We start from the raw sequence: 142,638 nt of genomic DNA, 5'->3' as shown, positions 1-142,638 counted from the left end.
CAGGCATTGGAATGGGCTGCCCAGGGAGGTGGTTGAGGCACCATCCCTGGAGGTGTTCAAAAGACGGGTTGATGTGGTGCTGGGAGATATGGTTTAGTGATGATGCTCCTTGTTTGTTGTGTGGGTGTCTATTTTTGTCAGTTAGGTTGATGGTTGGACAAGATGATCTTTAAGGTCCCTTCCAACCTAGAAGATTCTGTGATTCTGTGATTCTCCAGATGTAGAGAGTTTCTTGCAGTAATTAGTCCATTGCTGAACTGAAACCTTCTGCTTCCCTTCACTGAAGGGCAGTCGTGTTTGGTAAGCAACGAAGAAAAGTTCCATTAAGGTCCAGTCCTGTTCCAATAAGGGAAACAGGGATTTGTCATTATTTTTAAGGGAAATACAGTAATAAAATAAGAATTTTTGTTAAGAAGCATAGCAGTCTAAAAGAGGTTGGGTTTATATGAGATTTCCTTGATCTCAAACTATAAATGTTGCTCCAAAGACAAAGCTGGATTCTCACCCTATCTCGCTGCATTTCCACCCTCTCCATCTTCATTTCTCTCTTTCCCTTTGCATTGGTCTACTTCTAATCCACCGTGTGCCACCTTGCTTTCCTAAGGTGTCCCAGCACACAGCTAACTCAGCCAGCGCTGTGGTGGGCATGTTCTCCTGTCTTGTGAGGTCTGTTTTGTTTCTCAGTGTGATGCTTTAATCCTTCTCCACACTTTCACTTTTGTGTTCGGTTATGGTATGGCACTTTCCCACCCCATGTTTCTTTGTTAAGAGAAGTCTTTTTGGAAACAAGGCCTGATGTATGGTTCCAGGCACTCAAGTGAAGTTTTCAAACAAGCTTAGGCTGTGCCAACCTGCATTTTCATTGAATTTTTGGTACTAACTTCCTTTCCAATGGAAAAATGGTAAGACAGTCCTAAAAACTTTTTAAAATGTTACTTTTTGAAAGGTTAAAAAAGAGCTTCTACCTTGTGTACTGAAAAGCTGATCTGTGCCTGGTGGGGCAGCCAAACCAGGGGCATTATCCCAGCCCTCTTTAGTAGACCCACCTGTTTTCAACCATAGCGCCACTGGTAGCAACTCCACGTTAGTTGAGAGGTGGATGGGTACAAGTGTTCAGCCAACCATCTGCTTTGTTTTCATAGTTTCCCTGAGACTTGCACATACTTGCCTTTCTGTGTTCTGCCTAGTGGAACTGCCTGATCATACATGGTTCCTGCGTTGCATTTCACTGAAACCTTTATTGGTGCATCAAGCAGGATGATTAGCTGAAAACTGGCTCTTTTAACCATCAAACCATTATTGCCAGAGCTTCAGAAGCCTTGTGGGGTGTGATGCCAAGGGCAGAGCATGGTTTGCCAGCATTTCTGCAGTAAAAATGGAGGGGGCTGTGATCAGTCCCTTTCTTATGCCAAAGGCATGTTGCTCTCCAGCTTTCTGCGTATTTTTCAAGCGTTGCCTCCACCGGAATCAGTTTGGTTCATCTTCCTCTATTTCCCCTTCACCCAGAACAGCAAATGGCTCTTCCTTTTAGCATGAACCGTGTCACCAACTGGGTATGTTTCTTTCCTTGTATGTAGGTTGGGATCAAAAAAGTCTTTGCTGAGGTTCTTCCTTCTCACAAAGTTGCAAAGGTCCAGGAGCTCCAAAATGGGAGGAGGAAGGTTGCGATGGTTGGAGATGGAGTCAATGATTCCCCTGCGCTAGCCAGGGCCGACGTTGGAATTGCAATTGGAACGGGCACCGATGTGGCCATTGAAGCAGCGGATGTTGTTCTTATCCGAGTGAGCACTACAGTTCTGAGCTGTCCTCTTTTGTCACTGACACTCCTCTCTTTGGTTTGGTATTCAGAAGACTGCATGTGGAAAACTTTCAATGCTCTTCTGTCTTGCAGAATGACTTGCTGGATGTAGTTGCCAGTATTCACTTATCAAAGAGAACAGTTCGGAGAATACGAATAAATCTGATTCTTGCCTTAATTTATAATCTGCTTGGAATACCCATAGCAGCAGGTAGGTGACTGTCAGAGCTTGGCCTGTCGAAGACAGCAGCACAGTTGAGCTCTGTGGTGCCTCTCGCAGGATTTCCTGCTCAAGGAACCAAAGAGGTTCCCAGAGTATTTAAAACTTGGCAGAAGAAGGACAAAATAAATACATTAAATTTTATTTTTTTTTTATGTTGTAGAAAATAATCGTCTTTTCCCAAATTTTAAACTTAAGAATAAATTCTTACATGTTGTAGTTAAAACATTTAGGGGAGGACTTTGTAGAGTAGGGTAGATGGTTGGACTCGATGATCCCAAGGGTCTCTTCCAACCTGACTGATTCTATGATTCTATGAAAACCATGCTCTCATTTCACATAGCAGTACTTGGGGATTAGTTTCTGCATACCCAAACCTAGCTCTAAGCAGAGATACCACCCCACTTCTGGGTGTTCCCTCTTTTGTTCACCCCGAATCACACGTTTTCTCTCCTACTACTCGCATTCTCTCTCCTTTTGTCAGGTATCTTCTCATGCTCCAAATTTCTCCTTAAAACTTACTTCAAGCATTCCTCTTTCTCTTTGTGAGTAACTCCTCCCTCCTTTGCCTGGACTATTGCCTTGTCTTGCTGTTGCTTTTGCTTTGTTTCACGCATACAGAATAGCTGGAAGGGACAAATAGTCTTTTTTGTGCCCACAGTGTTGTAGTTGAATTGGTGTAAAGGTCATCCATTGCAACGGAAGGGACATATTTAAAAATAAGTGAGTTAATCTATATCATTCTAGTAGTGTTTATGGGAGTCTCAGCAAGTCATGTTGCAGAACTGCTGATCTGTTCTATGGGAGGTGGGGACAGAAATGTCGGTATTGGGACAGGAGGCTCTGGCTGATGTCCACGTGTGTTTTTGCCAGGTGTGTTCATGCCTGTCGGCCTCGTGCTTCAGCCTTGGATGGGATCGGCTGCAATGGCAGCTTCTTCTGTGTCTGTCGTGCTGTCTTCCCTGCAGCTGAAATGGCAAGTTGTCTTTACGCTAATCAACTGGGGACCTGCTGGGACTCCAATGAGATGTTACTCTGGGCTTTGTAGACCTAAAAGTACTTGAAAGTCCTTTGGCTCGGGGTTCTTCTGTCTAATCCTCGGCTCTGAAAGAGACAGGTGTCACAAGCACACCTGGACTAAGGCTGTCCTGAGCATTCTTTAACTAGCAGCTAAAAGTGTGACTGGATGCCACCTGTGTTGGAGATCTAGTTCAATAATGTGCCTATCAAGTGAACAAAAAATTCAAAAGACGGTTCTCCATAACCTAACAGTAGATTTGTTTTTTTAAAAAAAAATTGTACCTGGTTTTAAGTTTTGTCTATTTAATTGAGCCAGAGAGAAACACAGAAGCAGTGTATTTATTCTTTTTGCATCTTGCCACAGATAAAATATCTTGCTTGTTTTCTTGGAAGCAAAGCAATTTCTGAACTATAACAAGATTTTTCAAATTGTATTAATTTTTTTATGCTACATTTTTTGGGTGCAGTTACAGTGGATGTGTTTTTAACATCATTGTGAGCAAACATCTTTCAAAAATAAGACTTTGATGGTGTCTGAAATTAGTCCAAGCCTTCAAATATTTCTGCTGTAGCTGGGGTCTTCTGTAGTGTGTAGTATAGTACAGTACAGTATAAACTAATATAGGAAATCTGTTGCTGCATCATGATTTTGATCCTACAAATGCTCAATGAGACCACAAACCAGAATAAAAACTACGTATGTGCTCATGTCAGCTCTACCACTTCAGGATTTTCATCCTAAAAACCTTCTGTATGGAGTTAACCAAAGGATGATAGTGATTCCTTTATTCTCCGATTCTTTTGATGTTGTGCTGATTACATTAAGTATCGGACACTATTGCGATTAGATATTGAGAACCCCCCAAAAATATGGAAAACTTAGGGAAGCTGAATTACAGTATACTCTGTGAGACAATAATCTTTCTTGAAGCCTCACGTCAGCTGAACAGAACTTCAGATTCCAAAGAACATGATAATAAGTTTGTGTGAGGACCATGCGTACCTGCCATGGCTGGGCTTCTTTTGACCTAGAATATATTGAATCAGAAAGTGATTTTTGGGCCATCAAGTCCATTCCCCAGAAATTTTCTACTACAAAACCTTTCATAATTCAGCAAACTCATAATTTTTCTTAAAGAATCTCACTTTGAGATTCCCTCTCTTTTACTATTGAAATGTCTTAATGCCGTGTGACCAGTACTCATAGCCATTAACATTGTGGCTGAAGTGTGTGTAACATTTAGGTTGCCAGAAGTTTCTGATTTGTCCTAATGCTGAAGATGCTTCTATACATTGACCTCATATTACTAAACATATTTTCTCTTTCTCTTCTTAGTTATAAGAAGCCAGACACAGAAAGTTACGAAGCACAAGCTCAAGGCCGCATGAAGCCACTTACTCCTTCCCAAATCAGTGTTCATATTGGAATGGATGATAGGAGGAGGGATTCATCCAGACTGGCCCCTTGGGATCAGATTAGCCAAGTGTCTCTCTCTTCCTTGACTTCAGACAAGCTGCCGAGACGTAACGGTTTTGTTGAGGAGGAAGGGGACAAGTGGTCATTGCTCGTGGATGGAGAAGATGATGAAGAACAGTACATCTGAAGCACTGTCTTCTCAGTCCAGGAGGAAACGTTCCTCCTCGCCAATGATGGGAGGGACCGACTTATGTCATCAAGAGCTTCAAGGCTGTAAGTGAAGTCGCTCCTTCAGCTCACAAAACAATTGCAACTCAGCTCCATGTTGGGTTGTGTGGACTGTTTTCAGGTCACAGGTTATTTCTAGTTATGGAAGGCATCTGTGGCTCTATAATGAACCGGTTCCTTTGCACACAGCAATGACTGAAAAAATGTAAAATTGTAATTTTCAGAGTCTAAAGCAGTTTCTCTCTTCTAGACTGTTTGCTGGACACCAAATTTCATACTTTTCATTGTTTCTAACTTAACTCTTTTAAGAGCACATGAAGCAAAAGTATTTTCAGAGCTGCCAAATATTAATTTCAGTGTCCAAGTGAAAATAGCCTTGACATAAGGAGCTCTGTGGTTGGAAGTTGTGTTTTTACACAGAATCCTAACCAGTCACATCCCTGTGAGAGCACTTTGTATTTAGCATTCATGTGTGTCTCCTTGGACCAAAAATGCTTCGGTGTTTCACTGACTATAACTCTCTGAAAAGTCTGTTTCAAAGATTTTCACTTGCTTTCAGGTATTGCATCCTTTTGATGCACATCTCCATTGCTAAACTTCTGTCATTCCCTCTGCTCTCCTACATTTTCTCTTTTGCTGCGTATGAACTCTTTTTTTTTTCCCATTTCTTTGCACAAGATAGTTTCGATGAGTTATTATTATGTTTACAGATATTCCTGTTTGGGAAAGACTCCTTTAAGTCACCAGGAACTTTTTATTGAAGTCCACAAAGGCAGAGCAATTCCTGGTCCAAGTTAGGATATCATTTTCCCATGGATATCATTCCCCATGAAGCTCCTGACAATTGGGCAGTTGTCCGTCTCCGAATTTATGCCAGTGTGAGTGCAGGTGGTATTTCCATGGTGTGACAGAGCAGAACTAGCACTGGTGTGACTCCAGCATGGCAAAATGGAGTGAGTTCATTGCATAAATTAACCCCAGCTTGCTGGTTGCTTAAAATAGAACCAAAAGCCTAAATGGTAAAGGTGGAAAAATGGCCTTAAAATGTGGGGCTTCTTTTTGCTGTCATATAAATAACCTTTTCTGATGACCGAAGGAGTTGAACTAAGATTTGTAAAAGCTTGAATTTGTAATGTAAATTTATACTGATATCTTGAATTGGTTTTAATCTCCCTCTTTGCTCTAGTTTCATGAAAAATCAAGGTGCTGAAGAACTCTTTTTTCACTGTGATGTCTTTACCAAAGCTTGCAGTAACTTTATCACTGTGAATGTCAAATTCATCCCTTAACGCTTTTTAGTCAAGGCAGCAGGAATCAACAGCTTTGATGCTGAATCCAGTCCCAGCAGTTGCTACACTGTGGGGCTCTGAAGCAAGAAGATCAGAGTTTTATAGTTTAATCTAAAAGGTGGCTGAACAGGAAATGCTGTGCTAAGCAATGTGAAATAACCACATCGTTTCACTGACAAATACAGAACTGTTTCCAACACGGGTTCAAATCCTGCTCCTCCTAATGTACAAGTGAAGAGCAAGTCAGGGAGGAAAAGAACTGTACTTAAAGCATTGAGCGGGTCTTCCTGTTCTCTCTTCCTCTTCATATTATAATTGAGTTCTCCTTAACAAACATCGACAACACTGTCTTAAGTATAAATACAAATCAGTTTTGAAACTGTAAAATGTCTTTACCTATGTAGAGATTACTTTCACGGCCACATACATTTTTCAAACATCCTATAGGTTCCTATACCTATCCCTGTGGGGAAGATGGTCTACTGTTTCACTGTTTTATGTTTTCTTACCAGTGCTTACAGTAAAAATGTTGTGTTTTTTTAAAAAAACCAAACCAACCAACAAACAAACAACTTTGTGTCTTTGTTTTTCTTATTTTTTGGGAGGGGTACAGCAAAATAAAAAGAGCATAAACAGCGATGGTTAGATTGCAGATACATCTGCACAGGAGGGATTTTGTGACTGCTTTGTGATCTATTTCAGGCAGGGGAAAAAGAGAGAGTTCTGTATTGTGAGGCTGCAGGCATGTTGAAGAGAGGAATTAGGATTCAAAATCATCTTGAGAAACTGGACAGAACTGACAAACAGGAAAGAGAGGAATTAAAAGTCAGCTTGGCAGAAAAAGGTCAGGTAGTTGGCTGGCCCACTTTGTGACCCATTGTAACAACACGGCGATGCTCCAAAATCAACAGAAACATGGAGATGTATAAAGACTGTATCATCCATATGACATAAAATACCTCTTTCTGTTCAGCTCTGGGGAAGCAACAGCTGAAGTATCAGCTCTAGTTTTATATGTCGTACTTGTTAGGAAAAACCAGAGGAGAGCAGTGAGATTTAACTGAAAACTAGAAAACCTGTGAACATAAGTACATGAGAATGAGAAATCCAGGAAGAAAACTGGAGGAGTTTGAGTAGATTTGCCTACAGAATACTGAAAGGAAATACAAGCCTCCAAACACAAAGAGAACAATTTATTCCTTTCATCTTTTCAGTGTCTTTTATGTCGGTGGTGGCTAGAACAAGGAATAATAGGCTTATGAATCCAAGAATGTTTAGATTAGTCATTAGGGAGGAACCGTGTGACAGGAAAGATTATGGAGCACTGGAAGAGATTGCCAAGGTGGCTCTTCGGATGCACATGGCAATCGGGCATGTATCTGATGACATTTCATTGGCCAGAGGTGAATCCTGCCTTGGGGCTGGTGACTGCCTTGGCCAATCTCCTGACCTTTTCTCCAGCTGGCCTTTCTCTTATTTCTGTGAATCTAACATGGACTGGAACATTGTTGGAGTAGGAGCCTGGTCACACTATCCTGCTCTCAGGAGGTGCCAAAGGACTGGAAGAATGGCTTTGACGTAATTTAATAACTTGAAATGAACTGGAAAATATGTGAAGGTTTCCTAGCGATATTTACATAATGTTTTAGACCGTAAACTGCTGTGCAACTTGCACAAATGCCCATAAAGTAGTTAGAATGGCTACACATAGTCCAGGAAAGGAAATCTAAGCGCTAGTCCTGACACTGGTGATGGTGTGCTCCTGTTAAACCTGAGCTGACTCCCTGGAGGGATGTACGAGATGGGGGACGGCATCTGCACTTCTGCATTAATGTAATTATCAGCTTTCCTTGCCTGCACTGGGACCATCTGCCCGCAGAGCCCCCCCCGGCAGGGCAAGGTGCTGGCCTGTGACTGGTGGCTCTCTGTGCTGGGAGCCAGGCCCAGTAAAAGGGCTGGAGGAAGGTGCCCAAGAAGATGGGCTTTAGGGGTTGTCCCTAAGCTCGGCACCCTGGCTGCTCGTCCGTGCACCACACTTCTCCTCTTTTCCAGGATTGAGTATCTTGATGGATTAGACAGTGTAGGGGAGGTATGGTTTAGTGATGATGCTCCTTGTTTGTTGTGTGGGTGTCTATTTTTGTCAGTTAGGTTGACGGTTGGACAAGATGATCTTTAAGGTCCCTTCCAACCTAGAAGATTCTGTGATTCTGTGTGGAGAAGCTTTTCAAATCCCAGTTTTGGTCTTTAGTGTCTACATTCTGCAGATTCTCCCAGTGTGACTTAGTAACTGCTGATCTGACCCTAAGTGTTGATATAGCTGATGGTTTACATGGGACATCTAGTTATTTTGCCCTGGGAAAAGTTTGTGAGTGTTTTCCCGACTGTTTTTTTTTTTTAAATTTATTCTATGAACACAGAAGACATGTCATGAATCAGAAATTTTACCTTGGCTTTCACAACATTTTTAGTGCAATGGTTCAGGAGCAGTGTTTTCTGTTAAATTTTCAACTATTTTCCTTTTCATGCTCTAGTTTTGCCATAAAATTTTTGACTTAAACCTAAGTTCACAGGGCAGAAATTGACAAATCTAAGTTCACAGAGCAGAAATCCTGCCATTTCATTTCCTCCTCCCTTCCCCCTTTTTCAAGCAAATTAACTGTCTGATTTCTATCCAAGCTGATTACAACCTTGCTCTGACTAAATATTCTCCCAAGGATTGTATTTTCTCTCAAAGCGATTGTGTGTGATGAAAACAAACGAGTAGGTGGTGAAACTACACAAAGGTGTACAGGGATGGGAAATCGGATAACGCCGAAATGTCAGATTTAATTTCCTCTCCTAAGACACCAACAGCAAGCGTGTTGGTTTTCAGTGGGAGATCACCCGAGAGGCACAACAAAAGAAGGGGCGAAGGGCAAAGCCTCCCGCTCCCATGTGAGTCTCCGACAGGCACAAAAGTGGGAGGAGGCAGATGAATTCCTCTCCCTGCCTATAGTTAAAAGCACCCAGGCTTTGCAGGCAAGCAGGGCCCACCCACAGGCTCTCTGTGAAAGGATCTGATTTTCATGATTTGTTTATCTTCATGCATGAAAGGAGGATTTCTGAAGTTTCCCCTGCTGCTGCCGGTGAAGGGATGTTGCAGGAGGAGGTGTGGGTTTGTTTCCCTGCTTGGGCATTCATAGAATCATAGAATCATAGAATGGTTTGGGTTGGAAGGGACCTTAAAGATCATCTAGTTCCAACCCCCCTGCCATGGGCAGGGACACCTCCCACCAGACCAGGTTGCTCAAAGCCCCATCCAGCCTGGCCTTGAACACCTCCAGGGATGGGGCATCCACGACCTCCCTGGGCAACCTGTTCCAGTGTCTCCCCACCCTCACTGTAAAGAATTTCTTCCTAGTATCTAACCTAAATCTCCCCTCCACCAGCTTAAAACCATTGCCCCTAAGGTGAGGTGAGTCCCCTGCCACATTTGTGCTGGTCAGGGCTGTGGTCCAGGGGCACCGCTGGGAGGTTCAGGTCCAGGGGCTGTGCCATCTGGCAGCCAGGGGACCGGGAGATGTCACTGCGGGTCCAGCCACCCCAGAGAAGCCCCTTAACCTGTAAAACATCTGAAAACCCGGTACATTCAATGCTGGTTAGCAGCAAGGGGAAAAAAGGCAAAGGGGGCAGGATGAGTCAGTGGTTTAAGTCAAATAATACAGAGCGTCTAAAATTTTGGGGTGACTTGGCATCATATAGCCCAGGAACAGATTTTAGGCTAGCATCTGCCTAGAGAAGCTGTGGATGCGCCATCCCTGGAAGTGTTCAAGGCCAGGCTGGACGGGTCTTTGAGCAACCTGCTGTAGTGGGAGGTGTCCCTGCCCATGGCAGGGGGGTTGGAACTCAATGATCTTCAGGGTCCCTTCCAGCCTGAACCATTCTAGGATTCCATGATTCTATTTATTTGCCCTGAGCTCTGAATTACCACTTTGGCTGCGTTATTTGACTCTTAAGTAAATCCTGAGCTCCACATACGCTGTCTGCTGAAATTACTGTTAGCTTGCTTTTTTGCTTCGACACGCTGAGATTCAAGAAGAAAAGGAGCACTGCAGGAAGGCAAAGGATGGTGCCTGCACCCTCAGAACAAACCTGAGCCTTGAGATGTGAGTTTAAACTCCCCGGGCAGCTGCGGGTGCCAGACGGCTCGTTTGACTGGGTTTTGGTTTATGCAGATTCTTTCTTTAGGGGAAGTCACCATGTAAACCCAGCATGAGGCTCCAGGAAAGTGTTTTATGTTCAGGGGAGCACCAAAGCACAAGTGTAAATCCTTTTGCAGTCAGTGAAGGTAAGGCCATGCTCAATGCTTCTCTGAACTGCAGCTACATGAGTCCCATGATAGATATTAAAAAAAAAAAAAAATTGGGCATAAATCTGAGGCCTCCACACACTGAAGGAACTACCCAAAATTCAACTTACTTTATTCAAAATAAATGAATAGCCTATGCTTGAAAGAAATTCACCAAACTGGTTTTCTTCCACTGTCACGTCATTTTAAGATAGACACATTGCAGTGTGGTTGGCAGATGACATGTCACTGCTTGAGAAAAGCAGACGAGCCACTGTCACAAAACGCTGTAGCTCTGTATTATCATAGAAACCCAGAATGATATGGGGTTGGAAGGGACCTTCAGAGATCATCTAGTCCAACCCACCTGCCAAAGCAGGGTCACCTAGAGCAGGCTGGACAAGAAGGCATCCAGGCAGGTTTTGAGTATCTCCAGAGACGGAGACTCCACCACCTCTCTGGGCAGCCTGTTCCAGTGCTCCAGCACTCCCAAAGTAAAGAAGTTTTTCCTCATGGTCAAACGGAATTTCCTCTGTTCCAGTTTTTGCCCATTGATCCTTGTTCTGTCCCCAGGCACCACTGAGAAGAGCCTGACCCCATCCTCTTGACACCCGTCCTTTAGGTATTTATAAGCATTGATAAGGTCCCCTCTCAGTCTTCTCCAGGCTAAAGAGACCCAGGTCTCTCAGCCTTTCCTTACAAGAGAGCTGCTCCAGCCCCTTGGTCATCTTTGTAGCCCTCCGCTGTACCCTCTCCAGTAAGTTCCCTGTCCTTCTTGAACTGAGGAGCCCAGAACCAGACACAGTACTCCAGATGGGTCCTCACCAAGGCAGAGCAGAGGGAGATGACAACCTTCCTTGACCTGTTGGTCACACTCTTTTTAAGGCACCCCAGGAGACCACTGGCCTTTTTGGCCACAAGGGCACGTTGTGGCTCAAATTATTGTTATTTAAACCACTGTAACCCTGCTTGCCTTCAGCCCCCAGCAGCGTGGGGAGCTCCCAGGTGAGTCTGGCTGCTGAAGAGGAAGAGGAGCAGTTCTCAGGCAATGCCAAAGGTGCTCCTGGGGATACACAGGTTCAGTGGGATCACCCTACTTTGGTAGGCGGTGGTTTGTGGCTGTTTTGCTTAAAGCAAATAGCTTTAAAATTGGCATTTATCTCTCAACTTCTATTTTTTTTTTTTTTTTTTTTGACAATACTGATATTTGGGAACACCTGGCTGAGCATCAGTGTGGCCTGAGCTCTCCATCTTTCTCAGCTCTCTCCTACCCGTGCAGGAGGGTGATCGTTAGGGCCAGGGCTGGAGGTGGCAACCTCTCCCTGAGCCATGGGTGACCAAGCATGGAGGCCCTACACAGCAAACCTGGTACTCCTCAGCTGTCCTGCGGCTCTGAAGCTTCTTCCTGCCCTGGCTCTTGGAACATCCCGTGCATCCCAGTCACTGGGGAGCTAACGTGGAGCACTCTTGGCACCTGCTGCATGTGGGCCACCTGAATTCAGCATTCTTCTGCAGAGAAGCCTGTTAAATTTTCACTCCAGGGACAAAGTGTAACAGGTCTGTCACCGGGGTCATGTGATGAAGCAATCCGTCCACCTGACAGGAAAGTGGCACACACCCGTCCCCCAAAGCACCACCAGCTGACCTTCACAGCCAACCCACAAGTCCTCTGCCCTCCCTGGCCGACACCCTTTGCTGCAGCCCCTGCTTCAGCCCCATAAACCCGCCCACCGACACGCAGGGAATTTGAGATCCACCTCTAAAAACTGAAAATGAGTGCACACAAGAGGACACAGAGGGCTGGAGCACCTCTCCTGTGAGGACAGGCTGAGAGGATTGGGGTTGTTCAGCCTGGAGAAGAGAAGGCTCCAGGGAGATCTTATAGGCCCTTCCAGTACTTAAAGGGGGCCTACAGGAGAGATGGGGAGGGACTTTTTATGGGGGAGTGTAGTGATAGGATGAGGGGTAACAGTTTTAAAGTGAAAGAGGGCAGATTTGGATGAGATATCAGGAAGAAATTCTTTACTGTGAGGGTGGTGAGGCACTGGAACAGGTTGCCCAGAGAAGTTGTGGATGCCCCTTCCCTGGGAAGTGTTCAAGGCCAGGCTGGATGGGGCTGCGTAGGCCTGGGGGGCTCCTGGGGGAATCTAATGTCCCTGGAGGAGTTGGGGGGAGAAACTGCTGAATTGGGGGGATTTGGAGGGTTTTGGGGTACCCATAGGGAGCTGGGGTTTTTTGTTAGCCTGGGGCTGCTTGGGAGAGTTTTGGAATGAGGGTATGTGGGGTGTGTGTGAGGATTTGGGGTGTCCCCGGGGGACGGTGCATAGATTTGGGGATATCTTGGGGGGGTGAAGGGGTCCCCTAATTTGGGGCTCCCTGGTTCGTTTCTGCTAAACTGTGGAAGGAACTGGGCGAAGGGGAAAGGCAGTAGAGGGATTTCCTGTATTTCAGCCTCACTGAAAGTGTCCTTAGTTTGAAGTGACTCTGCTCCCTTGCTGCTCACAGGGCTTCATCAGCTCACTGGGCTATTTGTACCTGCAGGCTACTTGCCAAACACACCACACCAACTTCCTTTTAAGAGTTGTCAATGTTGATGTCTCATCTGGGAACGTACTCCCAGGTGTCAGACCTGGCACCAGGCAGCAGCTTGTGCACAGGTGGATGGTGACAGGCCCTGCCTCACTGGCTTCAGTTGGAGCATTGCAGAGAGCAGGGGAGCTCAACACACAATGCTTGCCTACTGCAGACTGCTCCCTTCTTCCCTCTGGAGCTTCCAAAAGTATTTTTGGTCAGCCTTCAGGTTCTGCATTTCTACACAGTTTAAATGCAGTACCTGGATCGCGTAACCAGGAGCAAGCAAATGTTCTGTGCTGCTAAAGCTGTCAGCAGCAGCAATTAATTTCTTTGCTGCAGCTGCTGAAAAATTGTCTACATGTTTTTCACAACAAGAAGTGTGTAGGTGATAACATTCTCAGGAGGCGGATCAACGTTTCTGGCTCTGACTTTATTCCCTAAATCTCACAATCAAAGGACTAGCCTGAAAATCTAGGAAATGCAGATTAGTCAAAGTCAGTTCTGCAAGTGCTGGGTGGCACCCCAGCAGAGATATGGCAGAGGCACCACCTCTCCCTTACCACATACACTTCCTTCCCATGTGCAGTCACAGCTAGTCCCTTTCTTCCACTTCCCATCCAGGCTGTGAAGATCTATCAATTCTTTGTGGCATCATACAATTCAGATATCTTCAAGTGTCTGTATCCGTTGAACCCACCACATCTATAGACCTGTTTACAGAAGAAAAAAAACTGTGAGCGGGGCAGTGATACCCTGGGTGGGAGAACACACCAAGGAGAAAATGAATGGGATGGCTGGATTTTGAAGGGGGTTGGTTGGTTGGTTGTTTTGGGTCTGGTTTGTGCTTTTTTTTTTTTAATGGGAATAGTCATCCTGGGTTCAAAGTAATAGAAGTGCAGCGAGTTGTTCAGGCCAGCAGGATTTAGACCCTTTATTTCCTGAACTTCCTGGAGCAGATAGGCACAGGATTTCACTTGTGGCCAGGAAAAGCACCATCTGGCAGCAAGTGGGGTCTTGTTTGGAGACCCCTCACTTTAAAGGAACATTTCTTCCCTTTCCTGCTCCCACAGCTTCTCTTTTCTCTTCTCTCCTCTCCTCTCCTCTCCTCTCCTCTCCTCTCCTCTCTTGTGCCTGGGGGCAATTGCTGCCCACTGGTTTGTCTCCGGGTGGTACCATTCAGCTGTGTTGAGGCACATCAATCCATCGTACCCTCCCATGGTGCAGAGGAAGTTGTTGGGAACGGCGATGCTGATGTGCTCTGCACAGGAATCCTATGTCTCAAGGGCATTGGTCGGGACCCCCATGCTCCAGCAAACAGGATGGCATGGGGCAGGCAAGGCTGACTGAGCGGGTGGGCGAAAGCAGGAGATGGGCCAGGCATACAGAAGTTGGACATTTCTGTCTGGGCGTTTGTGGTGAGGACTTTGCAGTTGTCGTTGCCCTTCACATCATCGTGTCTTTCGACCTTGCTCACCAAGTACTCTGCTTGCATCCGTGCCAGTCCAAGCTGAAAGATGCCAAAAGGAGGTTAGAATATTAATGCAGATGCTTTACACCTTGGTAAGCATTCGGGGGTGGTTCCAATGCTGGATGGCTTTGCTTTCGGGCTACAGCACTGCCTAAAGCTTATAGGAGAACCAGAGAATTTAACATGTAGTTTTTAGCTAGTCCACAAAGGGGTGTGCAAGGGTAAATCCTCCGATTTCATGGCAGGGAGTCTGCCACCGCCGTGGCACGGTGCTTTCCTGCACACAGGCTGACACTGCCCTAACGCCTGCTGCTTGCTGCATCGTCTGGGCAAACGCTCACCAGCCTTGTGTGTGTGGAGATTAGGTGGCCCCACAGGAACTTTGGCCCTCCCTGGCTGTGAGGAACAGTTATGCTTAAGCTCTAAACAGGAGGAAACGGGCACTTAAAAGCTCTGCCCTGACCCCAGCGCCAGATCTTTTCCCCCTGTCCCAGCCTAGCAATGGCCACATGGTGGGAAAGCTCACTGGAACGGTGGGAAAGCTCACTCAAAAGCAGTGTGAGGAGGCTACAGTTTCCTCTGGTCTCACAAGAAAAACAAAGCAGCTCTAGCTCAGCTGCCCTGTGCCCAGCGCTGCAGGGCTTCCCAGCTCCACGCCATGGCAGCACCCACCTTGCCCAGCAAGACTGCAGCGTGCTGCCTCCTGTTCTGCTCATCATGAGCAATCTGCTGCACAATGGCCTCAAACACAGCCTCCTCTCCTTCCACACTCAGCTCATCCTTCTCCAGAATGTGCTCTAGCTCCCTGACGGAGAGCTACAGAAACTCTGTAGACACCCTGGTCATCTCCTCAAAGTGATGGAGGACGAACATGTGGGCTACTTCTCCGCAGGTGGAGCAGCAATAATCTGCGAATCTCCAGATGCCGACACAGTTTTCCAAGCACAGCTGGGATTTTAAGAATTCCTCGCTGCACTGTCGAACGATGCCCATGACATTGAACTGGTCAGCTGCAGTTATTGCACTTTGAATGTTGCCATTCCAGTACTGCCATACCAGTACTGTCCCAGTGCAGGCATACCTGATAATGAGCTGCATCATTTTAGGTGAAGTGCCCTGGATTTTAGGGACTCTCTTCTCTGCGTTGCTCCAGTTGCTGGAAAACAAAGCCCTGAAAAAACCCAAAGCAGTGCTGGGGGAAAAGCAGCTTTTCTGCCTTAAACCCTGACCTCGTTAGCCCTGGTGCCTCCTCCCCCAGGCACCAATTTGGGCACTCACAGTAGCCATGCTGGGAGACCGTGGAGTTTATTACCTTATGTAATAAAGTTGTTGTCCTAACAACTAGGACAACTAGCTTTTTTTTTAAAACAACTAGCTAGTTGTTTTATAAAAGAGTTGCAGCCTCCAGCTGTGGACAGAGAGCCACAGGGCAAGTGGCCACCTTGCTTCAACAAGAACACCAGAGAATGATGGCATGTGGGGAAGGAAAACTTCCCACCTGATGGCAGACAAGTCAGGTTGGCCACGCTCCCAGCCCTGCGCCACATCTCGCGGTTCATCAGGCACCACTTCCAGCCTGCTGTTAGATCTTAGGTCGTGGGTGAATTCTGGGGTCCAGGGAGGTGCCAGGACTATGGGAAACTGCTGGAAGAGAGTTTGAGCACCGAGGGAAGTGCTGGAGATACACTAAGGCAGTGTGATACAGCCTAGGAAATACTCTTTGTCCCTATCCCCTGTTGTTTCAGGCACTGACCTGAAGTATGCACTGCAGCTACAGAGGATGTTCTTGTGAGCAAATTGTGAAATCATCTTGAAATCCTTTAAATTGCCTAGTGAAATTCTGTCTTCTTAGCATTAAGAAGCAACCGCTAGGTTTCAAAGAACAGGATTCCAACACAGAATTCAAAATACAACTTCTGGGGTTAAAACTGTCAACATTAACAGCCCTAGATCTGCCTCAGTTTAAAGGCTTTATCTTCTGTATGAGGTAAAAATCCTTCATGTGTACAGAAAAAGCCTCTGTAACCACCTGCTTCTCAAGAGGCGTCCAAGTGTCTAAACCTCATAATAAACAACGGCCCACAAATTATTAGATCACTTGCAGCACAATTTATTCTTCACGTATCGACATCTTTCCTCCTTCAGAAAGCAATTAGCAAACACTGCAGGGAATTCATTAGCAATAGCAGTTATCACTGCCAGCAGAGCGAGCCCTGTGCGCTGTAAAGCTGGGGCACGGCTGAAAGGAGGAGGGTATTGACACAGGTATTTGGCAGTGCCACATCTCAGTGTGCTGCTCCCGTCGGGCATCACTGCAGGGCAGCACACGGGAAAGCAGGGGGCTGAAACTCAAGGATGAGGCATTCCCTGTGTCGAAAGGCACCGTAAACTGATTAAAACTGAAGGGCTTTGCTGCTACTTTCCCCACCCCAAAGAACATGCATCGTTGTTCGCACATTTTTAAAATAAATTCTTTCAATCAGAACAAAAGGAACTGCAGTATCTCTTCGAATTCATAGACTCATATAATGGTTTAGGTTGGAGGGACCTTAAAGCTCACCTAGTTCCAACCCCCCCTGCCATGGACAGGGACACCTCCCGCTACAGCAGGTTGTTCAAAGCCCCATTAGGCCCGACCTTGAACACTTCCAGGGATGGAGCATCCACAGCTTCCCTGGGCAACCTGTTCCAGTGTCTCACTACCCTCACAGTGAAAAGAATTCTTCCTAATAGCTAACCTAAATGTCTCTTTCTGTTTGGAGCCATGACCCCTCATCCTATCGTTACATGCCCTTATAAAGAGTCCCTCTCCAGCTCTCCTGTAGGCCCCCTTTAAGTAATGGAAGGCCGCTATAAGATCTCCCTGGAGCCTTCTCTTCTCCAGGCTGAACAACCCCAAATCTCTCAGCCTGTCTTCATAGGAGAGGTGCTCCAGCCCTCTGATCATCTTTGTGGCCCCCTCCTGGACCCTCTCCAAGAGGTCCACAGCCATCTTGTGGTGAGGACTCCAAAGCTGGACACAGAACTTCAGGTGGGGTTTCACCAGAGAGGAGTAGATGGGGAACTACTCACGATGCTGTTGCCTCAGCGTGTCTGTTCCATGGAGGAAGTCCAAGGAACCACCAAAGAGCCCAAGGGACTCTGGAGCGACCCTCTCTGACAGCCTGAGAGGTGCCATGTATGGTGCTGCCCAGCATGACCATGCTCAGACACCTTCAGAGCTCTGCTCTGCCCGAGCCACCTGGGTGCGGGTGTCTGGGTGGCCTGGTAAAGGCAAATGGGCAGAACCAGAGCAGGACAGGAAAGAGGTGGATAAGACTAGCTTTCTTGGAAATCCAAGATGGCTCTCTTTTTGCCATTGGATCCCCTAAAGAAGTGATCATGTTCTCTTGCAGTCCAGTCGAGCTAGAGCTCTCCTCATAGCCACTAATCCCCTCTGAACCCCTCTGTGGTCCTGGGGTTGCCTCAGCCTGACCCGATCGCCCCCTCAAAACCTCTCAGTACCTGAGAGAGCCTTTTGATCTGCTCTTGATGCCTCAGTTCGCCCTCTGGTCCCCACAGCACCCCTTTTGATGTCCTTGCACCCTGCCTCTGAGCCTCAGGAACCTGTTTGAGGCCTGGGGCCAGTGGAGGGCTCAACCCAACCAGAGGACTCCTCCATTTGCCCTGCAGCTGTCCTAGAATCGCTCTACTCCACTCAGGAGCCCTCCTGAGGCCTCCATTGCAGCCCAAACCCCTTTGCAGGACCTTGACCTGCCCCCAGGGGATGTCTGTGTGGACCAAGGAGCCCTGGGTCAGTGTGGCAGGGCAGTGCTCCAGCTCTGTGGAGGCTTCAGGGGGAGGATGGGACCCAGGAGGGTACAAGTCTAAGGGCTGCAGTCCTCAGCATGCCGGGAGCTGTCATCTTCCAGCACAGCACTTCTGGGCAGCCATGTTGGCCTGTGGAGCATGGCGGGAGCTGCCATCTTCTGGGACAGCCCTGCTGTGTGGCCATGTTGGTCCCCAGGACATGCCAGGAGCTGTATCATAGAATTGTAGAATGGTTTAGGTTGCAAGGGACCTTAAAGCTCATCGACTTCCAATGCCCCTGCCACAGACAGGGCCATCTCCCACTAGAGCAGGTTGCTCAAAGCCCTATCCAGCCTGGCCTTGAACACTTCCCAGGCAAGGGGTATCCACTTCTCTGGGCAACCTGTTTCAGTGCCTCACCACCCTCACAGTAAAAGCTTTCTTCCTGATATCTCACCTAAATCTGCCCTCTTTCACTTTAAAACTGTTACCCCTCATCCTATCGTTACACTCCCTCATAAAGAGTCCCTCCCCATTTCTCCTGCAGGCCCCCTTCAGGTATTGGAAGGGCCTGTAAGATCTCCCTGGAGCCTTCTCTTCTCCAGGCTGAACAACCCCAATCCTCTCAGCCTGTCCTCACAGGAGAGGTGCTCCAGCCCTCTGTGTCCTCTTATGTGCACTTATTTTCAGTTTTTAGAGCTGGTTCTTAAATTCCCTGCATGTCAATGGGCGGGTTTATGGGGCTGAAGCAGGGGCTGCAGCAAAGGGTGTCGGCCAGGGAGGGCAGAGGACTTGTGGGTTGGCCGTGAAGGTCGGCTGGAGGTGCTTTGGGGGACAGGTGTGTGCTGGTTTTTCTGCCAGGCAGGGGGATTGCTTCAACGTGTGTCTCTGGTGACAGATCTGTTACACTTTGTCCCTGGAGTGAAAATATAACAGGCTTCTCTGCAGAAGAAGGTTCACCAGGGCAATTCAGACCCATGTTGGGTCTGCCAGTGCTTTCCAATGGCAGGGAGAAGAGTGCATGGAGCCAGGCCCTGCTCTGAGAGTCCCCCTCTGTGTCCCCACAGAAGAGGGCATCACTTCCAAGGGTTAATGTTATTTTAAGGTACCTCTGCATTGCAGTTGCAAATATGAGCGGCTGAGAGCAACCTGCTGAACAGGAAAGAGCTCATTAAATATATACTGTCACTGATTTATAAGAGAGTGCGGAGACAAAATAATTACTGTAATTATATCAGATACTTGCTGCAGAGTTGCCATTTGTGTTGAGAATTTTATCCTCTCACTATGGCAGGAGGATTTAAAAAAATGCATATACCTGCCAATATATTCATGCTGCAAGTATCTTACTCAGAGGCTGTTTGATCATTCTCTTTACAGACCATGGAGCTCATTAGGCGTGTTATCATCTTAGGGATGAAGGTGAAGTAGGCAACGCTTTTGGGTGGCGTGCTGCTTGCTTCACACCCCTGGGGGAGGCAAGATTTTGGCTGTAAAGGTGACTTGGCCAGTGCTACCTTGGCGAAGGCCATGATGCAGTGAGAAAGTTTATACCTGTAGCTCACAAGATGCTGCTGAAAGGGAAGTTTGGGTGGAAGATGCCTGCACTCACCTGCTTCTACTTGTGCAGGTACCCACTGCTGGGATAGGTGGGCTGATAAAGCCTGCCCCATTGATTGGCAGCATTCATTGAGGGACTTCAAGGCCAGAGCATCTCTGCCATAACTTAATTCTCTCCTTCATGAAGGTTTGCTATGGTCCCCCCCCCGGCCTTGCTGGCAGGGTCAGGGACACCAGGCGGCTCCCATCTATTCTGAAAACAGGGTGTCTGATTTTCACTCATGACTGCCGTGACAAGTAACAGCTGTGCAGGTGGGAAGGTATGACTTGTACCACCTATGGACCATAAAATATGGGCTTATATGGCGCTATTGGGTAAGGTGGGAAAGGAAAACTGCAAGGAGGAGGAATATTTGCAAGGTGCACACCTGTCTTAAAGGGGAGAGGAGCTTCTTGCCCTGACCTGTGATAAGGAGAGAGAAAAATTGGAACATGAGGGTTGCTTTTGTAGGTAGGCAGCACCCAGATTTTCAGGACACTGGGCACTTTGCTGGGGGACCCAAGAGGGTGGAGAGCCTCAGCCGTTCAGAGGGGTGCCGGGGTCTGAGGAGCACCCACTGCAGCCTACAGCTGGAGCTGGGAGCACCCCAAAACCTGTGAGTCCATGGCAGGTTTCACACCAGCACCTTTGCAGTGAAGGAGGCAGCAGACCAAGTCCCTTTCCCTGCAGAAGCCATTAACTGGTTATTAATGACCACTGCAACAACTCCACATGCCTAAAGAGAAAGTAGAAAAGGGAGATTTGACAGAGAGCTTTCCCTTCTGAACACATTATGTTGCAGGATAAGATCCTCTTGCTTAAATAATAAGCAGGTTGGTAAGGTAAGGCAGCAGAAAAACAGGCTTCCTCTTGAGCAATCTTTAAAGTAATAAGATTTGCTTTGCTCAGAGAGCTTTATCTCGGGATCTTGGCCCAGAGAGGGCAGGGCCTCTGTGGCATTGCTGAGGGGCAGGAAAGAGGAGGGCTGAGCTCAAAAGGAACCTCACTATTGTTCTTCCTTTGAAATAGTGTTAAATTCTACAGAGAACACTGTTGATTTGGTAGCACTATTTATTTATTTATCTGCACATTTATTAAATGTAAGCCCTGAGATAAAAGTGCTGTAGAGCAATTAAACATCAATCCACATCCATGAGGAAAGTGCTGGTTGTATCCTACCCAAGGCTGAGCTGAGGCATAGGTGCAGTGACCTGAGCCATGTCTGAGCCCAGCCGGACCAGGTTGTTTTGTGCCTCTCCACCACCATCTTGCCTTGTTCTCTCGATTGCTTGGCTTGTTTGTAAAAAAAACCAAATAAAATAAAAATTCCATTTAAAATAACTCAGCTTCATAAAAACAAATGAACAAAAACATAACTCATCTGCAGACAATGTGTTAGTCTGGGATTCAAACAGGTATGATTATTTCGCCAATTTCTTCCCCCTCTCCATCCTCACCAGCTCTTCCATCATTTTCAATGTCTTGTATGAGTAAGTCAGAAAAGAGACATGTTGGAAAATCCTTTAATAAAAGATCTGAAGAGTAATGAAATGAGCAGATTACAAGTGCTGCCACGGTGCGCATATTATCTGTGCATCACATTTACCCATCTGCACTAATGACAGCGCTTCCTCTGAACGGTCTTCTTCCGCTTACTTCTTTACTAGTTATAAAACATGTTTAGAAATGGCAGTAGGTGTAATGTGAATGACTGGACCTATGCCGGTATTAACACTCTCCCTGTTTAATTTATTGTGCTTTACACATGCACATCTAGTGCTGTGAATGGCCACAGCGTTTTTGGAATGCATACACTGGCTTCAGAAAAAAAAAACACTTTTAGCACCCAAGAACCAAAAAAACCAGAGACATAAAAGGGCAGTGCACAGCAAATGACATATTCTCCTTATTCTGGTTAGTTGTTCAGGCAGGCACTGGGGCACAGAGCAAGCTGTGATACTCCAAGCAATGCGAGCTCTTGACTTCATCGCTTGCATACAGGGCAGTACCATAGCAATAACTAGAAAGTGCTAGCACGTTTTCCCTGAGGCTCCTTCACCTGCATCAGCTGCTATCCCATTTTATTCTCTGTTATTTTGAGAGAACATTAGTCCTTCTTTTCCTTTTCTTCACGGTTTTCTATTGGTCCCAAGGTTCCTGTTTACAGAGTTCAGCGTTTTGATGACCATGGTTTCTTCTGTGCTAAGGGCCTCCTGTTGCCTCAGAAAGAAAATTATCTTTCCATTTACTTAATAAGGCCACTCCAAGCTTAAGTCACTGGCCTGGCAAGAGAATGAACATAGGTCAGTTAAATTTGCCACTTGTGACAAAACTTTACTTCTCAGTTTCTCATCTTCCCCTACAGCTTTAGCTGGTGTCCGTGTGTAACACGCTTTGGGATTTGCATGTGGAAATGCAACAGCTGTTGCACAAGCACAGTAGCTCAAGGGCAGAGTCCGGAGAAACCAAGCCTGTCGCCAAGGTCTTACACCACTTCTGTTTTACTAACTGAGAGAAAAGGCCTCCTTGCTGCCTCTAAAGGTGGCTTCCACCATCACCAGTGGGTGATGTGCTCTTTTAGCAGACCCCAGTGTCATCTTTATTTTTTCAGTCCCATGTGACGCACAGACTGAAGCAATGCTGACCCTGTTGGCCTGTTGACTTCAGGTCCATCTCCCCTTTCGTCACCCTGCTAAGGTTGAAGTGCACTAGCGTACCTTGTTCAGGCATGTAGTTGGGGCTGACATGCCTGGGGCTTTTCCACGTGTGATGGTTTCTTTTTCTGCCTAAAAATTTGGGATGGCATTGGAAGATTTTGAGCATTACCCAGAAACTCTGGATATCCAAAGTCATTCTCAGCCAGCTGCCGGACACCTCCATGTCCTTGGCAAATGGCCATGGTCCACCTGCAGGTTAGCTTTATACAGTGTGAGCAGTAAATCCCACACATGAATAGTGCATCAAACCTTGTGCACATTTGCAAGGCATCTTTGAACATATTTCAGACCCAGAAATCCCAGACTAGAGATAGCTGGGGAAGTGGAACAGGGGAATGGGCAGGACTTTCAAACTGCCTGGTTTGAGTAATTTTAATTACATCATTCCAGTAAATAGCAGCCCACCGTCAAGGGGTGTGAAGGCAACTAGTTATTTCTCAGTAACTTAGTGTGGATTTTAAGCTTGCTTTTTACTGGGGTGATCATACATTTCCTTTTTCTGGTCTTTACAGCTCTCATCTGTTTGTCCACAAGTTTGTCTGCTCTCCCCTCTCCTGGACTCTGCAATCCAGCAACTGATTTAAAAATAAAAGATGTTTATAATAGAGGCTGAATGGTTTGGAAAACAGGAGGATGGCTGAGCTTTCTTGAAATACGGAAAAAACATTTGCAAGACCTCTGTGCTGTATATTTGCATATGAATGGGAAGGTTTAAGGGGAGATGTTATCCATGCCTAACAGAAGGTGCATAAAGTCATTTTGATCATAAAGATGAGGTGGGGGTATTTCTGTAGAGCAAAAACTCAAGAACCTGGCCTGCCAGATAGTAAATACCTATGTGCTGGATGAGTCATACGCTTTGGCTGTTAATCCTCAAGAACCTGGCCTGCCAGATAGTAAATACACATGTGCTGGATGAGCTATACACTTTGGCTGTTAATCCAAAATAGGACTGAAAATCTTTGGGGAAAAAAGAGGTGACAATCCACATGGCCTCTTTTGAAATATATAGGCTGCTAATCATCCCAGTCACTAGCAGTGTGTCAGCAAGGGGATTTCATCTACTGCTCATCCCACTGCCTGTTCCTCAGTAGCTCTGTGTGATCAGGCAGTTCTCACAGACTTGGCTCATTGTTGCTCTTGCAGGTGAGCATGGAGTCAAAACCACCAGACCCTCTTGTTTATTTATCCCAAGACCAGTCCTGAACACACAACTTACAGCCCTGCAAGCCCCTCTGCCCCTACATCTCTTTTTGTATCTGATGCTTAAAAAATAGTAGGCAGTCCCTCTTACACGGGTTTCTTTCCATTTTGTCTTTCTCCCCATCTTATTTTCTGCACTAAGCAAGTTATTTCAGACTAAACAAGCTATTTCTCATTCACTCTATTAATATTTTCAAATTCTGGCTCAGACTGTCCCACTATATGGCGGTCTTTCATTTTATATTAGTTTCTCTTTTAAAACACTAGTGCAGGATTTAAGTGATACCTTTTGCAGAAGGATTGGTGAGCTTAAGTGTGAAAAGTGACTGGAAAGGGCCGCAGAAAGATGTATCCATCTGTTTTTGTGAAGAAAATGATACAGCTCTTAAACTGCTGGTAAAGCTGTTTCATTGCTCCATGCATGGCCCAGCTCCTGTTTCCCTCTGACTTTGTTAGCATTTGGCTGAGTCCCAGTTCCTTTTGAAAATAATTAATTGCAGAAAAGCTGTCCGTATTAGTGTTATTCAGCCCCAACTGTATTTACTACAAAAGCAATTACCAGGGAGCTGGGAGATGACTTTCCTCCTCAAAATATTGGTTTGACAACAAGAAAAGCCAGGAACCAGCATTTCCCATGGCCTCAGAAAGCTGGGGAACGCATTTCAGCCGCAAAAACCCATGTGGACACCCTGTCTCTCTGTCCACGTCAGTTGTGCTGTTCCCACCATCGCTGGTCCTGTGCCAAGGATCATGTGGCACTGTGTTGGGAACATGCATTACCCAGAGCCACTCCTGGGTGCCATACAGGATTGTGCTGCTTGTCTCTACCTCCAGGAGCTGAGAATTGGAAAGAGTTCATGAACATTTACCATCTTTTCTCCATGTTGCTTCATTGCTAAGAAAGTTTTCATGTGAAAGAATAACATCTTAAGAGCAGACGCTGGTGGGAGCAATTGGATTCACAGAAGCACAGAATGGTTGAGTTGGGAGGAACCTCTGAAGGTCATCTGGTCCCAGCCCCCATACTCGAGCAGGGCCACCTAAAGCCAATTGCCCCAGACAGCTTTTTAATACCTCCAAGGATAGACACTCCACAACTTGTCTGGGCAACCTGTGCCAGTGCTTGGTCACTCCCACAGTTGAAAAGTGTTTCCTGATGTTCAGAGGGAACCTCCTGTGTTTCAGTTTGTGCCCATTGCCTCTGGTCTTGTCACTGGGCACCACTGGAAAGAGCCTGGCTCTGTCCTTTTTGCACCTTCCCTTCAGGTATCTACATACATTTATGAGATCTCCCTTAGCCTTCTCTTCTCCAGGTTGAGCAGTCCCAGCACTCCCAGCCTTTCCTCATAGGAGAGGTGTTCCAGTGCCTTCACCATCTTTATGGCCCTTTATTGGACTTTCTCCAGTATGTCCCTATCTCTCTTTTACTGGGGAGCCCAGAACTGGACACAGCAGTCCAGGAGTGGCCTCACCAGTGCTGAGCAGAGGGGAAGGATCACCTCCTTCAGCCTGCTGGCAACACTCCCCCTAACATAGCCCAGGATGTAATCCGACTTCTTTGTCGTAAGAGGACATATTGTTGGCTTGTGGTCAGCTCGGTGTCCACCAGGCCCCCCAGGTCCTTCTCTGTCAAGCTGCTTTCCAGCTGGATGTCCCCCAGCATCTACTGGTGATGGGGGTTGTTCCTCCCCAGTGCAGAACTTTGCACTTCTTGTTCAACTTAATAAAGTTCCAGTCAGCCTGTTTCTTCAGCCTGTTTTGGTCCCTCTGGATGGCAGCACAGCCCTCTGGTGTATCAGCCACTCCTGCCAGGTTGGTGTCATCAGCAAACTTGCTGAGGGTGCACTCTGGCCCATCATCAAGTGGAAGTTCAGTGTTACAGACTTCTCTTCACTTTCCAGCACACTTGGAGACCTCCCTTTCCTAGCAGAGGTTGAAGGCTTGGTGATCCTGGGACTTAGCTGTGCTTCGCCCACCAGGAGGAGCATGCAGCCCCTTAGTCTTCATTTGAAGATGATGAAGGGCTTGGGGTTTGCTCACCACAACCCAGGGGAGCATGAGGTGACACTGCCATGATGAGCTCTGCAGGTTTTCTTTAACACTCAGCAGCGTAGTGAAGAAATGTTTTTATGGCAACCACACACTTCACTTCAGAAAGTGCTTACACCACTATTCCATAATTATCTGCTCCCCTGGTCTTTCCCACTGGCACGACTCAGGGACGGCATCATCTCCAGATGGCATGGCCAGACCTGGAGGATGTCTGCTGGAGGCCTTCAGGGCATCCTCCCCAGGCAGACAGTGCATGCGTTGAAAACACTATGTATTCCTGAAATCCATTTAAAAATCCATTTTCAGAATGAAAATAATAATGAGGAAAATAGTGCTGTTGTAAAGCCTTGTCTAAACACTGCTAGAATCTTTATCTGTGCCTACAGTTACTATTCCCAGGTGTTTGAGAAAACACATAAAACATAGTAAGATCCCAGTTCCACTATATTTTTAACTGTCTTACAGGACGGCTCTGTTGCAAGTAGACTACTGGTGTGGCTTTATTGCTGATAGAGCACTTTGCCATCTGGGCTCTCCCGTACAATAAGTACTTACAAGTACTCACCTTCTTCCCCTACTTCAGACAAAATAGCTCTTTAACAACTGCAGCAGCTACCAGCACTAGTTAGGGCACGTAACCAGCTTCCAGCCTGGCTCCTTGCAACATTCTGGGGTAAAGGAACGGATCCCACCTCTGCAGCTTTTCCTTACCATAGAAGGACAGGTCGGTATGACGGGTTGGGCACACTTCTCACGTCCTGAAGAGTTTGAGTGATAAAACGAGTCAGGATCCAGCTCTTTTGTAAAGCGGAGGGATAAAAAAAAAAAAAAAAGGAGCACTGCTGATCTAATGTAGTAAAATGTGAACAGTCCAACATAATCCTTTAGATATGGCACCGGCAATTTACAATTTAATGAGAGGTCCATTTCTCCAGCTCCTTAGAGGTTGTGGCTGATGTTTAAAAGCAACAAGAGCGTTATTTTGTCTCTCACTGCTGTTTTCTTCTGGCTGGCTGTGGGGAATGGGGGAAAAATCATACCAGGGATGATGTTTCGCTTTGATTGCAATTGCAGGCTGGACATTCAGATGACATGATGACAAACACAGCAGAGTTGCTGGTGAGAGAAACTTGCTGAGTAGATTTTCATTATGAACATTAGTTGATGAGCGAGAGTGGCAGGTGAGAGTTACAGGTGGCATCTAATACAAAAAAAACACTGACACCAAAGAGGTTGTTTAGGACATATAATAATCCAAACACTGAGAATTAACTGATGCCAGGGTCTGTCTCTTCCATATGAGCCCATAAAACTTTCCCAGTTTTGCTGACAGCAGGAATGCTTTTGCTGCGGCAGTAATAAAAATAATAAATGGGTTTACCTAAACTCCTACCAGGCTGTAATAAAAACTTGTCTAGCAGGGGAGCAGGGAGAAATTGGGAGGCTGCTCAGGAAGCCCCTGAGAGTTCCTTGTGTTTTTTGTGTGGCCGTGCCCCGGGCCAGCCCCCGGAGCGATGTGGCAAGGTCAGGCAGAGCCCCTGGGAGCAGGGACACGGTGCTGCACAGCAGTGGCAGGACGTTGCATGGATGCTCCTTTCTCCACCTGCTTTGCACTAGCTTTTCTTTTTGTGGCCGTGGCAAGGGAGCGGGTTGTGGTGTTTGATGTCTCTCGTGGTTACAGACATTATCCTTTGGCACGGGGAGGAGTGACCTAAAAATCACGCAGGACCTCTCTGATGGATTTCCAGGTGCTAAAAGACTTCTAGTCCCTTGGAAATGGCTGGATGCCCAGCGGTCTGTGCAAAATGCTGCAGTAGAACTTGGTTAAAGGGGAATTAAGGTTGCCTCTGGTATGTCATTTAGGGTCACACACTTCAAACGCCTAAAGACTTGGAAAGGGTTAATGGTTAAAACTAAATTTCTGGAAATCAGGAAATGCTGAGCACTTGAAACAGGGAATACTGTTCATGCCAGCACAGCTGGCCTCTTTTGGTGCTTCCTGAGTTTTCTAGCAGTGGAGGCTCGTAGTTTTGTCTTTGCCTGGCAGGACTTCACAGACATTTTTAATTTCTGTCTCTGCTCACCTCTTTTCCAGGCTGAGCTGTGCAGGACCCATCACTCCCATCACTGGGCTCCCATCACTGCATCCTTTTTGCTTCTGGAGATGGAGATACCAGACCTGCGCACACTGACCAAAAGGTGACACACCACTAACCACTGGCATACCTACATTTTCCGCTCTGCTCTGTTTCTTTCCAGTTAATTCCCAACATTTGTTTTGCTTCTTTGGTCCCCTTTGATCAACGTGTTGATGTTTGAATGGCTCTATGTGTTACAGCCCCCTTGGTCACGCTCCTGGACAGAGAAGTCCATCCAGACCCCCAGGGCAGGGCAGGAGAGAGCAAGGAAGGACTGATACCCTTCCCCAGCAGCGCAGTGTGGGGAAGGGGTTGCATGTGTGGGACTGACTGGTCTGAGCACTCATGTTCTGCCCACCCGTGACCCCCCACTCTCCCTGGCTGGGACTTTCCCACCCCTTCCTGGCCCCACCTTCTATCCCAACCCCTCTCCCTGTCCCGGTTACCCCCAGTGTTCACTGCCCACTGCCCTCACCCTCATCTTCCAGGGATCTGTTCCAAAAAAAAGGGATAGACACCAAAAAATACTGCCAGCACCTCATGCGCAGAACACCTTGACGTTAAGCTCAGAGACCCGTTGTTTCTGGACTGTAATTACATGACTCTACCTTTTACATTCTCTGTTGCTAAATCACAGCAAAGTAATTATAAATGCATATGAATAATTATTATGACTCTCAAATGGAAAACCAGCAAAGTATCCTGGAACTGGTGCAACAGGGACAAGGCATTATTTTCAACAGAATAGTCTGAGCCCTTTCCAAACATCACAGGGCACATTTCCCTCATAGCAGTAAAACCTCCTCATCAGAAGTGAGCAGAACCACCCTGTTGGTAACCCTCTCCCTCAGGATGAGAAGGACCAACAGGCTGTGGGGGTGTAGGTTCGAGTTCAATGATCCCCCCGTGCCTTTTGGACCCATCGAGGTACAATGCAGTGAAAACGCAGGGCTTGTAACCCCGTGCACATCCATGTTGCCGTCTTGGTGGTGCCAGCTGGTCTGTACAGACCATTTTAAAAACCTGAAATCTTCCTGTACTGTCTTCCAACACCAGTTTCCTCAAGTCCAGAGCTCACTATGCACTAACTGAAAACAAATGTGGACAATTTGGAGAGCAAGGTTGAGTCCTGCGATTTTCAGGCACACCCGGGCGTGCAGGATTGCTTTAAGCATCGGTTGACTCTTTAAAAAGTATTTGGTCTTTTCCCCTTCTGTATCTTGTGAATCCCCATGTCAAAGAAGCCTAAATTCAGGCCATGAGAAGATTCCAAGCACTGCAGGAGGAGATGGTAGAAATTTAATCCAGCTTTTAGAGCCCTTAGAGTAAATCTTTTGAGTAAAAAGTACTTTTTAAAGTTCTGTGGCCTGAGTCAGGTCTGATTCTGATTGTGGGTGTGATTATACAGCCAGAGACACTGTTTGCATATACACATTTGCACACATGTATGGGCACGTATGTTTATAGATCTTAAAAACCATCAACATGTGATCATTACATTGAGGCATTTACTGTTTTGTTTGGAAATGAGGATTTTTGGTGGAAGCTGCTGGAAAGCTTCTCTATGATTGCACATGCCTCATGTATAACGGACTCATCCCTTGTTCTCACTGCCTCACTGTCCTGACAAACCCTGATTTGACCAGAGGTGAATCACAGTCTGAGTATCATCTATCTGTCCCCAGCTCCAAGAAAGCTGTTGGATGTGAGCATCCTTGCAATGGGGGAGTTGCAAGGAGCCGAGTGCTGCCCTCCAGTTCTCCTGCAGCCCCTTGGTCCCAGCTCCCTGCAGAGCTCAGCTCAGCCCTGCCAGAGTCCTGTGGAAAAATCAACATTATTGCCTGAACCACTTGGTGCTGACCTCATGGGAATTGGGACCCTGCTACCCACTAAACTGTTTTGTTTGGTTTTTTTTTTTTCACAGGTTTTCTTTTATACTGAAATTAAAGCATCAGGGTTTAGCTGGCATTGCCCCAAGGACAGCATGCCTTCAAGGGAGAAAACCAGTCCCTGCCTAAACATCTGTGAGCAAAATCTTCCTGCAGCCCTTGAGCAGCATCTCCCTGCTTGAGAGTGTGGTAAAATGGGCAGAGCCATGAAAAATGTTTCTGGCCAACATCGCAAAGCCCTGCAGAGCAAAAGCAGAAGAAGGAATGGCTGTGCAGCTTCAGAATTGCTTTTGTACCCCAAAATCTGCCCTGACCTGCGCGCAAAATACAGTCACCTGTTCTTTTTTTTTTTTTTGGCACACCCGGGCGTGCAGGATTGCTTTAAGCATCGGTTGACTCTTTAAAAAGTATTTGGTCTTTTCCCCTTCTGTATCTTGTGAATCCCCATGTCAAAGAAGCCTAAATTCAGGCCATGAGAAGATTCCAAGCACTGCAGGAGGAGATGGTAGAAATTTAATCCAGCTTTTAGAGCCCTTAGAGGAAAGCTTTTGAGTAAAAAGTACTTTTTAAAGTTCTGTGGCCTGAGTCAGGTCTGATTCTGATTGTGGGTGTGATTATACAGCCAGAGACACTGTTTGCATATACACATTTGCACACATGTATGGGCACGTATGTTTATAGATCTTAAAAACCATCAACATGTGATCATTACATTGAGGCATTTACTGTTTTGTTTGGAAATGAGGATTTTTGGTGGAAGCTGCTGGAAAGCTTCTCTATGATTGCACATGCCTCATGTATAACGGACTCATCCCTTGTTCTCACTGCCTCACTGTCCTGACAAACCCTGATTTGACCAGAGGTGAATCACAGTCTGAGTATCATCTATCTGTCCCCAGCTCCAAGAAAGCTGTTGGATGTGAGCATCCTTGCAATGGGGGAGTTGCAAGGAGCCGAGTGCTGCCCTCCAGTTCTCCTGCAGCCCCTTGGTCCCAGCTCCCTGCAGAGCTCAGCTCAGCCCTGCCAGAGTCCTGTGGAAAAATCAACATTATTGCCTGAACCACTTGGTGCTGACCTCATGGGAATTGGGACCCTGCTACCCACTAAACTGTTTTGTTTGGTTTTTTTTTTTCCACAGGTTTTCTTTTATACTGAAATTAAAGCATCAGGGTTTAGCTGGCATTGCCCCAAGGACAGCATGCCTTCAAGGGAGAAAACCAGTCCCTGCCTAAACATCTGTGAGCAAAATCTTCCTGCAGCCCTTGAGCAGCATCTCCCTGCTTGAGAGTGTGGTAAAATGGGCAGAGCCATGAAAAATGTTTCTGGCCAACATCGCAAAGCCCTGCAGAGCAAAAGCAGAAGAAGGAATGGCTGTGCAGCTTCAGAATTGCTTTTGTACCCCAAAATCTGCCCTGACCTGCGCGCAAAATACAGTCACCTGTTCTTTTTTTTTTTTTTTGCACACTGTCCATTATATCCCAGCTCAGGAAGCAATCTTCATTCCTGCTAGAAAAATGTGTGAAAAATCATCAAGGCTCTTCAAAACCACTGCAAACGCCTACAAGAATCTAAAAATACCCAGCAATGACAATGTGTGCTGCACCAGTTATTGTCTCTGTGCTTGAGGCTGCAAACTGATAATTTCACATGCCAGCATTTAACTTGGGAGTCTGGTATCTCTACCTATAATACAGATCATTTTAGCAATGAATCTTTACATGTATTTTCACCATTATTTGCTGTTCAGTGGGAAATAAGCACATCATAAGGGAGGGTCATGCTGCCTGTAGCTGCAAGCCATCTGGGGCTTTCTGGCCATGTCCTCTCTTTCCAGCCAGCACTTCTGCCTTTGACCAAAAAACTTGGGGTTTTTCTCTCTATTTCTCAAAGTGTCTAGCTATAGGTTATATGATAACCTGCTGCTTGCCTTCAGGCAGGCTGCCGTGCATCAAGAAGTCCTCTGTGGAGGAGGAAGGGCTGGGGTTGAGCCCCAGGGGGAGGAGATGGGGCAGAGACAGGAGACAAAGTGTAGGAGGGGGTGCGGGAGGGTGGCAGCTCCCACTGTCAAGGTGGGTCTTGGGGTGGTGAGGGGTGGCGTCGCCCGCTGCCGGGAGCAGGACTCTCTGATGACTTAGCTTTTTTTAGGAAATCTAGCCCACAGGTTCCCCATAACGTCTGCAGTGTGCTATCAATAGTAATTGGGTTAAAAATAGCATTCCTCTTGTTACAGTTGTCATGAGAGACATTGTCCCCGTTGGTGGCAGTAAGTCTGTGGGCACATAACGTGTGAACAAGCTGCAGAGGTGTTAAGTGTATGGTTAAATGGTACGTAAGCGTCTGAAATAGGGGTTATCTTTTCATTTCATCAAAAGGGAGGCTGGAACTCACTGTAGTGCATTTAGGAGGTTTGGTCTTGTTCTTACTGATGTTTCTGGGGCTGTAGCTGCAGCCAAAGAGCAGAGAAGGTGGTTGTGGTCTGTGCGCTGTGAAATGACTCCAGAAAAACAGGGTGAGCCCTCTGAGACCCATCTTTCTGCTGTTGGACAGGCCACCCCAGCCCAGACCCTTGGAGGTGTGCAGGACTTCCACGCACAGTGACATTAATCACATTTGCTGCCTGAATATCAACCTTTAAGGTTCTGCACTTTATTCCTCAGACCTCAGGTTTAGTGTGTGCTTGCAGTCCTACCCCTGACATCCAGACCCATCTGCATCTCTCACATCTGCCTGCTTCCTTGCCCCGGACACTGGGCAAGGAGACTGGTGTGCCCTGGACTTCCCATATGGCATTAGGATGTGCCCAGACCATGCACACTGGTAGGACAGACCCTGTGCCTGCGTTTCCAACCTGTTACACCAACAAAGTAATGTGTGTATGTACCATAGTCTGTGTCCTGACCACACACAACAGCTGTAGCATAAAGCCGCTGGAGGATGTCAGGCATTGACTAGGAGAAAGTGCTTGTGATGGGAGCTGAATCACAAATGTGAGTGTGAGAGAGGAGCTACAAAGGGAGCAGCCAGTGGGAATATGCATGCAGAGGTGTTGTGGGTACCCCCTCACCTGCAGTCCCACAGCCAAATCTGTTTGCCCTTCTAAAAGGTAGCTTCTGTTCGGAGTAGAAGACCATAGATGCTGTTCTGTGAGATTCTTGAGTCGGATGCTAAAAATAGCAGGTGATCATAAAGACCCATTTCTGGCATTAAAATGTGGGATCAGTCTACCTCACCTCATCTGCCATGCCCTGACTCCTGGATAAGGCTGGCTCAGCTTGTGTCTGCCCACACGGGACCTGCGCCAGTGGCAGAGTGGTGCTGCCTGTAGATGGGGTCCTCCACCATCCCCAGTGAATGCACAAGGGCCACAGACCTGTGCCTGCCAGAGGTGCTGACTTCCCATGCATGGTGACACAAATTGCACCCAACACTGGGCTTCACTCAGGAGAGACAAAGGTTCATTAATCACGGGACTGGAAGCTGGTGGTTGCGCAGAGACTGGTGATCCTGAGTTGACTGTACTCAGCATGGGCAGATGTAGGACGTTTCCAGCCAGTTGAGGCAGTTTCAGTGCAAGGGCTGAGGTCTTGAAATGACAATTAAATCACCTGGAAAAGAATCCAAAATATGGGTTAGTACATTCCTTGCATGTTCTGTGGGATCAGTTAGGTGTGGAGAGCTCAGACAAAGCACCAGGAGCTGCTACCCACCAGCCCACCAGCTCCAAACTCACCCACTCAAAACCCCAAGGTCCTCTCCAGAACTGGGAGCTGCAGGAAGAGAATGTCTTCACTCACTCAGGATCAAGACAGCCGTGCTCTGGAAAGCAGTCCCCTGGAAAGTCCAGAGGACTCCTCAAGGAAAGCCATGGACTGTGGCTTTGTTCTTTATGCCTTCATTAGAAAGAAGACCAGTTTACACAAATTCCCTCGCCCCATCCTTGGGAAGGATGGGGGCTTCAAGTGATGTCTGCCCTGTTAATCAGTTCCCCCTTGATTGGTGATCAAGGATCAGCTGATCTTCAGCTGATCAGCCTGAAAAGTCAGGTCACAGAATTGTTTCTTCATCTCTCAATTCTTTCACAGTGTTAATGACTTTCCATCTGGCTGATGCTTGGGCTGGCTTTCTAATTTAAACGTTGCTGCTAATTGCATAGATGCAAATCTGAGTGCCACTGAGAGGAAGAAACTGCTGTGTATGATGTAGGTCACTTGAAAAACTAAGTGCATATATGACAGGTATGAAGCAACTGGGGGATGTATAGCTGTCTCTTCAGCAGGACTTGGTGTGTTTGGGCTGCAGCTTGAAATTGCCATGGAGTCTGCAGGGAAAGCTGGTTTTTTGGGGGTTTTTTTTGGTGAGTCAGCAGAGAGAGAGCGTGTTCACAGAAGAGGCACCCGCTGTGCTCCCAGCGAGACTTTACTCTGGTTCACACTTCTTCCCTCCCGCCCGCAGTACGGCCGGCGAGCCACAAATTCACGGGGCCAGTCTTGAAGAAAACCCATAGATGAGTTGGAAATTTACTGGCAGGGTGAGCAGCCAAATAACAGCTTTTCAACTCAGTTTCTGCTTCAGCGTTCTCAGGCGAGCTGAGCAGAGCCCTGGAAATGTGGCATTCGCATGAATAATAACAATAATAATAACAGTAATTCTGCTCGAAAAGCTCCCACGCCAAAATGCTCAGGAAGCTGCGCTGCGGGATAACAAAACCATGAGACTATAGCTCACATGAAAAACCTGTGGAGTGGAGAGCTGAAATTCCACTCGGGCCGACCAAAGGAATACCATCCTTAATTAATTTTTACGTCCTGTTCTTGAGCAGTGTGGCGAGGCACGGGGTGCTAATGAAGGCGGTGGCGTGGAAGGGGTGCTGTCACGGCCCCGCACCAAGGTCACCTGCCTCCACAGCGTTAACACTGAGATTTGGTGGGTTGGCAAATGCACAGATCCTGCTGTTAGTAACTGAAGCAACATTTCTAATAGCAAAAGGCAGCGCAGGGGGGATAAATATGGCAGGGGCAGAGTGTTTTGCCTGCTCTGCACATGCTGACTGGTGCCTGGCCACTTTTTCTCTCAGTATGTGTCTACATGTACATACACACACCAGCACACAAACAAAAATCATAACTTAAGAAGAGGACAGTTCGCAGCCGAGGGAAGCTGGTTGCTTGCTCGGTGGCCCTGTGTCATTTATAACATACTGCCAATCTGAAGATCCAAGATACAAGCTGTGTTTATCTTCATATCTCCAGGGCTGCCACAATGGTTTCTGAAAATCCCAGGTACAAATCTGAATTGTCTTTAATTTTGATAAAAGCCCACTTCATCTAAGCGCATGTGCTTGTGCTCAAATTCACCGCTACCTGGGAGCGCTGCCCTTCCCTGTTTCTCACACCACCTGAGATCCAGCAATAGCAGAATCCCAGCTTTAATTCTAAATATGGATTTATATGGGCCTTGGAACATTTCAAGTTCCCTGAGGGACTGCATAAACTGAGTGAATGGCTGGATCAGGACCAAAATCTTCCCAAAAATCCCCAAATGTCAAGAATCTGGAATTCCCTCTCTCTTCGCAGACCATACTTCTAGTTCAATCAATAAACAAAAGATTTAAAAAAAGAAGACAAGAGGGGAGAGACAGAGAGACAAAGGGAGAAACAGAGAGATTTTCAGCGTATCATTGTTTTTAAAATACAGTTTTTTCATGGTTCTTCTCTAACCCACATTAGATGTTAAATTCTGAAAGGTGAAAGTGTGATTATTTTTTCCCCATGTGATGTTTTCAGCCACAGTATTCTATCTCCTCCTTCAATTTCCACGGCACCCTCTGCACTGACTTTTCAACAATTCAGCCAGACCTCCTGGCAGAACAGCAGCAGGACTCATATTTGTGGCTGGATGCTCTCCATACCTCCAGTTTCCCGTTGAGTCACAGCCTGCCTCCCAGCTTTTTCCCATTCCTCCTATGCAATGACTGACACGCAGAGTTGGAAATTGCAGCTCTATATACGCACACACACATATATACACATGCGTATACTGAATAAATTTAATTTTCTTCTGTCGCTCTTACCATTCCGGTTTATGACACATCGGTTGACTTAAATGACTCTTCACCATTTTCCATGTTCTGCCTCTCCCACGAGGTAGCTCCACAGCTGCGTCAAGCGATGCTTCCTGGTGACAACGCTGCATTTTAAAAAGGTGCAGGTGAGCTCAGGAGCTATTTCTTCTTCCCATTCAAATATTTATGCTGATTTGGCACTAAGGACTCCAGTTGGAGTTGTTGTCATCCCTTCTGTAAGACATTTTGGGCTTTGGGATATCCTGCGTTTTTAGAGGCACGAAGCTGCAGTCCATAACTTCCACTTTTGATGTGGCCTTGAGGAGAAAATAGCCTGCTGGGCATCGCTTGAGCAGAACGTTTGAATGAAAAAACTCCTGAAAAACTCACCTGGAAATACGAATTTCAGGTTTATCAGCATCCTGACTGACTCATGATGGAGGCCAGGGCTGCCTTTCAGTGTGGATAAAGTGTGACCCTTCTGCCCCGACATGCATTTTCTGTAATATTTGCCATAGAATTTCCATATTTTTGTCCAGGGAAGAAGAGGAAGAAGTGCATTGTCTGCACCAGAAAGCAGATGAGCTCTGGGCAGCCCTGCCAGTCCATAAAATTTCTGCATCCTATTGTCAGATCGCCCTGTGCAGGACTTGCTGAGCCTTCAAAACCTTCCTGACTGCAAACAGCTCATTGACTTTAAATTAATCGCAGCGCCAATGCAGTGCCAATTCTTGTTTGGGTTCAACATGCTTCCCTGTATTTGAGTTTTATCCCTGCGTTTACTTTGGAACCACACTAGTTCTGCTTTTATCTTTAAGGCATCTCTATTTGAACAGCAACCACAGGAAGCTTGATTATGCTCTAAAGTTACGTTGGTGCCTGTTCTGCCTGATTTTGTGCCAGTGAGAAAGTCCCAGGTTTGCTGTCCACTCACAGGAGGCTGAGGCACCCCAGGGCACAGGACAGGACTTGTTGTGGTGGCATCACTCTGCAGAAGGACCCACCAGCACCAGTGAAGCTCAACACTGATGCTGAATCTCTTCTGCAAAACAAGCACTGTGACCTGGACTCTTGGTGTCTTCAGGGGTTGCGCCTGGATGCTGCAAATTATCTTGATTTTTCAGTCTTTTGGAGGGAGGGCCAGAAGAGAGGACAGAAGCCTTCCAGGTACCTAAAGCACTTGGTCAGTGGAGGAGGCCAGAAGGAGATGGGGTGGGTTAGTCTAGGGAGACTTGGGTAGAGAAGACAATACTGGGTTTCAGACAGATAAACGCAAGGTAAATGGAAGGGCTGTTCCCCACGTCCACTGTGGATAAGACTACAGGTAAGAAGTCAAAACTGCAATTAGGGAGATTCACCTCAGACACCACGAAAAAATGAATGTAAGTAAAACCCTAGAGAGAAAGTGACGGTTGTGCAACAGTAGTGGCAGGAATTAAACAAGGAAAACAGCTTGGAGAAGTGTTTGCATTACAGGTATGGCGTGCTTTTGAGGCACAGGTGGGTTTGGCAGCTTCTTTAAGTCCTTCCACCCTACTTAGGTGTGTCCATGCTTCAAACACGTTCAGTTCTTCAGACACACCCTATTCCTTCCTGGTCCCAACAGCCAACCTATGCCAGATCATCAAACGTGCTCTTCCAAGAGAGGTGTGTTCACGTATTTTTTTCACTCTGAGGTTCACATCTCGAAAGCCTCTGTTTGCATATTGTAGAGGTGATAAATGTAACCGAGCTTTTCCTCATAGTAGCTATTTTATTTATTCCCCTTGTTATTTTACCAGTCTAGAGAGTTAGCAGAGACTGGCTTCATGACTGAAATTCATCCTCAGTCCAGAGCTGCTGGATGCAGAGCAGGTGCCCTCTAACTTCCCGCTCCAAATACCAGCCCTGGCAAGCCTTTTGCATGTAGTCTCTCTCCAGCAATGCCACCCAAGAAAGGGCCACTGTGAATATCCATACCAACAGGTGGGTAGATTTTCAGGGGAGCTACCAGCCGTCTAAAACCATATTGGTAACGTGCTTTTCCCTGGTAAAATTCTGGCTCCTCTGTGCTGCATTGTGTAATGCTTTACGTTTCACAAGCGTTATATTATACTGACAGCACTTTCACCAGAGAAGCATTGTTCTCCTCTCCCGTGAAAGAAGAAGTGACTAGGAGCTCTCCTAAGACCGTTTCATGCGCTTCAATGTCTTTGCAAGAGAAAGCATACCTAATTTTAGTTTAAATGGATGTTAATTTGACGTGTGGATTTGAATAACTGAGATAAATTCTTGGCTTTTTGACATTAAAATATATTAAGTGACAAGTGCTTTTTGCATACTGTTATTTTCTGAAAGGTTCTTTCTCTATATAGCATCTATTGATAAAGCTCTAATGCGTAAGAGTCCTGAATTTGCAGGAAGTTGCACTGAATGGCCTAATAGGTCATTTTCATCTCTGGCTTACATGGTAATAATAGAATAATAATAACAGAGGTTGCAAAAAACATTTCTACCCTGGCTGAATCAGCTGACTTTTTTTTTTTTTTATGGGCTGGTTATTCACCGAGTAATAAATATGCATAGATTTTTCAGGAAAGACATAGTGCATAATTTGTCTTGAGCACAATTAAGCAGGACAGGCAGCCTTATCCTACAGCAGATCACAAAGGGCTGAACTTGAGTGACAGGCTTGAGTGACAGCCTAAGTATGCCTGACAGTTGCAGGAGTCATCGGATTCTTCAACAGCAATTGTAAAGGCTTCTCACATTGTGTCTTTGAGCCTTTTCAGTCTAAAATCCCATCTTGAGGGGAATGAGTAACTAATGCTACCATACCAGAGAAAAATTCAATGCCTGGTTTGAATCAGATGACTACTTGTCACTGTGTCCCCCACGATGCTGGATGTACAGAGGGTCAAATGTAGATGTGCCTCTAGACCAGCCTTTACAGCTCAGACTTGGAAAACGTGAAGCATCTGAGTTCAGTTCCTCAGGAAGCAAGGAAAACTGCAACTCCCGTGCCACAGCTCAGCAGAAGACACCGGCTCTATACTCACATCACACAAAATATTGCTAATATTGACCACATGTTGAACTGCAGTTATTGAGGCTTTTCTGTTCGAGGCTCCTGTGCCTGAGCTGGCAATCAGAGATCAGCAGGTGCGTAATAAACCCAATCCCTGTGCACACCTTCTCTGTCTCTGACACACACTGCTAAATTTATTTCCCCCTTGCTGAAGGACCCTGCCAGCTTTCCCTCTGGCTCACATCTTTTCCCACATGCTGCTGACTTGTGGGATCCCTCCCACTTCTCTCCCCATCCTTTGTCTGTGTCAGCGAGGCTGATGGCAAAGAGCTGCTGTCAGCCAGACAGCAGGGGCTCACCCGAGGGCATAAATGTTCCCATCACACTCCCAAAAGCTTAAGTTAAATGGGAAGGCAAAGCCCAAACCTGATGGAACAGCACGAGCTGCCTCATAAAGACTCAGAAGTGTTAACTGTGACTCTTAAGTATGGGAGATCTGAAGGTTATCATTTATCAGTGCCTTATTTTGGCACTAACTCGGTTGATATAAACTGCACTGGGCCAGATGAGATACTGTGAGCTCCAGAAGATGATCTCGGCCATTAAGCCCCCAGCTTCTTGTGGCTTTACCCATCCACACTCCTCCACCTTGTGACAGGCCAGGATACCAGAGCTTTACCCCGTTCCTCAGCCTACAGGACCTCAAAAGAATTAATAATGCCCTGAAAACATAAGCATAATAGCTTTAAAACATTAAAAAAAAACCCTTCTCTGCTTTACTCCTAGAACTAGAAATGCTATTTCAGAGAACTGGTTGAAACACAGCACTGCTTAAATAAGGTATCCACATCAGTATACATGGCTTTCTGTTTCTCAGCCTAGCAGAGCAGTTTATGCTTTTCCTCTGTGGGCAGTGGCATCCCTGGAGATGATATCCTCTCTCTCAGGACCAAAGACCTCCTCCCAGATCAGTATTTCATACTCCTTGAGGGTTTTTTGGTCTTCCTGGAGGGCCTCCTCATCTTCCCAGAGAGCTCTCTCCTCTTTCAGGAGAGCTGTTTCATCTGCCCACAGAGCTGCTTCTTCTGCCCATAGGACTCTATCCTCATCCAGAAGGACTCTGTCTTTCTCCCAGAGGAGCTGATCTTCTTCCCAGAAATCCTTATCCTTCTTCCAGAAAGCATTATAGTCCTTCCAGAAGTTACAATACACGTTCCAGAAGGCTTTTGCTTCCTCTTGAATAGCCTTTTCTTCTTCGTGAAAGGCAGCTTCCTCTTCCCAGACTGGCTTTCCCTCGTCCAAGAAGGCTTGCATGGCCATCTTGACATCTCTGATTTTTTCCCTAAAGCCCTTGATCTTCTCCCGAAAGCTCCTCATTGTCTCCTGAAAACTCTGAATCTCCTCCCGGAAGGCTTTTTCAGCCTGCAGCTTTTCAATGAGCTTCTGCTGGCGGGAGGTGCAGGACATCAGCAGGCAATGGCAGCTCCAGTTCACGTGCTTGCTGCTGATGGAGGGGACAGACACCCAGCCTGGCCCCCCACCTCTCACACTGTGGCCCAGGAGAGTGGGGAGCGGTGGGCATCATGATGACATCACCCAGACCTACGTCATAGTTGGCTTGGAATGATGTTATACCACAAGTGAAGGTGTTTATCGCCAGCAAAAAAGAAATCCCTGCCCAGGACTCATCCAGCATGAAGTGTGGTGGCACCTGAAAGCCAACCTGTGCCGTGCAGGGTCATTTCTCAAAGTCATTTCCCACTGTGACTCGAGGTGCTGCTGGTTTGGAGAGGGGTAGGGGCCATGCCAGGACCAGCCTTTGGCACTGTGCTGCCCACCCCGGCCCTGATCAATGGGCCCCAGTCTGAAGGACAGACACCTCTGCCCTTTTCCCTCAGGTGCTCAAGGCACTCTCATCTCTTTGACCCTTGACTATGTCTCCTGTCCCTTCACAAACTCCCCCCAGAAATTCACAGCTTCCAGAATCAGAGGAGACTTGACTGATGAAGAGAAAACAAAAAATCTAATTTTCTGTTCACTAATCTGGCTAATAATTCTACAGCAAGGATTAAAGCTGGTTACTTATTTATACTGTTTCATTAGATTTATTATGACTCCACAGCAGGAAGCAGGTTGCTTTATAAATAAAAAGCTCTTGCTTATTAATATATTATGAGCCTGCCTATCCCTCACTGTACCATCAGGAAAGGTCCCCGGGGCAGCAGATGAATGCAGCTCATGGCACTATGCACCTCTTCTGCATAAGGGTTGAGAAGGTAGGGAGTGCCTTGTGCCTGTGTGATGGTTGTGATGAAGAGAAAACAAAAAATCTAATTTTCTGTTCACTAATCTGGCTAATAATTCTACAGCAAGGATTAAAGCTGGTTACTTATTTATACTGTTTCATTAGATTTATTATGACTCCACAGCAGGAAGCAGGTTGCTTTATAAATAAAAAGCTCTTGCTTATTAATATATTATGAGCCTGCCTATCCCTCACTGTACCATCAGGAAAGGTCCCCGGGGCAGCAGATGAATGCAATGCACCTCTTCTGCATAAGGGTTGAGAAGGTAGGGAGTGCCTTGTGCCTGTGTGATGGTTCCAGGGCACAGTGACAGGATGGACAGACGGCCCAAGGTGCAAGACCTCCCATGCACCCTGATACCACCATCACACTTTTGCTGTGCTGGAGGCATAGACTCTCCTCATCCCGGATCCTCCCCCCCACCTCCAAAAGATGAGCAGGGATATGTCCCAACCCCTTCCATAGCATTTTGGGTATGGCCAAGGAGTCTTCTAGGGACAACTGTCCAGCTCTTGCCTCTCCTCACCTCCACAATCATAGAACAAGCCAGAGGGTGGATGGCTCCTTCACTGCAGCTGGGATGAGCTCTTGTGGGTGGCAAGCTCAGGGGGACCTGCTGAGGGATTTTGTTCCAGGGCACAGTGACAGGATGGACAGACGGCCCAAGGTGCAAGACCTCCCATGCACCCTGATACCACCATCACACTTTTGCTGTGCTGGAGGCATAGACTCTCCTCATCCCGGATCCTCCCCCCCACCTCCAAAAGATGAGCAGGGATATGTCCCAACCCCTTCCATAGCATTTTGGGTATGGCCAAGGAGTCTTCTAGGGACAACTGTCCAGCTCTTGCCTCTCCTCACCTCCACAATCATAGAACAAGCCAGAGGGTGGATGGCTCCTTCACTGCAGATGGGATGAGCTCTTGTGGGTGGCAAGCTGAGGGGAGACCTGCTGGGGGATTTTGGGTGACTACATGAGAATTTTGGTTCTGCTCTTTTTGCCTCATTCCACTTCTGACTCCTGAACCTTCCACCTATAGCTGGGGCTTCCCTGAGTGGTCAGAGGGGGTGAAAGAGGAAGGCAGGCATCTTCAGCTTCACTCTCACGGAGCTCCTGGGCCTACTGTTTTTTCCATGCTTGCTGTGAGAAGGATCCCAACAACAAGTGGTGTGCACACCCAGTTGGGCTGCCTCATCTTAAGGGGTTAGTGGTACCACACCATGTGCACAGAAGGCCAGAAAAATGAGGTGAGTGAATGTGCCAAAAACTAATTTGCAGGAGCCTGTTATTAGTTGAGTTTCAGCAGAGCTGCTGAAGCAGCAGCCATTTCCCCCACACCAAGGGGTTCCTGACGTGGCTTCACTCTCCATGTGCTTTCTGTGGGGTTCCAGATTGGCAGTTCCTCTTCACTCACAGCAGAAATGTCATTAAATAGGACATGCTGCGTTTCCACTCCCTGGGATTGTGGCTGGCAGCAATTAAGGCAATAGCAGTTCAGTTCCAGCCATCCCTGTAAGCCCCAGCAGCAGCTGCCAGCCCATTAGCAACCTCAAATACACTGTCTCTTCTTTAAAATGAGGATGGTGTTATTTCTACTTAGCTAATTTTGCCACGCTCACTAGCCTGGAACATATTACTGATATTTTAGGTGATGCCCTCTGTAACCTAGAGAAGTTGTACACACATGTCCAGCATCCCATCTGATACAGCCCTTGCTCCACCCAACACTTGTACCACTGCAGGTGGTAGGAAGCCATTCAGGCTTTCACTCTGCCTAGTTCTACTCTTAGTGACACGAGGATGAGGCAGCTTTTGGGTTATACACTAGGATACAGTGTGGTGACCAGGACTTGGGGGGTGTAGGAAGCCATGTCGGCTTTCGCTCTGCCTAGTTCTACTCTTAGTGATATGAGGATGAGGCAGCTTTTGGGTTATACACTAGGATATAGCGTGGTGAGTAGGACTCAGGGGGTGATCATCCCCCTGTACTCGGCACTGGTGAGGCCCCACCTGGAGTACTGTGTCCAGTTTTGGGCCCCTTACCACAAAAAAGACATTGAGGTGCTGGAGCGTGTCCAGAGAAGGGCAACAAAGCTGGTGAGGGGTCTGGAGAATAAGTCTTATGAGGAGCAGCTGAGGGAGCTGGGGTTGTTTAGCCTGAAGAAAAGGAGGCTGAGGGGAGACTTTATAGCTCTCTACAGCTACCTGAAAGGAGGGTGTAGAGAGGTGGGGGTCGGTCTCTTCTCCCAAGTCACAGGCGATAGGACAAGAGGAAATGGCCTCAAGTTGCACCAGGGGAGGCTTAGGATGGATATTAGGAAAAAATTTTTACACTGAAACGGTTATTAAGCATTGGAATGGGCTGCCCAGGGAGTTGGTTGAGGCACCATCCCTGGAGGTATTCTAAAGATGGGTTGACATAGAACTTAGTGACATGGTTTAGTGATGGTTTTTATCAGCGTTAGGTTGATGGTTGGACTAGATGATCTGAAAGGTCCATTCCAACTTAGACAATTCTATGATTATATGATTCTATGACATCTTCTCCAAAACAGCCAGGGGGCCACATGGAGGACATCGGTGCTCACAGATCAGTGTCCAGGTCCAGAGAAGGGCAACAAAGATGGTGAGGGGTCTGGAGAGTAAAACTTATGAGGAGCAGCTGAGGGAGCTGGGGTTGTTCAGCCTGGAGAAAAGGAGGCTGAGGGGAGACTTTATTGCTCTCTACAGCTACCTGAAAGGAGGCTGTAGAGAGGTGGGGTTTGGTCTCTTCTCCCAAGTCACAGGTGACAGGACAAGAGGAAATGGCCTCAAGTTGCACCAGGGGAGATTTAGGATGGATATTAGGAAAAAATTTTTACACTGAAAGGGTTATTAAGCATTGGAATGGGCTGCCCAGGGAAGTGGCTGAGGCACCATCCCTGGAGGTATTTAAAAGATGGGTTGACATAGAACTTAGTGACATGGTTTAGTGCTGGTTTTTATCAGTGTTAGGTTGATGGTTGGACTAGATGATCTGAAAGGTCCATTCCAACCTAGACAATTCTATGATTATATGATTCTATGACATCTTCTCCAAAACAGCCAGGGGGCCATGTGGAGGACATTGGTGCTCACAGATCAGTGTTGGTGCTGCAGCAGAGTTGAAGACCCAGAGCTAACGCGCTGTTGTAGCATGCACAGAGATGACTATTTGACAGAAGGACAATCCCAGAAACCTGTGTGTAGAAATGGGATCTCCTAGTGCTAATCCCCAGGGAAAACACAGGTGATCACATCCTCTTCTGCCCTGTGGATCCAGGGCCTGAGCCTGTCAGAAGGCAGAGTGCCCTGCATAGGAAATTCAGATTGGTTGCCTTGCAAAAGCAGACCAGACTTGCACTTGAAAACATGGAAGATGGAGGACCAGCAACCCAGGGCAGGGAAAAACAAGGAGTTGTTTCCTCATATATCATATTTTAGGGACATGGTTTAGTGGGACTTGACAGCGTTAGGTTTACGGTTGGATTGGATGATCTTAAAGGTCTTTTCCAGCCTAAATGATTCTATGATTATATGATTCGTATTCCCTTCCAGGGTTCAGAAACTCCTCAGGAAAACAATTTCACTCTAACTTGGAGGGAGGAACCCATTTGCCTAAACAGAGACATCCAGTGCCATTTTAGACACTCAGGAATATATAACCTATCTGCAGATGATACTGGCAGAAGATAACACATAGGAGACGGATGATCTTAAAGGTCTTTTCCAGCGTAAATGATTCTATGATTATAGGATTCATATTCCCTTCCAGGGTTCAGAAACTCCTTAGGAAAACAATTTCACTCTAACTTGGAGGGAGGAACCCAGATGCCTAAACACAGACATCCAGTGACATTTTAGACACTCAGCAATATATAACCTATCTGCAGATGACACTGGCAGAAGATAACACATAGGAGATTTATGTCCTTTGGGACCCACAGGTGGAAGCCAGGGGAGATATCCTAACGTGTCCCAGGGCACAGGGCACCCATGTATATGCACAAGACACAGACATCCAGTGACATTTTAGACACTCAGCAATATATAACCTATCTGCAGATGACACTGGCAGAAGATAACACATAGGAGATTTATGTCCTTTGGGACCCACAGGTGGAAGCCAGAGGAGATATCAGTGCGTCCCAGGGCACCCATGTATATGCACAAATCCCACCTTTAAGTCTGTCTCTGATTTACGTGGCTAAAGCTTTGTTTGGATCCTGCCCCAGGAAGTTACCAGTCCAAACTAAGAAACCATTTTGCTATTGTGAGGCTTCCATCTCTTGAATGTGCATCAAGTGACACAAATAAAACTTTGAGACCTTTTTCTCACATGGTACGGTAAAAATATTACCATTTGTTCTTTTACTGCACTCCTGAGGCAGGCTTATAAAGATGTAGGATAATTACATAGAGTACATTTTTCAATTAGAACATCATTATTGTCTCACAGAAAATTACTAAATTATATCATTTTGTTCCACAAGTCTGCAAACACTCTTTCAATTGTCATCAAAATAGTAGTCATTTGGTTTCTGCAGACATCTCTAAAAGTGCAGAAGTAACGACTAACGAGTCTGATGGTAGTTTAGATCTGTTCTCTTACTAGAGAAAGGTCTGATGGATAGATGTAAAATGAAATGTGAAATGAATGAATGAAAAATTTTCTCTTTACTTGTTATGACTCTTGTTATTCTTCTCATTCTTACCATCTTCTACTGTCAAAAAAATAAAGCCCCAAAGATATTATGGTAATTATGGTCATGCTACTGGAAAATTTAGCATTTGTAAGTTTATAACAGGGACATGCAATACTTACAGAAGAGCAGTCCTTATGGCAGCTGGGTCTCTGATGCCTACTGGTGACTGTGGCCCTTGGCCACCAACAGTGATGTAGTTTCACGAGGTCATTGATTCCAAGTCAAGTGATGCTGGGTGGAGCTGGAAGGAGTCACTGGGCTCCTGGCACAGTCTGAGCCACGACTGGTGCTTTGCTTCATTTTTCTGCGGGTTGTTTCTGAAGAACACCCATCCATGGGTTATCTCCCCTCCTGCTCCTTTGGCCACCAACAGTGATGTAGTTTCACGAGGTCATTGATTCCAAGTCAAGTGATGCTGGGTGGAGCTGGAAGGAGTCACTGGGCTCCTGGCACAGTCTGAGCCACGACTGGTGCTTTGCTTCATTTTTCTGTGGGTTGTTTCTGAAGAACACCCATCCGTGGGTTATCTCCCCTCCTGCTTTAGGGAAACTGGCTGGAAGATGTGAACAGCACTAAAGCTAAATGTTAGACACGTGCTTACATTATGACATTATGGTTGTGTGTCTAAATTTGGCATCTAATGTAAGTGTTCCTGTATCTTGTGTTATTTGAACAAAAACAAATGATGGAGCTAAACATGAGCACAGATATAGCCAAGCCCAGACTGTTTTCAAAAGTATATCTGTGATCCTAAATCTACCTGGAAGCTTTCTTCAAAAGTGTAGCCTGACTTTTAAATGGGTTGCTCCTGTCAAAGTCATTGGGAAGAAGTGGTGGATGAGTGGATTTGAAAATCAGGCTGTCTTTATAGTAGGCATTTAAACCTGGATTTGTGTTCCTCGTCCTTGGTCAGTTGGAAAACTTCTCTGTGAAAGCGTGCAGTGTTTTAATTATATGGACTGTAAATGCATTTAGTGCAACTCAGCCCCTGATACTGTAGGATGTGAAAGAGGTGCTTGACCGACAAGATGTTGTCTCCATTTTTCTGTTGAAATTGTATTAAAATTTAGAGAAGGCTGTTTAGTTTCCGTTTGGTTGTAGAGTTCTTCACTGAGTCACAGTGATCACTCTGTTCATGAGACCTTGAGCCAAATTCATTTTAGTAATCCAGTTTAATGATAATCCAGCTAGCAACTGAGGACAGGCAGAAAGAATGAGATGCTTCAAGAGGACTGTAGGAGAAACCAAGATGAAAAAGCATCATGATTGCTAGGAGATAACCCTTGGAAATCTGTTCCAGCTTTTTCTGTTTCAAGGCTTTTTCAGACCTTCAAAGGTCACAGTACTTCAGCTAGAGGCAGCTTCTACCAAAATACTTTTTCTTGTGGGGTGGCTGTGATGTTCCTTGTTTGAAGTTCAGAAAATATTTTTTTGATATGTGAGTAGTTCAGATACAGTCCTGTTCATTAAAAAAATCGTGCTGTCCTGGCAAGCCTCTTGCTATTCTTCTTCCCAGATGAGATATTTCCCTCTTTGCAAATAGGTTGCCTTGGGTTGTGGAAAGGTTTTTCCTTCTTCTCTCTGTTTGCTTCATCCCTTCCTCCTGTTTTGTCTTTCCAGAATATTTTCATGCCCTGTACATTCCCACTATAGCTCCCTATATGCCACTATGGCTGGAAAACACCAATGACATCCCTCTTTGCAAATAGGTTGCCTTGGGTTGTGGAAAGGTTTTTCCTTCTTCTCTCTGTTTGCTTCATCCCTTCCTCCTGTTTTGTCTTTCCAGAATGTTTTCATGCCCTGTACATTCCCGCTATAGCTCCCTATATGCCACTATAGCTGGAAAACACCAATGATGGCAAAAATACTATTTAGTCAAATACTTTCTGAACTTTAAGGAAAATATTGTTTTTCTAGACAAGAGGTCTTGGTGATGCAAGTGCAGCAAACAGCACAATAAGCACTGTGTGCGGTGGTGAAGCCTTTGGGTTTGACATTCCAGCTCTTGCCATTAATCCATGGAGCTGCAGCAGCAGGATGTATTATTTCTTCCTCTTCTGATTTTTTTTCAATAACCTCTTTCCTGCTCACAAAGTAATTTGTTGCCAAAGAGGGTCTTTCAGCTTTCAACTCCTCATCCTTTGCCACTTCAACACAAAATTCCTGGTAAAATCACAGAATCTTCCTGGTTGGAACGAACCTCTGAGATCAACGAGTCCAACCATACACACACAACACACCCCTACAATCTCGGCCACTAAAGCCTGCCACTAGAGCATGCCCTGAAGTGCCACATCTACACGTTTCTTAAATACCTCCAGGGATGGTGACTCCACCACCTCCCTGGGCAGGCTGTTCCAGTGCCTGACCACTCTCTCAGTAAAGTAATTCTTCCTAATATCTAATCTAAACCTCCCCTGCCACAGCTTCAGACCATTTCCTCTGGGCCTGTCATTATTCCCTTGGGAGAAGAGGCCAACACCCACCTCTCTACAACCTCCTTTCAGGGAGTTGTAGAGGGCAATGAGGTCTTCTCTACTGTTGCTATAATTTTTAGCAAAATCTGTTATAATGTTTAGCAAATAACAATATTGCTATTTTCCTAATACTAAATAAACTCAGGTCGCCAGCGTTTATCAAAAAAAATCACCAGGTGTTTTTATTATCATTCATGACAGTAACCAACAGGGGTCTTACCAGCCTTGTTGCGTTTACAGATCAGGACAGTGACTGCCCTGGAGAATTTAGCCAAAACAGAATATACTGACGTTCAATTGAGGCAAAAAGGTGCATCATCATCTCTACTTCACAGCTCAGAAACAAAGAGCAGATAACAAGTGCCTTCACAGCTTCTAAGTGACCAATGTGTCCCCATGCAACACAGACCAGCAAAGCCCTATGTGCATTAAGAAAAAGCTTAGTACATATTACAAATCATACGGATCTGATGTTTTAGAATAGTAGGTTTGTTGGATGGAGCTTTGAGCAACCTGCTGTAGTGGGAGGTGTCCCCGCCCATGGCAAGGGGCTGGAACTCCATGATCTTTAAGGTCCTTTCCAACCGGAACCACTCTATGATCCTATTTGCCACAATTGGCAATTTGCCACAATGATGGAAAACTTGAAGCCTGAACTGCTGCTAATGAAGCAAAGGGAAAAGGCTCCTTGCATTCTTCCCCGCTGTATAGAGCCCTTGATTTGTTCCAATAGTCTGCAAAAGGGATGAGTGTTTTCAAACGTTAGCATCATGTTCTCTTCCAGCAGCAAGTGGTAAATATGTGTGGAAGAAGAGATGCTAAGTGGAGAGAGAGCTGTCTCGTCCTGCTCAGCACAGGACTGCTGTGTCCTCTATCTTGGGCTCGTCTGTTGCTGGCACACATGGAAGAAGAACATGAGCAATCAATATCTCCTGTGGAGGAAATTAATGACCAAAAGGTCAGGTAAAGTATGGGCGAACTTTCCTGGAAGGAAAATATTAAACCTGAAACTGTAAGTAACCTGAAGTAATCAGAGAACTGAGGGAAGCGATCACTAAAGATGACCTCAGGCTGCAGACAGTGACCCACCAGAAGGGACTGCCAGTGTGAACATCTTCGAAAGCAGTTGCTCCACTGTAACACCTGAAAGGTGAACACACAGAATGGTAAGTATAAAAAAAAAACAAACCAAAAACCACATAAATTTTCTAAGTTTTAGGTCAAAGTCAGACACACAGGCAGGGATTGAGCTGAGCAGACTCCAAAAAGGACAAAGACCTTCTATTTCAATTAGTGCTCACATCTCCCTAATACAGAGAGCCACGTACTGCAAACAAAAGTATAACACTCTGTCTTCAGTGCATCTTTCCTATCCCCCAGAAATATTAAGTACATCTTGTGACATGCTTTCTTTGCTAATCAGGCTACAGGTGATGGAAACTCTAGTCCTAAATTATTCTTAGGTAATTCTCACTGTGTACTAAATTCTGGTCTTACAGATCTGACGCTCCCAATTGTAATTCAAAGAAATGGCATAGAATTTACTGCAAATCAACACTTCAGGCCTCATATGCACACTCTTTTTCAAGACTAGCAGCAAATATTGAATAATCTGTCTTTAATCTACCTCAGAGCAAGAGCACACTGAAATCATCTTTCTATTCTGGGAATCCTGTTGGGGGACCTTAGCTTGAAGCCTGTGTCAAATCTGATATCCCTTAAAAGTAGCTTTGACTGTGCTTCTTGCAGTCACTTGTGTGTATGTCCAATATCTTCTTCTTTGCTGGTCTTCTCTTTTCCACCTGTGAATAAGAAGAGACCAAGACATACAAGTTATTTCAGTCCTCTACTTAATCTGAAACCAAAACAAAAAGCAAACCAAAAGCAGATATGGAGCAGAACAGCATGGTGTAAACAGCAACATATCCAGCCTCTCTGCTTCATGTCCCCATCTCTTCTGCTCCTTCTCCTTTTCCTTCTTCCCACTCTCAATTTCTCCATACAAATTAAGGGTCCGGCTGAATCCTGCTGCCCCAATGACATAGTATGAAAACACAAGACACCTTGTGAATGGAGTTGCCACCCTGTGTGCTCAGTGCACGGGACATGGCGTTTCCCCCAAAGGTTGTGCTGGAGGCACTTGGAGCCCAGCCCACCTGCAAGGGAACATGACTTAGTTTCAACACCTTCTCCTGCTTTTGAGTGGAGTCTCATTTGGGACATGCCAAGGTAGTACACCAGGAGCTGCAGCTCATCAGCCAGGTACTGGGAACTTGCTTGTGTATCTACACTCCATATGAACCCCTCTACACCTCCTGCTTGGACACCTTGTCCTTCCCTGTGGTGTCCAGAGTCAACCTTTGAGCATAGTGCCATCTGGTGAGACTTGAGATATGCGTGCAGCCTACACAGATAATGTCACACCTGACTCACAAACCCCTTGGGACAATAAAATTTAAACCTGGGCAGAAATGCCAGCACATCTCTGAAACAGATTTTCAGCAGGAGAAACAACAACAGGCCTAGCATTTCACCAAAAGTGTATCATTTGCATGAGTGAATCTGCTTGCTCAGGTATCAGCCAGAGGCCAAATTTACTGTAGGTCCAAGCTGGGCTGGCTCCTAACCCAGCTTTCATCCACTGCAACTAGGTCTAAAATTGTATTTTTTGACACCTGACACCCAGGATACAGAGGGTTCTTGAACAGACCCAAAGGGAACCCAAAATATTGGACTTGTTATTCTGTGCCAATACTGCATCAGCTGCCTGGAGAGCTGCTATCACCTCCTCTTTGTGGAGGAAGAGCTCAAGGTCCCCAGGGAGTCCCCTCAGGCTCTTGCTCAAAATCATTGTTGAAGAAGAGGTTTTCTTTACAAAGGGCATAGGACATGCTCTAGATTCCTTCTTCTGCAGCCATAAGATGATGCTCTGTGCATGGAAACACATGGCTGTGGGAGGCCATGGGGCTGGCTGCCACTGAAGCACCTTTCTCACAAGCATCCCATGAGCTCAGGCTCCCAGCTCAAACCTCTTGGCTGCAGCCTGGGACCGAGTCCTGTGGGTGGGTGATGGGGGTCAGGAGCCACTGGGGTGAGTCCCAGTTTATGGTGCTGCATAAGGCAAGATTTCATCCCCCAAAGCAGAGATTTGAATGCATCACCTAAATTAACAGATGCATAGAGGGGAGAGTTATTTCTCATTGCATGGGGGGCTCCAGCACCTCCTCCCCTGACAGAACAAAGAAGCACAAAATTAATTAACTCCTGCCTTTCCTGCCTGGGCAGACCAGAGGGGTGGCATTGGCATCCAGATTGCAGATACCCAAATGAGGCTATCAGCGATACGGGCGTCTACACACAACAAAGGTCTCCACATCACAGTGCAGACTCAATTAATGCAAGACCTGTTCAGATAAATGCAGGCTTCTAGGAATGTTGAGGTGCCCTCAATTATGCAGGATATCTATCCAGGGCTGGCAGATATCTCTGAGATGAGACCTGAGGGAGACCCACAACCTTCTGGTCTGGTGGCTGCAGGCAAGGCAGGATACCTAGAGCATTCCAGATGGGACTAAATGCCTGCATTTAGGGAACTAAATCAAGCCATCACTATCCCCAGACCCTAATGGAAGTTCATAGGTAGACAACTCCACCACAGGCTCCTAACTCCACACAATTCAACACTGCACTGAACTCCACTCATTTGCAGTCACTTAACTGCTCTGTGATATTCCTGCCTTGACACCCCCTCAGCAGCTTCTCTCATTATCATTCACCATAATTACTCCACCCTAAACATATGGATGTTTCTCATGAGTTAAGGCTACAAATAGGGATTTGGGGTTTTGTTTTCATAGGGTTAGCATCTTCAGTTCTGTTGAATAGGTACCATGTCAAGTATGGCTTGCTGTCCTCCAACTGAGGAGGATAAATGCACTGACAGGTGGCAAAAGACATATTTTATGAGTGAGAAAATGAAAGAAAACAAATGAAAATGCACAATATTTTCTTCTGTTGTGAGTGGAACAGCACGTTTTATTACGGCCACATGCAGTGGGAATATTAGCTCTGATCTGTAGAAGTGCAAATTAAACTGCTGATTTAGATTATCGTATTTCATGCATAGAAACTTTACAAGCTTTGACTTTTTTTTTCATTGCATGTAAAACCTTTATGAGTTATTAGCCTTTTTTTGTCAACTATATTTTAGAAGTGAGAGGTTTATTCCTGCTGTTACAATAAAGGAGGCATTTTGCTGCTAGGAGAGTTTAGCATTTTATTCAGCTGTGATAAATTTCCCTTATACTGTAGCACGAAGCACAATTAAGACAGAAATGTTGAGTAGCTTTACTATGCCCTTGTGTGAGGAGCTAATCTTTTTCTCCCCACTTCATTTTTCAGGGGTTCCCAAAGGATTTTACAAACTCTACACATTTGTCTAGCACACTCTGTAGTGGCATAAACAAAGAACACATGGACCTCAATGGGGGCTTTGGCTTTTATACATTTAGTAATTGCACTTTCTCTTATTGCAAGTTTCAAGAGCACTGGAACTCCACAGTTAATATTCTGGGCTTATGGGTAAGTTTTGCTCACATTAATTTAGGCAACTTGTTACATTGGTGGTTAAGCAGGGGAACAGAGGACTGGGGTCTTTAAAGCAAGGTATTTATTATTTCAAGGAAAAATTTCTTTACACAGAACAGTGCACAGGTTCACCTCCTGAATTACCAGTGGGAGACCATGTCCGATGGACGCCATTCAATAAAAATGAAAGAAAGCTTTTTTTTCCTACCCTGTAGGATAACAGCAAAGATTCCTCAGAGAGACATTTCATTAGTAACTTTTCTAACACCGGCATTTTGTTTTAGCCTGGCTTCCTATGGAACCACACTGTGGGCATTTGTAGCCTCCTGTCTTGTTGTCTGGTTGTTCCCGCTGAATAACTTCTGTTGAATTTGGTAAAATTTGATACACTAATTGAAGACTCAGAGATACAAGGAAATGAGGTGAGGACCCAGCCCATTACCCTGCCCTGGACAGTGACTATGGACCTAGGGAACATCTCCTGTTACTTTCCCAGGATTATCCCCCAGCATCCAGGCCTGGAGGCTCACAGACATCCTCAGCCACAGCTGGTACCTTTGTGTCTTTTAATCTCCTTTCCTATGGAAACAAGGCAAATCTTGTCCCACTCTGCTTGCGTGTTGCATATTTAAAGAAGAAAAAAGAGACCCTCTGAGTAACCCAAGTGAGGGAAAGCTGCAGCATGAGCAGTTATCCCTCACTGGATTTCAATAAAATGACTCCCTCCATAGGTTGCCCAGCACATTTTGTCCATTGTCTCTCTGTTTCTTAGCCTAGATTATGTTACGATAAATTGTCCTAAGTAAGGAGAAGCGTGAAGCAAATGATCTGGTATTTTCTCATTTTTCTGCCTTGCCTCTTGGGCATTAGCCAAGTAAAGTGCCACGGAGACCAGCACATAAACCTCCCTTCCCCAGGACAGTCTTGTAGGAAGAAGCTGATGATCTGAAATATCCACAGCGACAGGCTTCACGCGGCTCTGTAATTTATTGTGACAACCACACAAAAACATCTCCTCGGTGATGCGGATGAGAAGAAAGTGGTTGGTCTGATCTTGTGTGTGTCGACAGGATGAAGCGTTTCACAGCGTCTGCCCCGCACTGAGCTCTGCAGCTTCCAGACCATCCCAGGAGATGGAGATGCTTACCTCCTGACTCTCACAGCCCTGGGGACTTTGGACTGGGCACGTGATAACTCACTGCCCTAACAGGACTTCTAGTCCAAGAATCTCCCTAAGGCTGCCTAAAAATTTCCTTTGAATCTGCGTGACAGAACTCAGAGGGTTGTCATTAATGGAGCAGGGTCAAGTTGGAGGCCTGTAACCAGCGACGTCCCCCAGGGGTCAATACTTGGCCCCATCCTGTTCAACATATTCATTAATGACCTGGACAAGGGGACAGAGTGTATCCTCAGCAAGTTCACTGATGATACCAAACTGGGAGGGGTGGCCAACACTCCAGAGGGCTGTGCTGCCATCCAGCGAGAACTAGACAGGCTGGAGAGCTGGGCAGAGAAGAACCTAATGAGGTTCAACAAAGGCAAATGTAAGGTCCTGCACCTGCTCCCCTGCCTAGGGAGGAAGAACCCCAGGCACCAATATAGGTTAGGGGTGAATCTTCTGGGAGGTACTAATAAGGAAAAGGATCTGGGAGTCCTGGTGGATGGCAGGATCTCCATGAGCCAGCAATGTGCCCTTGTCGCCAAGAGGGCCAATGGAATCCTGGGCTGCATAGGGATGAGCGTGGCCAGCAGGTTGAGGGAGGTCATTCTCCCCCTCTACTCTCCACTGGTGAGGCCACAACTGGAATCTTGCATCCAGTTCTGGGCTCCCCAGTTCAAGAGGGACAGGGAACTATTGGGGAGAGTCTAACGTAGGGCAACCAAGATGATTAAGGGATTAGAACACCTCCCTTATGAGGAAAGGCACAAAGAGCTGGGGCTCTTTAGCCACGAGAAGAGAAGACTGAGGGGAGACCTCATCTATGTTTACAAGTTCCTAAAGGGTGGGTTGAAGGATGATGGAGCCGGACTCTTTTCAGTGGTTCCCAGTGACAGGACGAGGGGCAACGGGCACAAGCTGGAACATTAGAAGTTCAGCTCAACTCAAATATGAGGAAAACTTCGTTATGGTGAGGATGACAGAGCACTGGAACAGGCTGCCCAGGGAGGTTGTGGAGTCCCCTTCCCTGGTGATTTTCAATACCCAGCTTGATGCAGTCCTTAGGGATGAGCTCTGGGCAATCCTGCTTTAGCAGGGGAGTTGGACTCATGATCTCTAGAGGTTCCTTCCAACTCTGACAATTCCGTGAATCACCAGAATCAAGCAGTTTAATGGTAACCCAAAGTATCACTGTCAACACCAGCTGCACTTGCCGCAGGGATTCTTGGTCCCCATTATTGTTTGCCATGATCTTCTGTGATGACTGAATGGTATAATTTCTGGGATCCCTACAGGGAGTCATTAAAATGCTGGTAAGTTGGTATTGATGATTGGTTTCCTCTGTGTAAGCAGAGTATTTCTCAGCAGATAAATATGCTTTTTTTTGCCTTGAACAATGGAAGAAATGAAATGTACACTGAATTTCTTTCCCATGGGCTGTTTATATTTCAATATACAAGGAGAATTTATACAAGAAAACGTAACACTCCTGATTACATGCAGCTTTAAAGGACACAGTCAGACTCTTCCAATTTGAAAAGAATAAAATAACATAGGAGATGGGGGACTATTTTTATGTTGATTTTGACTTCTGAGTCATCAAGTTAGGAGAAAGCCCTGTATGGAGGGTGAAAATAAACTGAAAATAAACAAAAACTGAAAAGACAGCATCTTTATGGGGCCCTTTCCCTCTCCACACTAATCCTTAAGTAGCCAGGAAAATCCATGTCGAGGTGCAACTTCTTCCAAAAAAGCACGTGATGAAGGAATCCCAAGCGCGTGTTATGGGTAGATATAAAAGTTCTTCCTGGTCTGAGAGGGGACCCGTGTTTTAGGAGACTGTGCTCTGGCTTGTGCTTTTGGTGTCAGTGTCAGAGAGACCTTTTGCTCAGCTCAGCCAGCAACTCCAGCGGCACAAGGAGATCAGCACACAAGCCAGAAAGCCATAGGTTGGAATGTGTGACCACTGTGGCATGACCTCAGCAGTGACATGCAAGCCAAAACTTGCCTCAGGGCTTTGCAGAGGGTGAGAAAAAGCACCCCAAAGAAGGCAAGTGTCATTGGAAATGACTGCAATCCGTGCTGATGTCCCATGCCAGGCACTGGCCTGGGAACAACTGCAGGAAAAGCAGCTTTCTCCACTGGAAGAAGGAACTATATTAGATTGTAGAAAAGAAGAACTAGAGCCACATTAAGCCGAACCATCCAAGAGAGCATCAGAGCCCTCAAGAAGTGTCTCCATTGACTATACAGAGGAGCTGGGTTCTCTGTTTAAGTGTTCAACCCTTGCTTAAGCACAATGAATAAAAGCCTTAGTCTCACCCTTCTCTTCGCTGCTGAACTTCCTCAACCAAAACCTTCCAGGCTTTCAGCCCTGGACCTGAAGACACACTAGCAAAATTCTTCTTTTTCTCTCTGAAATTGTTTTGCTTTGCGGCTGCAGAATCAGCTCTAGCTGGGGTTTCACCCCACCCTGCATTTGCTGCCACCCCATGTTCTGTGTCTAAGTCCTTCCCTAGGAAACGCTGCCAGCTCTTCACATGGAGCTGATGGCTCGTGGAGGTGCCAAGATGTCAGTGTGGGAGGCTGGGCCTCTTTTTTGATCCATCGCTTTCAGCACTGATATTTCTCACCATTTTATAGAAAAGACCTAATAATATTTGGTGGTCTTCCCACAGTGCCATGCCCTGCAGCAGGTTTCCTTGTGCCACACAGCCCCCTCTGAGGACTCACGTTACGTGTGAAAGATGGGACCTAAAGAGCCAACCCAGAAGAGCAAAGGCTTCGATTGCATTAAATTTTATATATTAAAACCTTAGTTTAGAATTAGAAGGTGTGGTACAAACTTCCTGGTGGCCCAGTGTTACCTGTGCTCAGAACAGGAGCATCCAGGGGATGACACAGTGGGGAGGAGCTCAGGATTCCACCTCCGTCACTCTGCTAGGATGTGGAAAACAGGGGTCACATCACCACGTGGTCAGTGCTTTTTCCCGGGAAAAGCATGGAGGGTATAAAAACCAGCATGTGCTTGTGTTTGTGCACGTGCACGTACACGTACGTTCTGCTGACCCAGCAGCAGGCAAAGTTGCCATCAAACACCATCCCTTTTCCTGCCCTTGGCTGACCCCAGTGTGGATGCCATTTTTTCGATGCAAGACCTTTAGGACTGGGAAAGATACTGGTGACAAACTGTGCAAACCTGACAGCTGAAGGCAGAACTGCTCCTCCTGAGCCGGAGCAGGCACTTTGTCAGCTCCCTGCCAGCGACTAACGCAGCAGGTAACCTCTTCTGTCTTTGTGGGCCCTTTCAGAAAGGATTTGAAATACATGTCAATCTCCATTTATGCTGTCGCTTCTCCCGCAGAGGTGCTCTCCCTCAAACCCACTTTCTCTTGTAAAGAAATGCTGGCTTTCCAGAAAATGATGCCACACCGATAATTAGACCTGAGATACCAAACTGGCACCTGCTGATGGGAAGGTGACCGAGCAAATAACCGCCGAACAAATAGACCTTTGCCTAGGGTGACACAATAGGGTGACACAATAGGGTGACACAAGACATGTAAACCAGCCAAGGGTTAAGGTTATACATATATATATGTGGCAGTTTGCAAAGAACTCTGTCAACTACATCAATAGGAAGGGGGGGGTAGGGGGGAACTGCACAAAGAATGAACCAAGTGCTTACCATTCACTACCGATTTTTGAATAAATTAATAATTATTTTTTTCTAACAGAAGACTTTGCGAGGGAAATGTCTCTTTTTTTTTTGCGGTACAGCCACAGATGAGTGGGGTCCTTTGCTTCCCCCTGCTGACACCCTGACAGGGCACAGGGTGGGCTGTGGCTCCAGCCAGCCGTGGGAGTGGGGAAACAGAATGAGGATGGGCTCTGCCGGCAAAGCGCTCCCGCATCCCACAGCTCCCACCCTGCCGCCGAGAGGTGTGCCCGCGGGTGGCCACGAGGAATAAAAGCAACTGAGCCCCCCCATCCTGTGCCTCACCACCCGCCGGCAGGGTCCCAGGGAGCCCAGCACATCTCTGGGACAAGCCGAGCACATCCTCATCCTCACCCGAGAGGACTATCCCAGCTGGATTTCACCCGAGGCTGGATTTTGCCGTTCCTCTGCCCGGTTTCCCAGGCAGGCAGGTAACCGGAGCCGGCACCCGCAGCACTCCCAGGTAAGAGGGATTTGCTGGGAAGTGGACGATGTGCCAGGATAAAAGCCAGTGTGGGGCTTTATGGTCTGTTAGGAAGAAATCAGCCGTGGGAGAGGACTTTTTTCTGAATATTTTAGAAAAATAAAGAGAAATCGTTGCCTCTAGGAGTCTTGAGGCTGCTCCGGAGGGACTTGCTGGCCCACGTGCATCTACCGTGTCCCAGCAGGAGCCCCTGGCAGTTGGGAGCCACTGAGTGGGAACTAGGGTCTTAGGAAGCCCCAGTGACTCTCCCTGCTGTGCTCACCAGCACAGAGTGGGGCACCTGAAGCTGGGAGAGGGCAGAGCTCAGTTTGGGATGACTGAACACCGTAGGACAAGCCGGAGGTGGCTTTTGTTTGGGCTGAGGTATGGTGGGGCCAGGGGGAAGCTGCCTTTTGGCTTCGCCGTGGGTCAGGGATGCACCAGTCAATTAGTGCTTCTGTTTTTTTCAGTCGTTACCGAAACATTTAGGGTGAGAATAATGACCAGAAGAACAGTTAAAATGCTAAAGCTGGCTGAAATAACAAAGGGATAGAGGGTCTGTGCTACAGAGACTTAACCACCGCTGCTTGTCAGGGACAAGGAACTCAGAACAGAAGGGAGCAATGTGGGACTCGGCATGAGTGCCAGGCAGGCAGCAGCCAGCACTCTGGGGCAAACCTGGCCACCAGCCACCAGCAGAGAGGCCATCGAACGGCGAAGCTCTGGACAGGCTGGGGGAGGCACAGGGATGCTGTGGCTGGGTTGCCACCTCCCACGAGGAAAAGCAGGTGGGTGGAGAGGTCCCAGCCTCCTGCAAGGGGCTCAGAACCTTCACCGCCCACCTTGCTGGTCCTTGTAACACAAGAGCAGGTCCCTTCACCTCAGGGAAATGACCCCAGGGAAGAACTAATGGGAGGAGGTCCAGAAGTTGGCCTTGGTCTTTAAATTTTTTTCCTACTTGTGGCTGAGTTTTCCATTTTTGCATGCGACTTTTCCAACTCACCAGCAAACCAGGAGCAGGCACTGTGTGGCAGGACATCTGCCCTGCCTCTGCGTGCCACCAGCCTTCACACTGCATCAGTGATCTTTTCCCAGTTTCAGCTGGGGAACAAACCCATTCCCCAGCTGCCTGGCTGCTGAATTGCCCTTCAGTCCCCTCGTGCATTGGCACACAGGAAAATATCCATCTTTAACACTCACAGCAGCTTCTACAGAATCACCGAAGGGCTGGGGGAAAGGGGCAACACCTATTTAGGCAGCAAACATCATGACTTCTCTGAGGGACTTCTCAGACCTGTAGGAGTCAAAGCCAATGTCTGAGGAAGGACTGAACCCATTGCCTGGTGGTTATCTGTGTTATGTTCTTGTGTGAACACACACTGTGTGCAGTTTTCATTAATTTGCTTTCTTTATCTCACCCGTTGAAACGGCACACACAGAGCTCCAGTCATTTCTGGGCTCCATCACTAGATGGTGACATGTTCCCAGATACGGAGTCCTCCTTCAGTTTGTCTTTGCTTCAGTGTAAAATAACAGCAAATTTAGACAAAACATATGTTTTACCCTCTGCTTATGGAAATACAGCGTTCCCAGCCACATGCAGTTCTGCTCAAGATAATTTGGTATTCAACCAATTTTTAATATGGCATTAGATTTGTTAACATGGTTTCTGTAAAAATTACTGCTATAAAAGTAATTCTAGTCATAAACATTTCTATAAAGACTAATATTACTGATCGCTGCATAATTTAGAATATATTTGTCAGCAGCCAATGGCATACTCAAAATGAATGCCTGTTTTGTGCACTTTCTAGGAACAAATCTGCGCCAAAAGTTTTAAAGTTTAAAATTAATCTGCCATTTGCTTGTGAAAACTACCACTTTCCCTTCTTCTTTCCTGTTTTTCCCTGAGCGTGCAACAGTGCCCGTTTCCTTCCTTAAATATTTATCAATAGTTGCAGCTCAAAGGCACAGTATTTGTTCTTCTGAAGGAGGTTTGAGGGCCGGGATGAGGAGTACGCACTCTCCAGAGGTCAGGCACTCCTATGTCATCTCCATTGCAGTCCATCGTTCAGTGTTGATGGAGGTGTCCACTGGGATTTGCAAGGTTTATTACAGCAGTAACACCCATCAAACAAGGCTTGTGGCATAGTCTGAAGATGAGGGCTGGAGGAGGAGAGCTAAAATTCATGACACACCTGATGTGATGATGCATATTAGAAACCTGGATATATATGTTGGTGACTGGCTGCTACAGTGTCTCAGATTGGGTTCTTGACCCGGTGGGATGTCCACAAAAGCCTCAGTCCCTGCTGCTTGCTTGGCTGCTCACCAACAGGTAAAGCCAGACCTGCCCCTGTCACTGCCATCACCCCTGGGAAACAGAAACTGCAATGCCAACGTGCGAGGAGCAAACCCTGTCCCATTCCCCATGGCAGCAGAGGGTCCTGTGCTGCTGCAGCTCATGGGTTTCTGAGCTTGCAGGAGAAAGAAAGGTCCCAGGAGACAGCCAGCTCTTCTCAGCCATGCCTGGTAGGGCTTGGACAAGCTACAGAGGGGAGAATGGCCACAAAAGTCTGTCTTTATCTTCAACACATGTCTAGGGCCCTCTGGTCAGGTTGGGTTCAGCATTGTATGGTGAGAAATCTCAGAGGGGTGGGTTTTATCTGAGCTTAGAACAAGATGAGGCTAAGCTTAAAATATTGCTCTTTAATCACTAGGAAATTTAAGGAGGCTAATTTGAGCTGTGTGCAGAAAAGCAGCTTCCCCCATCCCAGCCTCCTCCGCGCACGGTGGTGGTGGTAGACCTGTGGTGACCCTGGCCAGAGGCTGAGGCTTGGAGAGCATGCATGTGTGTGTGTGTGTGTGTCAGCTTTCCATACTCCCATCGAGGCTGGATGCTACTTAAGTGTCTGGTGCTGTCTGAGGCCCAGGCCTTGGATGCCGAGCTGCTTGCTCATCCCTCACCCCACCTCGTAAAAATTCTTCTTCACAAAGAGCTGTTTTCTCATCCAGCTACTTTTTTATCAAAGGCATCTTGTTCTGGGCTCCCTGTGGTTTGCAGTTTTTATTCTGTATTCCTCTTCAGAATCCTCCTTGATCTTAAAACTATTTTCATCCTCTCTCTTCCCCGTTTCTTTAATTCATTTTTGCCCACTAAATAAATTTTGCAAAGGTTTATGTAGTGAACCTTACCCGTTTCACTGGGTTTTCTCATAACAGTTAAAAACACTTTCTCCTGCCCTAACCCTGATCAAAGTCAAGATAGAACCTTTTATAGGTTCCAGGAAGACAGCATTAATACTTCTCCCCCAGCCTTGCTGTGACCCCAAGGCTCTAGCATCACGGAATCACAGAATCATCATGGAATTGTCGGAGTTGGAAGGGACCTCTAGAGATCATCTAGTCCAACTCCCCTGCTAAAGCAGGATTGCCCAGAGCACATTACTCAGGACTGCATCCAGGTGGGTCTTGAAGATCTCCAGAGAAGGGGACTCCACAACCTCCCTGGGCAGCCTGTTCCAGGGCTCTGGCACCCTCACCGTAAAGAAATTTTTCCTCATGTTTGAATGGAACTTCCCATGTTCCAGCTTGTGCCTGTTGCCCCTTGTCCTGTCACTGGGAACCACTGAAAGGAGTCTAGCTCCATCATCCTTCAACCCACCCTTTAGATACTTATAAACATTAATAAGGTCTCCCCTCAGCCTTCTCCAGGCTAGAGTCCCAGCTCTCTCGGCCTTTCCTGAGAAGGAAGATGCTCCAATCCCTTAATCATCTTGGTTGCCCTATGCTGGACTCTCTCCAGTAGTTCCCTGTCTCTCTTGAACTGGGGAGCCCAGAACTGGATGCAATATTCCAGTTGTGGCCTCACCAGTGCAGGCAAACCCAAAGCCCATGCCTGACTCTGGATATGGCACACTCTGATGGCTGCTGCCTGGATTTGTGGATACTTTGAGTGTTTTGAGAGTAGCGATAGCCTGCAAAAGTGTGTGAGTGACTCTGAGTCAAGATATTCAGTAAGTTAAAGACACTTTTTTTCGTAACCATGTTCATTTCTGTATTCCCCACAGAGACTCCAAAAGGCTCTTCACAATGACTGCCGGCCTGGAGAAAGCCTGCCACCGGTGCATATCTAAAATTGCCAGCAATGGTAAGGCAGTAATGGTAGTAATCACCTTCCATATTTAAGCAGCCCCGTCGCTAGGCCAGGTATATAAAGGAACTAAGACGATAGCAAGTCCCACCTGAATCTTCCACTGAAGTTTGTTTTTCTTCTCTCCTTTCTGAGGTATTTCCTTCACCCAGGCAATTTTGGATGGAGCATGCAATAGTAACTCTATCCTAACAGCAGACAACCTAAGCAACATAATGTGTCTGTCTCCTGTTTCCAGTGGTATTAGCACACGTAGTCCCGCAGAAGTATCTGCAGGGAAAAACCAGCTGGTAAAGAGCAGGGCAGGGGAACAAACTCCCCCAGGGGCAATTCCTGCAAAGCCAAACTGCTGCCAGCCTGCCTGCTGATAGGGGGACAGGAGGTCGGTGACAGAGTATGGTCAGGAATAGCTCCCCCAGCTTTAACCCAGAGACATTTGGAGCAGGACCTCCTTCCCTCCACTTGCCCGGCCCCTGGCACGATGTGGGTAGCCCTCCTAAGAGACGGCGTGTCGTGGGTAGAAAACATCAGTTTTCTGAACGGAGATCTTTCGCACGACAGCAACTGGTTCATCCCACCCAGGGTGGAGGACACAGAGGGGTGGAAAGAGCCGACAGCCCCTGGTCTGGGTGACCAGGCTGGTTCTTGCTCTCCCAGGAGCAACACAGCAGAAAGCTGACCTGAGCTGGGGACTGTGCAAGCTGAGCAGAGAGGCACAGGAGGAACACGCTTCAGGGGTAGGTTTTTGTAAGACCAGGGAAGCAGCAGTGTCATTGGCAGGAGGATAAAACCCAAGGGTTTTAAAGCAGCTGAATCCCGCTGACTGCACCTCCTTTTAATTTCGAGTTGCAAGTACCTTTTGCTTTAACTTCTAGGGAGGAACAATTTCTAATTCCACTCAAATATGAGAGGAAGAAAAAACCCCTTGACCCCTCACCGTAATTGATAATTCACCCACACGAATTGCTGTGTTTCCCAATCTAGGGCTGTTACCTTGAGTCTTTTATATTCCTGCTTTTGGCTTCACTCAAAAAGCTTTCAAAGTTCGGAATGAACTTTTATTGATGATTAAACCCCTTAACTCCTTCCTGCCTTACAACCCTTCAGAGAAAACCAAGACAGAGCGACAGACAGCACCTGGGAGAGGGACCGGGCTGGCATGGGCTCTCCCACACTGCCAGAAAGGACCTGCAGGTGGGATGTGGGCCATTGGTGAATATCACAATAAAAAAAAAGGCAAAAGTGGTATTTTCTATGATTTTTGTTCTTACCTGTTACAAGGAAAACATCACTGTTCCCCGCTGGTATTCAATTGCCACTAGGACTTTAATAATGACAGAGAAAAGAAATGATCTTTCTGAATTTTTTTTCAAGAGGAAGGGATTAGTTCTGATCTCATCTATGCTTCCTTACACCAGGAGTGCCCTCTTGCATACCCAAAAAGTTACCCATGAGTAAGGCAACTCAGAAACACCATTCCAGGAAACTCATTATCTTCGTGTTTTCATTACATTTAAGTTCAAAATCAGCTCAGCTTTAGCTATGGATCAGCTAGTGCATCCAAAATTGATTTTCTGTTCATTAAAATGCAAACCCTCCTGAAGTGCAGTGACACTTAATTTCACTTTTTCTCATCATCCTGTGTATACTTTTCAAGGAGTGTTTCAGCACAACCCTACATTTGTACCTATGGTCTCCTGATATTTAAATGACTCCGAAGAGTCAACCTACCTGCGCAGGATCATTTAAATTCCTTTCATTCTTAGTACAGCCATTTAAGTTCAGAACATTAGGGCAGTCTTTAACTAACTGATTTAAAAAGAAAAAAAAAAGGCTAATCCACTACTCTGGGTCTGTTGTAGAGCAAACTGGTGGCTCTTCATGTGATGCCTAAATCTTGTTTTAAAAGTACATCTGGAAATTAATCACAAGGGGCTAAATCCAGTACCTAGACCATGGCATAACTGCAGTTCAGTAGCTAGAGGCATGGCATAAAATTCAGACGAGCAACTCTGCAATATTGCTTAATCCCCAAAGCACTTGCATCTACATCTACCTCTACCTTTACATCTACATCCTCTCCATCTTGAAGGTTCCCAGATTACTGGCACCTTCATATTCTACACCATTTCTGATAAGAGCAACCTTGCTGGTGTCAGTGCTGGAACCTGGAAATTAAATTTTTGGTGGAGTGATGCTTGCATAGTTTATCTGGGTACCAAAGTACTATTTCACAGTACTTGTCTAAGCAAACAACAGCTCCCGGTGCTGAGCTTGGATTTGGTCTGCAAGTCAGTTTTATCCCACTTCCCCTGCCCTCTATGGTGGCTTTGCACAGGGGCTGGAGACCTCCACGTGAATGGCTGTTCCTTATACTGAATCCTCCAGCTGCTGAGTATCTCATTTGGCCAAAGGATTAAATCACCCCAGGGGTGGGATTCCTGCCATTTGTCCTAAGAGATTATTCCACCAATATATCTCCTTGCTATGGCACTTAGCCTCATGGACAGAGTGATCTTTGTTTCTGCTCAGGTTCATCTCATGTCTCTACCTTTATAGCTCTTCGGATCACTCACAGGTCCTTTTTTGAGTCCTCAAACCTCCTTTTATTTTCTCTCATTTGGCCATTGGCTAGCCAAGCTGCACAGATTTAATTCTTTTCCTTCAAAGTTAGCTCATTCAGGTCTTTTCTGCATATCTCATCTGATACAGTGACGTTTTCCTGTCACTCAAAAGACCAGAAAGACATGCAATACCCTCAACTACCAAAGCTGTGGGCAGACTCACCCCTGGTCTGTAAAACGTATGACCTTCCTAGAGCTGGTTCCCCAGAGAGATCCACTGAGACTTGCTTTGCCACCGCAGCACCCCCCTATGCTGCATCCTTTCTCCAAGTCCCTATCAATACTGCAGGGGATGCTTGCAGATACTGTGAAGGAGTAAAACGTGGATGAAAATACCTGCTACCCATCTGCATTCCAGCACGCCGGTGTCCACGCTGCTGTACAGCACACCGTGACACTCCTCGCTAAGCTACTGCACTACCATCTGCATCTGCCTCAGGGCATGATCAGTCCCAGGGCTGCACCAATGGACCCGAATTTGCTCACATCCAGACAGCTGAGAGTCAGCCCCCTTCAGAGCAGTGCTCCCACAGGGCATCTCATGGGAATACTGCGAGGTTACCCCCAGAGTTCTGCTCCTCGGCTCGCTCATGCAGATAAATCCAGGAGTAACCGCAGAATTTGTTTGGAAGCTGGTAGCATCTCATTTAAAAAAAAAATAATAATAATCCGTTTTTATCAGGATCCTGACAGGCTATAGAACAAACAGCATTTGGGAGTGATGGCAATGTACACAACACTTCATTTATTACTGTATTTATTATCAGAGAGCTTGTCACACACTCTACTGAGTAGGTTGCACTACAGCCGTATTAGCATACTACCTAAGAAGAGTGGGTAGGTTGATATTTATACTCATAAATCACTTCTGAAAATCCCGTGAGGACTTCTTACCTGAAAAAAAAAGGAACTTTTCTCTGTCTTCAAAGTAAACAAGGACAGCCTGAGCTGATTTGAAACTTCCAAGTGCTTGGAAAAAATCATGGCAGCAAAACGAAGTCTGAGGAGCCCAGGAGGTGAATTGGTGTCACGTCCAATCCTGCCTCCAGATCCATCCCACACGCCAGAGGACAACTCATCTGCTGCATGCCCCGAGGCCAGGCACATCACTGGGGACAGAGAAGAAGGGAGTAGCAGAGGGAAGGGAAGAGAGCTGCAGGGTAGGGGCATGGCTACGGAAGATGTAACAGCTGAGGCATCAGATAGAAGAGAGACCATGACATACAGCCATAACATTATTGGTGATTTCAAAGTAATTTACTTCTGTGGGGAGACCCTGGCAGGAATAACTCAGCTAAATAGCAGATTTATATCAGCTGACTGTCCTGCTGGGCAAGAGACACAAAACCTGCGCCCACTGATTCAATTTTTGTGCCCACAGATTTCAACAAATGGGCAAGATGTAAAGCTGCTTGCTCTCCTCTTCCTCTGTTTGGATCCCAGGCACGAGCTCTTCCCTTCACCCATTTCCCAGCCCATTAGGACTCACTCACTAATGCCTGCCAAAGCAGGACTTTACCAGTGCCCCACCACTCGTTGCCCTGGCAGTACAGAGCAGGGGAGCATCCTGCCTGATGCCCTGACACCAGGGCAGATGTCCTTCTGAGCCACGTCTGGAGACACTTCCCTGACCCTGTGGTGGGTTTGGACACTGCTTTTTTTCTAGGAATGGGACCAAGGACTTCTCTGACCAGCTTGTGAAGTGGTATCACTGACTTAAAAAATATCAAAAGCCCCACACATGAAACTGCACAGACAGCAGCGTCTCTGCAGAGCTGTGCTGCCCTGCGGCAAATACCATCTTCTTGAGCAATTTATCTTTGGACCAGAACGGGGCAGCACCAACCCAGGCAAATGCAGGCAGAGAGCGCGTGTGTCCCGAACTGAGCAGCATTTCTGTGAAAACCCCACACGTTTCGGGGAAAACAGTCTTCAGTGTTGCTAGCGGCGCTGAGAGCGGCTGCGGAGCCCTGCCAGTTGTGTAGTCAATTGTTGAGAGTCTCACTTTGTTAAACATGGATCTGGAAGCCTTCCCAGACTATGCATCTGCCCCTCCAATTCAAGACCTAAGAGGCTGTAGCTGAATGGGGAGATAATGAGCAAATACATTCCCAGCGACTGCTTTGGGAGGGGAATTAATGAACCATTATCTTTTTCTCTTGAGCTCCGAGTGGTCCCTACCTCCCATTTCTCCCCTCCAAAATCAAGCTCTCGGGTAGAGGCTAGACACAAGCAAACATGGACACCTGTGTGCCAGATGTGCAGCCCCACATACACATGGTCCCCCCCCAAGCTCGCCGCAGCATCCCTCCCTGGGGGTCAGACAGACCACGCGCTGCACGAAGAAGAAACAGCATGATTCTTCCTCCTGCCAGGCTCCTGAGTTCTTGCCCCTGCAGCAAGGGCAGAAGCAGGAATCCCAGGCAGAAGGGTGATGTGCAACCTGCTCTAGGTGGACCTGCTTTGGCAGGGGGGTTGGACTAGATGATCTCCAGAGGTCCCTTCCAACCCCATGTGATTCTGTGATGCCGTTTTGAGAGCCATGTCGCTGTGACAGGACCTCTAGCAACACCAGGCAGCGGACGCAGCTCTGGCAGAGCTGAACTGTGCTCATCTGGACACCAGATAAATGAGCTGCCTGGACTGTGGGCACTGTTTGCAGGTGATGTTCATAGGTGTGTTGGAAGCCCACCTCAGCTACAATAGCAACGCTAGCAAATGTGAAAATAATAGCCTAGATCATGGAACAGCGAGAAGAGCGAGCACGAAATGTGACATGTGGTGAAAAGGGAGGCTCGAGGCTGAGTTGTTCTAATGAGAGGCTGTCAGCATCTGAAAGAGCTTAGTCAAGTGTAGGACACTATTCAAGCAGAGGAAGGATTTCTGTACTGTGCAGCAATTCAGGAGACAGGAGAGCCTGAGCAAAAACGTGTGTGTGTGAGAGAGAGAGAGCCCAGCCAACCGGGGAGAGGAGGAGGGGGTTGCACAAAGAAACAGAAGTGCTTTCTTCAGCTCAGAATATCTTCAGTCCCTACCAGTTCACAGAGATAACAAACATGCTCCTCCTGAGAAAGGAAGATGTCTCTCCAGCTCTGAAGTGCAAGATCCTCGTTCTCTGCAGAGAAAACACGAGCAGCGTGTAGGGGATGGTGTGTTCCCATGAAAAGTGTCTGCGAGTTGGAAAGCCTGGTGGATCTGCCCTGAATTTTGATGCCGCTCCCGTGTCCTCTGTCTCAGTTTCTCCTTCTGTAAAACGGAGGCAACCATGTTTGCCTTCTTCTCCGGGGCGCCCCGAGGGCGATGTGTTGGCAGCGTTGCAGAGTTCCCCAGAGCAGCACCGTAGGCAGGGTGCTGGCAGCATCCCCACTCCTGCGCGGACAGGAGGATGCCGTTCACCTCGCAGAGGTCACCAGCCTCCGCCACGGGGAACTGCCTGACACAGTTTGCCTGGGGAAGGTCCTGGGTCCCAAACCAACCCCAAATGCTCGCTCCACGATTTTTTTCACAAGCCTCCCAGGAGACATCCTACTCCTTTGCTTCTCTGTGCCCTTCTCAGCCCCTCCGCAATCTACACCCACCTCTGCTCACCGCCCCTTTGCCTCCTCAGGCATCTACTTGCAGATTGAGCCATCTGCAGAAGCGCTCTGCAGGGACGCTCCCCACAGAATGTCCTCGTTATGTTCTGCCCTCATTTCGCAGGGCAGCATTTCACTTCAATATTGCCAACGGGCTCATGACCAGGCACAGAGGTGACAGCTCTTATAAGACAGGCTGCTCACACTGTTCTTGACGCTGGTGTTTCTCACTTTCTGCAGAGGTAAGCACTCATCCTCTGCAGCATCAGGCTGTGCTGGGAAAACATCAGGGCTCAGATACACCAGCAGCTCTCTGGGGAGTAACTAAGCACCTCAGATCCGCTCATCTGTGAGAACAGTCTATGTGCACCCCTAAGAGCATCCTTCCACGGAGCTTAAGCTGATCTACCCCAATGACAGGTCCCACTCCTTGCAGTGGGGCTGCTGCCTCTGCCTTCATCAGCTGGGCTGGGTCAGGGAGTTAGACCAGCCAGAAGCCGTTCACATCTGCAACAAAGACAGTTCATTTAGCCATCAGTGAAAACTAAGCACAATGGCATTAAAGCTGCTATTTGCTTAGCAAACAGATACGGGCTCATCAGTTGCCATGGATTAGCTGATGTGAAGTTACTTGTTACTGCACAGTCACCTGGCAGTGCCTCTGAAGCTGCTGCAGCCTAAGGCAGCAGTGGCTGGGTCCTTGCCCTTGTGATAAGACAGCTAGAAGTAGTAGCAAGAAAAGCAGTTTGTGTCTCTCATTGCTCTTTTCCCGATGCAAGGACTAACAATATATGAGTTAAAAAATGGAAGCTTGAGCTCTGGGAGGGTGATAAACCGCTTGCTGGTCTCATCTTCTCAAATGCTGCACCAGAAAAACAATATTCCCACCCCATCGAGGGCGCTGCATTTCTTGCTACACAGCTTCATGGATAAACAGCGTCTGTAAAGCATTGGATGGAATTACTGGTCTCTAAACTTCAACCAGCCCCAATAACACCATCTATCTTTTCTCATTCACAGCATACTTTATATTTGGGCTCCTCGCTTTCCTTGCCTTACCACTCTCCATGACTTTTACAGGTAAGTTGACCACTAAACAATTTAAAAGTAGGAAATTCCCAGCACTGTGTGTCAGGTTAACACATTTGGTGGGAGAAAGGAGCTGGAAAACTTAAAAGTTTCCAACTGCTAAACCTGTGTGCTAGCTTCAGACAGAATCCCAGCCCACACTGCATGGCGGGGAGGAAGCAGTGCTTGAATTCTGACCCTGTTTGTCTTAAAAACCCCTCCAGTGTGTCTTCCCTCAACACAGGGCTCTGTCTGTGGGAGGGAGCTCAGAATCCGACACTTGAGAAGATTTCACTAATCAGGATCCCTCTGTATTAAGTGCAAGGCAAAAATCTGAGGAGCGTAGGGCTGCTAGGGACGAAGAGATGATCTAGGCTGCTATTTCTCCACCTTTTTGAAAGTGAGACCTGGTTTTTGGCTGATCTGTCTCTGTATAACCCCCCCAAAAGCTGGATTTGCAAGCAGCATTTCAAGATCAAATATTTAAGAAAGGAAAATCCCTTGAGCTGCAGAATTCTACACATTTTTAAACTACACAAGGCTCTTCTTTTCTTAACCATCACCTTTTCCTTATCGTTAACAGAGACTTTTAATTATTATTTTTTTTTAAACTGAGCATTTTCTAACACTTTACTGCTCCCTTTGGGCCTTTCACATCCTCCACATGGGTTGCCACCCCCACTTGAGAAATACCAGTAGAGACACCGGCCCACCTCTGCTTTCAGACAGGCCCACTTGCTCATGGCATCCCTGACAGATGTCTGACTTGCCCTTGCTCAAGGAAATTCCACGGCTTCCCAAGGAGCCTATTTCAGCATTTTATTGCTCTCACAGACAAAATATTTTTCCCCATATCCCACCTAAATCTCCCCTATGGCAAATCAAACAGATTACAGCCTGTCCTACCCACCGTGGTCACAAAGACAGATTGGTCACCGTCCTACTCAAGAGAACCTTTGAACTGTCTGAAGGCTGCTATTATAACCCCACTCCATCTTCTCTTTTTTTCCCAGAGATCTCAAAAACCTACTTCTTTCATCCTGACCTCACAAGTTGCTGTTTCTGTAGCTTTTTTTTTTGCATTTTTGCCTCCCGCCTTTGGCCTCTGGCCAACGTAACTATTTTCTTTCTCCTAAAAAAGAAAAATTTAAAAAAAGGAACACAAGGCTCCAGCTGAGACCTGAGGAATGAGCAGTGCAGAATAATTAGCTCCTCTGTTTAACATGCAGGATTCCTGTAAACACACCTCAAAATGAAAGATGATCTCTCTGCACCAACTCATTGGCTCCAATTTAGCTTATGGTGCATTGTAAGCCCAGATGGTTTTTGGCAGTGCTGCTCCCTATCAGACATTTCTCATTTTTTATTTACATCAAAGTTTTCTCTCCTATACGCAGTGTTCAGCTTTATCGGTTGTCATCTTGTAGATCTTGGATGTCTTTTTCCAGTGTATCCAGATCACTTTGAATTTTACGTTCTGTCCTCAAGAGCCCTTACAGTCATTCCAGATGGGTGTCCTTGAGAAGTTGTTCACCTTCTGCCTCGTGAGTGGTTGTCATCTTGTAGATCTTGGATGTCTTTTTCCAGTGTATCCAGATCACTTTGAATTTTACGTTCTGTCCTCAAGAGCCCTTACAGTCATTCCAGATGGGTGTCCTTGAGAAGTTGCCTTGTGAGCAGTGGAAGATGGTGCAAAGGAACTCTACGTGCAGATGCTGTGGGCAAGGTGCATCCCACCTAGATGTGGACTGCACACATCTGTAACCAAGCTAACCGCCATGTGCTGCCCTTGCAGGCAGTCAAGAGAAATGGGTGTTTCTGGTAATGAAAGTCCTACACCCTCTTTTAGGTGTCTGCATTGAGATGAGATGACTTTTAAGGGAGTTGGGACACCTAGCCTGTTGGCCAGTATTGTTGGCCAAACCCATAAAAAACCCTGTTCATCTAAAGTTTGGTGCTGCTTCCTTTATTTGGGGCCTTCGGAGTACCAGTGATGACTGTGGTAGGATTCTGATTAGGACATCCTAATTAGGAATTAGGGAGTTCTAATGAGGGATTATGGAGCAAGTAGGAAGTAGGGTAACGGACTGAACTGTTACATCTCAACACTTAGGCTCTTATGCTTATCCATGACTTAAAATTGCTATTTATCCCTTAAGAGGATTTTAGCTTTAGCTTTTCCCCGGGCTGAATGTGCTTGAGCTGTGGAATAGGGGTGGGAAGGTATAATTCAAAGTGTGGTACAGCTTGCATGCATATTGACAGCTAGCCTTCTGGAAATGAATCTAGGACTGGAGCCTGACCACTTATAAATATCGTTTCCTAGGAATATTTCATAATATCTTTAAGATCAGTGAGAACTGGAAAGTGTATGGTAAGATATTGGCCTGGAGCTCTGGGCATCTCCTGCATCAGATACAGAGCCCTTTTTTTTTTTCCACAACTTAGTGAAATTAAGAGATATTGTCACTGTAATGTGGTGTTGTCAGAGGATATTGGTTTCCTGCAGCTACATATCTGCAAAGGCATTTTTAGGAAAATGAAATGTCACAGAAAATGCAGATATTTATTATCCAGGCAAAAGCTGCTGATTTTCTGATAACATTCTGTTACCATGATCTCAGAGAATAACTTGCTGATGTGCCTCCAGTCATTTTGTCTCTAGCTTTCTGCAGAGGAAAACTGTGAGATATTTTCAAATGTTAACAAATAAATTATAAGAATATTCATTAAAACACAGAGATGAAAAACTGGTAGCTCCAGTAATAATTACACACTAACATTATACACTTCTAAAATTTGGTAGCACTGTAAATCACAGTATAAGTCAAGACACATGAAAAGGACTCGGCAAATTTTCCAAGCTCCAGACTTGTGACATCATTTAAGCCACAGATTGTTTAGCAGCTTTCTAAGTTTTCCTTGCAGAGATGATCCCCTTTTTCTCACTAAACACTCAAAAATACAGTGAGCTATGAAAGGACCTTATAGACTTTTTTTTTTGATAATTTCTTTTAGTTTCCGGGACAGTGAAGGATTGCTCCCAATAACACATTCTTGTACTTTGTCCAGACTGCCTTTATACACAGCATCCCCCAGGGGTAGCTAAATCACATTTGAAAGCTGATGACATCGTTTTCTCAATAGGCAGTCTAAATTTTCCCCTGTTCAGATTTAACCCAGTACTACTGCTCGTGCTCATATCCACACCAAATAATTCCTCAACTCTCAAGTGCTCCCGATAGTTGTCTGAAGCCTGTTCTCATACTCTGTCCCTTTATGTGGGAGCTGATCTCATTCTTTAGCAGCTGCTGTTAACATAATCTTTCCTTGCATTTCAGTCCTTCAGCCACTCACCGTTTCTGTGAGTTTCCGTTGATTTGCTGAGATGCTTTCTGATAAAATGGTGCCCAGAAGAAATTACTTTGAGATAAATCCTCTGCAGCATCCTAGAGTAACGACCACAGTCCAGGGCCCAACTGAGGTCTGCGCTAAGTGATGGCAGCTGCAGCCATCCACCAGGAACAACTGAAAACAGCCTGGCATGTTGTGTTCTTTATCTCCTATTAGAATCATAGAATCATAGAATTTTCTAGGTTGGAAGGGACCTTTCATATCATTGAGTCCAACCATCAACCCAACACTGACAAAACCCATCACTAAACCATGTTGCTAAGCATCACATCTGCCCGTCTTTTAAATACCTCCAGGAATGGTGATTCCACCATTTCCCTGCAAAAAGAGAAGATGGGGAGCAGACACCAGATTAGCCTTGCTATATAGCAGCCCTCCTTAACTATAGGATGAACTTTAGGTATTTTGAGCTACCTGAGAAGAGCAAAGCAGCCAAAATGAGGTCAAGCATCTCATGGATAATCACGAGTCACAAGGCCACTTGGTTAGTATGACATTTGTGGGCCATGCCACAGCACTCCCCAAAACAGTGTCCTTAGAGAAGCTCATATCCTGGTCACTCACTCTTTCCACTTGGCTGGGCTTTGTGTCCTGGATCCCACTGCAGTGTTGTTCTGTGGTAGCCAGGAGGTAAAACGTGCAAGTCTCTCAGTTTCCCCAAGCCTCCCATCTCTTTTTTTCCCTTTGGAGGCTGTGGAGGCTGTTGGACATCCTTGCTGTGTCTGATCTTGCAAATGTTGCTGGTTTATTCATTTGGACTCAGGCACTGGTCTGTGTCGTGGTGAGCTTCAATTGCTCTTCGCTCTAAACCACAGATCACTCTGGCTTGCAGGGAGCATTGCACTAGATGCAGAGCTTTGATCTCTTATGGTCCATATATCGCGTCATTAGCAGTCAAAGGAAAACATATCTGGTGCTCACGGGAAAGAAGAGCGAGCACTGATGCCCTCCTACTAGTTTTGGTGTTCCCAAATAAATCAGGCACTTGCTATGTGTGTGAATTGATTGGCACATGATGTGCGTGCCGAGATTCCACTGTAACAAATACCAGTGTCCATCTGTCAACAGTAGGTCCATATTTCCTATTCACCCTTAGTGCTGTATTTTTTAAGTTACTACTGTATTACCCCCTTTCATCTCCTCTTTCGCTGTCACATCTGCCCGCAATATTCTCCCAAAACCTACACAGTACTGCCCCCTGTCATTCAAATCCTTCCCAAGATGGACTGCTGTCATGTTACATATATGAAAGGGCTCCAAAATAGATTTGTCTGGGAAACAGAATCATAGCTCCATGAAAAAATATGGCATGTTTTCTTGATTTTTTTTTTTTTTTTTTGGCTTCAACTCAAAATCTCAGTAACACACTGGAAATAGCAATTGCCTGGGTTCCTAAACTGAACTATATTCCCTGAGATCCCTGGCCAGCTGCTTTTGAGGCAGGCTATTACAGGGCCAAGGACTCTGAAACCCCTGGCAGCTGCTTTCTGAAAATGATATAATTTGTGACGATTTCCCCGCTGCCCACCCTGTGAAGTCGGGAGTCTGAGCAGCTCTCAGTGTTACATAGTGGCAAAAGGGACAAAAAATTATAGCCTCGCAATAGGGGACAAAAAGGGAGAGAGTCCCAATCAGTCTAAGTCCACCCCTTTCCAATTATGAGAAGGCTGGTAATAAATACTTAGTGTAGAAGAGTCCTCTGGACTCCACAGTCCTTACTCTCAGCAGATCACAAGACACCGCCTCGTATCCTGTGACTAAAGTAAGACCTATAGCAAGCATCCACAATCCAGAACACCTGCATTATGCTATGCAAAGAGCACAGGAGAGATTCAGGACATCAGCAATGTTCTGGACCAGCAATAGCAGGGGATTTGGCAAGCAAATTGATAAGCTGAAGAGGATTACAGGTACAGAAAAAGGCAAAAAAAAAAAACCCCAAACCCAAACCACTAGTATTTCTTTCCGGATTCCTCCTGTTCAGTATAGTTCTGAACATGCAGGCAAGACCACGTTTAGCACTAAGGTAATGTTTAGCACCAAGACAATGTTTAGCACGAAGACCCCCACATTACTTTCAGCATCCTGCATCTAGATAACCCCAGTTATTCAGAGAAAAATTTATCCTTGAAAATGACTTACACAACGAGAAGAAAATAGAAAAGCCTTTCTGTCCCCTGCGACTGATGAGTAGAAGTCCTGAAACATGGAATCAATAACAATAAAATTATAGTGTAATGAACAGTTTAAAATTGGCTAAAGATGCCACTGGGTAAGAAACTTGGGCAGGAGACTCATCTCAGCTAACTTTAGATATCTATAGCTGGCTGTCTAGATTCCTTGTATAGCCACGGAGAGGAAGACGCACTCTCAGGGCCCAACTCATCTGACCTATTTTAAATGTCTGTCTTAGGATGAGATGAATTGAATTTTACAAGTGTCTATTTCTCACTATTGACTATAAAGAGAGCCTAGGAAACTAGTTCAGATATGGATGCCTGCATTGCAGACATCTATATTTGGACAGATGAGTCTCTCTGTCTCAGACCTGTATCACAAGCTGCAGTGCCTACTGCCAGCAACATCCTTATACTGCCATACACTCCCTTCCCTAAAACCTACCCAGCTTTCTCTTTCTAGCAGTAGATTTTTGAGGGTTGCCAGGATCCTCGGCTCCGTAACAACCAATGCTTTTAGCCTCCAGCAACCCAAACAGCCTGGAAACTTGAGCTTCTGTGGTTCCCTATCAGCTGCCTGGGAAGCTAAAATGGTTCCGGTGCTGCCATGGGTGCTGGGTCCCAAACTTTCAATGAATTTTCTACTGCTGATGAAAATGTCCTGTCCAGCTCCTTCAGTCATTCATTTAACAAAGATGCAGTGGCTGAAGCTAATGACCTGTGTACGTGGCTCCAATCAGTAATGCCAGATCAACCATGATGCTGCTGTTACCTTTGCTCTCCCTCTTCCTCCTCCTGCCTTTTGCTTGTTCACAGCCCTCACTCCTGAAGTGGGGGATGCAAACCCCCTTTAATTCAGCCCCTGTTTCAGTAGATGCTGGATACAAGTCTTGGGTCTAAGCACAACACTTCACTTAGAGTATCTTTAGTTTTCACTGTACAGTGTGCTGCACTATTTGATCACTTGAGATAACAAACATTATTTTTTGCTGTTCAGGAATGAAGTTTTTGGAAGATTGCCCAGTTCAGCCACTAATTCCATTATATCTGCTGGTGGGTGGCGTGATTGGCAGCTTAAAGGTAATGTGCCTTCTGTGTGCGAGAAATATTTTGTGTGCTTAGACTTTGACTTGCTAGTTAAGACATAATGATGGCTCCAGACAGCTATGTGCATGCGGTACTGCAGACAGCTATGGGGATTGAACTGTGCTTGTTCCAGCACCTAAAGCACCCGTCAGTCAAGTGAGACACTAATGAGTTCAGCCTCCAGCATTGTCCCACACATTGTGGTGTGACTTTCTCCTACATCACAGCATCTGTGCAACCATCCCTACTGAGGGAAATGACTGTATAATATGGATGCATGTGGTAAATGGGGTCTTACTTCCACAGTCCTCCAAGCCTGCCAGTTCTTTCTCCTTCATTTTCAGACACACAGGCTGGACAAAATGTGAAGTTTCTCTCCTAGATTTAGGAATACCATAAAGCTACAGGTGTTCGTACGTAGCCCTTCACAATTTCCATTTATTCCCACTCTGACTTGGCCAGGAGCAATGACTATGCAGCAGCATGGCTTCCTTCCAGAGTAAATATACCCTTGCATCACAGCAGGGTTTATTAATCTAGCACAGCATTTTCTAACCACAGCTACCTGTCTTCCAGTGGACTATGCTCACTTACACCTTCCCTGAGCCAGAGCCTGGCTGCTTGACAAGTAGGCACCCCATATCCATGCTACTTCCTGATCACTATAAAGCCATAACTCTGTGTTGACTGTAGGGTAAAGGATTGCCCCGTTCTGACAGCCCCTTTGCAGATGGTGTTAACTGGCTGCTAGTGGGCACGAAGAGGCTTCTCACAACAAACTGCAGAGCTACTTTAAGGCTTCTCAGCAAGATTCAGCAAAACTGGTTTTTGCTGTCCCGATGACATTCCTGCCAAAGGAAGGAACAGGGGCAGACCTGAAGGAAAAGCTTTGGAACAGCCTGAAGAGCTAAGAACAGCTTCTGGAGGGAACATCTGTACTGGTAGCATGGGCTGTCCTGCATAGCAAATGGTGGCAGAAACAACCCAGCACTCCTACCTTCCCAGGAGCCTGGCACCAGCTGAGCAGACAGAATCAGAGAATCACAGAATATTCATGGTTGGAAGGGACCTTTGAGATCATCGAGTCCAACCACAAAAAAAACAAAACACCAACCAACAAAAAAAAAAACCAAAAAAAACCCCCAAAACCAAACCATAACCAACCAACCCAAACCAACACACACACACACCACACACACACAGAGACAGACAAAACCCAACAATCTTGGGCATTAGAGCATGCCCTGAAGTGCCATGTCTACACATTTCTTAAATACCTCCAGGGATGGTGACTCCACCACCTCCCTGGGCAGGCTGTTCCAGTGCCTGACCACTCTCTCAGTAATGTAATTCTTCCTAATATCTAATCTAAACCTCCCCTGCTGCAACTTTAGACCATTTCCTCTGGTTGGGATAGACCTGATGGGCTGTGGCCTGATGTTTCAAGGGACAAGCCTCTCCCTTGAAAGGGAACCTGCTAGTCTCTGACTTGACAGCACGGCATATTGCAGCCAGCAGGCGCTACAGGCAGGAGATACCTACATTCCCCTTGGATAAAATTTGGAGCCCCTTTTCTGTGCCAGAATTGATAAAAAAGGGAAAGAATATTCCTCTGCATCCCCTGCGCTCTGTCACAGAGGTAACCAAACACCAGTACATCACTGGGATATGCATCACCCCCTCGAGGACCTTGGGTCAGTAAATAAGTAAATGGAGAAAAAAAGAAAGTGCTTAATCTTGTTATAAGGAATTTGCTATGCTGTGAGCTCTACTGGCAAATGCTTAGTCATTCGGTCACACCAGTGGGCTTATCTGTATAATCAAAGCTTCATTTAATAATAGTTTAGAAAAGAATAGAGCAGAATTGAAAGGAAATTCTCATGCTGATGAATTGAGGCCTTCACAAAAATGTTGGCCATTTCTTAGCTATTTCTGGTTTAAAGTCAGTTTTTCTCTCCCTAATTAAGATGGTAAGCGGGTCAGTTGATATTCCTACTGACGTCAAATAATTTGGCTTCAGTTGATGGCAGGACTGCCTGCCTTGCAGTCTGGTAATACATTTGGCCAGAATTTGATTGGCCTAAGTCACGTGTCACCTCACAGTGCTTAATCTGTAGCCAAATTCCGCCTGTAATCAACTCTGCCCTCTCTTATGTTCATCAGACTGCACGGACTTCACTGAGCACTACATTTGCTTGACCTCTGAGAGTTAGAAGGTCAGAGAATGGGTACAGGATGAAGTCTGAATGAACGCTGTCCTGTGATGGACATCATTTAATGGCAAGTCATTCTGGCCCAGATCTGCCTTGTGGACTGGGGCAACTGTTTCAGATGCAGCAAGATAACCCAGGTTTCACAACGCTTGGCCCAAATCCTTGTTGGGCCCTGTATATACCTCTCCTACGAATCTACCAAAATGAAGAAAATCACTTAGGGGACAGAAATTTAAAAGCTTCTCTACACTGCAGTCATCCTACCTACATACTTTGCATTGCCAAGACTAAACTAGAAATCTTCTAAGCACTGCTGACGAGTCCTACTGCATTTCCCTGCAGACCAGACCTTCCTAACCTCATGATATTATGATATTCCATCTATTTCTCTACTAGTGCTGACTGAAGGCAGGAATGGAGCAATCTGAGAAAACTCTCAGTGTTACATAGTGGCAAAAGGGACAAAAAATTATAGCCTCGCAATAGGGGACAAAAAGGGAGAGAGTCCCAATCAGTCTAAGTCCACCCCTTTCCAATTATGAGAAGGCTGGTAATAAATACTTAGTGTAGAAGAGTCCTCTGGACTCCACAGTCCTTACTCTCAGCAGATCACAAGACACCGCCTCGTATCCTGTGACTAAAGTAAGACCTATAGCAAGCATCCACAATCCAGAACACCTGCATTATGCTATGCAAAGAGCACAGGAGAGATTCAGGACATCAGCAATGTTCTGGACCAGCAATAGCAGGGGATTTGGCAAGCAAATTGATAAGCTGAAGAGGATTACAGGTACAGAAAAAGGCAAAAAAAAAAACCCCCAAACCCAAACCACTAGTATTTCTTTCCGGATTCCTCCTGTTCAGTATAGTTCTGAACATGCAGGCAAGACCACGTTTAGCACTAAGGTAATGTTTAGCACCAAGACAATGTTTAGCACGAAGACCCCCACATTACTTTCAGCATCCTGCATCTAGATAACCCCAGTTATTCAGAGAAAAATTTATCCTTGAAAATGACTTACACAACGAGAAGAAAATAGAAAAGCCTTTCTGTCCCCTGCGACTGATGAGTAGAAGTCCTGAAACATGGAATCAATAACAATAAAATTATAGTGTAATGAACAGTTTAAAATTGGCTAAAGATGCCACTGGGTAAGAAACTTGGGCAGGAGACTCATCTCAGCTAACTTTAGATATCTATAGCTGGCTGTCTAGATTCCTTGTATAGCCACGGAGAGGAAGACGCACTCTCAGGGCCCAACTCATCTGACCTATTTTAAATGTCTGTCTTAGGATGAGATGAATTGAATTTTACAAGTGTCTATTTCTCACTATTGACTATAAAGAGAGCCTAGGAAACTAGTTCAGATATGGATGCCTGCATTGCAGACATCTATATTTGGACAGATGAGTCTCTCTGTCTCAGACCTGTATCACAAGCTGCAGTGCCTACTGCCAGCAACATCCTTATACTGCCATACACTCCCTTCCCTAAAACCTACCCAGCTTTCTCTTTCTAGCAGTAGATTTTTGAGGGTTGCCAGGATCCTCGGCTCCGTAACAACCAATGCTTTTAGCCTCCAGCAACCCAAACAGCCTGGAAACTTGAGCTTCTGTGGTTCCCTATCAGCTGCCTGGGAAGCTAAAATGGTTCCGGTGCTGCCACGGGTGCTGGGTCCCAAACTTTCAATGAATTTTCTACTGCTGATGAAAATGTCCTGTCCAGCTCCTTCAGTCATTCATTTAACAAAGATGCAGTGGCTGAAGCTAATGACCTGTGTACGTGGCTCCAATCAGTAATGCCAGATCAACCATGATGCTGCTGTTACCTTTGCTCTCCCTCTTCCTCCTCCTGCCTTTTGCTTGTTCACAGCCCTCACTCCTGAAGTGGGGGATGCAAACCCCCTTTAATTCAGCCCCTGTTTCAGTAGATGCTGGATACAAGTCTTGGGTCTAAGCACAACACTTCACTTAGAGTATCTTTAGTTTTCACTGTACAGTGTGCTGCACTATTTGATCACTTGAGATAACAAACATTATTTTTTGCTGTTCAGGAATGAAGTTTTTGGAAGATTGCCCAGTTCAGCCACTAATTCCATTATATCTGCTGGTGGGTGGCGTGATTGGCAGCTTAAAGGTAATGTGCCTTCTGTGTGCGAGAAATATTTTGTGTGCTTAGACTTTGACTTGCTAGTTAAGACATAATGATGGCTCCAGACAGCTATGTGCATGCGGTACTGCAGACAGCTATGGGGATTGAACTGTGCTTGTTCCAGCACCTAAAGCACCCGTCAGTCAAGTGAGACACTAATGAGTTCAGCCTCCAGCATTGTCCCACACATTGTGGTGTGACTTTCTCCTACATCACAGCATCTGTGCAACCATCCCTACTGAGGGAAATGACTGTATAATATGGATGCATGTGGTAAATGGGGTCTTACTTCCACAGTCCTCCAAGCCTGCCAGTTCTTTCTCCTTCATTTTCAGACACACAGGCTGGACAAAATGTGAAGTTTCTCTCCTAGATTTAGGAATACCATAAAGCTACAGGTGTTCGTACGTAGCCCTTCACAATTTCCATTTATTCCCACTCTGACTTGGCCAGGAGCAATGACTATGCAGCAGCATGGCTTCCTTCCAGAGTAAATATACCCTTGCATCACAGCAGGGTTTATTAATCTAGCACAGCATTTTCTAACCACAGCTACCTGTCTTCCAGTGGACTATGCTCACTTACACCTTCCCTGAGCCAGAGCCTGGCTGCTTGACAAGTAGGCACCCCCATGTCCATGCTACTCCCTGATCACTATAAAGCCATAACTCTGTGTTGACTGTAGGGTAAAGGATTGCCCTGTTCTGACAGCCCCTTTGCAGATGGTGTTAACTGGTTACTAGTGGGCACGAAGAGGCTTCTCACAACAAACTGCAGAGCTACTCTAAGGCTTCTCAGTAAGATTCAGCAAAACTGGTTTTTGCTGTCCCAATGACGTTCCTGCCAAAGGAAGGAACGGGGGCAGACCTGAAGGAAAAGCTTTGGAACAGCCTGAAGAGCTAAGAACAGCTTCTGGAGGGAACATCTGTACTGGTAGCATGGGCTGTCCTGCATAGCAAATGGTGGCAGAAACAACCCAGCACTCCTACCTTCCCAGGAGCCTGGCACCAGCTGAGCAGACAGAATCAGAGAATCACAGAATATTCATGGTTGGAAGGGACCTTTGAGATCATCGAGTCCAACCACAAAAAAAACAAAACACCAACCAACAAAAAAAAAAACCAAAAAAAACCCCCAAAACCAAACCATAAGCCCAACCAAAAAAAAAAAAAAAACGACCAACAAAAAACCAAACAAAAAACCAAAACCCAAAAACCAAACCACAACCAACCAATCCAAATCAACACACACACACACACACCACACCCACCCACAGACAGACAAAACCCAACAATCTTGGGCATTACAGCATGCCCTGAAGTGCCATGTCTACACATTTCTTAAATACCTCCAGGGATGGTGACTCCACCACCTCCCTGGGCAGGCTGTTCCAGTGCCTGACCACTCTCTCAGTAATGTAATTCTTCCTAATATCTAATCTAAACCTCCCCTGCTGCAACTTTAGACCATTTCCTCTGGTTGGGATAGACCTGATGGGCTGTGGCCTGATGTTTCAAGGGACAAGCCTCTCCCTTGAAAGGGAACCTGCTAGTCTCTGACTTGACAGCACGGCATATTGCAGCCAGCAGGCGCTACAGGCAGGAGATACCTACATTCCCCTTGGATAAAATTTGGAGCCCCTTTTCTGTGCCAGAATTGATAAAAAAGGGAAAGAATATTCCTCTGCATCCCCTGCGCTCTGTCACAGAGGTAACCAAACACCAGTACATCACTGGGATATGCATCACCCCCTCGAGGACCTTGGGTCAGTAAATAAGTAAATGGAGAAAAAAAGAAAGTGCTTAATCTTGTTATAAGGAATTTGCTATGCTGTGAGCTCTACTGGCAAATGCTTAGTCATTCGGTCACACCAGTGGGCTTATCTGTATAATCAAAGCTTCATTTAATAATAGTTTAGAAAAGAATAGAGCAGAATTGAAAGGAAATTCTCATGCTGATGAATTGAGGCCTTCACAAAAATGTTGGCCATTTCTTAGCTATTTCTGGTTTAAAGTCAGTTTTTCTCTCCCTAATTAAGATGGTAAGCGGGTCAGTTGATATTCCTACTGACGTCAAATAATTTGGCTTCAGTTGATGGCAGGACTGCCTGCCTTGCAGTCTGGTAATACATTTGGCCAGAATTTGATTGGCCTAAGTCACGTGTCACCTCACAGTGCTTAATCTGTAGCCAAATTCCGCCTGTAATCAACTCTGCCCTCTCTTATGTTCATCAGACTGCACGGACTTCACTGAGCACTACATTTGCTTGACCTCTGAGAGTTAGAAGGTCAGAGAATGGGTACAGGATGAAGTCTGAATGAACGCTGTCCTGTGATGGACATCATTTAATGGCAAGTCATTCTGGCCCAGATCTGCCTTGTGGACTGGGGCAACTGTTTCAGATGCAGCAAGATAACCCAGGTTTCACAACGCTTGGCCCAAATCCTTGTTGGGCCCTGTATATACCTCTCCTACGAATCTACCAAAATGAAGAAAATCACTTAGGGGACAGAAATTTAAAAGCTTCTCTACACTGCAGTCAACCTACCTACATACTTTGCATTGCCAAGACTAAACTAGAAATCTTCTAAGCACTGCTGACGAGTCCTACTGCATTTCCCTGCAGACCAGACCTTCCTAACCTCATGATATTATGATATTCCATCTATTTCTCTACTAGTGCTGACTGAAGGCAGGAATGGAGCAATCTGAGAAAATGATGCTTAATTGAAGAAAATTTGACAGAATCATTCCAAGTATCTGAAGCAGTTTATTTGGGGTTTAGGTCAAAGTCTAGATGCTTCAAATTTTATTTAAGCTGATTCACCTATATAGCCATGGAAAATAGAGTTAGGAGAGACAAATCCACCCACTATAAGGCAGGAACTACTCAAGTCATTTAGCAGTTACTCTAATCTGTTCTTAAAAGTCTCCAGCGTGGGAGCTGCTGCCATCTCCCTACACAATCTGTTCTCATGCCTTTCCATCCTTACCATTGGCAAGTTTTTTCCAATGTCTGGCCTAAATCTCCCTGGTGAATAAACTGTAGGGAAAAAAAATAATGCGTTCTTTTCCAGCAGGACCTGCCTCATTTGTGGCTCCTCAGCTTTCTTTTACATGATTTTGACACACCCAACTTTAATTTGGCCCAAAGGCTGGCAGTGGCCAGAAGGTGTCCAGATTTTCTGCAACGAGTTTACTTACTCCCTTTTCTCCCCCAACGCCTCCAGGTGACTCTCCTGCTGTACGACTCAACCAGGATGAGGCAGCTGCTTTCCAAGTCTGTTGTGATTGATGATGATGACGACGATGAATATCCCTGGAGGCAGAACGCTCACAAGTACTACATCCATCTAACCCTCAGCCTTTTCCTCTTTCTCTGGTTCATTCTTGGGAACTACTGGGTTTTTTCTGTGTACCTGCCAAATTTCATCCCACCTTTCCATCAACCTCAGGATTACTGTGACAAAACCCTGTACATTTTTGCTGTCGGTGTTCTCATTATTAGCCATACTGTTCTCTTTCTCCTTATCTTTTGTAGCTGCTGCATATATTGTTTTTCCAGGCAAAGATACTCCTCTGAGGAAGACTAAATGCCACATAAATAAAGCCCCAGATGTTTGGGAAAGAGTGTACAACAAAGGACAGGCAATAATTCACTCTTGTGTACATCTTTGTTGTACTATATATATGTATGATAGCAGTCAACTGCAAGAGGAAATTGTAAAATACAGTGCCATCTGGAAATAGCTAAGCTGGAATACAGCGTAGTCCGTGTAAAATTGCTGCTACAGATGCCAGGGTGCACTCCTGCTAACTTCTACATCCCTTTTTTAACTCTTGCGTATTCTGTCTGGAGTAAACTCTTACAGGTGGCAAATTCTTCTAAAACCAGGTCCCCTAATGTTTTTTCAACACAGTACATCTTCACCTAACAAAGTATCCATGTCGTCCTCTTCACTGGGACCTGAACATCTCCGTAGCCTTGCTGAGGTTCGTTACTGTCCCTGCATGACAGAGCAGGGAGCTGAGACAAAGAGATAAAGGGCTGTACTGGGACCACTTTGCATGGCGTGTGGACTTTGACAGTAACTTAGATGCTCACTAGGGAGCTATTCAGGCCACTGTTGGAGCACTCAGTAAGTAGCTGTGATAGCAATACGAGCATGTGTGAAAGGCAGCCTGAATATGGCCCCCAGGTCTCTTCTGAACTTGGATTAGAAAGCATCTATATCCAATTTTGGTGCTAAAACAGTCTGTCTGTATATATCCACACATATCCAACACATCCAGCTGAGCCATGGCCACTTTGCAAGTCTTTGGCAGAACGAGGAACTGAGCTACTGAGTATCAGAGCAGTGCTTTAATCAGGGCTCAGCATCCCCCAACCTGGGGAGACTCCTCCCACTTTTTGTATGGCAGTAATTTGTCAGTACCACACCAACACAGAGATGGTTAATCAATGATTGTGATCGAGTTTATAGAAAACCTGATGATGTTATGTTGGTATTTTAAATATAAAATGATAACAAGGCAGGGATGTGAGAATTTCAGGCAGATGCATTCACTACAGCAGCTCTGGTTGTGGTGTGAGTATACATTTGATTTGTTCACCTTGGTGCTGTACATATTGACATCTATACTTAATGGACAGATGTAATGCAATCAGCTTTTAAGCCAACAGCAGTGTCAGCTTTAAAAGCACCAGCATGCACAGAGACAATTGTTTTGTGACATGTAATGGAACAAGTGCATAACTGGTCCTGGTAGATTGTTTTTTTAAGTGTTGATGAATGCAGTGTAAAAGTGCTCTTTCTGCTTTTGCTTTTATGGACTTCTGTTAATATGGCCAAAATGGAAGGGCTCCCCTCTCTTAAAGCATGAGGGTGGCCCCAGGCACAGCAAGAAGATGTGCATTTGGGGTATTTTTTCTGTTAAAACCCACACAGCTGAAACCTACATTTTAGAGAAACCTACAAGACTTACACTACACCTGTGGAAGAGTGAGATCTGAAAAAGAACCTCAATAATATACCACAACTGAACAAGCTCTGCTCAACCATCCTTCCTAGGACTGAGGCTAAACACAGCGTAACATCTGTGGGAAACATCTGTTTTCGACCACGAACATTTATGTCCAGGGCTGTTGTATAGAAAACTAAGGGTACATTTGGTCCAGAAGGATTTTAATTCAGGCCCCGGCTTTAAGAATTGTTCATTTCCAGAAAACTAATTCTAGAAAGAAGGGAGGATAAAGGGAGAAATAATCTCACAAGATGGCAGCATCAGTGTAGAGTTCCCCTGCTCTGCAGCAACCACTCAGGAGAAGTCACAGTCAGGTTATCCCTGCTCAAAAATCCATGGAATGGGAATTACTAACACTGCTGGGTGACTTAGGCCATGCACGGCTGCATGTAGTGAGCTATGACCAATGGAAATATTTCCTTTTATTTTTGGGCCTCAGATTGTGTCTGGGAGAAATCACAGGCTGTGGACCTGCTCCACCCCATGCTCTCCACTGCCTCTCTAAAGGTACTACTATTTCTGAAACATCACTGCTGCCAATGGTGGAACAGTAGAATTCCTCCTTTCCACCCCAAACACTTCACTGTCTCAGCACCTGGGCTCCTGGATTTCAGTGTTCACTTCTGAACTGGTCTAAGTGATTTTACCTTCAGTGGAGAGCATCTTTCATTCATTAAGATGCCAAAGTGTTTAAGAAATTGCCTATCAGCAGGCATAACGCCATCCATCACTCAAATGCACCAAAGCAGCTGTTTATCATTACACACAAATTTTACCCAAAAGCTTGGAACAGGCATTTAAAAAAAAAGAAAATTATACTCAGTTGATAATGCAAAAGAGATTTAACAAGAAAGTAGCTACACACATTTCACCCATAGAATTCCAGTACAAACTTCCCTCTTCTTCCAAAATGCTGCTAGAATCATTCTTGATGACATAGAATTAAGGGCTCATACTCTGAATTTTAAGTCTGAATTGAGTCCCATGTTGCTGTGCGTCCAGTGACCTTGCAGCAAGTGATGAAGTGTGCGCTCCTATCTGAGCAAATACGGGGTGATTTTAGCTCAGCCCGGAGGAGAAGAGCTGTAAGTGAAGTCACATTGCCTCGTGTTTTCTGTGTGTATGTGTGAGCACAGTTACAGCAGCTCAGCAGATGTGCAAGGATTTATCAAACTTCAGCCACACAATGGTAAGCCTGAGGCCTATGTCCCATTCCCAGGAGGCTAAGGCTGACTGATTCTCTGCAGTCCACCTTGGAGGCTTAATTCTTTAGGGATGAGAACCCGGTGCCTTCATTGACATCTTGGGAAAGCGCTGCCAAATCACAGTGCTAGTGTTTCAGTACCATGCTGGCAAAGACATAAAATGATAGAGGAGGTATTAGCGAAGCAAAAGGCACTTGTGAAATACTTTGAAGTCGTACAGAGTAAACAACAAGCTTTGGTAGGACTGGGAGAAGAAAATTCTGAATTGATAGTATTTACCTGTACTTGTGTACATCCATAAGCTATGGCACATGGAAGCGTGAACATCAACACCTCCAAAATTGTTGGAGCCATCAATTGTGTATCCAGAGAGATCTGAGCAGACCTTCCACACTTTCACTACTGCCTCCTTCAGCAGGCTGGAATCATGCAGGTGTGGAGCAGGGGCACCTGGTTTGGGGTATATGATTAAATACAACGGAATTACTTGTTAACTGACTTGTTTACCACTCTTCTCCTGACCTGCCATCAGCTGTACAGTTTCTCTTGGGTTGCTCCAGTGGCTAAACAAAGCACTCAGTTTCAGCCCAAATGAAAGAGGTTTAATTGAAGGTACTTTATCTCACTTTGGGGTAAGCTGGGAACATGTCCATGCTCCACAGCACCTCAGCTTGCAACCAGCAACATTTTAAATTGCCACAAACTGAGGATGTCCCAGACATATGCTCAGTCTCCGGAGAATTGAAAATGTCCTTTCTTTTTTTTTTTTTTTCACAGTAGTATGTCTTCTGGAAATGGAAAAAAATACACCCTTAAGCTAATCATTATGAACTCAGAAATTTGTTGATTACACTGCAGGAAACCAGCTGTAACTGTTCCAGTTAAATCACCTCCCCATCTTGGGAAACAAAGGTCTATTTCTAGCTTTTAAAGGGAAAAAGGGACATGATTTCAATGGATTAGATAGCCTGCTCACTGCTAGTCGTGGGTACTACGCAAATCTAGTAATACAAAGACACAGACTCTAGACACATACAAATCATAAATGCAATGGTAGCAGCCATGAAATAAATCTCACTTCATTGCCCACAGCATATTTCTCCTCCCACTACTCCACCTTCTTTAGCAAAGGGCACAGTATTCCAAAGCTCCAGGGAGCAGCTTCCCACAGCTATTTTAAAAGCTGCAGCCAGACAGGCAAATGCTTTGTTCCTTCATTCCAAATGTTGAACACAGACAGCTCCTACCTCCTGACCCAGAGAAGAAAGATAAGCATCAGACACATCACAGACCTCATCTCCTCAGGAGCAGAAACAGGAACGTTGTGCTGCTGGAGAAAGATGTAGATTTCTCTCGCACAGCACTCGCTCTGAGCATTATGAGGTCCCAAGAAATCACACTTTAAAACTACAAGGTGACTGTGCAGAAAAAAATAAAGATGCAGAAGCTATTCTAGGTTATGTCAAGAGCTGTTTTGCATGACTCAGACACTGAAATGTGAACAGTTGGTGTAAATGAGCCTAAATGCTTTAACTTCACAGGCAAGGGGCTATGAAGATTAAACCGGTGATAACTCCTATACATTGTACAACATTCTAAACCAGATGAGTTTCTCTTACCTCTGATTATTCATCTTCCCCAGATTCTGGTTGATAGGGACTTTGCATAACAATGAAGACCAATGTATGTTCTCCATATAATATAGAAAAGATTGTTACTTCAGGACTGCAATTTGAAATTGTTGCTTCTTGGCTTATGCTTCTTGAGGTTCCTGTTCATTGCTTGAGTACATGGAAGTCCCACAGATGCTAGCCAGAAGAGGAAAAAGAAAACATTTTTAGAAAGTATAATATTTGAGGGAAAATAAAAAAGGCTGACAACTGCCATCTAATGTTGCATAATACAAGAGAACAATGTACAAGAAAGCTACTAACAAGGACAATGTTATATTGCAAGAGGAGGTTTCTGAGAAAATTGTATGAAGTTCTGAGAAATCACATATACATGTTTGTAACAGTGTTTTTATACCAAATGTCTCACTTGAATAAAAACGCAGTGAGGAAGATGTTGACCAGTGTAAGTGCATGAACCTATGTGATTAGAGTTTAAAAATTAAAGGTACTTTACATTTACCAGTCATGCTAATTATAATCAACCCTGCCGCAATTTCACTGAGATGAATAGCTATATCAGAGACTGATTTCGCCCACAGATTTGAATCTAAGCCACACTGACTCTTCTGTCTGATCACTACTACTCAAGCAAAGGGGGAATCTGTGATACCTTTCTCCGTGCTGCAGTACAGAGCTGAAATGTGAGAGGTGCTCTGAGATGCCAACTGTGGGCCTGTAGGCCAACGTACAGGAAAGCTTTTTTTAACAAAATCCTCATGATATGCACATGAGATAGGTACCTGCATACCTTACGGATTTCATTATTCTTAGTCCTTCGGAAGAAAATATTTAGCTTTCAGTATCAATATGAAATGAGTACACAGGCTGCAAACAGCGGAGAAAAAAATCCACTATGCACACTTATTCACAAGTTGCTATAGACAGCACCTTTTTATAATCATTGTTTATTGTTTTCTTTTTGTACTGCTATTCTACTTCTGCATGGATTTCATATTACTAGTTCACAAATGGTATTTATTTTCAGAATATCTCAGAAGAAAAGTTGCTTCATTATTTTTAATGGACTTCTAAAAAAATTTCTCCAATAACAGGTGAAATAAGACTTTTAACTAGCAGGTCAGGTGGTTATTTGCAGGAGAGGGTTTGACTCCATAGCTTTACATGGATAAATTTTACACTTCTGTGGGTTCTGTTACCACAGCATGTGGACTGCTTGCAGACACAAAACTTCAGTCCATTCCATTTGCTTTTGAGCATAACATACAGCAACCACATAGGCTGAGATGTGTGTAGATATTCTTGGTGGATACATGTTACTAGATAGTACCTGCAATTCGGTAACAACCATCCTAAAATAATAAATGTTAATAAGCTGAAAGATTTTTACAAGAAAAATAAAAGAATGGTCAATAAGCCCATAAGCATCCATGTCCAACAACTGGTAGTAAAAACAGTAAGAACCAGTAGAAGAGCAGAAAGAAGAAAAACATGTAGCTGAAGAAAATACTAGTACAGATAACTACATTACTGTCAGAGCGTAGCAACAAACGTGTGCATTCAACTATGTTGCCTACTGTAAGGGAATAAAGATAACTTTTCAGTCATGGGAATCATAAAATTGATTTTTTATTTACCTAAAGATTTACTTTCCAAGATGAAAATGAACTATGAAGCTCCTATTATGTTTAAAACAGTTATAAACTGAAGCATGCATAAACTATTTGATGCATAGGAGATTAATTAGGTTAGCAGCAGGTTGACCTGCTGCTCCCAGTCAATTCTTTTCACTTTGGGAGCACTCTCAGGAGTCCCTTTCCCTGCCAGGACATGCCTATCCCTGGGAGGCCCTGCAGGCTCTTGGAGACCAGGGCCCTCAGGAGCTGATGGAGCAAACCTACACTTCTGATAAGGCAAAGTAAAAGATTCCTTTTATGGGCCCCCGAGTAAAAAGAAGTGATTGAACTGAGCTGATGACATACTGCCACATTTGTTTCTCGAGAACAAAAGGCTATTTGGTCTGGGGAAAGCTTGACTGTTCATTGGAAACACCACTGCTGATGACAGCAGCTGGCAAACTTGGCGATGACTTGGGTATAAGAGCACACAACAAAGAAAATACCCCGCTGTTCATCAAAACACCACACATGCCAGAACTTCGACCCCTCCCTGTGTGCGGGACGGGCAGCTTTTGCTTCTCTCCCCCTGCTAATAGCACAAATTCTTCAGACATGTGCCCGAGACCTCAGGGCCTGGATGTTCCTCTTCGACCGCTCGCCAAACCCCCTGTTTCAGCCAGGCAAAAGGAAGAGCACCGACTGCCTCTCCCCAGGCTGCTGACAGCTCTTAATTGCTATTACACTCACTGGGGCACACTCACTGGGGCAGCGCTAGTTTCTAAAGCTGGAGTTTTCAAGTGTTCTGCACCCAGATCTGAGGCCAGCGTGGCAAACGCAGGGTGGGGAGTTGGGAGCAAGACAGCGACAGTGGCTTGCACATGGTTGCCACTTCCTTTGAAAACCTGGTCCAAACTACAGATGCCGAGCTTTCCTGCAAATCTGGCCCTTAAAGCCTGCTCCTGTTCCCGCTGCAATCAGCGGCGACGTTCTGATTGATTTAATGGGGGCAGGCATACAGACTTAATTAGAAAATTGGTAACTGCAAGGAAAGAAGAGAATGCACAACAGCCTGCCAGATCTCCGGTAGGAAGCAAGCAATGGAGCCAGTTCTCCTTAAGACAGATTTTAGCCTCTCTCTCTCAAAAAAAGAAAAAAAAAAAGATAATAAAAGAGATTGGCAAGATGGCCTTGAAGCTGCTCTTAAACATCTTGTATAATATATAATTGCTTTTCAGCTCTTGAGAGCTCTATCTACCTTTTAGATCTGTCCCCTGGGAAGAAAATATGAAACATGCTGCTGAAACATACAGCCCTTAACAGCAATCAGTATTTTCAACTTTTCTTTTGTGTTGGGAGGCAATTAAAACTTTGCTTAAAACTCCTTGCTCTTTGACAGGTACAATAATTGCTTTTCAGCTCTTGAGAGCTCTATCTACCTTTTAGATCTGTCCCCTGGGAAGAAAATATGAAACATGCTGCTGAAACATACAGCCCTTAACAGCAATCAGTATTTTCAACTTTTCTTTTGTGTTGGGAGGCAATTAAAACTTTGCTTAAAACTCCTTGCTCTTTGACGGGTACAAAGATGGATCAAGTCTAAAGTGTGTTTTTCGTATTAGTCCAGCTGGGGGCCAGAGAGGCACTTCTCACCAGCTCCGGTGTTTTAATAAAATACTCAGATTCTCAATTCATTACTATATGAAAAATCCTAATATCTAGAGGCTCACACTCACAACACTCCAGAATTTTTATTTGCTTTGAGGATTATCTGCATTCATGGAGGTCCTACATAACAAGACCCAGGGGCTATTTCTACACTGGTAAATGCATCTGCCCGAAAGCAGGATCACCAGCACCAAGCTGAGCTGTGCAGTGTTAACCCTGGTGCAGTTTCATCCATAATGCTTGGGAACAAATTTTCCCTTGAGCAAACCATCCCCCTGACGACGTTTGAGCTTGTTTTGGACAGAAGCAGCTGTTTAATACCTAAAGAGAGTCTGGGCATCAACAAAGGGTTAGCTAGTTTGGGCAATAAGAGGATCAGGACCTGAGAATCTGCTATGAGTTATCTGATAGTGTAGATATACCTGAGCGTTATAGTCCCTGAGGGGAACACTTGACTTGGGTATGTTACATCAGGACTAAACACTGACAGGGTGAATCCATTTTGCTCTGTGCTCAACGGAGGGAAATTTTAGGAGCTCAATAGACTTGTGGCTCTCTTGATTTCTCCCACCTTCCAGTGGCAGAGCCAGGCTACATGTATATATCAGTTGCTGGCTGTGACAACTATCTGAGATATTGGCTGCCAATCCATGAGAAGAACTCCTTATCTAAAAAATCCCTCACATTCAGAGCAGTGTCCTATCGGAGTTTAATGCTAAGCTAGTAGCAATCATGAAAGAAACCAAAAGCTGTAACTTTCCAAATCTCCAATCTACAGAATGGATTCTAATTCAGCTAACAAGGTGTATCAACCCAGAATTCAGCACAAAAGGCAACATGCAGCCAAATCTCTTGATGTGGGCAGAAATTTTGCCCATGAGAGCACTGCGAGACAGGTCCTTCATTAGCACCAGCCAACTCTTGGCCAAACTGTGTTTTACTCTTCTCCTGCACGCAACCCATACTGCGTTATCTCTGTGATGGCTGGGTTAGCAGAGAGCACTCTACGGTCTCTACAGTCTCCTGCCACTGGAACAACAATACAAAAGCAAAAAATCACAGGGGGTGAAATGAGGTAGCAGAAACATCTAGGTGTTAGGCCAGTGTGCAACAGCTCGCTCCTGATGTGAAGCTGCTCAGACAGAGAGAGAGAGATTTCATGGCTGAAATATTTATGCATGGATGTGTCAACACCGTGCTGCGATGATTCCTTTCTAGGTGCAAGCTTAGGGCCTCACTCCGGAAAAATAAAGTGTTTCTAAGCAGAAATCTCCCAGCTGAGTGCGCTCAGGGATTGTTGCACTCTGGCAACAGCATAACTTCTCAACGTTTACAAAATCTCCTGAAAAATGGCATTTGTTAGAAGGGTAAGGCTAACACCACAGTAGTGGTGCTACAGTATTTATATAATATCCTCAGATAATTTTGTGTGTGCACCAGGGTGACACTGGTTCCCAACCCTACATTCAAATGTCTTTCTAACAATCTTATCTTTTCTGATGTTAATAACAGTAACATGCTGTAATTGCCCATCACCGCTTAAATCCCAAAATACTATGAGCTGTTCCCATTGTCTGGCTGCTGTAATATATTTTTGTGTTTAACTCACGGACAGCTTCTGCCATGCATACTCACATCGGTTAGTACCTCGGGGCTGCACCATCCAGCATCTTGCTGATTACAGTCCAAATGGTTTAGCCTGCAAGGAATTTTGTGTATCTGTATACACACCATTTACTTTCAGAGGTCAGCAGACTGCAGGGATGTACCCCCTAGTTTATAAGAACATAGACTGAAACTACAAAGAAAACACATCAGAGCCATCAACCAATTTTTGCTTATGCTAAGGCATAGTCTCAGTGCTTAAGAAATAAACAGGGTAAACAGAGAAATGACAAGGGAATAAAGCACAACCTGCCTTATTACATTTACTTACAGGAACTTCCACAGGGTTTTTGTTTTGTTTGGAGTTTGCTAATGTTTTTCAAGCTGAAACCGTATTTCCTGTAAAGAACGCAGCCAGTTCCATAGCATAAGCAACAGCGGAACATTATTCTTCTCCTCAGAGCACACTGAGATGCATTGAGGGTTACAAAGCCTAAGGTGAGACATTCTCTAACTAGCATAAAAACACGGGGCGGCGCTGCAGTTTTCTGCCTGGATATTCGTAATAGCAGGCATGACCATATAATTCTCTGGTTTTCCCGTTTCCCTGAGCGAGGGTTCAAGGAAAGTAACCAGGCAGACTCGTACAGGCTGTGAGGGAGAGGGAGAAGCTCAAGGGCTAGCAGGGCAAGGGACTGAAAGTAGGAAGAGGTGACATTATCTCAGTCTGTACACAGGACTCGCACAAGCCTAACATCTGCTCTGTTCACAGCGAGTGTGATTATCTAACATCATTATAACAGTCTAGGCTGTACGGTTTTGGTTGCTAATTGCATGTTGTAGGTGATGATCACAAAACTATTTCCATATAGCTCACAATTATATACTTACAGACATCACAGTATGTATCTGTAGTTCAGGCTACCATTCATTTTCCATTGTAGGAAATAACATTCTGCCACTCAGACTATTGCCAAGCTGTTCCTTTCTGGGCCAGAAGTCTCCATTTTGAGCATCAGAATCAGGATGAATTGTTTAGGAACACTTCAGTCAAAACCTCCTAGCCATGTCCAAGAACAAAATCAGTTAAAACTGACTCAGGCTGCTGGTTTTAAATAGATTCTTTCAACTGCTTTAATAAGGACAAGCATTTTCAGATTTGGTGCAAAGGTATGACATTCAGCGGCATGGTCTCTGTGGGGAAGAAAATATCACTGTGAAAGCGTGTCTTTTTGCCTTCTATAAATTCTTATTTCACACACAATACCTAGTACAAGCAGACAGTGCTGAGTTCAAAAGTTTTCACTTCATGGTGGGAAATACCTTTTGTGTGAGAGCCTAATACTTATACAACATGCTGAGAAAGTGGAAGACTTGAGTATGAGGCCTTTGCCAGAGTGAAGAGATTTAGAAAAAGAATTATCAGGCTACCATACAGGGTCAAAAAAAGACAGAATATTCCCATTCCTCCCCTATCTCTGCTATTGAAACCAGGTAACTTAAGTTCTTGATAGGGTTCTTAAGTTCTTAGATAGTGTTCCCAGAGTAGCTTCTCTGCATGCGGCCCTGCATACTGCATAAAATACATGAATTCATCTAGCTGGCAGACCAAACTTTGTAAGCGTGTAGTTCTTTAGTGTGCTTTAAAATGTAATTATACCTATAATAACAACTACCTTATGGCTAACATGGGCTGTCCAGATGTGCAACTCCCAATTGATTCTCTTGTGCTTCACAGGCCCAATACAAGTACCCAAATGACATTTTAAAATTTCATCCCCCCTACTGCCACTTGGCCACCCTTTCCTACTGGTATACTTTACCCCATTAGTAGGAGCTGGGAATTTCACGGGTTTATTTGTTACACAAAACACTACTTGGCATGGCACAACGCCCTTGGTTATGTTCCTGCGAGAGCATCCCTTTGACAGCTTTCCAGGGCAGAGGATGCAGGCCCAAAATTCATGTAGGACCAAAATTCCCAAAACCAAACATCCCATTTCCAGCCCCGGCTCCGTTGAGAACAGTGCTTGTCCCGAGTAGGTACTCCATAAAACTTTCCCTCCTTCTCCCGCAGCAGCCTCCACAAGGCAACACGGCACCCACTCTGGCAGCCCCCACAGCAACCACCACATGGAGACATCCCAGCTGGGTGGCTAAAAGCAGCGCTCTTTCTCCGAGGAAAATGAAAAGGATAAAGAAAAAACAAGCCAAAAACCTCTCTAAGGGAGAAGGACACAACTCCCCCCGGCAAAGACACACTATCCTCCCTCACACCCCTCTCCCCGTCGTGCGGGCGGCCAGTAATGGCGGCGCCGACGGGCCGGGCAGGGCCGCCCCTCGACCCTTACCTAACGGCGGGCGGGCAGGGCCGGGCCGGGCGCCTTATGTAAGGGCAGAGGCGGGGCCAGCCCGGCTGTGGCGACGGCGGCAGCGGCAGCACCGCCATGTCCTGGTACCGCAACGCCGTGTGGTTCGTGAAGGGGCTGCGGGAGTACACGAGGTACGGCCACCGCCACCCCCAGCCAGCGCGACCCGGGCCGGCAGCGGGCGGGGCGGGCGCCGCGCTGTGGCCAGGCCGGGGGCCTTTCTGTGCGACCGTGGGGCGTTTAACCATTTGGTGGTGGTGCTGCTTTTTAAAAAAAAATTTAATGGCAGCCGCCGCCAAAGCGGACAAATTTTAAGGCTTTATCTGTGGGAGCAGTCCGGGGGCTCTGCCTGGGCCTGCCCCGCCCTGGGGCTGCAGCCGGGCCGCCTCCCGAGGGACAAAGTTTGGGCCGTGTGGTGGGGCAAGCGCCTCGAGTTGTTGCTACATCACTCCTCACAGTGTTACTGGCACTATAGGTGGCCTGTCCCACGAGTATGGAGAGTAATGGGGAGAAGGGGGTACGCTGGGCTGTGAGGGGAGAGTGCTTTTTAACTGGGGTTTTCGGGAGTACTTCCTTCTAGTTGTCTCACAGGTGTCTCTCGTTTGTTCAGGAGCGGCTATGAGTCTGCTTCCAAGCACTTCAATCCAGCCGACACAGAGGTGAACGTGGCTGGAAGATCCTTTCTGGTCACCGGCGCCAACAGTGGCATTGGCAAGGCCACGGCCACGGAGATAGCAAGGAGAGGTGAGCCAGGCCCTGAGGAGATCTGAGGGGTCCATACAGAGAGGATGGAAGGAAGATGGTTTGGCCTTCCAGCTGTGATTCTGTGACACACAAGGGTGCAGCTCCCCGGGGACAAGGTGTCAGGCATGTTAATTTACAGAGCTGTTAGTGTGGGTTAGGGATTTAAGCATCATCTGTGCTGTGAAAACTGGAATAACAAAACAAAACTAATGGAGAGGATCTGCTAAGTGTTTTTCAAATGCATGTTTACCAAAACTGTCTGTGTCACAGTGGCATCTGAGGATGTTAATGACAGATCAAGGTCCGCTTAAGGCTGTGTTGGTGCAAGTAGCAGCCTGGCTGCATTCGAACTTTTTTTGAAGAACTTGTAACTGTATCATATGATGGAAACAAAACCAATTGGCTTTGCTAAGCTGAAACAGGAGAGTGTAAAAGAAGCAAAAGTTGTGCTTGGTCTTAACAATTATAACCAGTGCCCTTTAATTGATCACATGCAACTGTTTTTTCTGCTGCTCACTGTGAGCAAGGAGATGGTATGAACTGTAACTAGCTACTGTTGAAGGATAAACCTAATCCCTTCTAGAGTTGGCGAAATAATTCCTGTTGTGCAAGAGTGATAAGAGTTTTGGCATGTAGGATAAAAGGGAGGAGCTTGTGGCTCTTTGCTCCCTCTGCCTGCTTAGGTTTCATAACTATCTTATGAAGGAAAGTGGCGACTCAGTTAAATTAAAACAATTCAAAATTATTAGCATCAAAGAGCCTTTAGGTTAAAGATCCTCATCAATGCCATTATATGATTGATTCCAGGTTCCCACTACTGCCATTATGTATAATAGCCTTATGTAAGTATTGCCTTGTCTGGTGACTATTTTGCTCACAAATGGATTTGTCTGCCCGGTTTTACAAGCTGTCAAGCTGACTGGATCTGCATAGAATTTGGTCATCATATCTAGTATGTGGAGCCCAAAGATCAACCTCGGGCTCACACCGCTTATCTGATACCTTGTGTGGGTGTTGCTGTATGTAAGAAGTTAAAATGACTCAATAGTGTCTTCCTGATCTTACCCTTGCACGTGTTACTCTGAAACTCAGTGTCAGTTGTTGGGGCTCTGGCTTCTAGTTGAATCTCTTCAATTACATCATAACAAGAAAATAAGGAATTTGAACTCAGCAAAAGAATAACTAAGCTACGTTGGCTTTACCTTCAAGCACTTCAGATCTTTGTAAATAATGGCAGTCTTGATGACAGTTTCTTTACCCTGAGCTCAGCTTTTCTCTGAGTTTATGTTTTATGGGCATTGCAGATTTGGGCTTTCCTGGATGTCTTGTGGACTGCACTTCCAGTTTGGTGCAGTCTTCTCCCAACTGTTCTGACAATACCCATGTGCTGTTTAAGTTCAAATGATTTCAATCTTACCATGGAAAATATATTTAAATCCCATTCCTAAAGGGATATTCCTAAATCCTTTGGACATGCCAAAACTACCCTCTGTCTTTAACAGCAAGGAAAACCTCATATTCAAAGCCCTTAAAACCCAACACTGTTTTTATTGAATGTTTTCCATTATAGACTATGAAAATGTTCCTGATGAACTCAAAGGCCAGCTACTTCTTTCATGTGTTTAATTTGTACCTGCACACATTGCTTGTGCTGTCTCTTGTTCTTTGGGAAGAGCTCCTTAAACAGCTGCAAACACACCTCCTTAACTGCCTCAAGATCTGTAATTAAAGCCCTCTTTTGCAGTGAAGCCTGCAGTCACTTTGAGAATGCCCAGAGCATTGGACATTGCCCCTTCTGATTATCTTCTCTCTCAGTCATGAGATCTGCTTTCCCTGGGGCAAAGGCTGTCTTTTGTTCTGATCTGTATATATTCAGTGCCTATCTGTGCACAGTCCCTTCCATGCTCAGTATATGTGTAACACAAACTGAAGATGAAACTTTTACTAAACATTGATTAGTGTCATTTGTATGATTCTGCTAAATTCAGGAGTTTCCCACTATGGTTGTGCACTTGGTAAAAGTAACCCAGCCGACTCTGGCAGTGCAGTAGAAGAATCACACCCTATTAGAAATTTTCAGAAGAGCCTTGAGGCTTCTTGCCTGTATCAGCTACATGCCAAGTATGCTTGCTGTAATGGTGGCTAGGGGAAAAACATCTCTTGTAGACAGAAAAATTCATTATCAGATCCCACACCAGGCTGTGCAGTGTGTGAGTGCTCTGTCCCTAGGGTAGACTTGGTGTCTTGTGTATGGGTTCTGGGCACTAGAAGAGTGACCCAACACCATTGTTTCTATTACCACACCGTTGGGATTACATCGCTTGAGCCTTCCAGTAGTGGACTGCTAGCAACCCCTAAAACACTTTTAACAATAGGTAAAAGAGTGTGATTAACACAGTACATGTAATGATCACAAATACATAATGTTATAAATATAAAGCATAAAAATAAATTATACCTACCTGTATTTTAGTCCTGTTTTTAAAGGCTCTCTTTGATGTGGCTAAGCTATGAGGTCACGATAAGTATCCAGGCCTTTTGAGAGGAGACTTGCCCTGAGTATTCTTTTTATAGGAAAGTTGGTTAGAAGGAACCTCTAGAGGTCATCTTGTCCAGCGTCCCACTTGAAGCAAGACCATTGCCAACACTAGATCAAATTGGCCATTGCTTTGTCTTGCTGGATCTTGAAACCTGCAAGGATGGCAATTATGCAGCCTCTTGGGACAGCCTGATCTATTTAAAAGAAAACTAGTGAAAATGTTTTTCCTAATGCCTGACCTGAGCATCCCAAGCTGCAATTTGTGCAGCTTGTGTGTCTTTGTCATATCTCTCACTGCTGAGAATTCTGATATCTGTCATTTTTAGTTCCTTTTCACAGAGCAATTCCAGTCACTTGTGTTACTGAAAGCCATTATTGATGTTTCTAAGGCGTTCTCCAGTCTTAGGAGAGGACCCTATTACAGCATGATGCTTTCTTCCTCCTGGGTGCCTTCATAAGGGACCAGAGCCAAGCAGGAATCTTCCAGCTTTCTTACTAGATCTGCTTTTTATGTCCTAAGCCTTTTGTTTGAAGGACCTGTACCTCAGTCCTTTCACAGACCCTGTTGGGATTCTTGGTGTGTCCAGTCTGCCTGATGGTACTGGGTCAGTGCCTATTGGGGGGAATTTGACCCCGAAGCTGGTAGACCTGGGACTGCTATGGGGTGCCATGGCCCTAACCAGCTCATCAGCAAGAGTCACAGGAGCCCTGAGAGGTCCACAAACCTGAGCATCAGCAGGATTGATGAAAAGCCACTGCTTAGCTCTTGGCAGCAGAGAAGTGGGACTGTTGGTTGCGGGCAGCTCAGGAACATTCTGCCTGCTGGGAAGCTCTTGTGGTATTTTGGTGACCATCTGACCAGTATTGCTACTGTTACTAGCAGGCTGTAGATGTCCCATGAACTGGAATGTAATCATAGAAGGGTTTTTGTTTCATTCATGAGATTGTATCCAAAACTATCCCCAAACAAAGACTATGAATTTCACATCCCTTCCTGGCACTCCTTTTTTGCTGAAGCCTCCCCCAAACCCAGCTAGTAATTAATTACCAAATGTGTTTCTTGTCAAAATCCACCAGGTGGCACGGTTCATATGGTTTGCCGAAATAAGGAACGGGCTGAGGTTGCCAAAGGAGAAATAGTGACAGAAACAGGGAATCAGGTGAGTTGTTTTTCAGTCTTTTGTTTACTCTTAGAAAGATTGTTAATATTAAGGACCTCAGAGGCCTTGATATATTCTGTTTTGTAATTTTGCTGTTGTGTTTTTAATAGCATTTTTGTATGGACATGGAAACATCTAGTAGCTTTTCATCCATATGGTTTGAAGTGATTTAATTTCATTAAGTGCTGTTTTCTATGATTATAACATCACCAGCAGCATGCTATATTATTTAATGCTTGTTTGCGATATGTTTTGTGATGTCCTACTTACTATTCCTAACTATGTGGCTGAGACTTTTAAAAATTAATGCATTGCAACACCCTTGCAACAACATTTATGAGTTTACGGCATTAGAGCTGAAGGTTTTATGTGTCTGAATAACACGCTTTTGATTTGCTGAGGTTGGCTGCTCTGTGAAGTCCCATGTGTGGTCTTAGTTCCATGCTCTACAGACTTTTCCATCTCCTTTTTTCATAGTATCTCTTCCTTACGGCTTCCCTTCTGTTACAGATCCTTTTTGCTTCTACATATATCACTGTACAGTATAGCCCTGTAGCTGTCACTGTTGCTTTTCTTAATTATTCAGGAGGATGTGCTTACGGAGAAGTGCAGTCATTGGATTTCTGTCTTGGGGTACTGGTTTTGGCTGGGATAGAGTTAATTTTCTTCACAGCAGCTCCTCTGGTGCTATGTTTTGGATTTGTGACCAAAACAGTGTTGAAGCCCTTGTTTTAGTTATTGCTGAGCAGTGCTCCCAGAGCCTTTTCTGGTTCTTGCCCTGCCCCACCAGAGAGCAGGGTAGGGATGCACAAGAAGTTGGGAGGGGACACACTGGGACAGCTGATCCCAGCAGACCAAAGGGATATCCTGTACTCCATGTTGTGCTCAGCAATAAAAGCTGGGGGAAGGAAGAGGAAGGGGGGACACTCTCACAATTGTAGTGTTTGGCTTTCCAAATCACTGTCAGATGGGATGAAGTCCTGCTTTCCTGGGGATTGCTAAACACCTGCCTGACAAGGGAGTAGTGAATGAATTCCCTATTTTGCTATGTTTGCACACACATCTCTGCTTCCCTTATTAAACTGTCTTTATCTCAACCCCCAAGCTTTGTCTGTTTTACCCTTCCGATTCCCTCCCCCATGCCACTGGGAGGGGAGGGAGCAGGTGGCTGTGTGGGGCTAAACTGCCTATCAAGGTTAACCCACAATACTTGGATGGAAAGCTATCTCCATTTTAAAGAGTGACTTGGCTCGTGAACACAGTATTTTGATTCCTGTAATAGATTTTAATGTGGATCAAAAATTCTGAAGACTTCTTATGGATAGAGATACCATATTGACTAAATTTCTGCTCTTTGGTTTCAGCTCCCTAGTGTGACACAACCAGCATTACACTTCAGTACTTTAATGGAGGTGAATTAGATCAGTCCTTATGTAGAAATAAATACTTTCCAGCTGTCTATAACTGTGCAATCCCATGGCTAAAGTAAGACTGGTGATTATCTCTGCTACCTCCTTTTCTAACTACAGTCAGACAGCCTGGGAAGAGGGGTGAGTTCGATGACCTTCGAAGGTTCCTTCATGTTCTGTTTTCTGTCATTTGGCGAAACAAAACTCGAGGCAAATAATGTTCTTCCTCTAAAAGCAGCATAATTCCTGCATTCCCACTTCTTGGTAGGCTGCAAACCTGTAGTTTCCCTAGCGATGAAAGAGTATGAGGGCACTGCAGAACTTGTTCATGACCCTGGGGAGAGGGCGCTTGCATAGAAAGCAGCATTCAGTGAAGTGTTAGATGAGCTGTACAAGAGGCCCTGTGGGACGTGTGACTGCACTGGGAAGAGTCATTTTAATAAGGAGTCCACAAGAACATCCTTCTTTATAAGCACTCATTCAGAAGCAGTCCAGGGAGATAATAAAATGCTTTATCTGCAACGTGACAAGCTGTATCCAGACTTAACTTGCTCTTCCTGATCGTATGGACAGAGATCCCGTTGTAGTATATGCCAAAGATGGGTTTTTTTCATCTTCCACAGCAACACATGCTGGAGTTCAGTGCTGAATGGAGTTACTATTTGGCAGGCACCCGTACCTAGACCCGGGAGCTGGGAAGTTCTGCTAATCTGTTAAAGTAGATCTAGTCACGAAGATTAGGTCTCACTTTGAAAATGACTTTGCCACCATTGAGGACTTTTATAGGGAACAGGGCTCTGGGTCCTTTTTCTGAGCCAAAGTGACAGTCTTCAGCAGATAAGTGTTGATTTAGATCTTTTTCAGTCTCTGAAGTCACTTGTAATATTGAACATCTGCCCAAAAAACTTCAGCTCTTCTGTTTCAGTAGATAATGGTAGAAGCTTAAAAAGTAGAAAGCTTTTAGAGAGGTATCCAGTTAGAAACAGTAGAGCAGTGTCAAGCTTTTGGTCAGAAATGAACATTATGATGAGAAAATTCTGACCTTACTCAAATAAGGAGCTGAAATCCAATGGCTATAGAGAAAAAGTAATGTGTTTTTTATCTGCAGGGAAGCAGAATTATAGGCAGGGAATAATGCCTTATAATTTTCTCAGCTTCTTCACTTACCTCATTTGCTTGTATAATGAGTATTTAAAGAAACGGCTTTGAAAGAGAGGAGGTCTTTTAATGATTATTTGTTGTTTTGCATGAGAACACATCCTCTGCATAATTATTTTAGAACTGCCTTTTTCTGGGATACGTCATAAGACTATCTGTGGTATGTTTTTGAGACTTAAGTGCTATCCAGGAGAAGAGTAGGAGTTCACATGCCTTTTGTATGCTGATAAATGCCACTGTGCTTGTACTTGGTAGAACACAAATTTGCAAAAAGCAAAGAGACTTGCCTGTAACAAACAGTAAAAGGGTTTTGATGTTTTCTTGAGAGGAGATATTTCTAGCTTTAGTGACTTAGAAAATTATAACTTTGCTCTATGACAAGCTTTTCCTTTCTTTATTGTATTGCATCCAGCATCCCTGGCCATAGTATTTCAAAACATTGCCAGACTGTTGTGATGTGGGGTGGGTAGTGGGGACTTTGCAGTTAATGCAGCAGTTAGCATGGGAGGGGGTGCAGAAGGCACCCGATGCTCTGAGGCAGCTGGAGTGGGCGCAGTGATGCACCTGAAAATGTGCTTTCCTGCCCTGGTTGGAGCGACTGTGCCTGGCAGATGGGAGGCTGGCCCAGACAGAGCTCCAGGGGAATGATGTAGCAGATACCAGGCTGCAGGGAGTGACTGGGGACTTTTCCCTGAGCCTGGGGCAGAGCTTGATGATGGCCTCATCTGTTGAGTTCTGCTGTGGTCAAGATGCTGGGATGCCAGGTGAAGCATCTGTGGGAGATGAGCTGGCTGCATAACTGTAGGGAACAGAAAGAGGAGATTGACAGGGTCTTGGCAGAGAGTAGAAGAACACAAACCACACGTTGCATGGATGGAGGGACAGCTAAAAGCTATGCTTGAATAAGTGGTGGATAGAGACTCCTAAGGTGGGGAGAAATGGAAGATTCTGCTGGCAACAGAAGGCAGGCTCGTTCTCTGTCTGCAGATGTGCACTTATAGGTATAGTGCCATGGTAACAGATGAGGAAGAGCAAGCTCTGTCAGGGGAGGTGTTGGAGACTTGTCTGCACTGGGAGGAAGTGGGTGGTAGTGACTTGGAGGCTCCCTCCTGTGGGGGATGGAGGCTTGATGTCTTGAGAGGTTTGTTACTTCCTGAGGACTCAGATCTAGGGTATTGTGGATAGTCTGCTGAGGCTCATGTGGCTGTCAGACTAATACCTTTTGTTGCCCAGCCACATGGGCACCTGTGGCATTGTGAGGAGTGACTTTGAGTTCATCAAGAGTGCTTACAGAGGGTGAAGGGCATGGGGGCCCAGGTAGTGCTCTCTTAAATCCTTCCAGTGAAAAGGAAGGGCTTGGGGAGGAGTATATGCACCCTGGAGGCCAACACCAGATATGCAGCTAGTGTCACTTTAGCTGTTGTAATTTTGTCGTTGGCCTTTACAACCTCTTTGACTTTCTCTGAGAAATGAGCATTGCTGAGCCGGAAGGACAAAGTGGAGCAAGAGTATCTCTGCCGACAGATTTGCTAAGCTAGTGAGGGGGGCTTTAAACTGATTTCATTGGGGGACACAGAAGAGTGGTGGAGTCACAGGAGGGTGAGTACGTGTCCAGGGCACAGCAAAATGGAGGAGGCTCTTGCAGTTTTCATGTGAAAGCAATATGACTGAGAGCCCATCTCAGATGCCTGTACGTGAATGCATATAGCATAGGGAACAAACAGGAATCCATGCATGTTTGTAGAGCTGTTATCTCACTGGGATTAGAGAGGGATGGTTGTCATGAATAGGGTGCCGGAATGGATATATACCGGCCCTCTTAGGAGTGCAAGCTGGGAAGACAAGGAGGAGGAGTTGTGTTTTATGCAAAGGAGTAGTTTAAATGCACGGAACTTTTCTCTGAAACAGGTAATGAGCCAGTTGAGATCTTATGGGTAAGGCACAGAGGTCAGATCAGTGTGGATGACATCATGGTGGGTGTCTGCTACAGACTGCCGGATGATGTAGAGGAAGTAGATGGAACCTTTTTTTAGATGGCTAGAGAAGCCCTGTGATCACAGGTCCTGGTGCTCATGGAGTACTTGAACCACCCTGATATCTCCTGGCAACATGTCAGGGCATAAAGAATATAGGAGACTTCCGGAGAGCATTGAGGGCAATTTTTTGATATGACTGTTGGATAAGCCAGCTAGGGGTGATCTCCGCTTGACCTGCTATAAATAGCAGTCTGGAATAGCTGCCTTACTGGAGTGGCCATGAGATAGTGGAATTTAAGATCGAGACAGGTGACAAGGATGAGTAGTAGAATTACACTCTTCAGTTATAGGAAAGCAGTCTTTTTTTTTTTTTTTTTTGTGGACCTGGTTGGCAGGATCCCGTGGGAGACAGCCGTGAAGAGCAAAAGGCCTTGGGAAAGCTGGTTGATCTTCAAGGGAAAACTTCTCAAAACGGGAGGTGCTTTCTGTGAACTAGAAAAAAGCAAACCACTTATCTTCAAAAAAGGCAAGCAGGATTTGAAGAACCACAGGATGGTCAGCCTCACCTTGCTCCCTAGGGAAACTATGGAACAAATGCTCACAGAAGCCGTGAAAGACAGGAAGGTGATTGAGGAAAAAAACAGTGTGGATTTATCAAGGGCAAACCTGGCCTGACCATCCTGATTGCTGCTTTGGTGAGATGACTCTGTGTATGGATGAGAGGAGAGCACTGCTTGCCACTTTCCTTGACTTTGCCAAGGCTTTTTACATGGTCTGCCATACTATCCTTGTAGCCAGTTTGGAGAGGTGTGGTTTGAACTGGTGGATGACAAGCTGGGTGGAAAACTGTCAGGAACATTTGGCTCAGAAAGCAGCAATCAACAGTACAAAGCTGATCTGTTAATCATATTATAGTGGCATCCTCCGTGAGTCAATACAGGGTCAAAAACTATTTAATGGCACTTTTAGCAACTTGGACGACAGAGTGAAGTGCAATCTTTGTCAGATTGCAGATAATGTCACGTGGGGGAACTGGAGAGCAGGGCTGCTGTTGAGAGGGATCTATACAGGTGAGGGAGTGGGCTGACATGAACCTCAAGAAGTTCACCAAGAACAGATGAACAATCCTGCCCTGGGATGGAATAAACCCATGGAGCAGTACAGGCTGGGGCTAGCTGGCTGGAAAGTAGCTTTGCAGAAAAGGACCTGGGGGTGACAAGTTGTCCCTGAGTGAGCAGTGTGCTCTGGGACAAGGAAGACCAACTACATCCCAGGCTGTATGACCACAAGTGTAGCCAGCAGGCTGAGGGAGGTGCATCTTCCTCTCTATTAAGCCTTTGTTAGACCACAGCAGGAGTCCTGTGCCCAGTTTTGGGCTCTGAGGGACAAGGAAGTCATTGATGTCCTGGAGTGAGTCCAGTGGAGGGCTGCCAAGGTGACTAGGGAGATGGGCCATGTGATGTGCAAGGAGAGGCTGAGAGGGCTGATTTTGCTCAGTATTAAGAAGAGAAGGCTGAGATGGCTCTTACTGTAGTCTGCAGCCACGTGATGGGAGGGTGTAGGGAAGGCAGTGCCATGCTCCTTGGAGGTCTGCAGTGAAAGGACAAGAGGCAGCAGACGGATTGTATCAGGGAAAAATTCTAACTATATAGTAGGATTATATTTTTTTCCACGGTGAGGGTGGTCAGACACTGGAGCAGGATACTCAGAGAGGCTGGTAAATCTCCGTCTTAGGAAATAGAACTTCCCTGGATGATCTCATCTCAGTTGCCCACCTTGAGACAGCAGCCGTAGGACTAAGCCTCCAGAGGTCCCTTCCAACCTAAATTATTCTCTAATACTGTGACCTTGAGCATTGCTTTGGAAAGGTGCTTTCAGCTAAAGAGGAAGCTGCTGTATGAACTGTTTAAACAGAAGGTTTGCAAGCTTTGCAGTATTTTTCTAGTTCTCTGCTACGCCTGACTGTCTGTCACATCTATTTATCTAAGTAGCGCTCTCTTTTAATAAATTCAGCATTAAAAAGCTATGGCTCAGAAGCAACTGATTTGAATGACTAAACATGTTTTAAGAACTAGAATTAGATTTCCCAGTTGTGCATGTTAACTGTGTTTTAGTTGTATTCTGGATAATAACATTTTTTTTCATACTGCTTAAATACCTTTTTACCTAGTCAGTCCTTAGCAGTGAACAGGGTCTGTTCACTTTCCATGTTGATTGTAACTTAATTTTTTTTTTCCTTTAGAATATCTTCTTGCATATTGTGGATATATCTAATCCCAAGGAAATCTGGAAGTTTGCTGAAAAATTCAAAAATGAACATAAATTAAATGTGTTGGTAAGTTTGCGTACTTAAATCACGTATTTGTCTTTGGAGTGTGTCTTTGGAGTTCTTCAAAGGGTGGTCTAGATTTTACAATTTGACCTGTGGTTTTTTGCTTAATTTTTCTCTAGATGTTGCTGCAGTAGTCTCCAGCATCCATTTGCCCTTGTCTATTCTCAGTTCACATACACAGATATGACACTAAAAAGAAATAATAGAGAAATGCAGTAATTCTTAGGCTGCATCTTTTGAGGTTCTCACCATGCAAACACCGTGGCCTTTAGGTTGCATATCAGGCTATGCATATTCTGCTAAACAGAATATGGCAGAGTCTGATGCCTCCTCCCAAGAGCAGATCACACTTGCTTCAAGCTCATCCTGCTTAAAGATTAAACTTTTATGGAAAGTGTAGCCTAAAACAGCCAGGGAGAGAGCAAGCAGTTAAGCAGCGTGACTGGTAAGGAGCTCAGCACTTTCCTCTTTATTGAGCTGTGAAAATTTGCTCTGGGGGCTGAACTAAAACTGAGGCACCTGGAGCAGTTGTTTTGGTGCTCACTAGATGAGGAAATTCTGATAGAAATGAGAAATTAGCTTTTGAGGAGTGGCCACGAACAATCAGGAAGGTATGTAGGGGCAGATAACTTTTTGAGGTGGAAAATAAAAGCTTGAGCTTCCTCTGGAAGGTAAGGCAAAGAGAGAAGTGTGTCTGAGAATATGCTAGCTGCACACAGCTTGCAAGCTTCTGACTCTTCATGAGGTTTCACCTTACAGTGCATCCATGCTGTGTGGTGCAGTGCTGTTTTAGCAGCTTGTGACTCAGGTGGGGTATCTGTGTGGGATTACAGGGCAGAAAGAAAAGCTGAGGGTGCCTACAACCAGGGCACAAAGTCAGTATGAAGCACCTCTGCTGGTTAGCTCTACTCTTCTCAGGGCTAACTAGGATGCAGCAAACTGCTGACCTAGCTAATCTGCCAAGTTTGGAGCTAATTTATTGAATTTATTGAGGGTGGGAGTTCCTGCAGGCCATTCTACTACATGTTGCACAGCTTCCCATAGTGAACATCCCCTAATGGAGAATCCATCATCACATAGCACAGGTTGTGTGGGGGGTGTGTGGTCTCTCAGGTGAGACCAACAAACTACACTGCATATTTATGTTCTAATATCTGCTCTACAACTTGCATAGCACTTTCTGTAAGAAAAGAGGCACTTAAGGGGACTGTTGGCTCTTACTGTAATATATCTGCAGTGATCCATTTCTCTGAAGATCTTTTGTGAAAAACCTTTGCAGTCAGTGACAGAGTGGTGCGACTTGGAATGGCATGATTTATTGAAACAGTTTGTAGCTTTGCTGTTTTCAGGCACTGCAACACAAACTAGTATGGCCTGCTTGAATGTATAGTTTTGTTTGAAGATAACCTGTGCAGATTGTTTTTGTTTACAAGAGTTGTCTTACAGATCAACAATGCAGGATGTATGGTGAATACCAGAGAATTAACTGAAGATGGACTTGAAAAAAACTTTGCAACAAACACTTTGGGTGAGTGTTGAAGGCTTAGTTCAGAGATATGGCATTCTTTTTGGGAAAAGATGTGTTTGCAGCTGGGTTTGTGAGGTGTGTATTCCAGCTCAAAGAGCGATTCTACCGTTGCTGTTCAAGGGAAAGAGCAGGGAAGGAAAAGAAGCAATATTACAGCTTTTTTAGAGTGTCAGCTTTTAATTTCTCCATTTTTCTGTTGTTCTCATACCAATGCTTTTATTTATCGTAGCAGCAGCGGAGAAATGCAGCTAAGATTTAATTAAACTGATTCTGAAGTTTGCTTGGAAGCTTTCTTCCAAACTGTGCTGCTAACAATACTCTGTAATAAGTGTGCTCCTGTGGCTTGGGTAGAGGTTGGGGTATGGTCAGATATTTTAAAAGACATTAAAATGTTTCAGTAGGCCTGAATAGCCCCATTTGTTGTGACATAGGCACTGTATAGGAAGACTGTGCATTATGTAGTGCTGTGGACACTCTCACACAGTCACAACATGTAGTGAAGTGATGGAGCAGTACTGGGTAAGTCTTAGGCACCCCACATACAAGGGGTATGTATTGTGAACTGTATGGTGGAGGTATATGAGGGACAAATTAAGGTAAGCAAATGAAGGGGGAAAGGAGAGATGTGGATGAACAGGGAAGACGGTGAGCAAAGTAGAAGGTTACCCCCGTACAAGCCACGGAAAAGATGTGAGCAAACAGCCAGCCAGCAGAGAGAAGAGCTGTCTGCTGCCGTGGATATCTGTGGGGCTGAAAGCTGCACCTCCTGCACAGAGAGGTGTGCTTCCACCAACCCATGGTCCAGACTGGCCCTCGCCTCTGTGCAGGGTAGGTGGCTTTCTCAAGAGACTGTCTTTGTTCCTGTTCATCAGTATCTGGGACAAGGAAGAGGGAAGCTTAGGCTATAAAGATTGTGCATTTATAGAACTAATGTAGCCTGGAAAGCATTGTTGGGTTTTAGTCCTACCTTTTTCCTGCATTGCTTCCTTAACTCTTATTTACTTTTGAAAAATAACATTTTAGGTATAAATGTCTTGTGCTTAGCTGGTATGGTGCATACAGATTGATTTTTCTGCAAGTCTGACTACATTAAACTGACAATTAACTCAAGTATAAGGGCACAGATTCATTTTCTTCAGATTAATCTTCTGCTAACATTCTTCTGTTTCTCGTGGCCAAAATTCAAAATGAATTTTATTTTGCCATCACATTTCCCCTGGCTCCAGAAGTACAAGAACCTTCTACCTTGAGAAATTTATTCACCTTAAATTAGTTTAACCCTCTTGTGGTCTTTCAAACAAAAATCCAGCAAGGCGCGAAGGTGCACTTCTTCCAGAGGGAAGCAGAGTGAAACAAATACAACAGCCTGAACATGAAAGCATATTTTGGTTTAGTTCTAAACATTGAGGAAATTAATTGCAGAGGAATTGTAGTAGTGCATCACTTGAATTGGATTTTATCGCACAAGTAGAAGCAGCAAGTTCTCCTTTCCCAGCTGTAAATTAGCCTCACTGGAGATATGCAGTTGCACAGAAAAAGCTGAATTACGGTTGTAGTGTACTAGGAAAATGCCTGTGTTATCTTTTATGAATGTTAAGTATAGATCTCCTTTATTCATTAGTCTATCACTCGCTGCATGGCTGTGTAAGAAGGTCAAGCAGATAAGGTAAAACAGGTAACTCATCTTCTGTTGTCCGACTTCTGCAGAGTTCAAACAAGGACTGGGTTGTTTGCTTAGACTCTCTGGGTTCTCTCTGGGCAACAATAAGGATTAAATTTTGAAGCTTTTAGAGCAGAGCAGGACTTGGTTGAGCTGGAAGAGCTGGGCAAGAGAAAGCTTCTGTGCTTGCAGGTCAGACACACATGAAGGACTATCAACAGTGCAAGGTTTTTTTTTCTTCAGAGGTGAGATAATAAATCATATCTGCTGGAGTCATAGTAGGAGAAAGCTGTATGGAGAAATATCTATCAGAGTAGATGCTATGTTAAATCATTTCCCTAAGCACTGAGTACCTTTGGGCATGGTTTACTTTGGAGAAGTTATTTCTGTATCTGTAACTATCTGTGGTTATAGGTTCCCAGAGAAAAGCTTGGCTAAATTAGATATGGCTGCTATATAGGTTGCCTGTAAACTAGAATGTGGTCTGAGAGAACAAACTAAATCCCCCTCTCTGCCTCTTGCCCCAGAACAGTTAAAGCCTGAAGGGTGACATGGGCTCAAGGCCCCTGTTTTGAAAATCTGCAGTTGTACCCCTCAGCAGCAGCATAGAAACAGTAACTCATGACTGCCTGATTTCTGCAGAAATAAGATGGAATAATATTAATTTGTTTTTTTTTCAGATCTTCACATGCTGGGTGTTCCTTCCATCTTTCTTTCACTATTTGTTTCTATCCTGGATCTTGGCTCTGGTCTAGAAAAGGATTGTGTAGGTTGTGACTATCTAAAAATGCAATACTCTGAACTATAACATGCTTTAAATGCAAGACAGAGTCTTTGAATTCTTTATCCGATATCTGATTAACATTTATATAAGCTGTAGAATTGCTCATTTAGGTGTCTGAAACGCTGTGGAGCTTTTAAATCCAAAGTAGGAATATTTTCCTCTTGATTGACTTGGTAGTCTGTTTTCAAGCATAATGGTTGTTTGAGTTCAGTTCTAATTGATAATCTGACTTGTGAAAGTAGTTTATATCCTGATCATTTCTTGGGCATACATAGGACAAAAATGAATGCATAAGGTAGATAAGATGGATATGTACAAAAATAATGCAGGTTAGAATAGAAAGTAAACTTTCCTTAATGTGAAATACCACTGACTGGCTAATTGAGGAAGGCTCACTGAAACAGGAGGTGCAGAGTCCTCTCTGGTATTGTCACAATATACAGGTGGGTGAAGGTCATGGAAATGCAAAATGCAGGTTGATAGTTGAGGCTTGGTAAAGTTTGTCTAATATTCAGGTTCAAACTGTAAACTGCTTTGAGCAGGCAGTGGCAGCTCTGTCTGTGCTGGTGCCTGGAATCCTCAAAACGGGGCTCAGGCACAAATGCCGTGTGGCTTGTGGTTCTGTTGTTGCTGTCACATGAAATATCTTACCTTTTTTTTCCCATGCTGGATCCCCAAGGATTGTTGCTTTGGCTGCTGGAGCTCAGTGAAGGTGCAGAAAGCAGAATAGCTGTGGAGCACTTAGACCATGATGTGGGAGTGCTAGCCAGGCACCAGCCTGAAATGGCACATTGCTGATTGAATCGTGCTTTCAGTATGAAATTGAGCAACTGGCTTGGGGTAATGTGGGCTGATTTCCTGGGGAGCTGCTGATCCTGATGGGCAGGTCTTATTTGTGTTTCTTTTAGCTTGTGTGTTGTTGCCCCCGTGTTTCCTCCTGTGGGCTGGCCTTGTACTCAGGGTTGTATCCAGGAGCTGGGCAGCAACAAGCAATCATTTCTTCTGATGAGACTTGCAGACTCCTGAGTCAACACTTCTTTCACTTTTTCTTTTTTTCCAATTTAATTTTATTTTACTTGTTTTAGTAAAACTCCCAACAAAGACTATTCAAACTGACAGTATTCAGTCATTATGGGGGAAAAAAACCCCTGTCAGCATTGGTAGGCAAGTGGAGGCAACAGAAGGGTGTTCTTATTGAAGCACTAGACATTTAACTGAAACAATCATTGTTCCTCTATTTTATAGGCTGCCTCACTTTACTTTTACTCAACACATCTTCTTGCTTGACATGGAAACATGGCATATATGTTACATTTTTATTGCTACTTAGCAGCCAAGGGGATGCTAAAACACACTCAGAGATAAATGATGCTCCCAGTATGCATCTTTTCTTCGGTCTAATGTGCTTTCATGTTTTAATGATATAGCCATATACATTTCCTTTATGTGCAAGAAGAGGTAGGGCCAGAGGAAACGAAGATGCCTTTCTACCACAGTACCAGCATGGCCCATCTATGGAAAACTGTCTAACCTGTATGAATGTTTGTTGGTCTCTTCTCTACATGTAACCCACATCTAACTGGTGTTTTGCACGAGCCAGCATTGCCTGGTGGATTGTGTTCTGAACTACTGGGAGGTCAGACAACTTGGGTACCAGCTGTCAGACTAGCATAAGGTCAGTGACTTGTCTTCGGCAAGACCACCTTGCCTGTGAAAAGGAGACCATGATACCAATTTTCTTTCTTAAAAGCTTTGAGACTTAGGGATGAGAGGTGCTACGTGAAAGGGTAAGGATGAATATACTTACACATCCACTAGCTGTTCTGAAGCCTGGGTTCCCAGGGTACATACGAACCCTTATTGAGCTGAGCTTTGTAATTCAGGGGAAATGTAAACCTTTGTTTTGTCTTTCATGTTCATTAGCTCTTCCCATACACTCTCAGTTACTGCTAGTGGGGTGGAATTGGCCCTCAGAGACAGCACACTAAATTCTTCATTCCTGATCTTGTACTCAAGAAACAGACTCAGGGATGTTTCTTGCTTAGAACTGCATAAATTGAAGGCTTGAAAAGATAACCAGGTCAAGGAAGAATGTCAGTTTGTTCTTGGGTTTTTTTTGGTCTGTGTCTTTTTTTTTTTTTTTTTTTTTTTGTTATCATAAGACATAGCTTGGGCCAAAGCTGATAGATTGAAAATTTACTGGCATCTTTGCTTTCAGCAAATTGAAATCAGAATTTGAAACTAACCTTGGTATTAGGTGTTTCCAAGTAATTGATAAATGAGTATTGAAATCCCTTTTCTTGGCAATCAAGAAGCCAAGGAAAAATTTCGGTTTTTTTTTGGGTTTTTTTTGGTTTTTTTTTTTTTTTTTTTTTTTTTTTTTTTCCAAGACTTGGACATAAGAAAAGCAAGCCAGTTTAACTGATTTTTACCAGATGAATGAGCTATTGAAATCCGTACAATAAAACTTTATTTTTTGTTCCCACTTTTTTCACAGTTGAAATAACACTGTTCCTAATAATACTGCAAAGCTCAGGCAAATGGAACTTCACTGAGTGTGGTTCTGGCTGCCTGCCCTCATTTGAATGTTAGCAGATTAAAAACCTTACCAACAATTTACCACTAATTGCCAGATAGAACATCAAGTGAAAACTATTCTAGAATCCACCAAGACACTTTGGGTCTGCAATAATTGCATCATTAATTAATTTGATGTTATAAACAGGTAGTGGCTTTACAATATTACTTCTGCTGACACCATGATTTTCTTTATAAATTGATTTTAAAGTACAGGTTTTGGGGTCACTTTAAATCTGTAAAGCAGATAGGAGTATGTGTTTTTGTATTATAATTTTATGTGATATCCTGCTGATTTCCAAAATCTGAAGCATATGAATCCTAAGGAGTCTTCCATGTTTTAGCAGGCTAAACACCAGCATTTTGGAAATTTGCCTTCACAGTGTTTGTTTATATTTTCCATTAGGGCTGTTCTAGGTTTTGTTTAGTTTGGGGTTCTAGTACAGAAAGATTTGTGGCCTTCTGTGGGAAAGACAAGTGTCTAATACACTGTAGGCTTCTGTTCCCTTCACTTTGGTTATGCTGTGGTAGAGATGCTGAGAGCCACGGTGAACTAACTGTTGCCAGAACGTGCAGGACTACCTTCCCACAAGACCTAACAATAATATAAAGTCCCCTCAGCTTCTACTTCAGGTCAAGTGAAAGTTAGTCTCATTTTATTTAGGACTTTTATGAAGCAGACAGGCTGGTTTTTTGGTTTTTTTTAGGTTTTGTTTTTTTTTTAAAGCAACTTGGTGTTCGAATTGAATGTTTAACTCTGTAACAGCTCCTCATTTTCTGCCCTTGCATCATTAAAATTTCACTCTGATCTTGTAAACCACTGAATTACTGCTCATACAGGTTGACAGAGGGGTTCACTGTATGGGATTAAAAGTGGGAGTTGTTAATTAGAACTGAATATCAGATTACTCAGCTACATTGAGAAGATCTCAGAGCAAGTGGAGCCACAAGGGAATGCATGGTGATTTTATATATATATATATATATATATATATATATAAAATTTTTTTTGGCAAGTAAACATGAAACTTAAACATTAATGTGATCAGCACTTGGGAGGGTTTGTATGAACAGAGTGTGTTCTCCTTAAGTGTCATTCTCATTGCTTTTACTGGAATTACTATGTGTAATACACAGACTGAGAACCCACACTGTCGCATCTACCCTGTGATAGAGTTGGTTGAATTGTGTGTAATGGTGGAGTTGCTCCTTATAGGGAGGGTTTATGTATTACACTGTACTATACTGTAATATTTCCCATTATGTGAGCTCAGCTTAAAGACAGAAAATTTACAGGAATTTTTTCCAAAGAAAACCAAACGTTGAGAGGTTGTTTATCTTTACAAGAAATTGTGCATCAATTCCGGGAGCCACTTTAACTGGAGAAAACATGGCCAGCAAGTACCATGTCAAACCTCATTACACAGAACAGGGCTGTAGCCTGTCCAGTAGGTTTCTCTGGTCAACTCTTCACCTCATCAGAGTTCAGCAAGAGCAAGATGAATTCCTGTATGTGGGGGTGACAGACCGGACAGTTACTCACCACCTCCTGCTTTCCTGCTGCTTCTGAGCAAGCTCCCAGATTCATCATGCTCGACTCCTTTGTGGCACAGCAAATATTCTTTTTCAAAGGGAAGTGTTGTATACCATTTCACTGCAAATTTTACTGGGTGTTTGTTTTTTTTTTCCCCCACTGTTAAACCAGTGGGAGTCAAGCTTTCAGGCAACATAGACAATATACTTTCCTGGTATGCCATGTGTCCAGCACTGCCTTGTAGGTGTACTCATAGTACACCTACATATGCCTTCTGGGTCTGAGATACGTGTGAGGGAGAGGCTGCTGCTCAATTCCTGCCGTGTGAGTAATTCAAAATAGCCGACTTTTTTCCACAGGCACCCAGATCTGGGCAAAGAAAAGGGTTGTAGTAGTAGAATTGTAGAGTGGTTTGGGTTAGAAGGGACCTTAAAGATCTAGTTCCAATCCCCTGCCCTGGGCAGGGACACCTCCCACCAGAGCAGGTTGCTCAAAGCCCCATCCAGCCTGGCCTTGAACACTTCCAGGGATGGGGCATCCACAGCTTCTCTGGGCAACCTTAATGCATTCAGTGCCAGGCACGTCACTGTTGATCATAGTCTTTCCTTCCATGCACCTTTGTGTTCTCTCTAGGTCTTTTTTAACAATTTAAAAAGAAACTCAAACCCTCAAAAAATCTGCACAGTTGGAACACAGTGATAATTAAGCATTAATCACATTTGATATGCTTTACCATTTTTAACTAAGCTCTGTGGGAGGAGGTTTCTCTTGCAACAGACAAAAATGATTTTTGTGCTAAGGAAACCTACTAGAATGCTGAAGAGTTCTTTTTGGAAAGGCAGAGGTCCAGTACACTGATTATTAATAATCAGTTATTAGCAAAAGGATATATTATTTGGGTGTTGTCTTGATTTCTGTAAGTGGGGGGAGATGGGAATGTATTTTCTTCTACCAAATCAGTCTTGGTTTCCTTTGGAAATTTATTTTTTTTACTAAAAATAAGAAAATTTTCCTTTTATGTTTTTAAAAGGACTGTGGCAGGCAATGCATTCATTTGCAGCTTCCCCCTTTACTTAGAAATTCGTTCCTGTCTTACTGCCCGCTGCAGCACAGCTGTGACTGGCCAGATATGTGTGATGAGGTGTGAGGCTGTGCCAGGCCTCTACACTGGCTGTACTTTGCATTGTTCAGACCTGTTTGTTTGAATGCAACTATCCATGCCAGCTTTTACATGAATAAAAATGTGGAGGTTTTGGTCACGGAATCACAGAATTGTTGGAGTTGGAAGGGACCTCTAGAGATCATCTGGTCCAACTCCCCTGCTAAAGCAGGATTGCCCAGAGCACATTACTCAGGACTGCATCCAGAAGGGTCTTGAAGATCTCCAGAGAAGGGGACTCCACGACCTCCCTGGGCAGCCTGTTCCAGTGCTCCATCAGCCTCACCATAAAGAAGTTCTTCCTCACATTTGAATGGAACTTCCCCTGTTCCAGCTTGTGCCCGTTGCCCCTTGTCCTATTGCTGGGAACCACTGAAAAGAGTCCGGCTCCAACATCCTTCAACTCACCCTTTAGATACTTATAAACATAAATAAGGTCTCCCCTCAGCCTTCTCCAGGCTAAAGAGTCCCAGCTCTCTCGGCCTTTCCTCAGAAGGAAGATGTTCCAATCCCTTAATCATCTTTGTTGCCCTTCGCTGGACTCTCTCCAGTAGTTCCCTGTCCCTCTTGAACTGGAAAGCCCAGAACTGGATGCAGTATTCCAGTTGTGGCCTCACCGGTGTGGAGTAGAGAGGGAGAATGACATCTCTTGACCTACTGGCCACACTTCCCTATGCATCCCAAAATTCCAAGTCGATGGTGTATGCCAACCAACAATATACCTTATTAATAAGGAATATCTATTCTGCTATTACTGTGCTAAATTCCTTGTCCAGGCTATTTTGCCTGACAGACCAGCCCATGCAAATAAGAATTTATAATACCCAAGTATAGTTGTGAAAGTATTAAGGAGTTTGTGTTTGAACACTTAAAATGGGGACACCAGTTGGTGAAATATTGAGTAGTGGGAGAAATGAAATGCTTCAGCCTTAACGCCTGATATGTCACGTCTGTGTGTGTTTTGAGATACTCGTGCTCACCGTAGGAAGCTGGGATCAAAACTGGTCCTTTTGCGCTCTGTCTCAAAGCAAATGAGCAAAGTGGTTTTGTGGGGCAAAAAGAATGAATGCTCTGACTCTGTGGGATTTACTGAATTCTTAATAAACTCGAGGAAGAGAGGAGACGCTGGCTTTGCAGTTAGTTTGTGGTTTTAAATAAGCACATAAACTTCTGACAAGCTGTAGTTGCTGTAAGCAGGATTTTTGGCATAGAACATTTCTCTCATCCAGCTGGAAAACAAAACAAACCCCAGTTGTTAATGAGGCAACGTTAATGCATTCATCTTTGCATCCCTTTAGAATTAACAAACCGACATGAAGCCCCTGAAAAGTGTAAATTAATCTGCAGAAGGGTAAAATGAAGCATGCTCATAGCTGGTGCATTGCAGCTCTGCCTTTAGGAAACGCAGCTTCTTTAACCGAGACACGGTGTTACTTTGCATTTGAAGAATCCATAGCAAATCAAAATTTAATCCATGCGCTCAGCTTGGACTGAAGTGATTCTTTTATTATTTTTTTTTTTTCTTATTTTTACATCGTGGCGGTCTCCCATGACAATCTGCAGTAGTTCTTGTCCTAATGATGTCATCGTTTAGTCTCCCCGCCGCTGCCAGGGGAGGTGTAGGGGCTCTCGTTACTCACTGGCGACTGCCTTTGCATTTTCTGCTGAAGACAGGCTGCATTTGCTCATCTTTGCACTCGCTTTGTTTGATTTGCCAGGGTTTTAAATAAATTCCGTGCATATGGATGTCCCTCCTATTGTATAGAGAAAATGAAGACTGCTCTGACTGGTGGGGGAAATGAACAGTTTGTTCACCAAGCACGTAACGCGCCTGATTTTGGTAGCATATTTATAAACACGCTGTATTTTAGCCGGGTGATCTCATTGCCTCTGTGGAAGAGAGGTTATAAAGACACATGCTGAAGTCTTCATGTCTAGTGAAAAACATGGCCTTGGTAGCTCATGGAAAAAACCCACATTTATCGCTGACATAGAATTGTTGAACCAGAGCCATTTGTGAAGAGATGAGAGGGGGAAGTATTAAACACAATGAAGAAAAGCTAGGCTAAATTGAGCTAGATTCATTTTGAATGAAACGGGTCTTTAAAATACAGCTTAAAGAGGAAAAAATCAAATATCTCTGAAGAGATAAAGACAAACAAAAATCCCTGTGTTGCACTTGAGTGGGTGAAACATCACTAGGTGGGTCTGAAGCAAACACACTAGCGGTTGAACAATGTTTTGGATAACAAACTTTGCTGCTCATGGTAACAGCTGTAATGGAATATATTTGTGTGGTGTGTACAAATCTATGCTAAACGAACACGATTACACTGGGGAGGGACACAGTTCAGCTTCCCCACGTAATCTTAGCTCAGCCTTGGGCACGCAACATTAGGATTTTTTCCCCCCAAGGATTCCTTATCTTTTGTAATAGCCACGGTGAGGATTTAAGAGGCAGCTTTCGTGTGCAACACAAATCAAAAGGGTCAGGGCACTCTGACTGATTTCACAGTGAGAAGGTAAAAATGGATGAGTCTTAAGTGTACATGCAAGAGCCCAAGAAACACAAGTGTGAGCAGTTTCCTTCTCTTGTTTGTGACCCGGCACAGGTATGTATATTTGTGCCACATGTGGAGGGGAAATGCATTCCCTGTTTCTTCACTGGCATCCCCTCACCCCCAAAGAAATCCATACCTGAGCCATTTTGCCTTCAGAGTCATGGTGGAATGTAGCAAACAGTTTGGTGTATAGGTACAATAAACATAAAAGTTTATAAAATAACTGTTGTGCCTTTTGATAAATATACAGCAACGTGAACTGCTACACGTTGAGTTGGCATATGCAGGTAAAGCAGAAAAAAAAAAAATCATTAAAATCAGATCAAGTTTCAGAATAAAGAGACTTTGGATTTGGGTTGTTATAGAGGGTGGAGAGAGAGAAGAAAGTTGATGTTTTTTTTTAAAGAAAAGTTAATGTTGGTGCCTGTCTGTCTTGTAGGTACATATATTCTGACAACTGCCTTGTTGCCCCTCCTGGAAAAAGAAGCTGATGCCAGAGTGGTGAGTCTGTGATGCTGCTGAAACGTGGTGTTTTACTGTTCTTACCTTCTGATTTGTGACAGCTTTTCTTTTACTGTGCTAGCAGGGTGGGATTAGCTATAATGCTGTAAGCATCTCTAGAATCCTCTTGGATTTTGCTAACAACAGCCTCCTTCTCCAAGGCAAAGCTCCTGCCTGCTGCTCTCAGGTCTTCCTTGGAAATCAGAGTAAAACACTTCCTTTGGAAACTTCCCCTTTGACTTTCCCTGGGGCAAATTCTCTCCTGCAGCATGGTGCAAAATACCTATAGCAGGAGCACGGGCTTAAAAAAACCTTTCAGATCTTGGTGTAAAATAGGACAGCAGGTGCTTTTTAAAAACAAAATTTCCCATGTTTTGTACAGTCTCTTGTTTTCTAATTAGTTTCCGTAAACGCTAGACATATAAATTACAAATAGTGCTCTTCTGCTATTTTCTTTCTCCGTATTGCTTTTCGAAAGGAAGAAGCACAAAGTTCCCTGAAGGAGTCAACACCACTTTGAATGAGAATCACTTTCTAAAAAACATTCTTGTTTCCTCCACCTCATCTCCAGGTATGCTCCACTCATGAGCACGCAGAGGAATCCTGCTCCCAAGGGACTTCAAAATATGGCTTGGAGACCACATTACGTGCATGAGTGTGATTGTGGGGCGTTCCTGGTTTTGTTTATTCATTCATTTGCTTTTCATCCATTTGATTACAGATAACTGTCTCTTCTGGGGGCATGCTAGTTCAAAAATTAAACATATCTGACTTGCAGTCGGGAAGTGGGACATTTGATGGAACTATGGTGTATGCACAAAATAAGGTACAGTCCATGGCTTTGAGAACGAAGCCCGGCGCTTGCTTGCGAGGCGGCTCGTACCATGGGCTTTGCAAAAAGCCTGTTGGTGGCTGTTGCTTTCCCATTGCTCTAACCCATAGAGAGATGCACAAGCAATAACCTTCAGGAGTACGATGGCATGCATACCATCTTGCTCAGAGAGCCTGGCTAGACTTTCACTTGATTTGATTTAAGTCCCAAGGGTGGGGGGGAAACTGTCTTTTGCTGACAAACCCTTTCTGCCTGCTCAGTCCTTACCTGCAGTCTGCAGCAAGCAGCCGTGGTCAGTAAAAGCAGTGTAACTGCTTTAAAAGTGAGCTTGTGGCCAGGATATGGATTGCGATGACCGTGGTGGTCTCCGACAAAATGATCCAATAAATCACATCCGGATGAGTAAGGGTATATACATAAATGCCCTGCTGTTTACAGCACTTTTGATGTAGTTTATGTCCCTGGGAACTAGCTTGGTGGTCAGCCTGTTGAACTTGATGCTAGTCTGGCTCTTTTTCCTTTCTCCTAGAGACAGCAAGTTGTCGTGACAGAACAATGGGCAAAAACTCACAGAAACATCCATTTCTCTGTTATGCACCCCGGTTGGGCAGACACTCCAGGTAACATCTGCTTGATGTTCTGACTGTACTTTTTTTTTCCTTTTCAGGTTTAGCCTAAAAGCAAAGAGAAATGAGACTTTCTGGTAGATTTCTCTAACAGGTGCAGTGATTTCTTGGCTCACAACTGGTGCTTGAAGTAGTTTTGTACCCCCTTGGTAGCTCTGTTCCGTGCAGCGTCTGCCATCTGTATATAGCTAGAGAAAAATAACAGGCAGTGGATGAATCCAGCCCGGCACAAATGCCCAGCAGAACCATACTGCATTAAGCTAACCTTCCATTTACATTTGTAGTGGGACTGTTAAACACACAGATAAGAGCTTTTGCCTCTGTGAGCACCAGTGTGCAGCTGCTGGGAGTTTGCGAGGGCATATAGAAAAACAGAGCACGCCCCATCGTGCGAGTCCTGTTCCTCTCCTCTTCCTCTAAACATTTATTGCTGTGGAGAAGCGGCGTGTTTGGGCAGACAGCTCTTTGTCTGAGCTGCAGCTGTTCTTCAGCCAGTGTGTCTCAGCAGGGGGCCAGCAGCAGTTGGTTACCCAGTGTGTGTGTTGCGTTCCGCAATACCTTACCAGCCCCTAACACCCAGGCTTGGGATGCAGATAGCAATCCAATCTCTAGGTCTTTTCTAGGGACTCAGTTTCCCAAATTTGCTTCTGATGACAGAAGTATTTACCCCATCTATTTTATGATTGAAAGCTGCCTTTCCAACTAAATATCCCAGTATTTCTTTTCTTTAAAATACATTTATTTTTCACTGAATTTCACTGAATTTTAGAGTTGGAAGGGACCATAGAGATCATCTAGTCCAACTCCCCTGCCAAAGCAGGACCACCCAGAGCTTGTCTGAGCACGTTACTCAGGACTGCATCCAGGCGGGTCTTGAAAATCTCCAAAGAAGGGGACTCCACAACCTCCCTGGGCAGCCTGGTCCAGGGCTCTGTCACCCTCACTGTGAAAAAGTTCTTCCTCATATTCAAGTGGAACCCTTTATGTTCCAACTTGTGCCCATTGCCCCTTGTCCTCTCACTTTTTGCGCACCCCTTGTCGATTCCAAACAGAATGAACCATAAAGTTATCCCACCTTAAAGTTCAAGGACTCTCCAACCCCACAAAATAAACACCTGCAGGGGGTGAGCCTTCAATCATCACCTCTTGAACGAAATAAAAAGAATCCAGAGTTTAAAAACGAATTAAACAGTTTAAAATAAAAAGAATCCAGAGTTTAAAAACGAATTATGCAGTTGGTTTAGTTACTGTTCACCACACAGTTTTTAAATACAATGTTGCAACTGGGTCCTTAAAACTGGTGAGAAAATAAGAGCTAAAAATCCTGTTAGAATACCTGGATTTTGGTATTTCTGTTTTCCTCATGTCTTAGTTCTTTGCAGTTTAGAGTGGAAATGGGCTCAGCAACCTCTTGCTGATCCTATTCTCAGTTCCTACTGAGTTTTGTCCCTGTAATTTGACCCAAACAAACAACTGGTGGATCATCTGGCAGTTTAGCATTATTCCACCACAAGTCATTGTATGGGGAAATATGGGGAAATACTCATTCTCTTTCATAAACTGAGATGTCTTCTCTTCTTCCTACACTCACAATGGCAATTTTAAGCTGTTTTTGTTTTGGTTTGGTTTTTTTTATTTAAAAAAGCCTTGCATGACAGACCACCATTCCATTGTTATTCTTTCTAGCTGTGAGATCAGCAATGCCAGATTTCTACCAGAAGATGAAGAACAGTCTGCGCACAGAGGCCCAGGGAGCTGACACTGTTGTATGGTTGGCAATATCACCCGAAGCAACAAAGTTGCCCAGTGGCTTGTTCTTCCAAGGTAAGATGGGAAAGGATTTCTCAAATATTTCTCAAAATTGTTCTAAGACTAAAGGTTCAAGTGAGTGTTGTGCAACCAGAAAACAACTGTGTTATGTTCCTGCTTTCGTCCTCTAAAGGAGCTGATAGAGGCTTCAAAGCATTTCTTTAGGGAGGGTAGGGGTTTTTTTTAATCAAATTTGCTCTATACAGGACTGTGTCCAGTGAAGGTGAATCACAGAAGTCAAACAGCATCTTTTATAATGTTGGGAAACTAGCATGCTTCTCACAGGGCACTGGGGGTTGGCTTTGCTTTGACAGGCTCTTCTTCCTACTGTTCCCTGCTAGTTAAAACTGCCAGTTCTCCCTTTCTCTAATGCTGGGCTTGAGCACAGAGGCATTTTTTGGCACTGTAAGCATAGGGAATGGAAAAATAGGGCAGAGCCTTTCTTTTCTCCCAGGCAAATGAGAGGCATCTTAGTAGGAGCAGCTGGAAGCACAGATGTCTTTGTGGTGATGCAGGTCAGTCATAGAATCGTAGAATGGTTAGAGTTGGAAGGGACCTTCAAGATCATTGAATTCCAATCCCCCTAACACTTCCCACTAGAGCAGGTTGCTCAAAGCCCCATCCAGCCTGGCTTGAACACTTTTGGGGATGGAGCACCCACAGCTTCCCTGGGCAGAATCGTAGAATGGTTAGAGTTGGAAGGGACCTTCAAGATCATTGAATTCCAATCCCCCTAACACTTCCCACTAGAGCAGGTTGCTCAAAGCCCCATCCAGCCTGGCTTGAACACTTTTGGGGATGGAGCACCCACAGCTTCCCTGGGCAGCCTGGTCCAGTGCCTCACCATCCTCACAGTAAAGAACTTCTTCCTAGTATCTAATCTCAATCTCCCCTCATTCAGTTTGAAGCCATTACCCCTTATCCTATCACTACACTCACCCATAGAGTCCCTCACCATCTCCCCTGGAGATTCTCTTCAGATACTGGAAGGTCACTATTAGATCTCCCTGGAACCTTCTCTCCTCCAGGCTGAACAACCCCCACTCTCTGAGCCTGTCTTCATAGGAGAGGTGCTCCAGCCCTCTGATCATCTTTGTGGCCCTCCTCTAGACCCTCTCCAACAGGTCTGTGGCCATCTTGTGCTGAGGACTCCAAACCTGGATGCAGTACTCCAGGTGGGATCTCACCAGAGCAGAGGGGCAGAATCACCTCCCTCGACCTGCTGGCCATACTTCTTTTGATGCAGCCCAGGGTGTGTTTGGCTTTCTGGGCTGCCAGTGTGCACTGCTGGCTTACGTTGAGCTTCTCATCCACCAACACTCCCAAGTTCTTCTCCTCAGGGCTGCTCTCCAGCCATTCTCCACCCAACCTGTATCTAGTGGGAGAAAGGCAAAGCTCAGGGTAATTGCTTACCAGTACTTTTGGTGGATGTGGCACTCAAATCCTGATTCACTGAATTTCTAGGCAGAGCATGCAGAAAATTCAGACCTCTTCTGTCCCCTCCCAGACAGTCACACAGGCTTGGTTGACAGATATTTAAGTAGACCTTTTTCATGTCAGCACATGGTGCATGCCGAAACCCTACATCCTGGCTGGTCTGTCGTCTTTGTAGAAGCAGACTTTGCCTTTTTTGTAGTCCAGTCACCTTTCTCTGGTCCTAATGCTTCTGCTCAGATGTTCTTGCTCTAGATCATAATTCCACCAGGCTCTTGCCTTTGCCCTTTGTCTACCCCCAGCTTCAGTTAACAGAGAGCACGCCTTGGCTCTTTAGCTGTAGATAATGACTTCTGAGAGCTTTGGTCTTGGCATGACTGCTCTTGAGACTGCAAGAGAAGTCCTCTTTCCATGTCCTGTGCTTACAAAATAATGAGGAAGGCAGTTATTTCTCTTTCTTACTGCCTTACTAAGGAGGCCACACTTTAGTATGGACCCTCTTCAGGTTTTTTCAGTAAAGGGCTTTGTCTGCAGGAGTGCTTTAATATGCTCTTCTGGTCCTAGATGGCCATTTCCTCACGCAGTCACACCTTCCCTCCATTTCCTCTGTTCTCTTTTTATTCTGTTCCTTCTGAGTCCAAACCTAAGTGTATTATTTTTTTTTCCTCAGTAAAAAAAAAAAAGGGGGGGGAGGAAGGGGAAGCGAGAACATGACTCGTACAACCACAGTTCTCTGCATCTGCCAAAATAAAAAAAATGTTTGAGAGAGTCCTGCTTTCCAAAGACTAGAAGCATCTTCTCCATGGAACTTGGCTGTCACACATGGTTCCCAAACTTCGGCACAGGCTGCTGGAAGCACTACAGTTAGGTAGGAGGCAGTTCCTGTTCTCTGATGGAGAAGGGAACGTTCCTCTGCCTGTTTCTCTCTCTGCACAGTTTTCCATAAGCAGAGGTTATGGGGGGTGTGTGCAGGCAGTTACAACACTTGCTTCTTAAGAGAGCAAACATCTCTGCTCCCCTGGGAAGCCTGATGGCAGCCCCAGAGGTTTGCAGAGAGATCTGCTGCCCAGTGTTGCAACAGCTTGTGCTTTTAGTCTCAGCTGGCTGCCACTCAAGTTGGACTTATTAAAACAGACTAAGGGTGCTGCACCAGCGCTCCGACGGTTGCTTCCTAGACATCTGAGAGCACTGTCACAAGGTTCCCAGGCTCTAGACACCATGTTTTTTGGAAAGAAAAATCCCTTGGAATGGATGGAGATACAGCTGTATTTACACAGAGTGATTTGGAAAACCAATCAAAGCATCAAATTGAGCAAACTTGGTCAGACCTTTTAATGTTTGATATATGTTACTTACGGCGATTGAGCAATTGGCGTAAGTTCTTTAGCAATTAGAATTTAACTATTTATTTTTAAGGATGAAAAGCCTTAGCTGGGGAGTTTGTGTAGCACTAGAAACATTGTCCAGGAGGCAAGGAAAAGCTCTGTCTCATGCTGACAAAGCAACATCTGCCTGCAGCTGTAATCTTAAGTTATTGGTCTTTTTCTATAGGAGTTATGCTAATTATGGTAAGGCCTTCCTTTACCTATACTGTCCCTAGCTGCAAGTGAGGTCTTGGTCCCTGCTCTTAAGTCATATCATGCTAAAGGACAATCGCCCTAGTTCCAGAATACAATTGAAATTAGTTCCATTTCTGGTTTGGAAGAGATGCTTAACTCCCATTGTTTACAGATACCTAGAAGGTAAGTTTCCTGGCTTCAAGACCGTGAAGTGTGTTTGGGCAGTACTGAGCCTCGCAGAAAAATCTCCTTTGTGCTAGAAAAGGTAGTTAAGTGTACCTGTAAAGATTTATTTTATTTTTTTATCTTCCAGACAGGCAACCAGTCCCTACACATTTACCCCTGGCGAGCACCCACAGCCCACCGGAGGATGAGGAGAAGCTAATGGAGATGCTGGAAGAATTCTCCCAGAAGTTTAAATCCACTTCTCCAGGAACTTAATGTCCCTACTGACAAAGCATAGCCACAAAGCTTCTAATTACACAGTAACAGTACCGTAGCGTGCCTGCCCATGAGGGGAAGCAGGATGGCATAGGCCCCTTAAAAATAAATTGCCTTCAGGTGTTCTCATCAGGGGGGAGAGCGGTGCCTGTGACTTTTTTTTCTGCTGCTGCCTGTCTCTCCCCTTGTGAATATGCACCTGCTGGTCTCGAGACACAGTCAGGTAGTGTTCTTTGAATTGGGAAGAAAAATTGGGAGGCATTAAAATAAAACCTGAGGCTTTTTGAAGTTCCCCGAAAGCTTTTAAAGCAGTCAGCACACAGAGAGCTGCAGAGGAGCGCGCCTTCAGCAGCCCTCATGAAAGAAGCAGTAAATGTTTTAAACGCTGTTTAACCACTGTGTTTGACAAGTTGGTGGCTGCCTTCCCTGCGTGAGGGGGCTGGGCTCAAACCTGTAACTGGGAGCACAGAAACTCTTTCTCTCTCTCTTGCCTGATTGGTTTAAACGGAAGGATTCCTCTCGGCCTTCGGTTCCTATAACTCAGTGCTGGTATGCAGAAGGGATCTGCTTCCTCATGTTTAACCAGCAAGAATTTAGGAACGCTGCCAAATGCCTTCCACATGACTCTATGGAGCCAGGGCCGAATATTATCCCGTTTATGTCAAGACACCATGAAGTAGGAGGTTTCACCGCGTCGTACCACACCCAGCCAGGGCTGGAGTCAGCGCAGAAATGGCCGGATGACTCTGGGCACGAAAAGAAATAACAGGCTGAGCCCTACGTGCTTGCCATTTCTCTGGAAGATCAAAGGGAATGGCTTTATTATGAATGGATTAGGAGAGGGAAAGGAACACTGGGGGGCAGAGGTTTTAGAGGGGAAGCCCAGCTCCTGGTGAGAGGGTTGTATTTTGCCTGGAACTGTTTATTTGCAAGACACAGAGGATGGGTTTCATCTTACCTGACCTGTGGACGTTTGAATTATTCATTGGGATTCTCAGTGTAAATCAGTCGAGAGAAAACAGGCTTTTTCACGGTGATTTACTGGATCTAGTTTAAGAAACAACCCCTGACATTCCTCCATCTTTCTACTGCTGGTGAAGACAAACCAGCTCAGACTAAGACATTCGGGTGGGATTCATTTTGTCTTATATATTTCAGGTTTACTACAAAGCCAAGACCCTTAATAACAGCAGTGGTAACACATTTTTCTCCTGAGCTGAGTGTGTTTGATAGCAAACTGCCTACAGAACCCAGCCGGGTTGCGCTGCTGGTTTACACATGGCTGTGGATCAGGGTGGGAGGACAAAAGACCCAAATCTGACACAGGTGTTGTTGAGCCCTCTGCAGTGACTGGTAGCTGAAGGCCACGCTGATGGGCAGAGGAGAACTCGTTATTGCCCACGTTATATAATTTAGTTTCCCCAAAGATATCCTCCTGGCTGATGGTGTTTACTTATTATTCAAAGACATCCTGTTAAATATCAAATTAGAAAAAAAACCCCTTCTCTTTTCAGCCTATTGTCAGTCTCCTTGGAAATAAAGGCTTTGGTGTCGGAGAGGCCCTGAAATAAGTTTTCGGTGCTGAGACACATCAGGTGTCACAGCTCTTCCTCAAGAGGCTGGATCAAGCTATTGCTTCATTTTCGTAACTTAACTCCTCATGCTACAGTGAAAGAAAACACCAGCAGGGCTTGTACAAATGTTTACTTCCTAGAAGTCTGCTATTAGCATTGTACAGGCTCCAAACTCTTAAATATAGCAACTGACAGTGGCTTAAAGCATCTATAGTAACTGCATTTCACTACCCAGTAGCCACAGAGCTAAGAAAGACATTTGCATCCTTTAAGGCAAGTTGCTCCTCAGCTCTGCAGTGTAGAAGAAAAGTTTAATGACTGGTATTTAAATAGCTCATAAAAATAACCAAAAGTGCAGAATATATGTAAAACGTGTATTTTAGTCCATATTCTCTGCTGATGTATTTGAATAGTTTATATATATTTAATTTTTTTTTATTACTCGTAGCTTAAAAATTAAGCCAAAAATATGAAAACTGCTTTAATCAGAGTTTGGTCACAGTGCAAAAAGAGGCAGATCCTATGGTTTAAAAGCACTTGTGATTTAGAAAGAAAAGTAATTTTGTAAACTGCATTTCATCTTCTCCTAAGTTTCATTTCTGGGCCATGTTTATTCTTTTAAAAAAAAATAAAATAATAAAAGAACTTGTGGTTGATTAAAGGTAAAAATTATGTTTGTCTACCTTTGAATAGTGGGACCTTCCCATAGATACCTCCTTATTTTGGAGGAAACAGCAAACACCAGGTATTTGCATTCACAGCAACACCCCCACCACCTTCTGTGCTGTCCCAAGGCCCCCCGCTCTGGGAACAAGGTGCAGGCAGGGACACCCCCTCCCCTTAAACCTGACTCCGGTGGGATGTTGGACGAGCCCTGCCTGGGCTCAGAGAGGGAGGGGAGGTTCACCATGGACTTCGATGTAAACAGGTCAGTGCTCAAAAACTCAATGATGTGAGCGATTTATTTGGTGGGACAGAGAGTTCAGTTTGCAGTTCAGTCACAGATTGTATTTTTGGAATGACACAGCTTTTTTAGTTTTTTTTCAAGCCATAACACTACTAGTTTTCATTAACTTTTTAAGTGGAGAGTGAAGATAGAGTTATTCTGTCAGAGAACAGCCTGGTGGTCGCTGACTCCAGCGCTGAAGGGCAGCTACAAGCCTGTTCCTTCTGCCCGTGCCCTTCCATTCCCTTCTCTCATGCTCCATGTGAAAACAAAGTGCTCCTTGTCTTGACACCAAACCCCACTTACCTAAAATTTGTGCTGGTCAACATTCACCTGACTGTCTTTTTAAACGAGCTCTTAATGCTTTGAGTGGCAGCAGGGAAGCTTCAGGTGTCTCCTGGCCCAGCTCCCAGTATCTCCCCATTGGTCCCTCAGGGTTACACCTCTTGTTCTGGTGGGAGCGATAGTCCTGGGTGCGCTTGGGCAGACCCAGGGACTGATTACAGGAGATGATAATTTTTGAAATGCAAATAAGACAACTTGAAACCCTCTCTGTTCCTGCAATCATCCTAACAGCACTGAGGAGAGAAAGCAGGTATTGAGAAGGCACGGAGTCTTAAAGGGGAGCAAACCAACCAACCCACTTCTGGGATTAAAAGTGACCAAATCCAAGAACTTTTTACTTGTGAAGTAGGTCAGTATTTGTTCCTCTCTCTAGAGGGAGCCATCAGATAAATGATGTGTCCAATAAGAAGTTTTTAACGTATCAATCCCTCTATTCTGAAAGACAGCAAAGCCCAGAAGATACTGGTCAGTATGGTGAAGTAACTTTCCAGGCAGAAGCAAAGCACAGCCTCTGGAAAACTAAACCTCACCAGAAACTAGTGGTAACGACAAAGATGAATCAATTTTTTGTAACTATTTTTTTTTTTTTCCCCCAAAACTTTCTTGATTACTTGGTGGTGGCAACCCCGTCAAATTTTCTTGAGACAGGACAAAGTAGAGGTGTTAATGATGGGTCTTCTACCTTTGAGGAAAGCCCTGACCTGTTAGAAAGCATTTGTATTTGGTTAATATCGCAAAGGTGCTGAATTCAGTGAACAAGGATGAAAAAATAGTATAAAGAAGCCTGGAAAGCACAAAAGTGATAAAAGCTTTAATAAATTCAGATTATTTAATGTACTGGAAATAAGTAAGTGGAGAAAGGCAAAACTTCTATCTTCAAAAGGCCTGACACCTCTTCTGCACCATCTCAATAGTGACGTGTCTCTTCCCCATCATTTTTATGTCAAATTTATGCATTTAATGCATTTCTCACAGCGCTACTTGAGGTAGATAAATACTATTGGGCAATTAAACCAAGGAACAAAAACCTGATATCTTCATAGACTCAATCTACCACCCCAGCGCTAGAACAACTCTATACTCCTTGTGGCTTCTGGATCCTGACCAGGACTAGGGGGCAGCTTACAATGCAGAACAGGGCATGGTTTGGCTTTGTGCAGGTCTGATGAATATTCATTTCTACACTACTGGCTTTTTTTTGTTTGCTTGTTTGTACGCTGATAACATTCTCTCTTGGCATCTCTTTGTTGCAATGACTGTGGCAGTAGAATCACATAGGGTCCGCTGGAGGTCATCTAGTCCAACCCCCCTGCCAGAGCGGGTCTACCTACAGGGTCTGCCTACCTACCTACAGCAGGTTGCACAGGAACTTGTCCAGGCAGGTTTTGAATGTCTCCAGAGGAGGAGACTCCACCACCTCCCTGGTCAGCCTGTCCCAGTGCTCTGCCACCCTCAAAGAATATTTTCCTCATGCCCAGATGGAATTTCCTGTGTTCCAGTCTATGCCCATTGCCCCTTGTCCTGTGACCGGGCACCACTGAAAACAGTCTGGCCCCAGTAGCTTCATCTCTCTCTTGTACTGGGGAGCCCAGAACTGGGAAACAGAACAGTTGGGAAAAAAGGTTGCATATTCTTCTCTAACAGTCATTTCCTCAGCAGGCATAAAGCAAACTTTTTCCCCCTATACCTTTTTTGGATCATACACAATCCTTTTTGTGCGTCCAGCCCCCTGCCTTCCTATCAGCAACCAGCCCCACGCAGAGGGAACACACCCCTCCTTTTCCCAGTACAGGAGATACTCCTGCCCCCATCTCAGGCAAAGTACAGCTATCTCTTTTGATGTGATAGAAGTCAATGTGCTGACATTCAAGTTCAAGAGGCTGAGGTTGGGAGGTCACTTGGGCTTCACTGTGAAGAGCAGCTGTAGACAGGAGTGCTAACAGCTGAGCACACTGATGTCACCATCCGGGATTGTCCTCTGTTGCACTGGCTGACTTCCAGCCCAATGCACTACCCTGTTTCAACCATGTCAAGCCCTGAGAGGGTACAGCAGAGGGTACAAAGATGATTAGGGGCCTGGAGCATCTCCCTTTCGAGGAGAGGCTGAGGGACTTGGGTCTTTTTAGTCTTGAGAAGAGAAGGCTGAGGGGGGATCTGATCAATGCTTATAAATACTTAAAGGGAGGGTGTCAAGAGGATGGGGCCGGTCTTTTTTCAGTGGTGCCCAGTGACAGGACAAGAGGAAATGGGCACAAACTTGAGTATAAGAAGTTCCACCTAAACATGAGGAGAACTACTTTGAGGGTGGTAGAGCACTGGAACAGGCTGCCCAGAGAGGTGGTGGAGTCTCCTTCTCTGGAGACATTCAAAACCCACCTGGACAAGTTCCTGTGCAATCTGCTCTAGGTGGACCGCAGGGGGGTTGGACTAGATGATCTCCAAAGGTCCCTTCCAACCCCATGCGATTCTGTGATTCTGATGTTAGTCTCCCATAGACAGAAGGACCATCAGTGCTATCGTTACAACCAGTTACCAGCATTCTTTTCTCTTTACTTAAATATTTTCAGCTTAAAAAGACTGACTTTTGGGGCTCAGGTTGATCTTCCCTCAGCCACCTGAAACACAAATGACTCAAGCTGGCAGCTCAGGCACTGCGTATGCAACCAGTGCCCGCCCCATCACCTGCTCAAGTGCTACAGATATTGTTAATTTTAAAACCAAGAATGCTCTGAAGAACACTGCTTCTTCCTCCAAGGAAACACCAGCTAAGTGAGAAATGAAAATCAATGTTTCTGAAGTGAAGATCAGAGGAAGGCCAGCATTGTTTGTACGCCCCTTGGCGCAGCAGGAGGCATCACTGAAAGCCTGATGCCGCACGTCAGCAGCCCCTGGGGAAAAAGGGACTTTGCTTTGTTTGAGCGTGCGTGGGGTGCTGCGCAGTTTCCATCTGTACCAAAACACACCCTACCCCTTGCTCCCCAATAATGCAATTCATAAACATAGCTCAGATTCATTATTCAGCAACTAAAATGGAAATAAAAGGAGCAGGCATCAGGGATCCCTTTTTGTGTGGATTTAGAAGACAGAAGAGATTGAGAGTGTTACCCTAACACAGCACAACAGGAAGGCAGGCATTTTAACTCGCCCAGTGTCAAATCCTTCCTGTTTCTTTTGGGAGGAAAAGGAATTATTTTTTGAACTAGGGACAACTATTTTCCCTTCATATCTCTACATCACAGCTCTTAAGGTCATAGCAAAGGGACACACTTCCCTTTCTCCGCCAGCTTCACTTTCAGCTTATATCACTTTCTAAGCCAAGACCACTCTGCTCTGATACTGCAAGATAATGGAATGCTCAAGTTAAATTCAGATAACCCTGCAGGTCGTTTAGTTGGAAAGAACAGCAAGGGAAATTTTGCAAAATGGATTTGTTTACCCAACACCCACCCATAAGCAACACTGAACCCACAACAGCGTGGAAGAGAAGGTGGGGTGGCCAAGAGTTTACTGCAGAGCAGTCCAAACACACCTCTGTCCCAAACTGAGTCTCCTTTTGGAGTCAATTCCTCACCTTTGTTTGAATGTTACACATGCAGAAGGACTAGGCGCTGACCATGGGGCAGATCCTCATCTTGCTGACTCCACTGCTCCACCAGGGCAAGCACAATCCACGCTGGAGTCCCAGGCTTGTTGCAACCACTACGTTTCCTCAGGAACAGAATGCTGAAGAGTGACTTAAGTTCACTTCAGTGCTTCCATGTTTCTGCCACTGCGAGAGATACTCTCCGCACAGCAAAACAAGTCAGGTCTTTGGCCAAAAGGCCCTGAGCCCAAGGTAACGTGGAACAGCGTAGTCCAGCAAAACTTCATACAGCTTCTCCAGCTGGAATGAAATATTGGCAGGCGACTTGCTCATCTTGCATAGCTTCATCAGCCAAGAACACTTCAGTCATCAGCAAACATGGTACAAATGCACAAGGTGTAATGAAAAGCCTTCCAAGAGAAAACAAGCATCCAGCTTCCAGGAGAGCAAGTGGGAGGACTTAGAAAACAATTAACATTCAGGCTGGAAAAAGAATCTTTAATGCTGTGTGAATTATGTTTGAAAATATGCTTTAAAATATGCTGCCTAGAAGGGAACCAATAACAGGGTGTGTGACCAGGAAAGCCAGGGTGGCATCATTTCAGAGAACATGACTGCAAAACGCTTAAGCACAGTTTACAGGATGTTTGAAAAGAGAACTTTCCCTGAAAATACGTAGCCATCCCACTACACGCACATGAAATTCCCCTCATCCTTTGCTGTGGAAGCTCACTGGTCTAGAATTAATGCCATGGATTGCGTTAACCTTTTTGTTTCCTCAGAAGTGAATTACTGCTGGGCAAACAAAGGAGAAGCTTTATTTTCCTTTGCTGTTATCACTCAAGCAAAACTACAAAGCTTCTCCAGGTAGCTGTGTGCTCTGTAGTGGTAAACATCATGGCCTCCCCACTTTGGAGGGGAAAAGTCAAGCCCAAAATGGGGTGAGACTGAGCACCACTGATGTGCTGTGTCACAGCAGCTACAGACCATGAGGCCTCCTTAAACAAAAGACAGGGGAAAACCCTGGGTCTGGTCCACAGTTCTATTTTCTACACCAGTTCCTTTGAAGCATATCAGCAATAGGCTGCTAAAAAGTGAAATGGATTAAAGAGCTGAAGAACTGACTCTTCAGAGAAGATCCTATTGGAAAAAAGGGCTTTTTTGTTTATTCATCTTGACAACATCCTTCTAAAAAGGTAATTTGGGTCAATGCAGGTTTTTAAATACTTTTTATTTTTAAAAGAAACCTTAAAATATGACAACAGGACAATGGGCATCATTCAGCAATATCAGTTTCTGGTCTAGAGAGGAAATTAATAAAAACCATCAGCATTTGAAAAAATAAATATGACTAACCATATGGAAAATGGAAAAATCAAATTAATCTTACAACAACACAGACAGGTATAAATGCTGAAATGTTGCTGCGCAAGGTAGAGGTAGAGGTAAACCAGACTTTTCAGACTTAGATCAGTTTTAGATTTGTGCCCACCGCCCCCCCACCCCGCCCCTTTCTCCCTGCAAACACTCCCAAAAGTTCCTGTTGCCAGTAATTTAATTTGAATCAGCCTGTCAGCCTCATCAAACTCAAGCGGGTCTGTGTGCTCCTTGTAATGCTCTGAGCTGGAAAACTATTTCAGTTTTTGTAGAAATTAGTTGCTAAGCAACCTCCCCCCCTAGTTTTGCAACTTGTGCAGCAAGGAAAGAGGCAGAAAGCTGGATTTTAGCTACCACAAGCCAATAAAATGCTCTCCGGATGACGTCCGCTAGGACAAGTAGATGGTAGAGCCCTTTTAGGAATTGCAATAGTCCATCAGCTCCTTGGTGGTCCACCTGGAGAATATGCGATGCCGCGCCTGGAGTTCCTCCACTGAAGAGAGCATGGTCAGCAGAAGCACCCCAAAACACTAGGTACTCGCTGTGGGGAGAGCCGATTGCCTTACACAGTATGTGGATACCGAAAACTCACATGGTAGGACACAACCCAGGAACCCTCTGTACAAAGCAGCAAGTATCTTGACACAGTGAAATAGAAAAAAAAACTAAAAATTGCACCACATACGGATTTTCCAAACAAACTCGAGACAACCAAAAGTCAGATCGTACAAACCGTTAGTTAAAAAAATACCTTCTTGTATATTTTGAGAGTAAGTGGAAAGAGTCTTCGTGCAAATGTTCAGCCTTGATCAAGCAGAGGACGTAAAATCGTTGTAAACGCATTAGCTCCTTTCTCACCTGCCGGCCGCGCCCAGCGTTATTTATCTTCTGCAGTATGATTAGGGTTAGGAAATCTGTCTCGTCTGTAAATACCACCTTACAAGTTCCACTGATGTACCATCAAGACACTACTGGTGTCATATCCCACAGCTGTTAATACAACAAGATATAATAACATAGTGAATAGTGGTAAAAGATAATAATACAGTACATAATGTCATCTCTAAATAATTTGCACCTTGTTTTTTGCTTAAGAGAGTCTATGTGGTTAGAGGTGGATGCAGCAAGTCTGGTGAAGTTTGATTTGATCTTCTAGCACTTATGTCAGACTGGTTGAGGTTGACCAAACGACATTCTCTATGTCACGATGCTTTACCCTGATGAGCCAGATTCATAGCTGGCTTTCAGAGAAACCAAAAAACCCACACTGTATTGCTGACTTGAAAGTTAAACATAGTCACAACAAATTGCGAGTTGTGGTTTTTTTAATTATTCCAGCTTTGTTATAAACTTAATTATTTTAGCTATTTCTTTATCTAGCCACACAAATGGAGATTCTCCATGTTGAAATACAGTTTGTCTTCCCAGAGGAAAAGATACATCGAGCACTTGCCCCAGCCCCTTCAGGCAATAACGTTATAGACCAAGACCTTCTTGGTCCTTATTTGGCACGAGTTCACCAGTGAGGGGTCTCTGGGTGGAAGAAAGCAGGTAGGACATACCTGCAACCACATGGGAGAGAAAGGGGAAATGACATACAGGAGCAAGAGCAACCTCCTTGTTCCTACCTTAATAACCTTGTCTGTCCCCGAGGTCAACAGCCATCCCCTGGTGGCATCAAAGTGTACGTGAACGATGTTGTGCTTACTGTCATGGAAAGTAGCCGTGGGCGCCCGCCTGAAGAAAGAAATCCAAGAATCAGCAAAGACTGTGACTGCAGGATTTTCCCCCAAAGTGTTCTCTATCAAGGAAATTAGTATTTGCGTGCTGCTGTAAGTCAGCATTCAGCAACCTGTCTGTAAACTCCACTTTGAGACCTTTCCAGCACAAGAGGAGCAGGGGTGGAGGGCTCTCCATCCCTTGAGGTTTGCTGGCACCACAGAGGCTTCCTGCTGTTCCGCTCCCACCCAGAGCCCTGCATCCGCCCAGGCCCTCCCAGCTGCAGGAGTTTTTCTCCACTCCAGTGCAAGGTGGCTCAGCGTCCACACTTACTCCTCATCCGTAATGGACTCGTGACAGCTGTCGCAGACCCTCACTTCGAACTCGAACCCCATCAGCGGGATGGAGGAGCGCTTGGAGCTGCATTTGCCACACACGGCCTTCCCACACTTCCGGCAGTGATGCTGTAGGAGACAACACATGGAAAGACATCTTCAGCCACAAACCCAGATCACTGCTCAGGTCCCACTGGCTCTACCATCTCACTCCAGCAAGAACCAGCCAACAGGAAAGTGACTCTTCCAGGGAAGATGAAGGAAAACAGGCAAGGACTTCAGAATAAATAGGGCGGGGGGAAACAATAAACAATCAAAATATTGGGTTTTTTCCCCCTCCTCCACTACCTGGGGCAAGCAGCAGCTGGTCACTAGTACGGACACTGGGAAGTGGCAGAAAAAGCACTACCCAGGCTAGGTGGACTCTACCTCTCTCCCAAGCTCCAGGGTAACACTATTCACCACCCAGTAAATCATCGCTGCCTCCACCATTTGGCATCTATGGATGTGGCTGTGAGTCAGGGCCTCTTCACTGAGTGTGACCAGTGTTGCAGGGGGGTTTCAGCAAGGTAGAAGGTGGAAGAAGGAAATCCAAGCTGTCATCTTTTTGTTAGCACAGCTAGAGACGGGAGGACAGGACAAGGAGGCCCCTAAGCACCTTGTGTGTCCCAGCCAGCCGGGCATTGGCCGCAGGGCTAGGAGCTATAATTAACCCTGTCCCTGGGAGTCTCACTTTGGGGGTGGTAGGGGATGACACCACCACTCAGCAGCATGTGACACATTAAAACATCTCCAGGTCAAGGAAGGACAGGGCTACATTAGCAAAGTGTCATTCTGGAGTCCCATCCCAGCCTCTAAGTACCATCTAATCATCCGGGTCAAGTCCTTTGGCCATTTTCAGCCCCAGAAGCACTAGCATTTCTGCATTTTGATGCTACCCGCCTCACGTTTTCTCATGCACTGGCTGTGTAGGACCACAGGGCTGCCTCACAGGCTGCAGAAGAGCCAGGCTCCGCAGTGATGAGCATTACACAAAGAGAAGATGCAGCTCAGCTCTGCCCCAGACACCTGGCTTCTCCAAGCTCCACGAGAAAATCCCCGTCAGAATTTTTACGCCACCCTCCCCAGAGTCTGTGATCCACAGCCCTCTCCTGCTGGGTAGGAAAACACAGTGGTGTGTTCCAAGCAGACCAATAAGCTCTTTCCAGTACAGCCTGAGCAGTTACAGATGTTTACTTAAGCCCATTGAAAACAACTTTTGGTTCCAGCACCATGTCCAAAAATCAGCTGCAAATTTCTCTCTACAACACAGTCAACTAACAATAAGCAAAATCCCACATGGCTAAAGCCATGGAAGTCCCCAAAACAATTTCCTCAGCCCAAGGCCTATTACATGCATTTGCCATTGGGACTGACTGGAAAAAAAAAAAAAAAAAAAAAAATTCTGATAAAATATTATACTGCAGTGGAAACAAAGTATTAAAAAAAAGAAAAAAAAAAAAAAAAAAAAGTATTCTGATCACAAAATCAAGCCTCTCCAGAGGGGAGCCCACTGTCCCACTATCGAGCACTCAGTAGAAGAGCAAAATGAAAGTTCTCAAGGCTTTAGGGGAAAAAAAGGTTACCACAAACTATTATGAGAGAAAAGCCTAATTGTACCATGTTAAGACACCAAAGGATGCATACAAACCTGCCTGAGGCCTATTTTCTTACTGTCCCACATTTGCTTGAAGTTCCAGAAGAAAGGCTGGTCACATTTTTGACAGGAATCACTATCCAGCCACTCAGGGGTCTGCAACACACATACACATGGACAGAACGAGGGAGTGAGCAACAAACAGAAAAGCTTCCAATGGAGCCCAGAGACAGGATGAGGAAGATGTATTGGGGTGTGTTAACATGGTCAACTAAAATGCATGTAAAACCCCCATTATCACAAGATGCCATTTTGAATGTTCTGTGGGATGTCTATTTTGGCTCATTTCTGAGCCTTGAAGAGCATGGGAAGAACACTTCTCACCCAAATCATGAAGCAGAGTTCGATTATAAGACCATAAATAACCCAGGAACAAACAAGCCTCCTCCACCTCTCCAAGTTTGGAATTAAGCATATAAAAACATTCTGTCCTGTCCTGTCTGGACAGCATTTACCATCTGCTATTGCCTCTGGCGGGAGCTGGAGGCAACTAGTATTTCAAATAGCCAAGCTACTCATCTGGAGAAAAGGGGGAGGTATCAGAAATGCGCTAGTTTTTTAATTATTATTTCTTTCTTTTAATACTGTAAGAGGCGTTCCTGCTGTCAGAGGTGCCTTTGCCACAAATCACACATAGGGGTGAGCAAGATGAGATTCACTCGCGCAAACCTAAAACCCAAACCAGCTCTTTTCCCTGCTTTTACACTAAGATGATGGAAGGAAGGTCTTCCATTTCCTAACGCAGTGCACCCATGGTGTGGATCATAGAATCGTCCATGTTGGAAGGGACGTTTAAGATCATCTAGTCCAACTATCAACGTAACTCTGATTAAAAAACAAACAAACAAGAAACCAAAACACAAACCCATACTAAACCATGCCACTAAGCTCTATGTCAACCCATCTTTTGAATACCTCCAGAGATGGTGCCTCAACCATTTCCCTGGGCAGCCCATTCCAATGCTTAATAACCCTTTCAATGTAAAAAAATTTTCCTGATATCCAATCTGAACCTCCCCTGGCATAACTTGAAGCCATTTCCTTTTGTCCTATTGCCTGTGACTTGGGAGAAGAGACCGACCCCTGCCTCACTACAACCTCCTTTCAGGTAGCTGTAGAGAGTGAGAAGGTCTCCCCTCAGCCTCCTTTTCTCTAGACTGAACAACCCCAGCTCCCTCAGCCTCTCCCCAAAGCCTTACTTTCTAGACCCCTCAGCAGCTTCGTTGCCCTTCTCTGGACCTGCTCCAGTGCCTCAATGTCTTTTCTGTGGTAAGGGGGCCCTTAGATGAAGCAGGTAAGACTTAAAGAAAGAAAATATTAAAGGTAATTCTTTCTCCTACAGCTAGGTTTTGCTATGCAGAGTAGCATGGACCAGATGTTCTGGTGTAGGGAAGCAGGTCTTGACAGACCCTGAAAAAGCTCAGGTAATACCTGACATGGCAGGGGGCATGTGGAGGGGGCAGTCAATCTCCTCCCCTACATTTGGGTTCCCCAACACTTGTCCTCCATTGAGCTGCTGGGGGACCCGCAGTGCATCTCCCCGCAATGTTTAGGAAACCCTTCCTAGGATGTGAGACTTAGGAAAAGTCTTGGTTCTTGACCCCTTTCCAGTGGCTGTCAGTCTCTCTGTCCTAACCTGGCTTAGCAAGAGTGACACTTCTTCCCAGCAGATGACTTCTGCTCCTTTCTCAGCCCCACCAGGACAAGAGCTCAGCCCAAAGCTGGCAAGCAGGTCCATCCTGTCCCCGCAGTGGGGCAGCCCCTGCCAGACAGGGCCAGCCCTGCCAGTGCTGCCTCACAACTGCAATGTGCTCCCACCAACCCTGTGCGACTAAATAAACACTAAATAACATTGAAGACTTTGTGAAGAAGTGCTATTAGTTTAACAGAGCCACCGGCTTCTGACATGCTGCAATTTAAAATGGTGAGAAACACAGTTGAGATTGAGAATTAAAAATAATACAAAGGCGAGGCAAAGATAAGGTAAGGCTGATGGAGGCTCTCAGCTCTCAGGACAGCGTTGACCCCCAGCAATAAAGCAACTACCTGATTAGAGCTTCTTCTGACAGCTACTTTGAAGAGTAACTGGGACAAATCCCTGCGTTTTCTATCCGCAACAGTCTTTTCATTTAATGCCTACGGATTTACATCTGCATGTATAAAAGTTTTCATCTCTTAAGCATCTGAACACTGTACATGAAGAAGACATTTTGCTCGTGACAAGTAACCACTTTGTAGTCTAATAGAAACACAGCGTCTAGCACCTTTCAGATGTTCTCCACTTCCAGTTTTAAAAAAACTGGAGATTAAAATAAGGAATCAAGGGCTAAAATGGCTTAATTCACTCTAATGCAATCTTAGAGATGTGGGAAAATCTGACAGCATCAAAGTGAGTACTGAGCACACATCACAGAGAAAACCCCTACGGGCAGAAATCCCAAAGCCAAAATTCAGAAGAAAACTCTCTAGAACCCCAAACCAAGGCGTGGTATTAACAACCCCAAAAGTTCATGTTTTGGAGGTGATTTAGCACCATGAACACCCTATTGAGCTACCCATAAAGGGAACAAGCCCACATAGCCATAGTCAGAGAAAGCAGCGCCCTCGTTAGCACCTGCTGCTAAGCCCTCATTTAGCTAATTATATTTCTCCTCCACTTTTCAAACCAGCCCTCTCACAGCATTGCCGCCTGTTTTGTGACAAGCCAGTCTTAACCCTTACTGTAGCCTTTCGAAGGCAGCAAATAAATAAAGGTTTTCATTTCTGGATGTTGGAGTTGCAGCAAAAAGGAAACATCTGTTGGGAAGGAGGAAGCCGCTCTGCTTTCGTTTCACTTTGGAGCTGATGACATAATTGGCCATTAGATTAGCCATTAAAGAGAGCCAACTGGAATGCTAATTCACATAAAAAAGGGAGCTCAGTTCCTGCCTAGGCCTGTTTCAGTAGGGTTTTTTTTTTTTAATCCAATTTTCCACTTAGCTTTCCTCCTTGGCTCCAGGGAGACACACACCATCAGGGGAGGCCAAAACCCTGGAGAACCAGCAGAGCTGGTGCAAGCCCATGCTGCCAAAAGCCTTGCTGAGATCTACCCTCTGCAGGGAGTCGGGGTGCCTTCCTAACCCCTGCGGGAGCGAGGTGACTGATGTTACCGGGACGTGCCAGGCTGGGGAGCAGGGCTGAGGCCTGACTCACCCAGCGCAGGCCTCGCTCCCCCTCTCTGAGTCAGGGCTCCCAAACTGCCGAGCGGAGGCTGCTCCCGCGGCGCCAAGGACCCGGGGATGGGTTTTTGCACCCCCTTACACTCGTTGGACACGCAGCACAAAAGCAATTAGAGGAGCGTGGGTGAAACCTTGCTGTCTGGAGCGGCACAGTCATCTTTTACTCCACTTCTGAGTGGTTACACCAGAGGGAAGCAAGATTGAGTAGCGGGTGAGATTGAAGCCCCAGTTAAATGTCTTTTTAGCTAGAACATAGGAAAAAAACAACAACAAAAAAAAAGGGGACTGCATGTTTCCAGAGATGACAAAGAGCTTTCTTGTTTTCTTTGCTTAAAACACCAAATAATTATCAATCCATCTATCCATTTACCTCTGAACTGATAATATTTCTCAAGTTGTCCTGAAAAACAAAGCAGAACACCTCACAATACCCTCCTTAGAGAATGCCTTTTGGAGCAGTAATGTAAAGGGTAAGAGCCATTTAGCAGCCTACTTAATAAGCATTTTCTGCCAGAGAATTTCCCCTGTACCATATTATCAAAGGCACGGCATAATTGCTGTATAACAACTGGAGCATGTCCAAAAACATTTTTAAAGCCTGGAATGATATTGTTCAGGTTGAAAGTCGCACATTTCAGAATGTTCCCAACAGTGCTTCAGACCAAATTGACAAGAATCAAGTATCTACCTCCTGCCTCTCAACATCCATGTTCCAGACGACGATTCCCCCATCTGCACCACAGGAGATGAGCTGCCGAGTGTGGTGAGCGTAGGAGAGAGACTGAACTTTATCGCTGAAAAAGAAACGAGACAGTTACTAATCAACCATCTATGGCGAGCACACAAGTAAGCACAGAATATACAATAAAGTAGTATAAACTACTTGTTTGCCCATATGTCCTCCCCTCCCTCTCACTGTACATGGTGTCCATCAGATGCAAATTGGTCTTTGCTGGTCCCAGCCAGGACCAGAACCAGAGTGTTGCTCATCTGGGCAGCATCCACAAAGGCAAAGACCTGTTCTGATAACTGCTTTTGGGGCTCCTGAGATGGGAGGTCACAGCTGCACTGGGAAGCCTGAACAGAGCTGCAGTGCCGGCCCTCTCCAAAGGCATGTCTGGATGCAGAAATGCAGCCCCAGTAAGGTACTTTCTTGTCAGAAAGTCAGTAACAACTTTGCTTCTGTAAATCTCTGCGACAAATAGGAATGAAGAACTGAGGAATGACTGAAGACTTTCTTTTAGTACTAACAAGCACAGAGAGTTTTAAAAATAATATAGGAATCACTAAATTGTTCCTAAGCCTTCCCAAGGTAAGGTGGAAGATTTACATGCTTTTGCTTCTTCTTTTAAGGAAAAAGCAATATGGGAGAAATAACGCAATTTAAAGCCCCAAAGCTGTGCTCATTACTTCATAAAAGAAAGAAAACCAGGCGACATCCTTAGGACCAAGTCTCTACGCAGTACAGTGCCAGCCAACAGATGTCTCTGCTCATTGCAGGCGGTTTGGACTAAATGAACTTTAAAGGTCCCTTCCAACCAAACTATTCTCTGATTAAGATCCAGAGGCTAACTTCGTATTAGGAGAACTGATTTCCACAGCAATAAATCTAGCAGCAGTCCATTAGCAAGCACCACTGGTCGTGTATGAGGGTGATCTGGGAATTTCAGCAAGAGCTCTGCAGTGCTCCGAAATCCCAGGGGCATCCA

General features: G+C 45.3%; 4 protein-coding genes and 3 long non-coding RNA genes across 11 annotated transcripts in view; 4 read left to right on the top strand and 3 right to left on the bottom strand.

The window, feature by feature from the left end:
- ATP7B (ATPase, Cu++ transporting, beta polypeptide) overlaps positions 1 to 6,528 on the top strand; it is a 40,976-nt gene extending 34,448 nt beyond the window's left edge. For 2 of the 3 annotated variants that reach the window (XM_014966239.1, XM_014966237.1), the window contains exons 18-21: positions 1,578 to 1,781; positions 1,892 to 2,009; positions 2,892 to 2,994; positions 4,375 to 6,528. In XM_014966239.1, the coding sequence (XP_014821725.1) occupies positions 1,578 to 1,781; positions 1,892 to 2,009; positions 2,892 to 2,994; positions 4,375 to 4,642 (693 nt within the window). In that variant the 3' untranslated portion in view covers positions 4,643 to 6,528. Of the gene's footprint in view, positions 1 to 1,577; positions 1,782 to 1,891; positions 2,010 to 2,502; positions 2,564 to 2,891; positions 2,995 to 4,374 lie in introns of all 3 variants that reach the window. The other variant, XM_014966238.1, reaches the window with a different exon arrangement.
- Positions 6,529 to 39,688: 33,160 nt separating this feature from the next.
- CCDC70 (coiled-coil domain containing 70) lies at positions 39,689 to 40,408 on the bottom strand. The gene is made up of 2 exons (XM_014965741.1): positions 40,404 to 40,408; positions 39,689 to 40,301 (listed from the first exon to the last, which is right to left on the bottom strand). Exons 1-2 carry the CDS (start codon positions 40,406 to 40,408, stop codon positions 39,689 to 39,691), a joined length of 618 nt encoding a protein of 205 aa, XP_014821227.1.
- A 17,535-nt stretch (positions 40,409 to 57,943) lies between these two features.
- On the top strand, positions 57,944 to 76,470 carry LOC106902426. The gene is made up of 4 exons (XR_001414497.1): positions 57,944 to 58,232; positions 62,303 to 62,382; positions 69,605 to 69,664; positions 76,241 to 76,470. It is a non-coding gene; the product is annotated as an uncharacterized LOC106902426 (long non-coding RNA).
- A 4,121-nt stretch (positions 76,471 to 80,591) lies between these two features.
- On the top strand, positions 80,592 to 85,503 carry LOC106902482. The gene is made up of 2 exons (XR_001414527.1): positions 80,592 to 80,679; positions 83,925 to 85,503. It is a non-coding gene; the product is annotated as an uncharacterized LOC106902482 (long non-coding RNA).
- A 1,083-nt stretch (positions 85,504 to 86,586) lies between these two features.
- On the bottom strand, positions 86,587 to 95,925 carry LOC106902483. Of its 2 annotated transcripts, none has more exons than XR_001414528.1 (4): positions 95,796 to 95,925; positions 88,544 to 88,732; positions 87,204 to 87,374; positions 86,587 to 87,068 (listed from the first exon to the last, which is right to left on the bottom strand). It is a non-coding gene; the product is annotated as an uncharacterized LOC106902483 (long non-coding RNA). The 2 variants fall into 2 exon arrangements; XR_001414529.1 differs by lacking the exon at positions 95,796 to 95,925 and adding an exon at positions 93,475 to 93,586.
- On the top strand, positions 95,851 to 126,275 carry DHRS12 (dehydrogenase/reductase (SDR family) member 12). Of its 2 annotated transcripts, none has more exons than XM_014965983.1 (10): positions 95,851 to 95,947; positions 96,424 to 96,557; positions 100,174 to 100,256; positions 107,042 to 107,134; positions 108,578 to 108,659; positions 119,374 to 119,435; positions 120,157 to 120,261; positions 120,797 to 120,887; positions 122,580 to 122,717; positions 126,009 to 126,275. In XM_014965983.1, exons 1-10 carry the CDS (start codon positions 95,892 to 95,894, stop codon positions 126,134 to 126,136), a joined length of 972 nt encoding a protein of 323 aa, XP_014821469.1. In that variant the 5' UTR covers positions 95,851 to 95,891; the 3' UTR covers positions 126,137 to 126,275. The 2 variants fall into 2 exon arrangements, with proteins under 2 accessions (XP_014821469.1, XP_014821471.1); XM_014965985.1 differs by lacking the exon at positions 95,851 to 95,947 and adding an exon at positions 96,237 to 96,330.
- A 7,523-nt stretch (positions 126,276 to 133,798) lies between these two features.
- Positions 133,799 to 142,638, bottom strand: part of WDFY2 (WD repeat and FYVE domain containing 2) — a 66,093-nt gene continuing 57,253 nt past the window's right edge. The window contains exons 8-12 of the mRNA XM_014965684.1: positions 141,618 to 141,723; positions 137,706 to 137,807; positions 136,014 to 136,144; positions 135,590 to 135,698; positions 133,799 to 134,951 (exon numbers count right to left, since the gene is read on the bottom strand). Coding sequence (XP_014821170.1) covers positions 134,922 to 134,951; positions 135,590 to 135,698; positions 136,014 to 136,144; positions 137,706 to 137,807; positions 141,618 to 141,723 — 478 coding nt within the window. The 3' untranslated portion in view covers positions 133,799 to 134,921. The remainder of the gene's footprint in view (positions 134,952 to 135,589; positions 135,699 to 136,013; positions 136,145 to 137,705; positions 137,808 to 141,617; positions 141,724 to 142,638) is intronic.

Source organism: Calidris pugnax, unplaced genomic scaffold (assembly GCF_001431845.1).
Source record: "Calidris pugnax isolate Ruff unplaced genomic scaffold, ASM143184v1 scaffold20, whole genome shotgun sequence".
NCBI lineage: Eukaryota > Metazoa > Chordata > Aves > Charadriiformes > Scolopacidae > Calidris > Calidris pugnax.
The sequence above is the reverse complement of the archived record's forward strand: the minus strand, read 5'-3'. Positions and strand labels throughout refer to the sequence as shown.

What these genes read in the sequence shown, in the direction of transcription:
- DHRS12 (XM_014965983.1), top strand. Translation starts at nt 95,892, where the DNA reads ATGTCCTGGTACCGCAACGCCGTGTGGTTCGTGAAGGGGCTGCGGGAG. An exon ending in CACGGAGATAGCAAGGAGAG is followed by an intron (nt 96,558 to 100,173) that starts GTGAGCCAGGCC and finishes AAAATCCACCAG; the next exon opens with GTGGCACGGTTCATATGGTT. An exon ending in CTTTGCAACAAACACTTTGG is followed by an intron (nt 108,660 to 119,373) that starts GTGAGTGTTGAA and finishes TCTGTCTTGTAG; the next exon opens with GTACATATATTCTGACAACT.